The 130354-nt window shown below is 37.5% G+C and overlaps 2 protein-coding genes across 4 annotated transcripts; both read right to left on the bottom strand.

Annotated features, from left to right (window-relative positions):
- Positions 1-1814: 1814 nt before the first annotated feature.
- tgif2 (TGFB-induced factor homeobox 2) lies at positions 1815-9648 on the bottom strand. The gene is made up of 3 exons (XM_065293877.1): positions 9405-9648; positions 5773-6035; positions 1815-4364 (listed from the first exon to the last, which is right to left on the bottom strand). Exons 1-3 carry the CDS (start codon positions 9421-9423, stop codon positions 3489-3491), a joined length of 1158 nt encoding a protein of 385 aa, XP_065149949.1. The 5' UTR covers positions 9424-9648; the 3' UTR covers positions 1815-3488.
- A 2685-nt stretch (positions 9649-12333) lies between these two features.
- Positions 12334-101367, bottom strand: dlgap4b (discs, large (Drosophila) homolog-associated protein 4b). Of its 3 annotated transcripts, XM_065293873.2 has the most exons (14): positions 101175-101367; positions 43208-43261; positions 37489-37980; positions 36543-37315; positions 36218-36444; positions 34276-34374; positions 33371-33518; positions 32611-32845; positions 20226-20629; positions 20060-20151; positions 19442-19959; positions 16190-16281; positions 15769-15924; positions 12334-15663 (listed from the first exon to the last, which is right to left on the bottom strand). In XM_065293873.2, exons 3-14 carry the CDS (start codon positions 37910-37912, stop codon positions 15445-15447), a joined length of 3387 nt encoding a protein of 1128 aa, XP_065149945.1. In that variant the 5' UTR covers positions 37913-37980; positions 43208-43261; positions 101175-101367; the 3' UTR covers positions 12334-15444. The 3 variants fall into 3 exon arrangements, with proteins under 3 accessions (XP_065149945.1, XP_065149946.1, XP_065149948.1); XM_065293874.2 differs by lacking the exon at positions 34276-34374; XM_065293876.1 differs by lacking the exons at positions 32611-32845; positions 33371-33518; positions 34276-34374; ... (3 more) ...; positions 43208-43261; positions 101175-101367 and adding an exon at positions 30045-30158.
- Between the last annotated feature and the right edge of the window lie 28987 nt (positions 101368-130354).

Raw genomic sequence — 130354 nt, forward strand, 5'->3', positions numbered from 1 at the left:
TTTCTTACAGTAAAAGATATGTCAAAGTGATTCATATCTGCAGAAAGAAGAGAGTCTAAGCTTTCAAACAGTATCTCATATGTGGTACTGGGTCCATGACAGACCACTAAAACAGACCATTAAAAATTACAGGAATATTTTATTTTAAGTCAAAATAAGATAATTTTGGACCCGGTACAGGGTCCACAGAGTCAAACAAGTGAATTGACGTTTCTGAGTGGTAAGTTTGTGTTTTTTCAGTATGGACCTGCAAAACGTAACTGTAACGTCAACATAGCATTAACTAGCATATAGCGCTAACTCAGCAGTCACAACTTTGTTTTTAGCATTGTAACAACATTGTACTTAAATGATTAGTCCATTTTCTTAAAAAAATCCAGATAATTTACTCACCACCATGTCATCCAAAATGTTGATGTCTTTCTTTATTCAGTCGAGAAGAAATTATGTTTTTTAAGGAAAACATTCCAGGATTTTTCTCATTTTAATGGACATTAATGGACCCCAACACTTAACAGTTTTAATGCAGTTTAAAATTGCAGTTTTAAAGGACTCTAAACAATCTCAACGGGGCATAAGGGTCTTATTTAGCCGAACGATTTTCATTTTTGGCAAGAAAAATAAAAAATATGCACTTTTATGCCACAACTTCTCGTCTATCTCTGGTCCTGTGACGCCCCAGTGCGACCTAACTTAATACGTCATCACATCAAGAGGTCAAGGATGATGTATCGAAACTACGCCCCAGCGTTTACAAGTGTGGAGAAAGAGGACCGTTCCAACATCGTTGTATGTGGAATGATAATAATTAATGTCTTTGTTTCAGTTTATTGTTTAAAATCGTCCACAAATGTGCGTTTCATATATGTAACACGTGACCTTTCCACGCCATTATGCAATTACGTGAGGTCGCGCTGGCGCGTCACAGGACCGGAGATAGACGAGAAGTTTGAAAGTGGTTTAAAAGTGCATATTTTTATTTTTCTCGCCAAAAATGAAAATCGTTCTGCTAAATAAGACCCTTATACATAGATTGGGATCATTAAGGGGCGGTTTCCCGGACCAGGATTAGTTTAATCCAGGACTAGGCCTTAGTTTAATTAGGAAATATAACTAGTTTTAACAAACATGCCTTACTAAAAACATTACCTGTGTGCATTTTGAGGTAAAACAAAGGGCACTGATGTATTTTAAGATATGTCAGTGCAAGTTATTTTCAGTTTGGAGAGCTCTTAAAAGTGTTTAAGTCTAGGACTAGTCTAATCCCTGTCCGGGAAACCGCCCCTAAGAGTCCTTTGAAACTGCAATTTTAAACTGCATTAAAACTGTTAAGTGTTGGGGTCCATTAAAGTCCATTAAAAGGAGAAAATCCTGGAATGTTTTTCTCAAAAAACATAATTTCTTCTTGACTGAACAAAGAAAGACATCAACATTTTGGATGACATGGTGGTGAGTAAATTATCTGGATTTTTCACAGTTGGTGTTATGTTGAGATTGGTCTGTTTTTCCAGCGTTTTATGCATGCACGAGGTTTACATAAGGAGGAGGAAACAATTGCGTTTGAAGCTCCTGGTATGTCATTACTAACTCTTACTATTCATCTATGCCTAAATAAATACTGTTTAACAAGGGACCTTTAATAGACCGAGTAAGATCATGTTGAAGATTGAAATCCAACTTTTATGCATCATCAAACTTTAGCCTGGATTTACAGACAGAAACTCTTATGTAGATTTTATAGAAAATGCCAAACAAAACCAATGCTTCAATTTCTCCGAAACAAGACTACAAACAGATATAAATCGAAGCTTTTATTTCTCTGTATGTTTGTACAAAAAGACATAAAATGTTTAAGGCAGATATTGCACAGACTACAGAAGGTTTTCCTACAGAAGCATATAAGGCACAAATGCCACTTTTATTGAACACTGTTACAGATAAACATGAACTTAAAAAAAAATAACATTCACATCCACCATCATGTATTTGGTCATATAGTCGAGAGCTACAAAAATTTCATGTATATAAGCTATAAGCAGCAACTCTAAGACAAAAACCCGAACGATATTTACACGTTTCGCTTTGCAATACGCAAGACTCATTTCGTAAATAACAGTTTAGAAATATCGACGTCGGTCATTCAGATGAGGTGAAAAAATAGAGCATACAGTATAAAAATATATCTACATTTACTTCCAGTACCATCGCAGGAACTAACAACAAGCTCACAGTGGTTTGAAATGTTAGGTTATCGGATCTGTAATACAGTTTGATGTCGCTACAATATCAATTACAGCTAAAACTATACAAACCAACCTGAGATACATTCAAACATAGAATAATAAACATGATGCGTAAACATTGGAAATACTTTTGAAATGTTTAAATGTACCCCGCATAATAAAAACTAAAGGAAAGGCAGATTAAACTGATATAAATGTAAAGTGACCTCATGTTTGATAGCCATTAAACACAATGAACGGCTAACGGTGACATCTCCACACGTTTCATGGAAACTATAAGCAGAGAATAAAAGCGTATGAAGATTCTGAAAGAGAAATTGACTAAATGTGTGTGATTTAAAAACATTTTTAGCAATCTTTACCGTGTGAGAGTGAACTTGTTAACACAGATGATCTATTTTACTCAACGGCTCACGTCATGGAGAAAAAGCTCCAGCGTTACATGAGACCTGAAGGAAATCAATGATGCTCTCGCCTCCATCTCGGGACGTGAATGATGACCTCTGCAGACCCATCGATTTCCTGACAATCCACCGCTCTCCATATCACACAATAAAGCTCTCCGATGTTATTTAGGGATTTAGACTTGGAGGTGAAATTGGACTAAAGTGCAGGAAACATACAAACACATGGTCGAGGATTTGGTAGAAAAGGTTTTATCTAAAGTATTAAAAGACGACACACTTAGCACCTAAACGAGATCTGATAAAAGATCGAACACTGCATGCTGCTCTTCCAGAAACATTCACAGATATCAGTAAACCCATGCTACATAACTATTAAATGAGGATATATCGATGCAGACAGAGATGTGGAGCTCCTTCAAGGCCACATCGAAAATGAAAAAGATCCTGAAGTCTCTTTCTGTCGCCTGATGTGCTCAGGATGTCTGAGCTCTTGTAAATGTTTAAGGTTTAGATCTGCTGGTGGACACTTGCTGCAAGTGAATTATAAACTCCAGAGTAAAACATTTGCTCTCAACGAAAGAGCATTTAGTGTTGAAGGAAACTTCAGGTGGGTAAAAAAGCTAAAACGTCTTAAAAATACGTCAACAATTCAGGAGGACGTTTGTGACTGAATCAATGAAGGGGCTTTCTGGGCACCTAGCAACGCTCAAAATGCATCCATGACAGCAGGGAGACAGGAGAGACACAGTAAACATTTTAGTGTCAACCAAAGCGCCCAGGTTTCCATCGTTCGACAAACGTAGTCTTAAGTGGAGCGTCTTGCTTGCGTATTTCCACTTTAGTTGACTGTTTCTGTGACTGTATTGTGTGCGTAGTTTGAGCTCCAAGTGTGCATCACCGCATTCGGACGTGGACTGGTCTGTCTGACGCTCCAAACCGCAGATGAACGCATGAAGTTCCCAGATTCCACGACCACATTGGCGACATCACCATTGGTCAAATCGGCTGGCACGACAGGAAGGCTTGGAAATGTGCGGGTCACGACAGGAACCGATACCGGTAACACCGGATTCTCCGTCAAGCTCGCCGTAGCATCGCACTCCAACCTGGAAGGCGTTTCTTCTCTAGAATAGGAACGCGAGACGGCCTCCGAATCGCCAATAGGACTTGAAATTGAAAGTTCGTCTGGTCGTTGTGTCGTTCGCTCTTTTTGTCTGCAGCCTTCCTGCTCGGCAGCCCGCTGCAGCGCCGCGTCCACTAAAAGTTTCAGATCGCTGAAATCTTGCGGGCAGAGCTCTGGAGGGGTGGGAGGCGGCGTATTGAACAGCACCCCGGTTGGGCTCACTGCTCCCAGGGTCAGTACTGAGGTAGATGTAGGTGCGAGGGTTGTCAGATGAATGTTGGAGAACTGATCTACACCGCTCGCGTCCAGCTGCATCAAAGCTTGAACACCGGCATCTTGACTAAAACCTCCCGATAATGGCAAACAGCCGGCACGAGCCAAAATGGCCGTCGCCGTGTTACCTAACAGTCTTAAGTCCAATGTTGGGGCTGATGAGATAGGTGAGGGGTGGGGCGAAGAGCTTTCCGGGGAAGTGGATCTTTCTGGTTTGCCGGCACGTCGTGACATGGTAAACTTGGTGGGGTCTTTGCCGTCTTTCCTGAGGAGGTCGGGTAGGAGTCTCCGACGAGCGTTTATGAACCAGTTACAGATCTGAGAAAAAAACAGATTGGAGATAAGTGACTAAATATACATTCTGGCTTTAAATGTCACACAGAATATTGAAGATAAATGAAAACAGGTATTTACAGGGTTCCCACGCCTTATTTAACTTCAAATTCAAGGGCCTTTCAAGGACTTTCCAGGTCCAATACCCTCAAATTCAAGGACTAAATGTTGGGACACATTTCAAGTGAGAGCAAGGTTACATCGTGTTATCTTTTAAGATACATTGTTACAGTTCCCTTTCGAGGGAACTCGTGCTGTGTCACTGCGGTGACACTTTGGGGACGCCTCCAGGGGTAAGTGCATGTGTATATCAAATTCAACCAATAGTGAGGCTTAACGACAAAGACAGGGTGACGCGAGAGCCAGGAAGTATATCGGTATCTAAAATATTGGGACGCAGGAAGTATGGCAAGGGAGACGCAGCGTCTCGTTCCCTTCTCAGGGAACAACAGTTACATACGTAACCCGAGACGTTTTCATGTGTCAAACACAACTATGCAAAAAAGCATTTTGGTATAAATCAACATTCGCATACAGAAGATATAAGCATTTAAAGCGAACAGTTTAGCATGTGTGATTAAAAGTCTAGAATTGTTGTGATATTATCCTACACTACACAAGGAATAATATGGATTTATTTTCCCAGAAAACTTCTTGAATAAAATAGATTCAAGCACTTTCAATGACCTGTATCTATGTATGTATATTTTCAAAAACTTCCCAGGGCCTTGAATTTTTCCCCCAGATTCACAAACTATTTCAAGGACCCGTGGGAACCCTGTATTTATTCACTATGAAGCGCTCTGGTGGTGATGCAGTGAACTCCACGTTGGTTTCAGACAGCTGGCACTGATGTAGACTGGAGTGAAATATGCAGCGCTGCATTCCTGTGCACTTACAACAGCTCAGTACAGGACAAAATACACATCAGACTTTGTGCCTGTGTGAGAAAAACTTTGCCTGATGAATTTTACTGCTAAAAAAATGAAATGTTATGTTTTTTGTCAGTAACTGAAATTTCTTATTTTCATAAATGTCTTTTGTATTTAACAAATTTGTTTTTGCAGCAAAACCCTCAAAGTACATGCTTTGCCCTGAAGAAGACCACTTGTTGATTGATACATGCTGGCTTATTTATTTTAATACGACTTAAGCCATACCTAAAGGCTATTTATTCATTCATTGATTCTACTTTTTTGTTTGATTGAGTGCCTAGGACCTGCTTTTTGTCTTTAGGTGCAAAAGTTTTTGCCAAATTCAATCTTTTTTACGAATGATCCGACTTCGCACACTGCCATTCATCCAATTTTTCTTTCTCAAAGAAACATCTCAGTGCAAATAAACTACTAAGTAACAATTGTGGTTGACAGTCATCATGTAAAAATGCTCTCACCTGTGACACAGAAAGATGGGTTTGTCTCGACAGGCTCATCTTCTCCACTTCTGATGGATACGCGTTGAAGCGATGCTCATACAGCCAATCCCTCAGCACTTGAACAGAGTCTTTAGGGAGGTTTCCACGACGACGGCGTTTGGCCGAAGCTTCGGTTCTTCTGTGACCCGTGGAGAGATTGAGGGGGAAACCGTCATCTTCACAGGGGTCACTGTCAGACATGGCCGAAAACTCGGTGTCTCCATTCTGATCTTCGTAAAAAGCTGATCAAGGAAACAAAAAATAGTTTTCAGATAAAAGACAAATGCGGAACGCCATTTTGGAACAATGCCACATATTATTACAACAAGCCTGGCCATCTCCACATAACCCAATTCTTTTCATATTATACCTCTTGTATATTCTGCTCACAGAATACCATATCCCACAATGCACTCAACTTTGCAACGTAATGCATGAACCAAATATCAAAATATACAAATACTAAGGCAGTAAATAGTATACACTACTGAGTTATGCTACATACACACCAAACGCAGGGCATCGCGTTACTCGTTCTAGATTACTCGTGGGATTTAACTTTGTCTCAAGTGAATTTTTTGATAGAGTTGAATAGATTCACACCAGACGTGAGTTCAACGATATGCGCAAGTAGATTACATACAAAGTCAATGCAAAGACGCGATCCGACACATCCTCGTGTGGGGCAATGTGAATGACGCAATACAGCAGTCGCGTTTGCTGCGAAAACACGCGCTATTTGCCTTAAACGTGTCTTCGCGGCACACGCGACGCCCATATCGCATCATTTGCATGAACCCACACGAGCATGCATCTCATCGCGTCTTTGCATTTACTTTGCGTTTTGAGAGCCTTAAACCGCTATTTTTTTTAAATACTGCAAAAACTCAATACGGCACCCTTGTGTTTTCGCGTGTACAGCCAATCTGTATATTTTGTGATATGAGGATGTCATCACCCCACATATCGAACCAGAAACTGCTATGTCACATAACAGCAACGACGACGACAACAACTGACTAAAACACGTTGGACTAAAATCTTCTGGGGTCTCATTTATAAACTGTGCATACGCACAAAGCAGGGCTGGAAACGTGCGTTTGCCAGTTCCCACGCAAAGGTTGTGATCTTTAAAAAAACAAACTTAATTGGAAAATGGGCTTGCAGGGTGGGATCTGAGGATGATTCTGTGATTTATAAAGGGAACATTGCTTTTGTTTTATAAGTCTTAATATTTTTTGGTACATGCCATTTTTGGCTTTTGTGCGTACATAGACTTTTAGTAAGGATCCTACGCACAGTTTTATAAATGACGCCCCTGCTCCTTAGCTGCGATGATCAACAAATCATTATGGACAACAAAAAGTGCATGCTCCAATTCGTCTTCTCCGTTTTTAGTGCATCTCTGTGGCAGAATTACAGCACCACATACTGGTCTGGCATGTATATTACATCGACTTAAGTCAGTTAAAGTTTCATGTGCAGATTTTTCTTAAAATGAAGCCGTGTTTAAAGATTTCTTTTTAGAATGAGGGGAAAAAAGATTGGATAGGGAAAGCTCTGGCTTCGTGAAAGCTGTTTAACTTCACTGTTATTTTACACATCAAAAGACATTTGACTCCTAACGGCTTCACCATTCACACCCTCACAACAACCATCTCTGTTTCACAGCCCCCTCCACAGCAAACAATAGAGAGAAGAATGAACCGATCCTCGGCTATTTTACTCTTTACAGGTGGTCCGATGTAAAATGCAAGTTTTATAATGATGTTAGTAAGTGGGCTGTTACCCATCATGAATAAAGAATTGGTATACTGAAATAAAGCATGACAGATAAACGGCAACATTTCAACTCTCTCTGAATGAGATTTTTTTGTAAACATTTTGAAAGACACTGTTAAAGGTCTACCAAAATGCATGAAATGTAAATGTAACGTTTGAGTATTTTTTGGCAAAACAACCAATCAGGATTTCTTTCTTTCTAATGGCAGGATAGATCAGACGGTTTAGAGCGCCTGTGTTTGTCCTGCTGTAACCCGAACCCTGACTGAGACATGTGAAGTTACTGTGTCTCACTTTAACAAAGCACATTGTGTGTATGTTTGTATAAATGTATCCATGTTGTTGTATCATTTGAAGCAGAATGTTGTCAAGCAGCTAGCAATGCAAAATAGGAAAATGAATTCACCCAAATATTAAAATTCTCTATAAATGTCTTTGCTCTGATGAACACAAAGATTTTTTTTTGAGGAATGTTTGTGAGTCGTATTCACTTCCATAGTATTCTTTTTTCCTACTATGAAAGTGAATGGAGCTTATCGGTTTGGTTACAAACATTGCTCAAAATATCTTTCTTTGTGTTCATCAGAACAAAGAAATGTATACAGGTTTGTAACAACATGACAGTGAGTAAATGATGACCAATTTTTTATTTTTGGGTGAAGTGTCCCTTTAAATAAATGTCACACACACCGTTATCTACAGGATACAACTCGCAGTGAAATGTAACTTTAGGTCTGATCGTGTTACAGTGAGTTTGCGTTTCTTTAAGTTATTTAAACCTAGAGCTACATTACACATTTTCTTATATAAACTAAATAATGACTGAGCTCGTGTTAAATCATTTAATTAGAATTTAATGTATAATGTTAAAAAAGAAACAAATTGGTGCATATTAAAAAAAGACAAAACATTATAAACAATCAATCAGTTATTTTTAATTCCAGAATAAAAATGTACAACTTGGAAAATATTTATCCCAAATTTCAAAAGTGAAAAAAAAAACAGATTTTCAAACAATCGATCAACCAATCAAGTCAATGGACACACATGACGTCATTCCTCCCATTCCCAACTTCACACAGTGTACTGTGAAGAGGCGCAGATTGCATAAAAATTCAAAAACTATGACACAAAAAGTCTCTTTCCAGTTTAAAATAAACACACGAGACTAACAGCAAACGATTCGTTGAACACCCGCGATGTCATGTTTCGATTCCCGCCATCAGAAAATGCAACAATCGCAAATAAAATATAAAAACTATCAAAAGATAGTCTGTCACCTGACGCAAATAAACAAACGAGAGGAGCGGACGCGCGAAAACGAGATTCACCAAACAAACAAACACGCGTGACATCATCCAAGCGTCTGCGAATTCTTGCTACGCTGCGCAGATCAACCGAGCTATGACATCACATTACCGCGAGAGCGAGTTAAAACCTGTGCTCTCGTGGAATTTTGATGTCATAATCGATCGGTCTGCGCAGCGCAGCATGAAGTCATACAGTCAATGTAACAAACACACGAAATGCACGTAAATCTTTAAAAAATAAATAATTATGAAAATATTCTAAATATGTCTTAATAAACTGCCGATATGCATCGACCGACACTGCACAACACGACATAATCATACATGAACGATTCAAGTGTTAGACCCAAAATCACAGCACACAGACAGATGTATAACAGACCCACGCCATTCAAAAACACACACGCTGCATTTGATCTCAACAAAAACGCCACAGTCCCGATCAAACTAACACATACTCACGAACACAGACACACGCAAACAAACACGCAAATAAGCACGTGTAAAAACGCAACTCACCTCTTTTGTTAGATTTCATCCTGGATGCTCGACAGCAAAAAATGTTGGAAGTTGCTGGCGTGAAAAGCGCGTCTCCGACGGATCGGTGACACGCGCAGGATTTTCTTTTTGCAGGCACGCGCAGCTGTGTTGAGTCAGAATCCCACAGAAGCTCCAGTAATAAATAAATCTGAACTCATGGGGTTAAAGTGTCGTTCACAAATATCTTCCCGTTGGCGTTTACCTGCAACACTGCTTCATCGAACTCTCTCTCTCTCTCTCTCTCTCTCTCTCTCTCTCTCTCTCTCTCTCTCTCTCTCTCTGTGTGTGCCAGTGACAGGAACTCGAGCCCTCCTCCTACTGCCAGGGGCCAATGGGACCCCACATCTGTGTGTCATCACACTTTCATCCAAAACTCACAGCACTTAAACTAAATGTCCCTTTCGATTTGCTTTCTTATGATGACTTCATGAGTAAATGGTCATTTCCTATTGAAAAATAAAGAGCAATATTCTCAGATAAAAGTCATTTACGTTTGTTAATGCTAATGAGCAGTCATATGCAACTTTTTTTTTTGGGGGGGGGGGGGGGGTTTATTAAAAACACCACCTTTTTGGGATAACACAGGATAACAGTTTTGCTTTCCCCAAAGAGTAAAATTAAAAAGACAACAGTACATTGCAAAAACCCAACCTTAAAAAAATTATAGGTGAACACCTCCTAGAAAACTTTAATTGTTTTTTTTTATTTTAACTTGGTATAAAGAATAATTTCCCTCTTACTTAACCAATATACAGTATAAAGTTATCTATCAGACTATTGCAATACCTTTTTATAAACTACCTTAAATATCCATTCAAGTCACCTGCCACTGGAAGTTAAACAGACAAACTACTTTCATGATTTGAAAACTAAAATAAAGTGTAGAGAACTTACAAGATATACAGACAGTTTACTTTAGGTAACGCCAGTTTTGTTTGCTGTTCGACTTTAAATACAAACTTTTTTAAATACAAACTGAATTCTTGCAGTGGCGGCGCTGCATAAAGTTGAACTCACCTTAAAACTTTATTTAATGCTGTCAGTAGTGATTTTCAAACCAGCGTACATGGACTTAGCAGTTATGGAGGCCCCCATTCCAAGCTTGAGGCCCTAGGCATTTGCCTACTCTGCCTATAGCTAGCGCCGGCCCTGGCAGCATATCAAATTTCAACTTAATTAAACCATTTCAACATATTTTTTATAAGTTATGCCAACTTATTACAGGTCAAAACTTAAAATAGTAGATTGAATTGACTTGCAAAACCAAGTTGCTTTAACTTTATGCTGCATTTTTTTTATATAGTGTGTTCATTTTGTTCAGATCAGTCCAATAAATATTCAATTGTTTGACTGTTTGGTATTTTAGGTATTAATTTGTGTTTTAACAAAAATATGGTCACAATTTTGATAAAAGTTATTTATATTGAATAAAATATCTGTTAATTATAGGGCAAATCTTATGATTTATATGCACTGAAAAAAAATGATTCATTGAATTTAATAAATTTTTTTAAGGTAAGTGGTTGCAATCAATTTAAACAAAAGTAATATATTTTATTTTACATTACTAATCTTTTTTGTTTAAATGTAGCTTAAATAAATTGATTGCAACCACTTACCTTAAATATTGATTAAATTCAATGAATCATTTTTTTCCAGTGTGGTACATTTTATACAAAAGTACACTTTGTCTTTATGGCTGCATTTTTTTTATGCTGATAGCAAAAAAATGTACTTTTAAAATGATTTTTGTAGAAGAGTTAAAGCTTTTTGAAAAGTAGCTACATTTAAAAATGCTGTAAAACATTACATTTGATTGCAAACATTTGCACACCTAAATCACTCTGGTTCCAATTTTTCGTGAAGACTTTATATAATGAATTAGATAAATTGTTTTGTGTATAAATGTGTTTATTTTATCCGGATCATTCCGTGTGTTTGTGTTATTCTTGCTCTTCTCTGGTGTAGTTTTACACTTCTGTGTTTGCATTTCCCCAAACTGAAATTATCTGTAAATTTGTCACAATCACAGCTGTACTTGCACTGTACTATTAGTTTAATCCAGGACTAAGTCTTAGTTTAATTAGGAAATATAACTAGTTTTAACAAACATGCCTTACTAAAAACATTACCTGTGTGCATTTTGAGGTAAAACAAAGGGTACTGATTTATTTTAAGATATGTCAGTGCAAGTTGTTTTCAGTTTGGAGAGCTCTTAAAAGTGTTTAAGTCTAGGACTAGTCTAATACCTGTCCGGGAAACCGCCCTGAAATGTTTGCTCATGTTCAACCTATTTGAACATAAACTTAATTTATTCATCCCATGCATAGGAGAAGGGTGTGCATGGTTGTGTTGGCATTGTGCTATTTGTGAATGAAAAAGATTTATGTGTGCAAGGAATACAAATTTAAAAGCCGAAATGTTGATTATGGATATTATCTGGGTTACACTGACACAAAACAAGCGTTTTAGTCTAGGACTATACTTAAGCTCTGTCCAGGAAATCACCTCAATATGTTTTAAAAAGCTATAATAATGGATTAAATCAACAGTACTACAGAAATGCAGTTTTCAAAGGAAATGGTTCAGTATTTCATTGCATACAAAGCGAATTTAATGTTTTTTTCTTAATGCCTGTGGCAAATCCTCCTCGTTCATATGCAGGAATGTGCAGTGAACAGTCTCACAACACACAGGTGTGTGTATGAAACACATGCATGATCTCAGTGGTTTCACTACAACCGCCAGCAAACGTGTAGGATTGTCTTAATGCTGTATTCATTTCAATTTCTGAGTAACTGTAAGGTTTGATATCTGTTACCACGATGAGTTTTCTGTGAATCAATGGATTTATAGTGTTCAAATGATAATGCACCAGAGAAAAGAGTCAAACACAATTTAACTTGACTCAGGTTTACTGTATTTCTTCCTAAACAAAAGAGCCAGACATTCACAATCTAAACTTCATATTAGACACACTGAACAAATTCCTAATCAGTAAAATATGTGCTTGTTTCATAAAATATTGATTATCAATCTTTATAATAATAAAAATCTTAATTCTTGTTGCTACAAACTCTTGCATTTAGATCATTTACTTCGATGACCCTCAATAAACTACTTTATAGTAAAAGAGCTGAAGAAAGAAAGGAGCAAGCCTGATGTCTTCTGTCAGCAGATGAGAAGAGATGAGATGGAGAGGAGAACGTCCATCTCAGATGAGAAGAGATGAGAAGGTTCCAGTGCTGTAGATCAGTCACTTATCAAGAATATAAAACTGTTTATTAGTTTCCAAGCAGCATGAACAAAGTTGAAATGCTTAAGATGTCACGACTGAATCCAAACACAGACGTCTTTCGATTTCTCAAATCTCTGTAATCCACAAGACGCTGCTGTCTCTGTGTGTTAGGGAAGCCCATGGACATGTAGACAACAAGAATTGACCAGGAATACATGATAAACAGTTTTCATTTTTTAACATCAGCTGAATTCAGACTATAGCTGAATGTGACCCAAATCTAATTCTGATATGACAAATCACAAGAATCACATTGAATCTGATATGATCAAATCAGAACAAAGTTTGGGTTTTGTTTTAATAATAAATATGCATTGATGTACATCTTAAATAAGGACAACAGAATGAAACACCAATTTCATGTCAAATAAAATAAAACACATCCGAGTAGAAATTTGGAACTGGGCACTTTGGCATGAACATAGCCAGAAAGTGAATAAACACTAAGCTTTACAGCTGATCATTTATAAACCCCTAAACAATTTTATGATTTCATATGAAAAGGTTTGTGCCAATACACTGTAAAGAAAAAAAGTTGGTTCAACTTAAAAAAAGTAAGTTAAATGTTGCCTTAAAATATTAAGTTGTTTTAACTTAAAGGTGTAGCGAGGATTTTCTCGAATTGTAGAAAAGAATCGCCTTCTCCACTTTTTAAAAAAAATGCAATTGCCTTGATGATCCACCCAGAAAAAGAAAATCCTCTGCAATTAAACTAATATTTTTAAGTTGTAAGTTTAACTTACTTTTTTAAGCTGAACCAACAAATCTTTTTTTACAGTGCAATTAAAAATATAAACATGAAATGCATCGAATAAAAACTAGTATGGGCATGCAGCGCATATCTTTTTATAAAGTTTGTGTACTGATTTATAAACTTTACTTAAGATGTCTGTGATGCTGTAAAAAATACTTTGATGCCTTAAAATTTTTTATTAAATCAACTCAGATTTACAAGTCATGTCAACAGAGATGAGTTGTCACAACTTATAAAATATAGTTGAGAAAAGTCAACTTAATTTATAAGTTATAACAACTCACCTGTAGTTATACCAACTCATCAATAGTCAAGATAAATAACAATAAGTTGAAATGACTTGTAAATCTGAGTTGATTTAACAAAAAATTTTAGGCAGCAAAGTATTTTTTACAGTGCAGGATTTTATCATTTGCACTCAGACATTATTTTCGTGAAGATTAAACACTTTCCTGTTATTCCACATTTGCAAAAATGGTTGGTTTGGTGAAATTGGGAATACATCTGATGGATTATCATGAAACTAAGAACACAGACAAAAATCTAAATGGTTCTGAGCAGGCTTGTTTTGGCAAAAAGTCTTTCTTGGTTTTATTTCGGTGATGATGTGATCTAGATCCGCTGTGGCTCATCTAACATTACATTTTCTCACATGAGAGCCATGAAGTTATGACTGTTTTGAAGAAAAAAATACATGACTAACTTCTAAGAATTTTAGAAGTTTATGCAACCGAGCACTGATCTGAACCGTGTTAAACTGACTTCTAAACTTCATCCAATGAATTACTAGAGGATATGACATCATCAGGAGCATCAGTGGAACAGGACTGAAAAGCTGTGAATGTTTCGAGAGAACCGTCAACAAACAAAACAAGTGCTAATGGCCAAAACGACTGGAAAAAGATCCAATTTGCATCAATAATACAAAACAAAACACACAATAGGAGTCAATAATTCAGCTGTTAAATGCTGAGGTGGGGCAGATTTGGGGGACGTTTGGCTAAATTGCCCGGTTGAATTCAATCTTACTAAATAGAGACAAATAATGTGTCTACAGACCAAATTAACCCATGAGAGGTCAAATGAATGTCTTATTTGATACCAAAATGATTAAATACTTCAATAGATTTCCTGATCATAACAATTTAAACTTGCCAACAAAACACACAATTCTGACAAACAGAAGTGATGAGGAGTACATTTTTAACATTTTGTTTCACAACAAATCTGAAAGCATTGAGCTCTAAAATTGCAGTTTATCATCATGTTAAAATTGGCCACAAACGGTGGCTATACTACACGTACTGGGATTTACAGGCCCTGAAATTTAATAATCATTTTGATGATATAACCTCTGATATTGCTACATGTTACCCACATAATGACCACAGGCACTTGATTGAATACAATATTAGCTTAGTGTTTCCCACTTAAAACTGGACACGAAACATAAGAGAGAAGAATATAAAAATACAACACCCTGTACTGTACCTGCACAAATATCTGACACAGGACGGAGATGAAAGCCACCTGCCGGACACCTCAAACTATTTCGATTTTATGGTTCGTATTATCAACCAACAGCTGATGTGACATTCAAATCTTTTCATCAATCCACACACGCTAGATTTGAAATGAGGGATTGACTGATGGAAGTTAGGACAGGAAGACGGCGATTTTAGCCAGGGATTGGGACGAATGCGCATTTCTAACGGTTTACACGCTATGCAAAATCTGTTATAGAATTTAGGAGACAAATCATTATTGAATACCAGTATAATAATATTAATATGAATGATTGCAGCTAATACGAGTCTTTGTGAGGTTTCCTTGGCAGCCCCATCAAAAGTGCCGTATATATAGTATGTGTGACATTTTTGGTCACTCTCTCTCACTTTATAAAGCAGCTTTCATATGGGAGTAGACGCGTGATGGCCGAGCCCTTGAGCGTTGTACCGGATACATCCTCATAGTCGTGTCTGGGCCTCGGGGACGTAGATCTCGATACTGTCGGCGCTCTCCGTGGCCGAGTTCTGTTTGACAGACTGAGCTCTCTTAGCAGCCATCAATCTCTTGCGAGCCTCCTGTCTCTGTTTGTCCACCGTGTCGTTGCTCTTGTCTTTGGTGAGAGCGCCTTTACTCTTGCCGGGTTTCTTGGGCACGGGAGGAGCCTGTTTCTGATTCTCCTGAAGGTCAAAGGTGAGGTGAGATGGAGATATAACAAACTTACATAAAAGACATTTGAATGCTTCTCATTACAGACATCACAGTGGTTATCCGAGCGTATGTACCTGCTTCTCTGGTGACTCTCCAGCCAGTTTCCAGTCATTTGCTTTGAGATGATAAAGTTCATCAAATTTGAGACTGATGTCCTCTATGGAGAGCTGCAGAAGATCCCAGAAGCCGGCCAGATCTTGAGCCGTGGGTCTCGGGTTTGAGTTCACATTCTGAAGAGTGGAATGAACAACGGGTCAGAAGGTCTTTAAAACGTTTTGACAAAGACAAACAGAGCATTTCTTCATTTGTCCAGAAGAGGGCGGCGTATCTCATACTGAGATAATGGCAGTATAAATGTGTGCTGATGGTCAAGTGTGTAAAAAGCATCAGTTCTTAAATTACAAACCTTATAAACATTAGGTCACATTTACAAAAAAATATGACTGATCAAAATAAAAATAATACAAGTCATTTAAAATTTCATTTTTGCCTCACCAGGTTTTGTTCACACAGTCCTCTGAACTGTTGGAATTTCTTAGACATCAGCAGCTGAGCGCTGCCCACTGCACTGCGAACCTTTCCCAATACTACAGACAGACAAATAGACAGAAAGAGTAAGTGAGAGACAGACAGACAGAGAGAGATTTATATTGTAAATATACTGATTCTATTTTATTTTATTTTATTTGCAGTAGTACTTCATCCATCACCCAGCACCTTAGCTTAATTGCACCTTAATGTTTGTTAATATTGTGTTATTGTATGTTTCTCGTTTTATGTATAATGCTTTGGCAATATTGTAAGTGACACAATCATGCCAATAAAGTGCTTTAAAATTGAAATTGAAATTGAGAGAGAGAGATAGACAGCCAGTCAGTCAGTCAGTCAGACAGACAGAGAGAGAGACATAAAGAGTGAGTGAGTGAGTGAGAGAGACAGAGCGCGAGAGAGAGAAAGCACGCAAGTGAAACAGAGAGACCGAGAGATGGACAGACCGCAAGTGAGACAGACAGAGTGAGTGATTGGGACACAGAGATAGTGACAAACACACATTGAGACAGACAGACACACATTGAGACAGACAGACAGACAGACAGACACACACACACACACACACATTGAGACAGACAGAGGCAGACAGATAGACACAGAGCAAGTGAGACGGACAGACAAATGGACAGAGAGCTAGTGAGACAGGAAGATACACAGAGAGAGTGAGTGAGTGAGACAGCGAGAGAGACAGGGAGGGAGACAGACAGAGCGAGGTAATGAGTGAGTGAGACAGAAAGACAGACAGACACAGATAGAGCGAGTGAGTGAGTGAGACAGACAGACAGACAGAGAGAGGGAGTAAGTCAGATAGACAGACAGAGAGAGATAGACATAGAGAGCGAGTGAGTGAGTGAGACAGAGCGATTGACTCAGATAGACAGACAGACAGACAGACAGACAAAGATAGAAATACAGAGCGAGTGAGTGAGTGAGTGAGTGAGTGAGTGAGTGAGTGAGTGAGTGAGACAGACAGAGCAATTGACTCGGATAGACAGACAGACAAAGATAGACATAGAGAGCGAGTGAGTGAGTGAGCGAGTGAGACAGAGCGATTGACTCAGATAGACAGACAGACAGACAGACAGAGGGATAGACTCAGATAGACAGACAGACAAAGATAGTCAGAGAGACCGAATGAGTCAGATAGACATACAGAGCGATTGATTCAGATTGTCTATCTGAATCAATCGCTCTGTATGTCTATCTGACTCATTCGGTCTCTCTGACTATCTTTGTAGACAGAGCGATTGATTCAGATAGACAGACAGAGCGATTGATTCAGACAGACAGAGCGATTGAGTCAGATAGACAGACAGACAGACAGACAGACAGACATAGTCAGAGACCGAATGAGTCAGATAGACATACAGAGCGATTGATTCAGATAGACAGACAGACAGACAGAGCGATTGAGTCAGATAGACAGACAGACAGACAGACAGATAGAGATAGTCAGAGAGACCGAATGAGTCAGATAGACAGACAGACAGACAGAGCGATTGAGTCAGATAGACAGACAGACAGACAGACAGAGCGATTGATTCAGATAGACAGACAGACAGAGCGATTGAGTCAGATAGACAGACAGAGAGAGATAGACATAGAGAGCGAGTGAGTGAGTGAGACAGAGCGATTGACTCAGATAGACAGACAGACAGACAGACAGACAAAGATAGAAATACAGAGCGAGTGAGTGAGTGAGTGAGTGAGTGAGTGAGTGAGTGAGTGAGTGAGTGAGTGAGTGAGACAGACAGAGCAATTGACTCGGATAGACAGACAGACAAAGATAGACATAGAGAGCGAGTGAGTGAGTGAGCGAGTGAGACAGAGCGATTGACTCAGATAGACAGACAGACAGACAGACAGACAGAGGGATAGACTCAGATAGACAGACAGACAAAGATAGTCAGAGAGACCGAATGAGTCAGATAGACATACAGAGCGATTGATTCAGATTGTCTATCTGAATCAATCGCTCTGTATGTCTATCTGACTCATTCGGTCTCTCTGACTATCTTTGTAGACAGAGCGATTGATTCAGATAGACAGACAGAGCGATTGATTCAGACAGACAGAGCGATTGAGTCAGATAGACAGACAGACAGACAGACATAGTCAGAGAGACCGAATGAGTCAGATAGACATACAGAGCGATTGATTCAGATAGACAGACAGAGCGATTGATTCAGACAGACAGAGCGATTGATTCAGACAGACAGAGCGATTGAGTCAGATAGACAGACAGACAGACAGACAGATAGAGATAGTCAGAGAGACTGAATGAGTCAGATAGACAGACAGACAGGTAGACAGAGCGATTGATTCAGATAGACAGACAGACAGACCGAATGAGTCAGATAGACAGACAGACAGACAGAGCGATTGAGTCAGATAGACAGACAGACAGAGCGATTGATTCAGATAGACAGACAGACAGAGCGATTGAGTCAGATAGACAGACAGACAGAGATAGTCAAAGAGACCGAATGAGTTAGATAGACAGACAGACAGACAGAGCGATTGATTCAGACAGACAGACAGACAGACAGACAGACCGAATGAGTCAGATAGACAGACAGAGCGATTGATTCAGACAGACAGAGCGATTGAGTCAGATAGACAGACAGACAGACAGACAGACATACATAGTCAGAGAGACCGAATGAGTCAGATAGACAGACAGAGCGATTGATTCAGATAGACAGACAGACCGAATGAGACAGACAGACAGACAGAGCGATTGATTCAGATAGACAGACAGTCTCAGATAGACAGACAGAGCCAGATAGACAGAGCGAGTGAGTCGGACAGACAGACATTTTTAATAGACATCATAACATTTGCAAAACTCTCACTCTGTTTAATCCATCATTCACTTAAACATTTTTTCCTAATGATTTTGTGTCTTTTGAAACCTCATAATCAGCAATCGATCACCGTCCATTCCCATAGTAACCAGAATACCCATCATTTTTTTTAAATGTTTTTTTTTTAAATGGTTCAGAAGATCAAAGAACGGCATGAGGTTGAACATATTTAAATAATTAAAAAAAATTGTTTTGCATGAACTAACCTTTTTAAATGTCCTCAACAAGTAAGTTTTTTCTACATTTCACAATTGGACACATATCTATCTATATGAGGACATTTCACAGACGAATCTAGTCCAAGACTAAACTAATCTTAGAGTCTTACCCTCCTCTGACAGCTGATGTTCTTTGGTCTCTTTCTCCATCTGACTGCACCAGCCCTCCATCCTCCCAGTCTCAGCTTGCAGCAGTTTAAGGAACCAATGACCATCCCGTCGGCATGCCGACCCACCCGTCGTCCCCGACAACGTCTGTGCGGGGCATCCGTTCCCGGTCCCATTCCCGCTCTCCAGCCAGGGGTCGGGCGGGGGCAGAGACGAGGGGTCCAGGGCCGGATCTAAACTCTCGGAGAATGAAGACGAGCTGCTCTGCGTCGTCGATCGATTGGTCAGGATCTGTCGAGACGGTCCGCTGGTCGTCACGACAACATCATCATCGTCATGGTTACCGTTGTCAAGGGAGAGATGTGGAGGAGAGTCCACCGATTGGCTGGCGTTGTTCACCATGACTTTCTTTTCGATGCTTTTGGAGTTGGATGGAAATGTTGTGAGCGAGGTTAAGGAGAGATCCTGTGTGTCCGAGTCAGTCTCTTGACGTGATGCCATGCTACTGGACCGGCTGTACCTAAAACACACAAACAAACGGGTTTCAATGAGACTGCTTCAATCAACGGTCTGTATTAGTTTTTTGCGGTTTTATCAGACAGAAAGCGAATGAGACTCACGTCCAGCCGTCCTCCACTTGAACGCCGATAGACTGGAATCTGGCCAATGGTGGCGTCTCAACTTTAGGTTGGATTTCCTCAACACAGTCCACCTAAACACAAAAGTCAAATTATTTAGATATCCGTGACCCAACCTGTGAAAACCCAGCTGAAGTCTGACACTCACCTGTATTCCAATAGAGGACAGTTTTCGCCGCGGTACGGGGTCTGTCGGGGGCTCGTCCGAACCGAGAGTTTCCCCCTTTACCTGCTCGTTACGAGAGTCACGGAGAGGTTTGGGAGAGATCACGACGGCCGCTGGGATCTGGGGTTCACGGGGCGCAGCGACGGGGAACTGAGGTCGTAAACCCTTGGCCAGACTGTTGGCCTGCGTGCTGTCGAGACTGTCGGAAGAGTTGCTGCGTCCTGATTGGCTGTTGGCCTCACTTCTGCGGTCCTGATGGTCGGGGTAACATTCCTGTGCCGATTCGGTGCTGCTCTGAACGGTAACGGAGATGAAAGGTTTGGAGGTGGTGCGGGGTGGAACAGGGGGCGGAGCCACCTTCTTACAAGTGGTCATACATGTGGACACTGCAGACAAAAATGAATAAAGAACGTAAATATATTTAATCATCTTACATAATGAGCTACAACTCATTTTTGTTCACGTAATAATTTAGATTTTTTTACTTGTATTATTCTTCGTCGTTATTCTATAATGTTAAGTACTCATAATAAGCACGGTGAGCGGGTGTGTCTACATTTTTAATAAAATACACAAATAAGTTGGTGTGGAAATTCTTTGTTTATAGTGAGACTGCTGTGAGTTTAACACCACCTGTGACCTTACCTTTCCAATAACACTACTGTTTATCCATCTCTACATGTGTGTGTGTGTATGCGTGCGTGTGCACGTGCAAGGGTGCGCGAGTGTTTATGCCTAAGTGTGAGCATGTGCATGCAAATGAGTTTGTGTGAGTGTACATGCGTTAGTGTGTGTGTGTGAGAAAGATTTTGCGTGGGTGTGTGATAGTGTTTATGCATGAGTATGTGTGTGCTTAAGTGCAGGTGTGTGTGTGTGCGCTTGTGTGTGTGTGCATGTGAAAGGGTGTGTGTGTTCATGCGCTAGTGTGTGTTAGTGAGTGTGTGCACGTGTGCGTGCACGAATGTGTGCGAGGATGTGCAAGGGTGCACGAGTGTTTATGCGCAAGTGTGTTAGTGTGCGTTCGTGAGTGTGTGTGCGCACGCGAGTGTGTGTGCGAGGGGGCATGTGCGCAAGTTTTTATGCATAAGTGTGTGTGTGCACGCAAGTGTTTGTGTGCACGATTGTGTCTGATAGATTTTTTTAGAGGAAAGTTACTTTTGAAAGTAATGCATTACAATATTAAGTTACTCCCTAAAAGTGTAACTAATTGCGTTACTTAGTTACTTTTCATGGAAAGTAATGCTTACGTTACTTTTGCGTTACTTTTTCTTACTTGGCTGAGGCTTGATCTCTTTCAGGCCTTGCAGGAAGCTCTGGCCTGCCATCTCCGTTTCTGACTCAAACTATTCCCGCTCAGACGCAGTGTGTCATTCTACAAGGCTTGTAACGTTTAATCGTTTTTTCAATGAATGAATTTTAACTATATTACGGTGAAATCCCGGCACATCCCAAAGCCAGGGGGCGCTCTTGTGCAGAAACGCCCTTTGTGCCACAGAAGAAGTAGCATTACAAACGCTATTCCAGGAAATGTTTATAAGGATATTTATATCACTGTTCTTCAAATTGTTTCAGGTATTTTCGTGATAATAAAGATAATTTTGAATGTTTTTGTTTACCGAGTGTTGCTTTTTTAAATGCACGTTATAAACGACTCAGACTCAATAATTTTAGATTGATAAGGACTTCCTACTGACCAAAACACCGTAGTACACACATAAGCTGTGCATGAAACACAGAATCGATTTAAATCGATTCTGAATCGATTTCAGACAGGCATTTTTAATGGGACACGCGATTAATCGTTACAGCCCTAAATTCTATTATTATCTTTTATTTTTAAATTGAATTAATTAAACTGAACAGTAACCGGCATTACCTTTTTTTAAAAAGTAACTCAAATATTAAATGTGTACATTTATAAAGTAATGCCTTACTTTACTTGTTACTTTAGAAAAGTAATATTATTACGTAATGCGCATTACTGGTAATGCGTTACCCCCAACGGGCAACCTTCTGATCTCTCTGATGAAGCCAATACGAAAGTGATTTAAACTGCAATTCATCGACTGGCCACTAGAGGTAACTCTAAATTCCCATAGACCTCTATGTTAAAATGACAAACTTTACAGTAGAAAATAATATATGTTTACAGCCTGATACAAAAAGTGTTTTTGGTCTGTAAAGCTAATCTTGCCCTTCATGACAACTGTGAGGGGGGTGAATTTGAGTGACGGTTGAACAGCCACTGCTGTCACTAGAGTCGAGCTAGGTGGGCGTGGTTTCAGCAACCAGTCACCTCAGCTTCACCCACGTCCCGCCTCTTTACCCATTTTCGGATATCCGCAAGTGATGCGCGGGGACACGCGGCCAAAATGGCGACGGCAGGACCGCCTACTTTAAGCTTCAAAAACGATCTTCAGAAACCAATGGGTGACGTAACGGACACTACGTCCATCTTTTTTAAAAAGTCTATAGTTACCCCCAACACTGTCTTTGTTCTGAAAATATTTTGACTAATACTACAGTGAGTCAGTGACACATCATAAACTAACTGATGAAGACATTTGGGTGTTAATCACTCATCAGAAATCTTTACACTAAATCATGTCAACAGGTCATAGCACTGAAAGACTTGACGTGGTGAAAATCATTTAAATCTGTTTAAAGAGGATAGCTGGAAGAGAGAGAGACATAAAGTGTGTGTTTGTGTGTCTGTATGAGCTTACAGAGTCACACCAGGACTGGGGTGGAGTTGGCAGATGGAAATGATGGCAAACATAACAAGCCCACAGGAATCCTGTCTGTGTCCTAATGACTTTTCTGTGTGTGAAACTCCCTTTAAAGCAACACTATCTAGTTTCCATGTAAAAATGACTTACAGCTCCCCCATGTGGTTGAAAAGCGCAACAGTGCCTGGTATCAGACACTCTTCTGCAGGCAGGGGGAGGGGCGGGGCTGTGTTTCCTACCCTCCACCGCCACTTTTAGAGTGTGCTTGTAGCAGCTAGGAGGCTGCTCAGGTTGCAGCAACAGTACAATTTGTCCAGTTAAAAGTTGTTCTATCACTGAAATAATTTTAGAGACATTATTTAAAGTTAAAAAAAACTACATAGTGTTGCTTTAAGAGCTCATTTAAGAGTACATTAGTGAATGATTGAGTGATGGATGTTGATCATAATTTCAGGCCATTCAGAAATAATGCTTTGTTGGCAGAATCCATTAAACGCCAAATCGATTTTCAGGAAAGCCCTGAAATGACCAAACCTAAAAGTCTGAAAACATGTCAGCCACACTTAGAGGGTTTTGCATCTGAACTCCTCATATGTCTGGTTTCATACTCAGTCAAGTATTTTTGAACTGATGAAAGATTTATTCAGAAATCTCTTTGCGTGGCTGATTCAGGCATTACAATATCACCACTTCAAACAGACCATATACTGTAAATCAAACAAGGTGACTTTAATGTCTCGTTCTCACGCTGCTAAGCATTATCAGCAAATTCATGAGTTATTGAAACCATGACCACACCTAAACTATATCATCATCATTACTCATACTGTAAACCTAACAGATGTATTGACTCAAATAATGTCAATATGCCAAAAGACATGCCAATTTTAAACAAGACATGTTTCTAAGTGCATTTGACATTACATTATGTAAAACATAAATAAACATTATATCAGCAATAATATTATTACTTGTTGGCCCATATTGATAGGATAGCATCTTGCAGTTGATGAAGATTTTTGGGATGCACATCCAGGGCACGAAGCTCCCATTCCCCCACATCCCAAAGTTGCTCTATTGGGTTGAGATCTGGTGACTGTGGTGGCCATTTTAGTACAGTGAACTCATTTTCATGTTCAAGAAACTAATTTGAAATAATTCGAGCTTTGTGACATGGTGCATTATCCTGCTGAAAGTAGCCATCAGAGGATGGGTACATGGTGGTCATAAAGGGATGGACATGGTCAGAAACAATGCTCAGGTAGGCCGTTGCATTTAAACAATGCCCAATTGGCACTAAGGGGCCTAAAGTGTGCCAAGAAAACATCCCCTACACCATTACACCACCACCACCAGCCTGCACAGTGGTAACAAGGCATGATGGATCCATGTTCTCATTCTGTTTACGGCAAATTCTGACTCTACCATCTGAATGTCTCAACAGAAATTGAGACTCATCAGACCAGGCAACATTTTTACAGTCTTCAACTGTCCAATTATGGTGAACTTGTGCAAATTCTAGCCTCTTTTTTCCTATTTGTAGTGGAGATGAGTTCTGCTGTTGTAGCCCATCCGCCTCAAGGTTGTGCGTGTTGTGGCTTCACAAATGCTTTGCTGCATACCTCGGTTGTAACGAGTGGTTATTTCAGTCAAAATCAGCTTGAATCAGTCAGCCCATTCTCCTCTGACCTCCAGCATCAACAAAGCATTTTCGCCCACATGACTGCCGCATACTGGAAGTTTTTTCCCTTTTTTACAACATACATTGTAAACCCTAGAAATGGTTGTGTGTGAAAATCCCAGTAACTGAGCAGATTGTGAAATACTCAGACCGGCCCGTCTGGCACCAACAACCATGCCACTCTCAAAATTGCTTAAATCACCTTTCTTTCCCATTCTGACATTCAGTTTGGAGTTCAGGAGATTGTCTTGAACAGGACCACACCCCTAAATGCATTGAAGCAACTGCCATGTGATTGGTTGATTAGATAATTGCATTAAGGTTTGCTCATCAACAGTTTTAACTTTATCTGGTGAACTCTCGCACATCCTTGTTTCAAATTAAGAAAAAAAAAAACTTCCCATAGACAGCCATTATTCGCTTGATTTGTCAAGATGATAGATAAATAAGATAATTCACTAAGTGCCACCTCACAGTAGTTTGATGTCATTACTACTCGTCATCACCCCGTCACTGACGCTTTGACTCCGACAGCTTAGTACCCGGCAACATGTGAGAAGTTCTGGAACGCAAGATGCTAAAAGTGCAAGTACGCTAAAGATTAAAATAGTTAAACCAGTTAGTACCAGCCCACTTCAAGCACTGTATATATGGATGTGACTGGTTAACATCGTGTGGAGGCTTTACATAAACACAAACGGTGTTAAACAAACAAATCTTTTGTGCTGTTAGGTAAGTCGTAATGTATGAATCTCTTTCATGTATTCGTGCTATGACAACTATGTAACACAGAGACTGCTGTCTGTCTGATAAAGGCTGAAACAATGACTCACACTAATGAAACACTGTGACTAAATCTGGAGGCTGACGGACGAAGCCAGCTCATTGGTGGGACAGCATGTGTGACCTCATAAACAGGAAGTTCATGCAGTAATCAAAGGGATGGAAGGAAGTTAGGAGCACATTTGCATGTATAGATGATTTACTTCCAAAAACATAAATTACGACTCTCAGCAACGCGTAATGACGTCTGTCCTACAAAACCAAATCCAATTCAGCAGCTCAGCTCATGAGTTTTAGCTGAACGTTAATGCTTTTCTTCTATAGGAGGATAATCCTGAACATTCAGGCTGGAAAACAAGAAGCTTTTAATACACCAATAAGTAGATTTACCTGGACTTATAATGGGAAATATAAACACACAAACAAGGTCGTTGTTCTGGTTGAATAAACTCCAGTTAAGAAACTTTCTCATCAGACTAAAATCATCTCAGATGACTGCTGCTAACCCAGAAAAACATTCAATAAAGTCACATTTGTGCTTAATAAAAAGCTAGTTTACAAGACTTGTCAGAGGTTTTGCATCTGAACTGTTTATATGTGGACAGACGATACTCAGATAAAGTCATGAGCACAACATGTGCATAATCCAAAAACATTTTGAAATGTCATTAAACAGAGCAAACCTCCATACGGATGTAAATATTCAAAGCACAATTTTTCTCCAAGGGTTAAAAACGGTAAGACCAGAAGCTTTGCTTTTATTTTTCTCTTTTAACAATTAAACACACGAACCGTTGTGAAAATACAGCAGCAGATCACACCCGATGGTCAACATCAACGTCAACTGTGGGTGTTTCTGGATTTCAGCATCTGTTCATTTGCACTGGGCGTGGGTTGTGAAACAAATAAAACTGTTAATTACAGGCAATTACGCATACACGAGCCTGTTTTTAACCAAGATTTCATCTGTGTGTGTGATCTACACTTTAGCAGTTCTGGAAATCTGAATCGGAGTGTAAAGGGTTAAATTCAGTGATGATGATAATACTGCTGCATCATATTTTCCTGCTCTTACATCAGCTGCTTTTAAATGCTGTTAAACCCTAAAGAGTAAAACTATAGCAACAACGGCCACACAAATAAAGATGCCAGATTACCACGAGAGGAGTTTCCTCCAAACACTGATGCCACTGGTAAAGACTTCAGCAAAATTAAAATGCAAGCACATAAAGCCTAAACTTTAAAAGTCAGAGAGAGAAATTTGATCTGGGAAAACAGGTTTCAAACATTTTAAAGCAAATTTGTGTTTGATACCAAAGCTGTGATTCAGTGTCACTGATATTTAAGACACAACCTATAAAGGTTCACTCCTAGTCAAATTCCCTGACTTTCACACACTAAAAAGCTGAATTTGCATGACATATGTCGAGGATGGCATGAACCTGGATAATGTAGTGTACACCGTGAGTTTATAAAAATTTCGCTTAAATGTGTTAAAAGGAATAAACAGTGCCAATAAACATGATGAACAGCCAATCAGAATGATCCGACTCCCATATGAGTGCCGATGCCAATTTTGGCGCTTTTCCATTACATAGTACCCCACGGTTTGGTTTGGGAGGGATTCTAGTCGTGTCGCTATATTTGCGCTGCCTACTGCTGTGACATCATACAAGTGAGAGCGTTGTTGTACATCCCCATACATTCATTTATTTCTCGGTCCGCCACAAAATTTAAATTGACCACCACAAATAGATGTTTGAACATTGTGTTTATTCTGTACAAACACCTTTGGCGTCAGTGAGTCAACGCACTACGCTAAGCCTCATTGAAGTTGCATTTAAGCATGTATGCGGACATGCACGTCGCAAATGTGCCGCCACAAACTGCAAGTCTGGAAAAAAAACTGTTGTGGTGTTCCAGATTCTCAACCTGTGGATGTTTTTCATCGCTAAAAACCGCGGTTATTAAAAAAAAGTATCAGGTACTACGTACAGGGTTCCCACACCTTAGTAAACTTCAAATTCAAGGACCTTCCAGGTCGAATACCCTCAAATTCAAGAACTAAATGTGGGGACAGATTTCAAGAGAGAACAAGGTTACATTGTGTGTTACCTTTAAAGATCCATTGTTACAGTTCCCTTTCGAAGGAACTCGCGCTGCGTCACTGCGGTGACACTTTGGGGACGCCTCCAGGGGTAAGTGCGTCTGAATGTGTATATCAAATTCAACCAATGGTGAGGCTTACCGACAAAGACAGGGTGACGCGGGAGCCAGGAGGTATATCGCTATCTGAATGCTATGTATGTATATTTTCAAAAACTTCCCAAGGCCTTAAATTTTTCCCCCAGATTCAAAAACTTTCAAGGATTTCAAGGACCCGTGGGAACATTGTACGTACTGCACACAGTGGAAAAGCCATCAAAAGTAAGCTGACCGACCCCAACCAAACCGCCATTTGACAGCGACTTAAGCCGATGAAGTGGAAAACAGAAAAACTTAGTCCCAAGACACTCAAAAGCTATCTTAGAGTAGACCGTCGGCATGGTGTGTACCTGCGCTTTTTATTGCATAGTACACCACGGATTGGGTCGGGTTAGCTCACTTTTGGGGGCTTTTCCTCTGGGTGCAGTATGTAGTACCAAATACTTTTTTAGTACCACCTTGGTTGGTGTTTCAAGCGAGCTGATACTAAAACGTTTGGTGAAAACTCTGAAGGTCACTGATTGGTCTGAGACCAGATCGTCACTACCACCATCATCGCTATGATGTAAAAAATTTGCTTTACCTTCATGCTAGCTTGCGCTGTCTCGAGTAAACCTGTTGTCATCTGTGCTTTGTTGTAAGTTCCCAAACTCCCTTTTAGCGATGAAAAACATCCACAGGCTGAGAATCAGGAACAGCAAACCAGTGTTTTTCTTGCAATTTGTGGTGGCACATCCGCGACGAACACGTATGCATAATATGTTTGCAACTTAGCAGTGCATGTCGACTGACCCCATGAGTGTTTGTATAGAAACGTCATGCGAGACTGAGGTAGTGAAAAATGCGATGTGTAAAAATCTATTTGTGTTGGTCAATTTTTATTTTGTGGCAGACTGAGAAATAAATGTATGTATGGGAAACACTGCATTCTAACGATGCTCGCTCCCACTTTTTGTATGATGTCACTGCAGTACGCAGTGCAAATATAACTACACGCCCAGTCTGAAGTGGTACTAAACTCAATGGAAAAGCTAACCGAGCCAAAGTAAGGTGAGCTGACACGACCTGACCCGTGGGGTAGCCTACTATGCAATGGAAAAGCGCCATTAGGTAGGCAGCTCGCCTGGTTTTGAAACAGAGCTCCAACGCAAACTAAATTCGCAGAAACCTCATGTAAAATTCAGACACATTTTAAATAAAGCATATAGGAAATATGACATGACAACTCCAGGAAATAGTTTCATACTTAGATGGAGGAAATGGTAAATAATTAAGGAGATCCATAAAAATGAGCCCAAAAGTTGGTCTTGGAAAGTAATGAGACCCATGGGAAACTCATCATATCTCCTGATTTCCAGGAACAGAACACATATTTCAAAACACAGACTGCGGTGTTAAAACATGTTATATTCCCTGATGACTGCTGTTGCTCAGGGAAGCTCCAGCTGATGTCTAACATTGTGAAAACATTATGTTTCTTTGTTTGTTATGTTAACACAGAAAACCTGGGAGTTGGCTGACTATACTTCAACCTATTGTAGTGACATAAATGACTTTCATGCCTGCGTTTCCGGATCCATAATGCATTTACAAACCATTAATAGACTAACAATTAGCAAAGACTCTTCACTAAAGGCACATGAAAGATAAATCCTCTCCTTCAGACAGATAGACAGACAGACAATATGATACACAATCTGTCCTTTAACAACAGCTTCACCAAACAGACAAACACATGAACCGGTTTAAATGCAATTCACATATCTGATGAAAAAGTGATGCATGAAATCTAAAACCTTTGTAAAAATTAATTCACATGACACAAAACAAAGGCAGTCTAGTTTAACTTCTATCCACAATTAATTTGCTTTCTATAACTCATTAAATAGTGAACATTTAATCTCATTTACATAAAAAAATCTTATTATTATTATGGGAATATTGTGATAAGTGTGCCCACATATGTGTTTGACTGTGTAGGTTTTATTATAAAGTGTGCCTATATGTGTACGTGTATGTTTAATGAGTGTATGAATGTATTTATGAGAATTTGTGTGTGCGGGCGCGCGCGTGAGCCCAAGTATTTGTTAAAATCTTACGATACGATAGTATCACTGACAGATTAAATGAATCGCAACGACACAACAATCAGCCAACATATTAATAATGAATATAAAAATGAAGCATTATTATAATCAATACTTGGAAAACGGAAGATCAGAATCGGACGACAGTAAACATCTTAAATAAGAAAAAGAATGTCTCGTTTAAAAAACAACGTAACATTATTATAACAAATGATGTAAATATTCACACAATATCCTTTGATGTATATATTATAAACATATACCCGCATGAATGTCGATATATCTAAATATAATGAATGAAATATCTGACTCTCACCTGTTGTGTCGTATAATCAAGCTCAAATAGTCGCTGTTTCTTTCATTTTGTGTGATTTGTGTTCACGCAACATCATCCTATGCGCGTCCACGTCGCGGAAATACAGATTTGCGTGGAAACGCCCTCGTGACATGCAGCTGAGTATCAATGAACGAAACCAGCACCACTGGACACGCGAGCTGTCAATCAGTGCTACCCGCGCAAATGACTGGACGACGAAACGACAGTTCCCGCCTACTCAATGTGTGACGCAAACCTAACACGTTGAATTGCACGCCCCGCCCCTTTCTCGTGGTAGTAGTGAATGAACTGAAGAGGGGCGGGTCTCATTCTTTCTCTCTCTCTCTCCCTCTCTCTCTTTTATATGAATATTTACACACGTTAAATATTATATAAGTATATAAGAATATATTTATATTGCTATATATATAAATATTAAAATAGAAATCTAATTTTAAAGCTAAGTAAAAAAGATTCCTGGTTAAAGTCTTTTTTGATGACCTGGGGGTTTGTGAAAAAATTGTTGCTTAATTTTTGTAAAGTTAGTGCTCTCTGTCTCTCTCTCAATTGTAGTGTGATATTACACCATCAATACTATAGGTTATTATCTATATGAAATTGAATACAGAAGGGTAAGTGTTTTTTTTAGGTCCTGTAACCCTTTATTTTTACCATAAAAATTGTAAAAATAATTGTGGTCTTGTGATCTCAAATGCATGTTTATAAAAAATAAAAATAAAAATAAAAAATAAATAAATAAATTATATATATATATATATATATATATATATATATATATATATATATATATATATATATATATATATATATATATAATAAATACATTTCTCCGTGCATTACTAGCACACATGTACACATAATATAAGGCTGAATTTAAAACTTGTTCAGGAAATCTAAACCTTAAACTTACTTCAAATAGCAGAGCTCAACACAAAGGATGTTTGGCAAAAAGGTAATTTATTAAATAGTAAATATGGATTAATCTTTTTTACAAAGTTACAGATGTTAGTCAGTCAGGAGCAATGAGTTATTTTCTCTTCTTCTTTTGTTAGTTATAATTAACTTTAATGACAGAAACCTTAACAGGTAGACTTGCCTACTGTTTATTTGACATAAGACCGAATACAGTAAAATGTTTACATTCGTTTAAAACAAACAGTAACCAACTACTCACTAAGCCAGATATTTTGACATTTGGGTGATTCTCACAAAATCCAGACTTAAAAGGTGTCCAGTATAAGATTTTTTTAAAAAGCCATTGAAGCCGTTATTTTTAGAGGATTAAAAAAATTCTTCCTATAGAATTATTTAATTTTTTTAGATTAACAGTATCAAAAATTATCATTACCACAACATGAAATTACATTCAATTTATGCATTTACAAACTCATGTTTCGGTAATGATAACTAAAAAGTTGTCTAGGTACTACGACAAACAAAATGTTAACTTTTATCTGGAGAGAAAAAATAAGAACTGCTTACCTGGTAGCCATCTTGTGTGTCACAGTCAATTATGTCCCTTACAACTTTTTTTTTTAAATGTTAGTTCCTTGAGGGCTTAAACAATGATTGAAAATTGTTATGGAGGATGAGAAAATTGGTCTTTTACACATTTATATTCCTCAATGTCTATACATTTACCAATGATCACCAATACCACATGTTTCTTTACTGTAAATGTTTACAATATAACATGCACTGAAGCTTTTTATTTTTTAGATTTTTTAATTATAAATATTTCCATGTCAAAGAACCAAAATCCAATCATGGACACGTTGCGGTAATGAAAATATTTCCCTTAAATGTGGAAAAAAACTACAAAATTGGTTTGTATGATGTAATTTGAAATCATTTGAAAAATAGTACACAAAGAGATGTTTGTAACTGTATGCTTATTATTTTGATACTATTACTTTGCATTTACTTTTTTATCAAAATGTTTCATGACACCTCATAAGTCTAATCTCGAGAGAATCACCCATATGAGTATTTGTCCGTTTAAGCCAAAAAGACGTGAACATGAACTCATTTTAAGCTCTGTGTCGGTGGGTGTGAACGCGTCACTTTTTCAAGTTCAACAAAGTGAATTTAATAATCATATGAGATCACTTCAGGAATAAAAACATGCAATTGAAAGATAATCTAGGCTATATTATATAAGCATAAACTTAATTCAGTCCACAGAAAGACAAATACTAAACACTTTTCCAGCCTACAATGAAATCATGTAGTATTTGAATCGTACATTAATATTCTCTTAATAATTGTTTTTTTTTACAATGCTGCACTGCTGCACATCAAAATAAACGTTGATTAACAGAAAATGAATTATTGGAGGGAGTGAAAGTTGTGCATTAAATTTAGGGTGGGATCCGGATTGGCCAGTCAGATGTGAGGGGGGTCCAATGCCACCCCAGACACCCCTCTGGCTCTGCCACTGTTAACACTTCACCATAATATAACCCTCTTCTGTTTTAAATGCTTGACATAACTTTATTATTACGGTAATGTTTTCATTTCTCACATACTTCTCAGCTGCACTCACCGGTGCTATTGCTGTATGTGCGTACAGTTGTTGTCGTGGTGGGTGGCGGTGAATCAGAATCCATTGATGCCGTGTCGTCGTCTTGGGAACAGCCCGCCTGGATGGCACGGAGGTAACTATGACTACGGGAGCGGAAGCATGTTGGCATGGGCATATCAGGAGGCTCATTGGAGCGAGAGTAAGCGATGTCATCCAGCTCATCTGCATAATGCTGGCTCATCTCCATGTCTCGCACCTGCTGAGAAAGACGCAGGTGATGTGAGATGAAAAATACAGTGATGGATGGCAAGAAGCGTTTAAAACGACAGGAACTGTTTCTTTAAGAACCTTTCTATGAAAGAAAATGAGATTATGTAGCCTATTTCAGGAAAGGCTTCATTCCTAAAACTGTCTAATATTCATCTTGCCGTGGGCTTCTGGAGATAAATGATGAATTTCTCTGTATGTGCCATTGTAACACTTCCTCGAGAAGTCAGAAAGCCATTACTGTAATAATCACTCGTATGTCTCTAGTTCATTCACAGGGTTTCTTATTTTCAAACTCATTTGTCACATGACTGCAGAAAGTGCAGAGAAGAGTATGACAATACATAATCTCTAAGGTCAGATAATAAACCAATTTCAAGTTATTTAGCAGACAAGATCTTCTGATGACTGCTTTCTTTGCCTTTTAAAGTATGAATATTTACTAAACTCAGACACTTCTTTCATTATTTCAGTGGTATTTTCATAATCTCTGTGTATTGTAACGCAAACAGACCTGACTGATGCAGCTCCCGCGACCCAACGTACTGCAGCCCTGACTGAAGTCATCATCATCCCAGTTTGGGAACAGAGAACCGCTTCCGATGCAGTCCAGATTATCCAGGCTCCTGTTCCCGGAGAACTCTCGCAGAGACGGAAGACAACTGCGATGAAGACGAGAGAGAAAAGATGCAAAATGCAGATAAATAAACAAAGCATTGCACTTTTTATATTGTCTTTGTTTTGCTACCACACATGAAGCAAAAGAAACGATTAAGCCGTAATGCCAAACCAGCAGATTCTGAAAAACATCTGCTCGTAACATTCATGTGTCTATATTTCATCTATCATATGTGGTCCTGTAGGGTTTGACTTCCAGGGAATACAGATCTGCGACATGCATAAATAAAATCAATTTATTCATCCCATGATTTGATTGGTGTCATTAGTCTGGTGATCACAGGAGAAGCATTGTGTTTAGAGGGGAGGATTTATAATATAATATAATTTAATATAATATAACTTGATAACTGTGTTGAGACCCTGTTCAATCAGACGGAGGCCACACAGCTAATGACCAATCAGCAAAGCATCTCTACTCAATGTCTTATCTGTGCACTAAGCAATTAAGATGAGAAGTACTCTGTGAAGGCTTTCTCACCTTTCCAGACTCACAAATTTAGTTATCTAACCAGTTACCATATATTGGTTCTATAGAGAAAGCCACCAGAGAGAAACTTAACTATACATACAGGACGAAGCATCTCATAATAGGAGAACTGTTTTTAGAGATGGTGGTAAACCAATTTTATCAGCTCTCCTATATTGAGAGGATTTCAGGTACAGGTTGGTGGTGCGGTCAGTGAGGAGCTGCAGTTGGTCTTACAGACAGACAGGGGGCAGTCTCCTCACTGCACTGACCTGACAGAACGTCCGATCTGCTGCAGGGTTGTGATGCTGTGGAGGGGGGACCAGAGGGCCTCCAAATCCCCCTGCAGCATCGAGTAATCCAGCAGACGGCTGGAGAGAGGAAGGAGTACAGGGTAAGAATGGAGGAGGGGCTTGAGGGAAAAGAGGTGGGGATTTGGACCAAGGGGAGGGGCTTATATGAGAGAAGTAAGGAAAGGGGAGGAAATTAACAAAGTGACACAAATGTTTTTTGTGACCCAATAAATATATCAATGGAAACTACCGTTAAACACAAACCAGACAGTAGAATACTCAAACAACATCTATAAGAAACATTAAAGAGATATCACAGTGTTAAAGATGGGGAAATGCTTACATGTGAATTTACAGAAGAGAGAGAGAGAGAGAGAGAGAGCATATGGTGGACGTGCGAGAGGCTAGCTGTGCTTAATGTACCACATGAACAAACGCAGCTGGATTCTGGGTGTGTGTAAAAAACAGACTCCTGATTCAGATGGCGTGAAATAACTCGGATCACACCTCATGCAGGGGTCCGCGATGGACCATCAGTGTTTGTACCCTAACAAATTTACACAGAAACTTGGTGGGGTTCTTGGTGGCACTTCCTGTCGCCAACGGTCACGATCGATTGAATCGCCGGAAGTAGCCAAGCTTCCATTAGAATGAATGAGATCATGGCGGCATTTCAATTCCAAGGCTAATGATGTCATTTTGGTGCAGTCCCACTTCAAAGGCTCCTTCAAAATGCATCCTTTGTTTTCTGTGAAATTAAGGATCCATCAGATGAAGGTGATGCAAATATGGATCCTTCATAATTCGCTTCAAGGACTTCAGAAACTGCATCCTTCCAAGAATTGGGATGCACCTCATGTCATTTGCCGCTGCAATTCGCAGATGATGTAACGCCTTTACAACAAAGCAATTTTGAGTATTTACTTTGATAATGATCATAATGAACCTGAATTAAGACCCCACACAACCATGTTAGTTCACAAAACCTTCAATTCCTGATGGATAATTTAAAATCCTGCCGGGTTTCCCGCAGCACTTTGCAGTGCGGGCAGCCCGCCTAAGCTGGGGAACTCTACCGCCTTAACTAGGTTGTCCAAAAAAATAATTTCGCTACAAAAAAAGGCCGTCAAGTGCATGTCGGAGAATAGCGCGAGTGCGCTTCACACCACGAGTGGGCACACGTGCCACACGGCCGAAATTAGATAAAGCCGTGGTCCGTCACTGTCTGGAGGATAGCCAGTTGATAAAACAAAAACGCGTGTCAGTGAGAACTGTAAGTGGACTTATGTTTTGGGTTTATTCAAGCCTGTTATTGTATTAGTCTATAGTTCTTGGAAATTTAAAGTAAGTTGGCTGGTGATTTTTTTGTTTGAGCAACCTGCTAGCTAGGTTTCACGTGACATATATAATATAATTGTTCAGCGCTCTTGCTCACGTTATTTATGTGCATTATTTACATGCTACAGTAGTTACACTCCTTTTAGATAATGTAATTAATAGTGGGAAATAATCAGTTTTTACATACTTCGCGCTATCTATCATCGTTCGCCAGACGTTCTACAACATCTGCTTTAGTTTGTGTTCATTAACCCTTTAGTGTCACTTCATCACGCAGCTAATCCCGTTAGAGGTAAAAACATTTAATTCATTAATAATCTAGTTTGTGTTCATTTTCTGTCATAGTTTCTTCAAAATTAAGTTTTATTTGAGTGTTTTAAGTAAAAATATTTTCATTATGATGCGTACCCCCGCCCCTTCGATTGCCACACCCCTGGGACACGCCCAGCCCCCCAACCCTACCACCTTAACAAACAAATTTTCTGCGGGAAACCCTGGGGTCCCATTCTACATTTGATTCTCCTTCACTATAAGCGTTTCTTTACTTCAGATCTATATGAATCTACACAGCATGATCTCTTACTTTCTGGAGGGGAACTGATCGCTCAGTGACTGCTGTGTAGCACGTAAGTAGCTCTGTCTTCGCGCAGCGCCTTTCGGGGAGGGTTTGGGACTTCCATCGGAGTCATCGCTGTCCTCCAGGTCGGCCATGGCTTTCACGTAACTTCCGCTGCGCATCCGTCTGCACGGGATCTCGCCCATCGCGCCACTTCTGCCTGGGGTGCCCAACCATTCACCTGTAGAGGGCATCTTCACAAAAAACAGACAACATCAGTCGACTCGGCATCTCATGAAACACACAAACAAATGGCTAGAAGATTTAAGACTTAAGAGGAAGAATTACTCACCCTTCCTTGAACCTGTAGGAAATGGCGGCCCAGGTCTTGCTGAACTGATTTAGATTTCAGCAAGGTGCGATCCAGAGTGGCCGAACCCTTTTGGCAAACTTGTCGGGTGGGCCCTAACGTAAGCGTGGACCACGGTCCCCCTTTACCAAAGTTTCCATCAAACATCGCTCCTCTTCCGTCTCCTCCACCAGGACCCGGGAGTGCAGGGAGCGCCTGGTGCTTCAGGTCGCTGTTGCTCTTTGAAGATTTCAATGTGTGCTCACTGATGGTGCTGTAGCCTTGCATGAAATACCTGGACGCCACCTGACCGTCCTGCCTGTGTCCGGATCCCACCGGCGTCCGGGCCAAAGTCATCATGGCCGCGGGGTTCCTATAGTTACTGATATCGCTATCCAGGTCGTCGGAACTCCAGTATCCGGACATGTTGGAGCGCGGCCTCCGCTTGGCCGTTCCTTCGCTCTTGGCCCGGTCTTTGCTCTTGCTTCGCCGATGCTTGTCATCGGCGCCGGACGCCCTGCTGTTGCGACCGTTCACGTTACTCTTGATGGCCGAGTTTTCCAGCGATTGTGATTTTGCGAACAGTTTCTGGACGGAGTGAACTAGATAGCGGATTTTTCCCGGACTATCCGTGCGTTGTTGTTGCTGTTGCTTGGTTGCCGTCACCGCGGTGCTACGATGGAACTGTAACGTGCTGAAGCCGTCCTGTTGCCCTGGCAACTGCTTCTCAAACTGGTCCAGGAGATTGGGCGGCAAACGATTCATCTTTCCAGCCCCTGGATGCAAAAAGAGCACAGGTGTTTCCAAAAAAAACCCATTACTCATTAAAGTCAACATTGTTATCCAAAATGAATCACAAATAAGGGAGAATTCAACAATAGAAAACAATAGACGTAGTATGCAAAGTGACGTTTACAGTAATCAAACTATAGGAGTGAAAAATGTTTACCAGATATAGTGGCGGATCCACTGGTGATCATAGCGGTCCGTCCCACTCCGAGACCCGTTCCCATAGACATGGAGGAGCCCATCGTGCCTGTGCCGATTCCCCCCATAGTTTCCCCCAAGGAGGGGCCGAACTCTTCCTGATCAAAGTGTGAGTTGTAGTTGATGCGAGGGAAGGTACTGCTGGATGACAGCTGGTTGTTGAGGGGCATCAGACAGTCGGGTGGAAGACCCCCTTGTCTTGGGGATGGAGAGAAGTGATGAGGATCCAGGGCACCGTAGTGATCCATGACTGATGACGGGAGATATGGAGTACGAGACAGGGTGGAGGATGGGGAGGGGGCGTAGAGAGATCCCAGGTGACCGGGAGAACGGGGCGGTTCGCAGTTGGACGGGTGACGGGTGCGTTGGGGGGTGTAGCCTTTCATGGCAAAATGGGGCAACACCCCCCCACCCTACTTGAGGAACATGGTGCCACCGGAGACAAAAAGACACCCTGGAGAAAACCAGACAGGGAGTGAGAAGTAAGAATGTAGAAATGTACATTTATTATTATCAACAGTCAAGCTATATCTGACATGACACGTGACACATTTTTTTCCAAAACCCGGTTCTCTCTCTGTCATCTCATGCCAAGATTGACACAGACGGGCTTCATGGAGGTAAAGCGGATTGGACTGTTTGAATGTCCAGACCATCTGTGCCATGCCATCACCTGCTCGCCAGAAAGAGAAAATGACAGAGAGAGAGACCAGCCTTTAAATGACAGGCTTTTAGTTTCACATTGATGAAAATCCTGCCATCAGTATCTAGATGTTCAAAAACATGGAGAGTAAACATACAGGTAAATCATCTCAGCAGGTGACACAAGAGACCGGTGGAGTTAAAGTGACAGAAGTGACAGAGCCGACTGTCAGCAGGACACATAAACAAAACAACACGATTCCTGTCTTACTGTGACAGAAAATCAGTGATGCAAAACAACCACATGAGATCAGAAATGAAGACGACATAAAAGGTCATGAACATCTCAGCAGACAACAAAAACAAGAGCTCAAACTTGAAACTTCATGTGATGCACACCAAAACACACACCATAAAATTTTACGTTCAATGAAATCATATTTATGAGACATTATTATGTGACATCACTCTAAAAATGTATTAATTATTATGATTGTACATAAAAATAAAAAATGGTATATTTCATATCAGATCCATGTTACTGGTGCATTCTGACAGCAGGTGGCGCCAAAACATAGCGTAAGACCATAGATATAAAACCTGCACTATACTCTTTAAATAGACATGATTATTTTAAACAGCACAAGATTATTAGCCCAAAACCTCACAGATGAAGGTACTTCAGCATTAATCATCTAAACAGTAAAACATTACAGTTACTACTCATTTATTTAACAGATTACTTAGATAAAGTACTTTCTTCCCCAAATCAGACTGAAAAACAACTTGAATATATTTGAATAAGATTGAAAAAGACAGTAAATATGTTTGTCTCTGGGTTTGCTTTACTCTCTCATTTCCTCACTAACAACAACATTCAGACCAAAACAGCAAAAGATTAAGGATGCTCAGGGAACACAAGTCTGTTCTCAAGATGAACCTTATTCAAGGGGTCGAAAGATAAACCGACAGTGATTTATTTGTTATGAATAAAACACCTTATAAGTGTTTACTGTCTGGCACTCAAATATGAAACCAAACCTTCCATCTGCTCTCCCCATGGCCAAAAAATCCATTCTTACACACATCACAGGATGCAGAAAATGACCCTGAAAACACACACAAACACACACGCGCACACACACACACACACACACACACACACACACACACACGCACGCACGCACGCACGCACGCACGCACGCACGCGCGCACGCACGCACACACATACACGTGTGTGCACATATCAAGTGAAAGCATCAATCTGCCAGAGCAAGATTTCAGTCACACAGAGGAAACCCATCTGCGCTCTCTATCTCTCTCTCTCTCTCTATCTCTCTCGCTCTCTCTCTCTCTCAAAAAATATTTTTAAAGCTAATGTTTTAGACAGAGATATTTTTTTGTTGTGGTCAATAACTCACAAGTGTGGTCTATTACAGTTCTTACCAATTGCTTACACATGTTTTCAAAACTAAGTCTCCTTTTTTTTAAAACTCTACACACAATTCTCAAAACTGCACACACAAAATGCAAAGTAGCTCACATCTCCTTCAAAATGCAACACTGCATTCAAAATGCCACAAACACATGTCAGAATCCAGCATTTACATCAAATGGCAAACAATTCTTTCATAATAACACATTTTTGGATATACCATGTAAACACTGCTGTTCTAAATCTAAAGCTCTTTGGTCTTTCATGGGCTTATATCTACATTTCAATACAATGTTTTACAGTAAAAGTAATCTGCTGAGAGGGGTAACATGTACGCCGGAAACGCCGATGCAATGTAGAAACAGAAAATATTTATTAGTCCAAACATTACTGTTGTATACATTAGCATACAACAAAACTATAAACATGTAAACCAAAAGTATATTCTTTACAGTAGAATACAGTCAATTGTGTGTGGGGTCCCGATCCAGGAATTGGCAGGGGGGGTGCAGATTGACAAAACAGTGACCTTTTACCTATTTATAGGCCTATCTATACTACTGTAAAGTAAAGCAGTGATTGGTTAGTGATCAGTTAAGCAATTGGTGTTTGCACATGTGAGGAGTGTGAGAAATAGCTTATAGTTTTGAAGATTTGGCATGTAGTTTTGCACTTTGAGTGAGAGGTTTTAAAAATCGTGTGACATGAAAAGATTTTGTGTGTAAGCAATCGCAAAAAACTTAGCAGGTGTAATTTTAATCAAATGTAAAGCAGCTTCAGTATAATTTAACTTTGAACATAAGTAGTGAATTGTTACTTTTCACCCAGACAACTGGGACAAAAGTAACACAACAAAACAAGATCGATTTTAGTAAATAAACACGGCTATGAGCTTGTTTATATGTAACTGCAAACATATTTTGTTCTTTATATTTGCAAAAAATAATGAAATTACATTTTTACTTTAAATTCAATTTCATCAAATGTTTTAAAAGCAACCAGACAGCACAAACTTGAATTGTTGAGAATAATTTTTTTTTTCAACATTATGAACAATAAAAAAAAATGTAATTAAATTTAAATTAATTTTTAACATATACAACAGTTATTAGCATCAGGACAAAAGTATCAAGTGTTACTTTCATCCCGACAGGAACTCCTGACATTTAAACTCGATTTACTTGTATTTTAAAAAACTCAATCTTCAGGATGTGTTCGAGCACTAAATAACCTGTAGATTGATCAGTACTGGAACACATTAAATCAGAAACGCATTATAAGAAAAAAAAGCAGCTTTAGAGATTTACTTATCATGGTTAAAAACAACTTTCTGGATCTACACGCGCAAAATAATGACGAAATAACACAATGTCTGTCAGCTCTATCAAGGGTTGTGTGCTAAAGATGCTGTCATAAAAACTAACAAATTCATATTAGCTCCTTAGTTTTTGTTTGTTTAAAGAAACCAATGGAAAATTCACCACTAATAAACCTATTTTTATTATGACTATTTAAGGTTACGTTTATGTGGATTTTTTCGGTTGAATTTGAAGAGCGCTGGTCTGGTCTTGTTATTGTCTCAGTTTGTGTGGTCTTGACTACAACACACTTTCTTTCTCTCACTTTCTATATCCTGTACTCAATCGTTTTTCATAAGACAGAGAAACAAAGACCCTACAAACAGAGACAAACATTTGCTGTTATGACAAACAGAAAGAAAGAAAGAAACAGAAAGACAGACAGACATACAATGACACATGGACAGGCATACAGAGACGGACGGACGGAGAGAGAGAGTTTGTGTGTTAAAGTCTTACAATAACCTTGTCCTAATTACAATCTGTACTGTCGTTTGCCCTATTTCCACAGCTCTTAATATATTCTCTCTCTCTTTTTCTCACACACACGCACGCACAAACATACTGTAAATAGTACACAGTCACGTGAGGAAATATAAAACACTTGAATATGAACAAAATGCCCACATCAGCATGAAATCCTTTAATCACAGTGTGTTTGCTGCAGGAGGTATAGACACTTCAAACTCACTCATGTCTGCGTGTGTGTATTTGTGTGTATCCATGTGTATATTTGTGTTTGTGTGTGCACGCATGCACAACATTGAAACTATACAAAATCCTCACTAATAAAAGATTCTGTGTGTATTTGTGTATGCATTCGGGTGCGTGCCTGTATGTGTGTGTGTGTGTGTATGCATGTGTGTGTTTGCAATGTATCCATGTATATATGTGTGTATGCTTGCATGCGTGTGTGTGGTGTGTATGTGTGCGTGCATGCATGCATGTTTGTGTATGTATATGTATATTTTTGTCTGTATGTGTGTGTGTGTGTGTGTGTGTGTATGTATGCACGGATGTGTGTCTGTGTATGCATGTGTGTGTTTGCGATGTATCCATGTATCCATGTATATATGTGTGTGTGTGTGTGTGTATGCTTGCATGTGTGTGTGTGTGTGTGTGTGTGTGTGTGCGTGCATGCATGTTTCTGTATGTACATATGTGCATTTTTGTGTGTTTGTACCTATGTGTGTGTGTGTGTGTGTGTGTGTGTGTGTGTGTGTGTGTGTGTCTGAGTGTGCATCCATGTGTATGTTTCCATCTGTGTGTTTGTGCAGTTGGCTTTTGTTGGTAATTGTACATGCATGAGTGTGCCTCAAAATATTAAAACATTTGAAAAAAAAAAAATTGTTCAGCTTACAACAAGCTCATTTATTTTACTGAAAAGTGAAGTGATGACCTGATGATGAAGTAAAACACAAGGTCAAAGCAAAGACTTCATTGAGTTCATACTGAGCTCTTCCAGACACGTCCTCTTTGCATAATGTGATTGCTATGGAAATTAATATGAGCAAAATCTGAATTTTAAGTCAAATTTACCATTTTAATGCAGATTGGGTGCTATGGAGTGCATGACTGCAGTTAAGCACAGAGTTGGTCCAACGAGGACAAAACATGAAGAGAAGTTCAACTTTATCTCAAACTTATATTTCATATAAATATATAAGGTTATCTTTGGAAAAATCTAGACCTTTTAACTTTATTTTGTTCGTATGTACCTCATATAAGTAAGGGATAATGTATAAGCAGCAGGTTGTTATCGCAGAAATCATGGAGATTATTTCGCAATAACAACTGCTTGTTCCTGCTTATTACACCATTTACCTCATAAATAAGGTAAGGAACATTAAATATTGATTTTAAAAATTTGCTCATTTTTAACTTCAACGAGGAAAACCCATTTACTTTCGGTTTTAAGATAAGATAAGATAATATAAGACGTTCAAATGTCACGAACACACTATTTGGTTTAATCATTTGTAAATATAATGTCATATATGTTATTTAAAGACATATTTATATTTAATTTAGTTTAATATTAAACTGTACCTGTCAAAATGATTCGCAGCATCCGGGTTACCACGTGTTATTAGTTTTGAGCGTTTATCTTGGAATAACAAACCTGCAAATGTCATGACTGGCCAATCAGATTCAAGCATTGTAATAAATTCAAAAGAAAACCATGGTATTACCATTGTACTTTTTGCAAGGACTGGTGAATTACTAGACAAACATAGGATACTTACATCTGTAGGTCATTCTAATTCATTCTGAGCACCAAATCCAGCAGCAGAAATCTCCTGTTAAAACAAAACAAACACACAACTGTGTCAACAGCATTTATACAGCACAAAATGAATACAGATCTACAGAAATCACATCACTGCTGGCATAAATAAGCACAATCTGTAAGACTTATGTTTAATGGTTGTGTAATAGAGACACAAACAAACTGTGACAAAAAATGAAGTCGTTGCATATTTATCTACAGTAAAAACTCAACTTCATGTATATTTAACATGACATCATAATGCCTTCATAATGTCATTGGCTGAGACTAGAGCATGTATCTGAGTTATGTGTCGATTAACTCTCTCACAACAATGAGATAACCTTCACACAACACATTATTACTGTACATGAAAAACACACACTTTTATTAAACCACAGCAATACACAAAAAACAAACAGATGTATTATTTTTTCGTGAACTTTTTCTTTCAAGAAGTTTCGGCATGATGTGACCCTGTATGTTATACTGTATGTAACTTAAAGGGTACCTATTACGTCCATCTTTACAAGATTTAAAATAAGTCTCAGGCTATAGTATCTCACTACTGAGATATGGAGGAGAACGTACAACTCGCTGAGGGTGAAAACTATAGTAATGTAGGACTGTCAGTCAGTGGCTGTGGGAGGTGCTTTGTCAGTGTGACATCACATTAACAAAAGAATCAAAACAGCATATCTAATGAGATTTTTTCATTGCCAACACACATTTATGTCCAAACACCTTAAAAGTGGATTTTGCATAATAGGTTCCCTTTAATGTAGTGTAACTGTAACACTACATTTATTTACAGTGTTTACATGTTTACAAGAGTTAAAACACAAACGTACAGAAGAAACACAATGAAGAAATGACTGACATCCAGAATCAACCCATAGTAAATCTAACAGACACATATCAAAACAGTTTACCACCATGTCTGTGAATACTGCTCTGTGTGTGTGTATTTGTGTGTGTGTGTGTGTGTGTGTATGTGTGTGTGTGTGGCCAATTCAACAACATTCCTAATTAATCCAATCAATCATCTCACAGACTTCATTTTGTCACAGATGCAGAAATGATTACAGGGTCAATGTCATTCATCTCGGCAGCACATCACACACGCACAAATACACATGCATACACAAGCACACACTTACAGTACACACAAACACAAGCATATGGACGTGCAGAAGACACAAATGTAACCTAAATGTTACTCTAAGCCTCCATATAACACGTTACCCTACATGATGTCTACAATCTCATCCCTACTGTAGTTCGGCTCTTTTAATGTTTTCAGAGAGACACATCTGAATCTGAAGCTTCACAGAGTTCATCTGCGGTGATGTTTCAGGGCCAAGGTCTGACGTCAGCCACAGTAAAACTGCATTACAAAGACATTTTGTGTAAGACATTCATCCTGAGTTCTTTATAACAAGCAGATGAATGAATCTTTTAAAGCATCACACATTATGTGCTTGTTGTACTGTACTTTAACTAAATATTTAATGGTAGTTGTCAGTTTCTATTCCAGTTCAAGGTCTGGAGGTTTACTAAGTCTTGATTTATTTAGTAAAGAAGGACCGTTATGTCCTGTTTGCCTTGGATTTAGTTATGAATGAACGCTCAGCCACTTCAGCTCAAAGCCGTTTGATTCAAAGACTCCCATATTTTCATGTTTATTAGCAGGATCAGCAGGATTTACTTGATGTTGAAAAAACGAAATACAATCTGCTGCTTCAGGCTTGAGATTTCAGATGCTTAATGAAGTGTCAGATGTCGACTTTTAACTCATCCACACTTGAAGTCTAAAACGATCTGAGCGCTTTCATTTCTTTCGTAAGCTATTTTGCTCATGCAGAGTAAATGCATTACACCATTTCAGTCTCTGTAGCTAATCTGGATCATTTTTGATCATCTTTTACTTTGATCGTTCAGAAAGTGAATTTCTTTTCCAAAAAGTTTGCAAAACCCCTGCTGTGACCCACCGACGGCCTACACAAGCCACTGTGCTCCTGAATTCTTCAAAGACTCACACTGACATGAAAGAACCTTCTGCAGCTTCTCTTCCTGACCTCGCACCTTCTGATCTCCATCCATCAGCATTTCCATTGACCTTCATCCCATCTGAATTCTCTTTCTAAGAGCAGAGAAGATCCAACTGGAACCACTCTGGTGCATCTATAGCCCTACATTTTTCTGTCAAGAGTTTTGGAATAAAGACCTGATATGGAGTAAACCCCACCCATAAAGAGCAAACTCCACCCACATGGCGCAAATTTCATACACATGAAGAAACCCCACCCACGTGGAAAAAAATCCACCCACAATAAAGCAAAACTCCACCCAAAGGAATTCAGTTAAAACTAAGGCTGTCAAAATGAACTCGTTAATAACATGTTCACGCATAATCATTGTCAACGCCATTTATTTTATTAACACAACGCACAATTTCTGTTTGACCCTTTGATCTAGCCCATAGTTGGATAAAATGAGACGCAGCCTTACTGTGGCATCCTACTAGATGCGTTTGAGGCGTCAAATTCACGTCTACTGCGTCTAGTTTGCCACTTGAACATTTTGAATTTACTCACTTCATTTGCGCCACGCGTAAAATTCTAGTCATCGAGACATTCACGCAGAAATTCGCATCATGGGAGGGGCTTCTGCGACTTTGCTTGCTTCCTTTAATCACGTCACTACTAGAGCAAGCTTTAACGGTTTAAATAGGTTAAACGCAGCGGCAACGCTCAATTTGCGGCATTCGCGCAAACTAGACATGCGAATGAGGCGGAATCGCGTCTACTGCGCAGCGCTAAACGCCTGATTCGCACCGCAAGACCTCCAGACGCGCATCAACGCATCTTCACATTGACTTAACATTGAAATCACTTGCGCTTGACACCTCTACCGCGGCTAGTGTAAACGCAGCATTAGACAGAAAATGTGACCCGTGCTGTTTGAGTCTGAGGTTTTCATAAAAATAAGAACAGTAAGCTCTCGTTTAGTGAATCCAATGCTCTAAATTGTAATTAAACATCTAAAATGATCTTTATTTGTATGATTGTCAAATGTCATGTACATCACAACATTTTGACATGGCCATCAGTTTTGCATACAGAAGCTAAATTGCACTTTGAACCTCACAGACCAGAAGGTAAACATTACTGTTTTAAAGGAACGGCCACAAGAGTAAAAACAATACAGAATATTTTAACACAAGATTTGAAACATATAAAATTGCATACGTAGTGATACTAAGCACTGTGGGCATGGAGCAAACTCCACCCACACCAAGTAAACCTACCTACACCTACCCACCTGGAGTAAACCCATAGACTGTAAGATGGACAACGTGAACTGTAATGAACTGAACGTAAAATGTATGACAATGGGCGCTGACACGTCACGCAAAAATGTCAGTTTGGAGCCATGTGGAGCCGCATTATTTAACTTCCGCCAAAACGCTCGCACGTCCAATTTAACCACGGCCCTTCAACGTCTCATTTAAGTTAAATCCAAATATTTGGAATTCAATTTTATTGATATAGCGCTTTTCACAATTGTTAATTGTTTCAAAGCAGCTTTACATTTATAGATGCAGGAAAAGCATAGAAAAGCGAGTGTAGTAATAATGTAACGTATACAGTAAAGTATTAAGTACTAAGATGAAAAACCCCCCTAGGAGAAAAACCCTTCTGGCTAGTCCAGGGGGAAAACTCCTACGAGGAGAAAAACCCCTGAGAGAGATACTTATATATTTATATATATAAATACTATCAGGGTATGTTAACGGTTTAGCGGATTAAACTGGTTCCGGCGGTGGTCGTATATTAAAGAACTACTATCAGAATACAGTCCATCACATACACTGCGATCACAAAATTCCGGCCACTTAATTATCCCTAGAGTATCCAAAGTGTCTAAAGGTGGTAGATCCTTTTCCTACTTAGCCCCTAAGCTCTGTATTGATTTACCAATATAATGTTCGAGTATCAGAAACAGTCGATCAATTTAAATCTAAACTTAAGACATTCTTCTTTAACAAAGCATTCACATAACTCATCTGGGTAATATACTTATGCCGCAATAGTTAGCCTGTCTGGAACCAAGATGATTTAAACCACAATACAACTAACGACTTAAATTTAAAGACACAAAATAATACACTAATATTCAAAACAGTACGGCTATTCAATCACAATGTGTTGGACAGCAAAATGAATGATCTTTAGTTCATGCAGTCTGATTTATCTAACGTTAGGCATGTTATCTTAGCTAATAACATTTATAAATTTGCTTATAAAGCCCACTTTGTTTTATCTTCAATCTTGCCTCGAAGCTCTGACAGTCTGCTCGGAGAAGCTGTCAATCATTAAATGTCAATCACACGCCCCGTTTAGCATCAAATTACTAGCAAAAATTAAACTTATTACAAAATGAACAATCTAACATATATATCAGTATGATAACAACTACCTTAAAGGACTAAAACCATCTTTTTGAAAAAATGTATTGGAAGTGTAATTAATTTTGACCCGAGTCCCGTACTTTGCATGGGGAGAGCGGGGTTTATGACTTGTACTGCATCCATCCATCAGGGGGCCTTTTCAATCCGTATGAGGCACACCCGAGTAAAGCATACTCACTTGTAGTAAACCCCCACCCACAAAGAGCAAACACCACTCACATGCCGCAAATTTCATATACATGGAGAAAACCCCACCCACATGGAACAAACTCCACCCACAATAAAGCAAAACCCACCCACGTGGAACAAACTCCACCTACAGGAATTTTGTTAGAAAAACATGATTAATTGTTCTTCCCTAAAGCCTTGAGTACATACTACCTTTGCGTAGAAAGTTGCGATGTGCGCATACTATTTTTGTGACGTTATATGCTTTACGTGCACTGTACGTGGACCCTCGCGTATGCGCAAAAACTGAACTACACTTCAAGCTTAATAGAAATATTTTGCTATCATAGCTGAGGAGGAGAATAAGTACAACATGAGAAAACAAGAAACTGTGAGTGTTTATATGATGAGCCCTGCATTTGACCTAACATGACCTAAACTAGAGTAAGTCAATCTAAACTAGTTGCTGCTCACTGCATCCAGAACATTAAACTGGGTTACAGGTCTCTAAATTTGGCATCATGTAGCGTCAGGGAACACAGCCAAGTTTAGACTCTAAATCTGGTAAAAAATACCACGCTCCTGTTAGCTACACAACACTGCCTGACTGCATCAATCAGTACGGCCAAACAATATATTAAAACCACAGGAATATCACAACCTAACGCAATATCCATACGGCAATACATTGATGTTTTATGGTGTGTATATTTTTAGTACAGTGACTTAAAGCACAGTAGCATTATTTAAAAAGTTATTGCATATCACATTTATCTCCAATATCGTGTAGCCCCTATCAATCAGCTGTGTATTTAGTATCATTGTCCTGGTCAGTCAGTTTTTGGTCTGATGCTGACCGCACCTGCTTCACTGTGATTGGTTGGCTCTGACATTATTTCTGGGGTTTGGGGTGCACAGGTTTTTATGAGTCCATCTGGAAACAAAGCTGTAGCAGGATATTCCAATAAGCAACTCATGAGAGAAATCTGACGTTTTGTACTTATTTCATCTGTGTTGACTTTAAAAGGTTCTTCTAATTAAATTTGTTCACATTTTCTCTCGACACATCAATTTGTTTTTGTGGCATCACTGCTTTGTGATTTATCTGCGAGTCCAACTGAAGGTGGTCAATATTGGTCTCGTTCCTGATGCAATGTGATCTAGACTTCATCTGTTATGTACCGAGTCCATAAAACTGTACACCCATCAACTGATTCATCTGGCATGGATTCACTTAAGTCTAAAAGAAAGAGGTATATTCTGAAGATCCCATTTGGGATCAATCAAAAAATTAAGTGACCCGAAAAAAACAAGAACAGCAGTTCAACCATAGAAAAACACACAGACAGATAAAGTGGTGAAATAAAGAGGCACAATGTTTGTTGACCATGATGCTTCATTTAAAGAGATTACAGATGAGATTAGCAGAAGCAGAGACTTTGAGTTCAAGTGGAAGATAAAAACTGAACAGAATAAACAGACATTAGATTGATGTACATGGAGACTTTTAGACTAAAACTAGCTTCACGTAATCTGATTCACTTGCTGTCTAATCTACAAATCATCCGTTCAGTAAAGTGTATGGTCATCCATAGTAGTAACTAGTTAAGCACCTACTATAATAGAAATGATCTTGCATTAGGTTTGAGTCCATCAAGTAAACTACTGAATGTGGATTCAACCTGATATAAAGTCCTCACATCAAATATCTGTCAACCCTCCCCTGTGGTCTTTAATCTCAATCTCATCTCATTTTGTATCCCGAGAGACTATAGCTCTCATGAGTCCCTGCTTCTCTCATTTCCACAAGAAATCACCGGCTCATGACATAAACAAGCCTGAGTTTGTGCTATACGTTCTGCTGTGAACATAAACACAATTATCGTTCATAAATTAAAATTAAAAAACACCAACAATTTTTTTCAATTATCATGAGAAGGTGGACGCCGTGAGGTGAGCTGAGACAATTATTGTCACCGCATGACGCAAAACTGCCTGAATAAGCACAGCAGCTCAGAGATTTTTATTATAAATACTCATAATTAAATAGGAATTCAACTTCACACTCGACCGATATTGACCAATTATTTATTTCCAACATTATGTTTATGGAAACTTATTTTCTTTAAATAGCACGAAGTGTGGAAATCGTGCAATACAAATGGCAAATTCCACTTTGGCGTGCATATGATACGCAAGTCCTTCCCATTTCACCCAAATCTTTTTTTTTGTCGTTTTATTTATTGTTCTCTAATCTTTTTTTGCTATTTTTTAACCATTTTCGCTTGGGTTTAGGGTTAGAACAACTTTTTGTTATATAAAAATGACATCCTAACCCAAACCCCAATTCTAACCCCAACTCCAGCGACAATGGCTTAAATAAAGACAGAAGGAAAAGATTAATTTAATACAGATTCACATTTTTTAGTTTTAAACCATTACATGACACGACTTACTAATAAAAACATCAAAGTCAGCTCAATTTCATATTTCACCTGCTATAAAGTCAACATGGTGACGTAGACTCCAATGAGTTTTATAGTAGGGAGATAAAAAACAAAAAGGTTGTAACATAACGGGAAAATGGTTTAATAGGTTCATTCAGAAAATATAGCTGGTGCATAAAATGTTTAATTTCTTCATTTCGGCAGCTGGTTCGACTACAGTGAGCCACACATTTTCACTTAATGAATCTCATGAGGAAAATGACTAAGACACACATCCTAGATTCACACTTCTGGAAGATGAAGAATTGCTCGGAGCAAATGAGAAAAACTGAATTGTAGAGGACAGGAGATAAATTCATCCAATCAAACTCTCCCCAGACTAACATCGCTCCAGACGAGAGTCAACCCTTCAGTGAAAAGAGGATTTGTGCTGTTGCAACATCTATCCAATCCAATAACACTTCTGTTGCATTTCATTTCGTCCCCGAAGTCTTCTTATAAAATCAGTTAATGTAGTTTTTTATGACCCATTCCACCATCTCTCTGACCATTACATTTTAAGGTCTGGTTTAACTACTGCAGCTTTAAGACTTATTCCTGTAAATGACTTGTGTTATGATTGGCTAACCTTCATGCATCTGCATAGTTTACACTTTCACTGCTTGATGCAGGTAATTGAATGCTGACAATCTCTGACAGGTGAATGTAAAGGTACGTACACACTAGATCAGTGGTTCCCAACCTTTTTTGCCCCAAGTACCCCCACAGCCCTATCAGTAAGGCTCAAGTACCCCTTCATCGAAACTAAACCTAAGTTGTGTTTTAAAGATAAATAATTAGTAATATTTATTAATTTTAAACATTAAAGTAAAAAGCACTGACTGATGTAGCATGTTTATTTCAACAAACCACTATCATTGCGATCAGTGTTTGCATTTTATCAGCTCATTTGCATTTTAAAAGACACACCCAAAAACGGCACATTTTACTCAGCCCTACAAAATGGCAATTTTGACATGCTATAATTAATTATCTGTTGGGTGTTTTGAGATAAAACTTCACATATGGACTCTGGGAACGCCAAAGACTTATTTTACAAATTAAAAAAATGTAATCATATGACCCCTTTAAGGGCCAGATTTACTAACAGCTTGCGCAAACCATCATTTTGGCGTTAAATAACGACTGAACTTACTAAAGACACGCAGTAGATATTTAGCTCTGAAAATGTGTTATTTTTGCGACCTTATTGCATTTGCATTTGTGGAAGTTTTCCTTTTAGAAGCAACATTAATGCGAGGAGAGTATTACATTTTGCCAGAGGAACATACTTTAAAAAATATATATATAGTTTGCCAAGCCATGCTATGTTTAATTTGCTGAAGAAAAGAGGAGGAGAAGTCAAATCAGGTATTTCAAACTTCTTTTACCGTTCATCTTTCGTCCTCCGGTTCTTACTTTCACTTAGCTGGAATTTCACACTCCGCAATCCGCATTTTCATTGCGATGTCCTGCCGACAGAGGCGTCATGCCCATTCAAACTGAGGGGGCACCTGCCCCCTTGGTTTTTTTGAGCCAATGGATTTTGCATCCAACCTCAAAATCAAATAAGCGTCCATTAATCTGTTATTTGACTTTTAATCTGTTTAATATGCACAATATTATACATTCTGTGCTGCATCCTTGTCACTTTTCGGAGATTTTCGCCGTTTTGATAGTGTTCTGATCATGTTACATTACTTTTATTCTGGCGGCAGCTGGCGCTGCAGTCAGAGCGCAGTCGCAGACGTCATCAGCGTCTGGCCGCGCTCACGAGCTCTCTGCTGTTGCTGGCTTGCTGCTGCATTTGGCTATCTGAGGAATTAAAACGTGTTAGAAACGCTCACAACATTTCCAAACCCCAGTACGGTAATGTGCAGTTAACCTTCTCTGTGTAGAACATGTCTGGTTTTAAATGTGACCGTCTCAACGTTATATTAGTAGAGATTCATCTTCTTGGCACAATGCCAAAGTTCACCAGAGTTCACGCGGGCGCGGAATCTCACATGCTTACATGAGGTAAAATTTAATGCAAAAATTTAATCCGTTCCTCTAATAATTTTATCTAAACATATAATTTAAAATCATTATTGAACATTAAACTCAATCACGTGGCTATAGCTTATGTCATTTTCGTTGTTTATATACTTTATGGATTTAAAATTACATTAATTTTATATGATAATGTAGTTGTTGTGCAAAATGCATTAATGACACAATTAAACAAGCCATTAAGACTTAAATAAATAAAACATGCCGTTTCAGATGTAAATATGATGCAAATGTGTCATTATTCCGATTGAATATTTGATATTAAAGTTAGTCATCAATCTTATTTTGGAGGTTTTTACATGAAAGCAGGGGTTTTCAGATTGTTAGAAATGTAAGTGCCATGGAAAAGACTGAAAGCTCTATAATATTTCGTTTGATGTCTGTGTATGCACAAATGTCTGTGAGCTGTTGACTGTGCCCCCTTAAAAAAAATTGGTGCATGACGCCCCTGCCTGCCGAGGTCTCTTATTTGCGACCCTGTACTAATTTGCGCTGCTCTAATAGATTGCAATGGTCATTATAGAAATGTGCTTATGTCATTATTGTGCCTGTGTATTTTATTTGCGCCTTTGTAGTAAATCACACGCAAATTATCCACTCCGGCGCTTATTTGGAATTGAGCTCTAACGTCCTTTTTAGTAAATGCCCTAAATTTACTACAATCTCAATTTAAGTTACTGATAATTAAAGTGTGCAAATAAGTTAAATTATTCAGTTCAAATATTAAGAGAAACAAAATGTGTTAAGACATTCTCTATAAATACAAAAGACATCAAACGGGACAATATGTTAGCCAAAAACAATGCAAAAGTTTTTTTTGCATAATTTGAAAATGTAATGGCAGCGGGAATGAATACTATTATAGCATTATTTGAACATTATTTATAGTTAATAAACTTTGTGTCTTTAGAAACTATTCAGGTTCATTGAAAATAGTCAGATCTTTCTTGAGTTGGACATCGCTATTGCGTTTTGGATCATGCAGCGCATTTACTCTTGACGCCTAATTATATTAATGATAAGATTAAAATTACAAAGTTGTCCTTTTTACAATGCTTTCCTCACAAATATCAATCTTAGGTAAATGACTGGACAAACGAAAGACATTTTTATTAAAAGTAAATGAGATCAAAGTAAAATGTAAATCTTTTCGCGTACCCCCTGGAAACTCTTCACGTACCCCCTGGGGTACGCGTACCCCCGGTTGGGAATCACTGCACTAGATCGTAGAGGTCTTCTTGGGTCCAAATAAATGTACCCTAAATGACCCTAATCACTTTATACCCGAACCTGACGTGCATAAATACGTTTTTTTTAAAAGAAAGACCCGAGACAAACCCAAGAAAATTAGAACCAAGTCCGACACGAACCAGTGGCAATTATTTTTAACCCGACAGGACCTGAATGTAAACGGCACCGACGTGTGTCAGACATATAGAAACCCCGCTGGTCCCACAACCAATTTGGCGAGCTTCTCCATTTGTTTTACTTTTGTTATCTGACGACGACACCAAGGTAACCGCTAAAATGTACTTTTAAAATTGACTGCCATGTCTGTCACAACGAAAATTAACCTAACGCCAGCCACATGATGTCGCAGGAGGTCTTGGCGAGGTTTGAAAAGGACATTGACGCACATACGCAAGAGAGTTCGGCTATTTGGGTCCATTTGGCAAAAACACATTAATTTTAAATTACCCGATGCCGTCATTATTATTCCTGACCCGTGTCCGAGGCACCCATGAAACTTTTAGACCCGAATCCGATCGAGTCTCGGGTCGGACCTCGGGTTTTTGGATCTAAGTGGACCCGTGAAGACCTCCCCTAGACTGTAAACGTTAAAAAATTACTGTATACCCTCTCTACAACCTAAACCTTATTACAAACAATGCATTATATTGATCCAAGAAACAAATCTTTTGAAGTTATACCAAGTTTGAATGGGTATAAATAAAAAAGAAGACACACAGCCATAGCTTTAAAATATTCTACATAAACTCCTTTCACACAGCATGTTGATCTTTGAAAATTGCCATAAAATTGCAAGAGTGCCTTCTGTGTGATCGCAAACACTTTCCGGGATCGATCCCGGGATGGGGGCCTAGTAACATTGCCATGATCCATCCCCTTATGTCCCTCATGTGAACAAAATACAGAAACAATTACGTAAGCGGTGTGTCATAGTGATGACCAGTTTTGATCAGGGAGCTCCTTATTACATCTGCACTGAAGCTAAAATCATTCACTAGTTTAACTCTTTCCTCGCCAGCATTTTTTAATAAAAGCTGCCAGCCAGCGGCAACATTTTTATGATTTTCACAAAAGTTTAAGGCTTGTTTATAAATATAAACATACAATATATCAAATGAAAGAACAGACCATCTGCTTTCAAACAAAATCACCGCTCAAATAGGGATTAAGTTTCTTTAAAAAACAAAAACAAATTTTAAGGCAAAAAGCTGAGATAATTGCATTTTTGTGAAGGACTTATGATAGAGATCAGATTAAGAGCGATGATCAAAACATACACAAGTTCTTACCGTTTTAACTGAGGGGTTACTTCCGGGTTTTATAAGTTGGATAAGAGCACCACCTGGTGGATAATAGCGGAAATATGGATGGCCAGAAAAACTCGTCATTGGCAGGGATGCGTTTTCTCTTAATTTACGAGTTAACTCGTCAATGGCGGGGATAGAGTTAATGGATCACTACTCTTTTGTGCTAGTTTCGAATCAGAAAAATATTACGAAAATTACATTACACGTCATGTCCTGATGTCGAAAGTTTTTATGGGATGTGTGTGAACGTACGCCCCAGAAAATCACTGGCAGCATAAATGAACCAAAATCAAACAATACTTATCATGTTCAATCCATACAATGTTATCCATGCATTTTCGGGAATCTCTGCATGGAAAGGGTTATAGTTAATCAAAAAACAATCAGAAGCCAGACATAATAACAGCATAATATGAGATATAAGTGTAATATTATGAAGAGCCTCGGAGAAGTATGAGAATATAGTATAGAGTTTCCCACCCTATTAAAGCATAACCCAGAGGACTTCATTGTTCGGGAGCGAGTCTTGACCGGTCCAGGCTCGCCTTCACATTCAACACCCCACAGAATCACTCACTTAATGAAATCTAGCCCTGTTCTCTTGAAAAGGCACAGCTCATCCAAAAACTAACACATAATTTACTCAACCTCATGTCACGCTGACCCTGTATGACTTTCTTGAACACAAAAACAGAAACTCAAAGTCACTGTTTGGCATGTAATAAAAAGATTTATACAGCAAAGCTCAGTATATATAATAAACAGAACATTTCTACAGAATTCAGTAACTAAACCAAAATATCATAAACGTCATCCAGATGAGTTCTGAAGTCAGTTTGATGTCATAAATGTCATTCCCATCCAACTAAAATTAGCTATTTTATTTTGCCACAAATTCATGTCATCCGTCACATGACATGTGAGAGCCAATGGCATGTCAAGCTGTATATGATGTGTATGTGGGGTATTTAAATAAATCAAACAATTGAGATTTGAGAGCTGCTGCAGGCTGAAAGATATTCTGTAAAATATTAGTTGACACATTTTTTCTTAGTTAACTATTATTTTTAAGTTGAATTAATGTCAATTATTTAACCATGGATGCGTGTTTCCCAAAGAACAACGTAACTCGCTGCTGAACCATCATAGTACGATGCGTGGTTGGAGAAACTGACTACATTGTCAAGTCCTGTTTCCAGAAAACATAGTTACTTTGTCGCACATTCATCTTTTAAACCATGTTGGTTCAACACAGCCTGATCTCACAAATTACGTGAAATAGTCACGTATTATTTTGCTCAGTTTTGCGTGTCATTGTCAAGTATTTCCACCATTTTATGTGCCCGTGCCACGCATTTCTTTTTCGTGACAGTTTCACGTATTGGTAACTCAATTGTTTTTCCTATTTTCTTACAATTGTCGCTTCGTTTTGGGGTTAAAACAACTTTCTGTTACATACAGTAAAATGACATCCTTAACCAAACCCAACTCTAACCCTAACGTCAGGCGACAATGGTTTAAAAAGCATACGAAAAAATAGTATAAACCAATATTTAAAGTGACATCCTAACGCAAACAGCAAATCTAACCCCAAACCGAAGCGACAATGGTTTAAAAATAGGAAAAACAGTTGAGTAACCAATACATGAAAATGACACGGATAAGAAATGCGTGGCACATGTTGAGAATACGTGACAATGCCACGCAAAACTGTACAAAATAATGCATGACAATTTAACGGAAATTTGTGAGATCAGGTAGTTGATGACGTCATGTGGGAGGTGGAGTACTAATTAATCTGTTTAAATCGATTTAATGTCATATTATTGCTGTAAATAACCTAAATTCTACCGGAAGACTGATTTAATTATTGTGATTTAGTCCTCTGTTGTTTTAGTTCCCTCTTACATCATTCCCCCTAGGCATTCCCCAGGGTCTTAAAGCGTGTTCATTTACACGCATGCACACTTTTCAAAAACAGCGCTTTAATTGGGTTTACAAACTAAAAGACGTAAATTGGACTTTGTATATATTTAAAATGATGGATATAGCATGCATTGCATGTTGCTTGCTTATTTTGTTCAAAAACATGATCAATACCAGTCTACATGTCATAATAACACAAAACTTTGCTTCTAAACACAGCTCAACAACTGAAGTTACAAACACACAAGTTTGTGATGCAGTTTGCAAAGTCCGCTGGAACGATGGTTTTGGGAAACACTCGAATCTTTAAACTATGCTGAAACGATGGAACTTGTGACCATAGTTGGTAAACGATGCTTCTGGGAAATGCACCCCTGGTGACTTACTTTTTTTAAGTTGAACCAACAAATCTTTTTGCAGTGTAATATTTTTATGGTGCTTAACAGTATCTCCATCTAGCTTTATTCCATGGGAATCAAAATTATAAAAATGTGTATAACACTTGATTTACTTGCTATACACTGTAAAAAAATCTTTGCCGCCCATTTTTTTGTTGAATCAACTCATATTTACAAGTCATTTCAACTTACTATTATTTATCTTGACAAGCAATTGCTACAACTAGTTGCTACAACTTATAAAATGAAGTTGACTTCTTTAAACTATATTTTATAAGTTATAACAACTAATTTCTCTAGTCAAGATAAATAATAGTTGATTAAAATTTTTTTTAAGGGAGCCATGGCATGAAAATGTGACTTTTTCCATGTTTAAGTGCTATCATTAGGTTCCCAGTAGTGATGCGCGGGTTGTAACTTCATTGCGGGGCGGGTTGGGGCAGGTCATTAAAAACAAAATAAAAAAACATGTATGTTGCGTCTAATTCCCTGTAGAATATATTAAATATTTGGGAATATTTTCATATTTTATTAGGTTCTTTGATAAGGTTAAATTACGTAGGCCTATCGGGAAACGTAACTTCCACAACGTAACTTGCGCAACGTAACTTGATATCCCCAAACCTTTGGCATCACGTCACGGAAGCGCCAAGTAGCTCCCGCTGCCAGCCACAACAACAAAACAAACGGATAAATAAAAGATGACAGACAATCGTGGGAGAAATTAAGGTAGCAAATCTGATAATACAAACGCTGCTTTGTAAATGTTGAAAATGTTTGTCATTATGTCTATATTAATATGACCATGCTGGTTTCGATGGTTCATTCGCGTATGTTGTTACAGGGCGATGTAATCTAATGGCTGTTTTCAAGCACTAGGCTGAAATAAAGCCTCTTTTTATTTACATTACAAATGCCTAGTATGTCTATTTTAATGGTCGCGGTGTGGGTTGTAAAAATAGATACAGTGCTGCGGGGCGGGTTGAGGCGGGCCAAATATTTCATAAAAACGGGACTAGTTCCCAGTGCTTCTATCACCCTAGAAAATTTGAAAAAGATCAACCTAGTAACTTAGTTTTGGTAAACCATTCTCTGCAAGCATGTGAAAATTTGGCTCTCCTTATGATGTCATAAGGAGCTCTTATTAAAATAATACCGCCCCTTAATTTGCACTATCCAACCACAGTACTGCCATTTAGTGCAAAGAGAAAGAGAGAGAGGAAATAATTCACAACACAATTGAGTTTGAATTGCATCAAACCACCATCATTGCAATCAGTGTTAGCACTTCATCCGCTCATCTGCATTTTAAAGGACACACCCACAACGGCACATTTTTGCACACACCTACAAAGTGGCAATTTTAACATGCTATAATAAATTATCTATATGGCATTTTGAGCTAAAACTTCACATATGTGCTCTGGGGACGCAAACGATTTATTTGACATCTTAAAAAAGTCTTGTGCCATGTCCCATTTAAGGCAGCAAATAATTTTTTACAGTGTATGAACAATATTTTGGACTGCTACGGTGAGAAGGTTTTCATAAAGTCTGCCTTAATATCAGAAAGCTGTCTCCAGTTATGCACTCTCATCAAACAAAGATGTACGCATCTCAGGATCTGTTTAAATTTTTTATTAAACATTGATGCTGTTTGATTTGGCAATACTTTCCTTCATTGCTGCCAGGTCTTCATCAGAAACATTGCCTGTAGTTGTTAGTTTCTGGCGTCTCTTAGGCAGTGTTTATGGCCTCATAAATCTGTAATGTTGGACAGATTTGTGTGCAGTAAAACTGAGATAAGAGCTCAATTTCTAGTAAAACAACAACATCAGGACATCACTTCTCCATGTTTAACAGCATCTGTGACTAAGCAGTACAACATCCAAGATCAGCTTCGTTTTTCAATGACGTGAAAGATTTTAGCACCAAATGAATTGTTAATAACAGATGAGGTGAAAGCATTTAGCGACAAGATTGTGATGGCGCTAAACCAATCAGTGAGATGTTTCAATACTGTAGCACCAAAAGAATCCACATACACGAGACTAACACAGAAATAAACTGAAGCACCGTTTAACAGTCTCCCGGGATTTTAAGGTCTGCAGAAGTCTTTCGTAAAAGTAACGCCAACCCAGGAAAATTGGTTGTATTGACTTCACCACCGTAGCCACAGAGAGAGAGGAGAGACGGGCGAGAGAGTCTGCTGCTGTGTGAGGCGTGCACAGGGTTTCTGATGAGAAGATGTAATGTAAGTTTTAGGTCACTGCTCTGCTCAGCAGATTACTCATGAAAGCACCTTTCCCATCCAGAAGAGTGCATGAATGAAATGAGTGCATTAATCCTGCGCGTCTCCAGGCTCCGACATGCCCTACTTTCCCAAAGACCGCCATTCAGAGCACTTCTCTCCAAACCATTAGGAAAAACATGCTGAGGGAATTCAGGGAATGTTGAAGGAAGAGCACGTATTGTTATAAAGCTTTGATGTATTTTTCAAAGAAATGATGACATCACTTCAAAACCGATCAGACCTCTGATAACAGCATCAAGTGTGATGTAAGCCAGAGTTTGTTTTGTTTCATCATAATGGCTTGGCATTCTCCGCCAGTGAATATACAACAGGAAGAAACCGTCGAGAATATTTTCCTGCAGGTCTTCGTGGTCTTCATTGTGAGCGCAGTGAGTCTCCAGGGTGTTTTTGTAATATCTCTGAAGCTCCAGCTGAGCTCGGCAGGGCTCCCGTGGGGTGAGAACCAAAATGGAGTCTAAAGAAAGCTGTTATTCAGTCTATACTCATCCTGTGTGTAATACAACCTGCAGTACTCTCAGCACTCACCGTCTGATGAAATTCAAACCACGCCAGAAAAAAACATCGCCATCACCCTGCACAGGAAATATTTTACGTATATTGGTCCGCAATGAAACAGTAAATGCTAAATAACTGACAAGTTTCAATGCAACTTATTGTGACACATCAATATGCCATGGACTTTATTATATGAAATAAATTCTCAATAAATACAGCAGCTCGGACCATAAAATGACTAAAATATTGTTCCAACTTAATTAAAATAGTAAATATTGCTAACCAAAACAGATATCATATATCTTCCTTTAATAAAGCAGTCAAGATTATTTACTTCCCTGATACGTATCCCTGAAGCACTGGCATGCATTATTTTAAAGAGACGTATTTGTAATTAAATCTTTTATCAGAAGTATGTTTTAAACTGATATCAATGATCTTCATTTCCCTTCCTCTGATGATTCAGTAATTCCCTAATAAGTCCCATAATTCAGATTATTATTGTTTAATATTTTAAATATGTGTCATATATAAATGCTTTGACTTGATGTTTTGGTACGTGTACTCAGAAAGGCATCATTGTTTTCTTTTCAGAAACTGTAGTCGTCGGGGGTGAATTGCAACCTTACTGAAAAGACTAGCTAAAAAAGCCTATTCCAGTTGGCTGGTTTTAGCTTGTCTCCCAGCAAGGTTTTAACTGGTGTAGCAGGCTGGTTTGTTTTCCATTGTTGCTTGGGTTTAGGGTTAGAACAACTTTTTGTTACATAAAAATTACATCCTAAACCAAGCCCTAATTTTAACCCCGTTACAATGTGTCTTGAATAGTAATATTTGAATTCAAATTCATGACAAGTAATGATTTGATGTTAACGGTCACTGATGAGAACTGGGATCAAGATAAAGGGCTGAATTTGGATCTGTTGCTCACAATCGTATGAATTTTAAAGATATGGATTATGTGTTTTAGTGTAATTATTATTGCATAGGAGAAACACCTTTTGTGTGTCATGACAAACAAACTAAATATTACAAAATGGTTTAATAATTAAAGAAATGTTATTAATTTAAAGTGACGTCTTGTTTAATATTGTGTCATTCTCTCAAAGTCATGAACATTTCATTAAATAAATGAGTAAACTGTCTTAAATAAATAAGTCAGAAAGTATGACTGAAAACATGTCAATAATATGAGTAAGAATATGCCCGCGTTTTATTACTCCTGTCAACACATCGATATTATACGTTTCTATGCGTATGAAAACGTAAGTAAATGTACGTGTGGTTACGTAAACATACACACGTATTCTCATGAGATCATGTTGGATTAAGACATGATGTATGTTTGAGATAGACATGATGGACTCATCTTTAACTGTTATAAGTGCTAAAAGCTTCACAATGGATTGAATAACTGAGCTCTGAAGAAAATAAACCACATGGCCGATCTTACTGCCAAATAATTCACATTCAACTGCTGTTAGACTTTAAACTTCACATACACATGAGCAGACTCACGCTTATAAAGAATATAATTAATGCCGAAATGACATTCACATTTGTGAATTTTCCAGGTGCTTTTATCTAAAGTGACGTATGGTTTATTCAAGCTAACACACATCTATTAGTACGTAGATGGGAATTAAATCCTTGACCTCAGTATTGCAAGCTTCATGCTTTGTTAGTGGAGCTACAAGACTGTGCTGACCTAAACATCACAACTGGATTAATGCTATATTTTTAAGATAACCTGTAAGAAAGTACATATATTAAAACAAAAACATCTTTACTCAAACAAACACTCAGGTTCTTCCGATATCCACAGATCGGTGTTAAACTGTGCCATGCAAACTTCTTCAAATCTTTTTACCAGCCAACAGATTCAAATTTATTTCATATGTGCGCTCTATGTGAACGAGGGGATGCTCTTGTGAAGGATGAAGGTGAGCTATGAATATATTTGAAGGGGATAGTAGCAGGAGTCATCTCTGCTGACGGGACGGTAACATTAACGTGACAAAGTACCACCGCGCCTGCCACGCTGACAACCCCAGTGATGGATGGCGAGAGAGTCTCACCGGTGCATCTCAGAGAGAACGCTCCATCAAACGTACAGAGAGACAGATGGGAAACAATTTAACATGTTAGACCCCAAAGACAACGGCTAAAGATATAAACTTACACTTGCGTCTGAGTTTACACTGGAAATGTGGGATCCAACCCAGCTGGCATTTTAACGTTGATTCACCATTAAATCAACGTCAAGGACAAGGTTGAATAATGTTGAATTACCTTTTGATTTTGCAAATTGAATCAACGTTGATATTGTGACGTCTCACTTTCAACATGGGTGAATTAAGGTATTTGTGTCAACAGGTAAATAACGTTTATCAACATTGATATTGCCTTTACCACTAACCATTGTTTCCAAGTTAAATCAACGTTAAACAAAAAACTGACATGGTTTCAACCAAATTTTAACATAGATTTTTTATCATTTTATTAACTTTTTGCATTAACTGTTGTTTTAATGTTGTATTAACATTGAACAAACTACTGACATTATTTTAACCAAATTTTGACAATGATTTTTAATGCATTTTATTAACCTTTTGTAACCATTTAGCATAAACTGTTGTTCTAATGTTATATCAACGTTGATCAAACAACTGACATTTTTCAACCAAATTTTAACGTTGATTTTTATGCATTTTATTAACCTTTTGCAACCGTTTAACATTAACTGTTGTTCAACGTTATATCAACGTTGAACAAACAACTGACATATTTTTGAACCAAATTTCAACGTTGATTTTTACGCATATTAACTTTTTGCAACCGTTTAGCATTAACTGTTATATATCAACATTAAACAAACGGCTGACATTTTCAACGAAATTTTTAAGTTGATTTTTATGCATTTTATTAACCTTTTGCAACCGTTTAGCATTAACTGTTGTTTCAACGTTATTTATCAACATTGAACAAACAGCTGACATTTTCAACCAAATTTTTATGTTGATTTTTACGCATTTTATTAACCTTTTGCAACCGTTTAGCATTAACTGTTGTTTCAACGTTGTATCAACATTGAACAAACAGCTGACATTATTTCAACCAAATTTCAACATTGATTTTTATGTATATTATTAGCCTTTTACAACCGTTTAGCATTAACTGTTGTTTCAACATTATATCAACGTTGAACAAACAACTGACATTATTTCAACCAAATTTCAACGTTGATTTTTACACATTTTATTAACCTTTTGCAACCGTTTAGCATTAACTGTTGTTTCAACGTTGTATTAACATTAAACAAAAAACTGACATTATTTCAACCAGATTTTTACATTGATTTTTACACATTTTACTAACCTTTTGCAAGCATTTAGCATGAACTGTTGTTTCAACGTTATATCAATGTTGAACAAACAACTAACATTATTTCAACCAAATTTCAACGTTGATTTTACGCATATTAACTTTTTGCAACCGTTTAGCATTAACTGTTGTTTCAACGTTATTTATCAACATTGAACAAACAGCTGACATTTTCAACCAAATTTTTATGTTGATTTTTACGCATTTTATTAACCTTTTGCAACCGTTTAGCATTAACTGTTGTTTCAACGTTGTATTAACATTGAACAAACAACTGACATTATTTCAACCAAATTTTAACATTGATTTTTAATCATTTGAATAACCTTTTGCAACTGTTGAGTATTAAAGAGATGTTACAAATTATATTAAACCCATGATTTACTCACCCCCAAGCCGTCCGAGATACATATGGCCATAATTTTTCAGACGAACTCATTTTTAGTTATTTTAGAAAATGTCCTAGATCTTTCAGTTGTTAAAATGTAAAGTTATGGGGTCTGCTCCTTCAAGTCCAAAAAATGTGCATCCATCCTTCACAAAAGAAATCTAAACGGCTCCAGGGGCATAAACAAAGGCCTTCTGAGGGTAATCCATGCGGTGTCGTCAGAAAAATATCCATATTTAAAACAAACAAAAATAACTACTGTAGCTTCCAGTACCAGGCATCTGGGAAGGATGATTATGTTATTTATAAGCCTTGTGAAACTGTGACGAAATTAGAGGAAGAAAACATTTACTTCAATTCATTCTTGAATGTTCACTTAAGTTTAGGTCTTTAATTTTTCATTAGCAAAGCCTCATACATGGGCAGGGAGATACTGTATGACCACAATGGCAAACTGAGGAATTTTATATAGGACTAGCTCAAAATGAAAAAAACAACAAAAACACAGCATAACTTTCTAATAAACATCTGATCTGTACAATCTGTGAAGTTTGCTGTAAAACCTCACACGTGATGTAATTGTTTCCTGTTTACAGCGGACATACTGAGAAAGGTCAAGCGAGTGCTTTGTATGAAGCGACTGATTGACAGCTCACTTAGAGCAGATTGAAAGGCAGTTCGGAGTTTAATGGAGTTCGGATGTGAAGTTGGTCTCTCGGTGGGTTCGGCTGATGTGACGTGATGCACTACGACTCGCTCTCTTTGACATCCGGAGATAAAGGTCATGGACAGGAGAGATCCTCTGATGACTGTACTGACACACACCAACCCTATAAACCTTTAAAATACACTGCATGCTATATATCTGAAAGTAAGTCATTAAAGTAATGTGCATAGCATCACCCTGTCGGGCTATTCGAACAAACACAGCCATGTTTTGAAAGCGCGCTGTAAAAGCGAAAGTTTTAATTGCTTAGTTTTTGTATTCGACTTGAAATATTAGGGTAAAGTTCACGGTGTGAAACATGTAGAAATCAGTTGATTCTGTCATATAAAATCAAAAATAATTGGACATCTGGCCCATATATTCATGAGGTTTCTCGGCCTCGTGTGTGTAGCATCATTAAGTTAATAAAAGGTCAGGAGTTGATTTTACATGTGACATTTGAATCCGAGGACTCTTGATGTCTCTTCAGATGAAGACCAGTGAAGTGTCATTTCCAGTCATGCATCATAAACTGGAATAAACGGAAAAACTGGCATTTGATGTTTGTCAGATTTGAGACAGCACTAACAAATTAAGTTCAAGAATGTTACATATTTACTACACAACGCGATGGGTCCCAGACTAAAATGCATGTTTGAGCGGTCATTTAAAAACATCTTGCCTTGACATATCCTAACATATATCCGTGGCATTGTTTGTCATGTTAAAGATTTGAGATTCGCTGTTAGAAAATGATGTTTTTGAGAAATTCCAATTTAAGAGCAAGCTTATATTTAACACTGGATCACAATTGAACCATAATTTGCCTGTCTATGTGTCACATACCATGTGAAAGCCGTGATTCAGCAGTTTTCAGTAACATATGACAAAAAATTATGAAAATTATTGAATATCTTGTAAAACAGGTTTATTTATATGATGTGCATGTCCAAAAAGCAGATGTATTTAAAATTGGGTGGTTATCTTGTCAGAAGCTGAGCTATAAAACATATTAGCTGATGCTGAATGTTTGGGGATGACACAAAAATATCTGCACCGAAATAAGAACCGGGCGCAAAATGTATACCTTGCCCGGCACTGACCCGATTGTCCCTTGTGTGATTTAATATTATGGTCTGTTATGGTCACTTTCTAATGATAGAATAGAGTTTCCTGAAATGAATGATATCAGAATCATCATGTGTTTCTGTGCCTAAAGTCAACACAGAGATGATCAAAGTCAATGTTAGGAGAAAGCTAAGTTTTCCACAGAATAATAAAGTAAATCATTCATTTCAATATTTCTTAATGTTATAAATAAATAAAAGTTTTAAGTATTGTATATTGAAGGCTTGTTTAATGTAGTTTACCACAATAATCACAAAGAATTTTTTTTACATTTTATTTTTATGGTCATGACTACCTATAATACACAAATAATAAAATAAGCGACTTTAGCCATACGATTACTTTATGAAGAACGCACAGTCAGATCTCACTCAAACATAAACCAGCATGATGCAATTGGTCTAGAGACACACAAGCCTTTTCACAATCATGATGTAGCATTGCTTCTTCTGGCGGCAGTTTTTGATTCAGTCTACACCGGATCTGATATTTGCAGCGGATTGTCATCACTTTTGCATCTTTTCTTCAAATAAATCAATCGTTTGACCTGGGTACACTTGGTTTATTTTAAGTACATCTTTAAAAAGTTGTGACTGTTTTGTATGCTGTGTTTATATCATATAATAAATAAATGGGTACGTTATTTGCTCTAAATGTCTGAATAGTGTATTGTGTAATAAAATACAATTAATCCTGGCCGTTTAAAATTTTTTAAATTGTTATCCCAGTATGCCATCATAGCAAAATTTTACCCTAAAATATACTTTTATATCCTAATAGTTTCACTTGCTGACGGTAGAGGCGCTAATTTAGTAAATGCATATTTGGTGAAATGGATAAATGACCAAAGCAATCGTATGGGTTGGAGAATAGGTTGCATATATAGCAGTTTTGATTAAAAGTTTTGAAGTTACATTTGCATTATTTCATAGTTTTAATTAATGAGTTAGGGCAGTGGGTGCCCCAGTTTTATGACATTTTATAAAATACATTTATTTATCATAATTTGTACATGTAATTAAACCTCAGAAAAATAAGGCTGCAAACCAACAGCATTACCTTGCATCATTTAATATGTTTCGTTTATTTTAAATTTTAAGTTGTATAATGTTTTATGTCATTAATTTTCTTTGGGGGGGGGGCATGAAAGGATGCACCATACACAAGAGGGGCCGCACGCCGAAAAAAATTTGGGTTATATCTAAAATGTGGGATAAAAAACGAATAAAGAAAGAAAAAGTAACTCTAACTGTTAATCAAGCACTGAGCCAAAACAACAGTGCGCTCGCATTACAGCTGTCTAATATATTCTTCATAATTGTACAATAACAAAATCCCTGAGTTCACCGTCACCTCTGATTCATGTGTTCAGGTAAACCAGATGAGTTTCATAGCAATTAGACTTAATGAATACACAGACACTAATTACAATAAACACACTCTTCACACACAAACACACGTTCACTCATTATCACTGATTTTTCTTGATCACAGTGTGTAATCCAAGTCATTACAGCAAGAAGAAAAAATCTTTTGAGCATAAAATTTCTTGCTGGGAACCATGATTTTGACTTGATCACAGTAGCAATAACCTGCAATTTAATTCTAAAGAAGAAATGAAGCACGTATGTAAAGAATGAAAACACAAGAACTGATGCCATTCATTTCTACTTCTTCAGTCCCTTGCAATTCAAAACCAATCCAGACGCATCATTTGCATGAAAAACTACCTGTGCATCAAATGTTTTCCATATAGGCTCAGTTTTTGCTCTCAGTCAACCAGTTGTGTGAATGAGGTGATCTTATGCTTTACCTTCATACCACAGAGACTAGTAGTGTAGATTTACTGCCAGGTTAACAGCATCAAACAAAGCAACATCGCTCTCAGGTCAACAGTTTCATCCGCACATACACTACACAATCTTTTTTCTAGTAAATAAAGAGCTGTATGTGTGTTTCCTCGCAGGTGAGGTCCATTAACACAACCAAACAGCCAGAAGCAGAAACGGCAGGAATACAACAAATACGGTTGTGCGTTAGAAATCCCACTTTCATTTCTGTTAACGCTTTACTGGGGTTATTTTGCTGGTCCACCATCCAGACCAAAACCAAACCAGCACAGACAAACCAGTCTTTTTAGCAGTATAAGTATTTATATCATTATTTTTCATGACTGTGTTTTTGATTTGATAAGGTTTAGTACGGTCTATTTGTGACTGTGAGGTTTAAATGGCTTTATAGACTGCAAATACATGAGAGTTTTGACAGATGTCATTACTGCAGCGGATGTCATTTCTTCAATTTGACTTTAATATGAGCACAACAAGCTGAGATGTTATTTCTGTCAGGTTAACCAGGAGAGTTTGGCACAAACAGTGCATACAGCATAGACATAATTATGTACTGATTATTAGATGAATATATTCAAGCATTCATTCTCCACAGACAAACCCTCATCTTAGATGACACAAAGACAATGACAATCTTTAAGCAGGAGCTCATCTCTGTACTTTGACAATGAAAAATGTTTATGACATTAAATCTAACCTAAAGGAGATTTAAATGTTTAGTTTAAAGGGCCCATATTATGCCAATTTTACTAGATGTAATATAACTCCCTGGTGTGCCCAGAATGTGTCCAGAATTTTCCGCTTAAAATACCACATAGATCATTTGTTAAGGCATGTCAAAAAAAGCAAAAAAAGCGAATTTTTTTATATGTACCTTTAAATGCAAATGAGCTACAGCTCCTCACTCCCTCACCAATAGACAGCGAGCGTTTTTGGTTAAAAAAGATCTGGTTCCTGTGAATACAGTCTGAGACAATAGTATATCTGGATGAATTAGTGCTACAATGTGCTAACAAACACATTTTGAAAAGCTTTTGGGTAAAATGAACCAGTCATTCACTGGCTGTGGGTGGGGTTTTATCAGTGTGACATCACATTAACAAGAGAAACAAAATAGCATGTCTAATGAGACTGCTTTGGTTTAACAGGGATAAAAAAAGAGTGGGTGGATTATTTTCATTGTAGGGTGATTGTGTTCACACACTTTCAACACAAATTTATGTCTGAACACTTTGTAAAAGTGCTTTAAAACAGTAGGTTGAGGGTACAGTAGACGTTCACTAGCTGTCTTTAACTTTATTATCTCTGTGAAACAATTCGTACACTAAAAATAATGATTCATTCAATTAACTACATTTTTCTAAGGTAAGTGGTTGCAATCCATTTATTTAAGCTACATTTTTTAAACCACTTTGTACATTTTCCTATATACAATTATATTCAATTTAAGCAACATTTTAACAAAAAAAAAAAAGAAAAAAAAAAACTTTTGTTTAAATGTTGCTCAAATAAATTGATTGCAACCACTTACCTTAAAAAAATCAGTGTATAAATGATGAACACAAAGTCCACACACATGCTTTATATTGTAACAGTAGCACCGAATGAAGGTCATTAAAACTCAAATCCATTCAACGTAATGCAGATATTTATCTCACTGGGGAAGACAGGTGATAAACACAGAATAAAGTTATTTAAATCTGGCAGACAATTTATGTGAGAGAATAAAAGGCTTATTTACAACCATCTGTCTGTTTAACAATAACAATTTACCAGGAAAAGAAAAAAACTGCAATGCAATAAAAGAGTTTAAAGCCTGAGGATTCAACTATACAAATAGTTTACTCAGCATTTGGAATGGTTATGATGTCACAACCCACATAAACTTAAGTGACAAGCAATCATAACAGACTAACCTATTTAAGGTACAACTATAAAAAACATTGCAATTTGTTTAATAAAGGGTCACAAATAGAAACAGGTCAAAATTACCTGATCACCATATATGCATCGAAGATGAAAAAAAAACGGGGTGTGAAATCTCAGTAATATCAAATGCGCAAACATTATTAAATCATTAAAATAATCTTATCCCATAATTTTGTGTCTGAAAAAGAAACTCTTAGAAATGCAATAAGGTCAGTCGCAAAAAAACCCATAGCTTTTCAGCGCTAAATATCCGCTGCACGTCTGTATTTAACGTCTAAATGATGGTTTGCGCAAGCTGTTAGTATATCTGGCCCTACAAGTGGATTTATAAATCAAATAAATCTCTACAGAATTTGAGAATATGTCCTTTTTCAATAGAAAGAATTGAAAAGAAAACCAATTATAAGTGTGTCTCTCAGGTTCAGCAGGGGTGAAGGCACAGCGTCTATCTCTGAACAGATCACTGACAAACTACTGTGTTTCAATAGATCTTTCAAGACATGTTGAAGAAACACCAACCAGCAGCAACAAAATAAGTATAAAGTTTCAATCAACACTTTTTTGAAAACTTTAGAAATAAATTCACACGAATCTGGACAGAAGTCATAAAGCCGACACAAAACTGCAATGCACAATTGAAAACTATTAAAAACCACCACCAGCATTTCAATACATTTTGACTATCTATCTTCACCCACAGCCCATAAGATCGTGTAAACTATAACATTAAACTGAAGTAATCAAATTAATTCAACTTTTTAAATGACTTAATATTATAATGCAGCCGAGTAGAAGGTGAAAGGTAAAAAATCGGATAATTAGTGATTCCTAATCTGGGGTACATGAAATGACGAGGGGGCTACACGAGCAGATTATAATAATTATTAAGTTGGGTAGCTCAGATTATAGCTATTAATATTAAACATTTGAAATCAAAGGTAACTACCTTATCTTGCCATTGGAATATGATTTTTAAACATATTTTTATAATATTTTAAGTGGAACATTTTATGCATCTTCCCTTTGTGAATGCTAGCTCCCAATGGGTTGGAAACCACTAGGATTGGGAACCGAGAACCGGTTCTTATTTAGTTTTTTAGAAGGAATTCTTACGTTTGGGTTCTACAAGCGGTTCGGATGCGCTGGGAGCGGTCACTTTAAATAGCCATGTCTTAGCTCATGCATATTAATTACGTTTAAAGTCACACAACCAAATTAAAGCAGATGACCACAAAAAACACTCCCTCTGCCGGAGTTACGCTTTGCATATTTAGTGTTAAACATGTCTAAAAGAAAGTCAAAAGTGTGGATTTATTTCCAAAGGTATAACAATAAAGCTAACGTGTGCCAAAAATTACATTCTGCAAAGACGGTGTACAAGTAATATGACCAAACACTTGCTCCAGCACAGCAACAACAAATTGAATTGTTTAAGTATTGTGCATTATTTTTCATATTTCTTTATTATAATGGAATCGGAATCAGAACCGGGAATCATTAGGCAGAACTGGAACCGTAAACCACTGATCCTTGGCTTTATTCAGTTCGAGAACTGGTTAATCATCACAAGTTGGGAAAGTCAATTTGGCATCTCCAGTTGACCTAACCTGCATGTCTTTGGACTTTGGGAAGAAACTGAAGTAAGCCACCATTGTGCCACCCACTGAGAGCTGAAGTGTTGATGCCACGTAGAGTTAACTTATTGTTAACTAATGACATCATAACATTCCTCTTCTCTGTTAGGGGTTGTGTACACCAAAACTTTTACGCCCGCGGCCGGCGCATGTTTTCAATTGTTTCCAATGGAAGCTCGGCGTTTTTCAAATAAGCCAGCAGCTAGCGGGTTTTTTCCGCGCTGAAAACCGGCGCTCGGCGGTTTTTCCGCGCTCGGCGCTGAGCGTCGAGAGTTGAAAGAGATTCAACTTTGGGAGAAAAGCTCCGCTCGTCAATGTCAGTTCTCACACGGCCGCCCAATCACAGTGGAGGAGGGGCGGGACATTACCACAGCAACCAACCGCCTCCTAGCTGAAGTTTCACAGCTATCAAAGCGCTCAGCTGAAGAAAGCTGGCACTCAGCTGAAAAACAGCTGGCATTCGGCGTCCTCAAGGCGTTTTCAGCCGCGTTTAAAAGTTTTGGTGTACACAACCCCCTTATAGGGAACACCTTATTATGCTCCTTGCCCATTGTTTACATGCTGTCGTCTCCACCCCAACAATAAATGTTTCATAAATATAAAATTATTTAAACACGACACGCTCTGTAATACTTCTGAAAACAAAATGCATGAGGGAGAAAGAGAGAGAAACGCTGGGGCTTTTAAAGCTTGGGATGGATTTGTCTCCAGTAAGCCTCCAGCAGAATGAAACAAGTTAATGTAACTCTAACACACACCGAACACACTGTTGTGTTTATCTGAATAAAATAATTGTGTGCCGTGTAAACCAGGGCAAAGACATGTGTACAAAGAGATTTGTTTAATGGCTTCACGGATGAGAAACTTTGTGAAGGCAAGTATCTTCTCTATTCCCTATTCTCATTGCAGGGACATCAGAAATATCCATAGAAACATTTGAAAATATACAGCAGTATTTATTTAATATCACACAACTTAAATGTTTAATAGTAAAACGATTAAAAACCATGTACCATAGAAAACCTACTTTACTGTATCAGCCAATGATTGACGATTGGCAAAAAATCTGGCTCACATTAAAGCTTAATGTAGTGTGAATATATGATGATCTCAGATTCAAAAGCCGCTAAACGCAACTTCCCTGAAAAAAGAGATAACGATATTGACCGAATGCTCTCGACACGTATTATACGTTCATCAAATACCTTCAAAATTAAGATGCTTCATGTATATTTGTGAAAGCCTTTAAAATGACTGACCATTACATCACACAAGATTGTTCGCCTAACCTTTACCGATAAAGGTCAACGTTTCATTAGCTCATTCATTTAAGACTTTGAAAGCAGCGAGTCAATCGATACTCCTCTAAGTGAAGGCCAGACCGGTCTAAAATACTCACGCCTGTCAATATCAACAACACATTCTGTCCATCTGCAAATTATTTAGTCGAGCTAATACAGACAAGCTCTTTAGAAACATTTTCGAGAAGGTTGCTACATGAGATCAATAAGAATCGAGTGGTGCCGAACAGCGTCAGTCTGGGTAAGACGTTTAAGACACAATCTCACACATCGGAACAGGAACACAAAGATCTCTTGCGTTAAATGGCACACTAGTTTTGCTTCGCTGAATTCAATTTATTTCACACGCTGCCTAACTCGATCAATCTCAAACCCGCTGTCCTGCTCGATAAATGAACCTGTTCAAGGACCTCTGACCTCAGAGGCTCAACGTCCTATTCCCGAGGCGATTCCGGCTTTACCGACCTCGACATCTGATCTAGTCCGCAGCGTTCCCTGGAAAGCACTTAGTGACAGCTGACCTCAGCTACAAATGTCCTTGTTGGTGCGAAAGACTCTGAGATAAGGGTGACCATGAGGTCAAGAGTGTTGCATCCTCAGGAGATTTATGCATTGTAAGTTTAATGAAATTCCTGTGAATTAAATAATTTTGCTTTGGAGTTACAAGTTACATGTGCTAAAGAGAGATACGTACATAAAGCTTATTTTCCAGAAACCAATATCAAGCTGCAGCATAATGAATGTCAATTGAATTATTAAAGACAAAACATCACCTCGACCTTTCATCTGTGTGACATAGAGAAAAATTGCCCAATAATTCATCCGTCTCAGTCGGACATCTCCCCTGGACTGTATGATATATCAAGCGTATGAATCAGCAGATTCATATATCCGCACATTTATTACTTTACTGCATCATATGGTTGTTTAATTGACCGAAACTGAAACATGAATCATAGTTTGATCAGGAACGTCACCGAGATGAAACATTTTAATTAGGACAACAGACTTCAGACTGTCAGGCTTTATTTCCTTTAAAAACAGAACAATTAAAACATAAATACGAACAGTTACTTATACACTCACCTAAAGGATTATTATGAACACGTGTTCAATTTCTCATTAATGCAATGATCTAATCAACCAATCACATGGCAGTTGCTTCATGCATTTAGGGGTAAGGTTCTAGTCAAGACAATCTCCTGAACTCCAAACTGAATGTCAGAATGGGAAAGAAAGGTGATTTAAGCAATTTCGAACGTGGCATGGTTGTTGGTGCCAGACTGAAATAACCACTCGTTACAACCGAGGTATGCAGCAAAGCATTTGTGAAGCCACAACACGCACAACCTTGAGGGGGATGGGCTACAACAGCGAAGACCCCACCGGGTACCACTCATCTCCACTACAAATAGGAAAAAGAGGCTACAATTTGCACGAGCTCACCAAAATTGCACAGTTGAAGACTGGAAAAATGTTGCCTGGTCTGATAAGTCTCGATTTCTGTTGAGACATTCAGATGGTAGAGTCAGAATGAGAACATGGATCCATCATGCCTTGTTACCACTGTGCAGGCTGGTGGAGGTGGTGGTGTAATGGTGTGCGGGATGTTTTCTTGGCACACTTTAGGCCCCTTAGTGCCAATTGGGCATTGTTTAAATGCCACGGCCTACCTGAGCATTGTTTCTGACCATGTCCATCCCTTTATGACCACCATGTACACATCCTCTGATGGCTACTTCCAGCAGGATAATGCACCATGTCACAAAGCTCGAATCATTTCAAATTGGTTTCTTGAGTTCACTGTCCTAAAATGACCCCCCCACACTTTTGATAGACCCGCCCCACACATACGCAACCCAGGCAACGATGTCGGTTAGAAGACCCACCCCTTACTGCTGATTGGCTACAAGTGTGATTTGGCTTTTCCAGAGCTTTTTTCAGAAATCGGGCACTCCGCCTTTAAATCCACTTAATCACAGCCATTCCAAAATATTCAGGTTTGTTGGCAGAATCCATTAAGACTTTAAAAAATAGATAAAAGTTTTGCATTTGAACTCCTCATATTATAAATGCATTTATACATTTTAACTGTTGCAGGATAGTATACAATTTTAAGATCCTTTAAGTAAATTTAAATGCTACAAATAAGTCTATACATTTTTTGAAATGCTATAACTATTATCACTGTGCATTGTGTTCCTGTATAGAGCATTGTATTAGCAGCGCATAAGGTCATGGGTTAGAATACGAGGTCGTAAAGCACTAAAGGTGCAGTTTTTCGCGATCCCATTTTTCAAACTTTAGTTAGTGTGTAATATTGCTGTTAGACCATAAATAATAATACCGGCAAAAGTATAAAGCTCAATGCCAAGCGATATTTTTTCTTTAACAGAATTCGCTTTTAAAGGACTACAGAGGAAAGCAGACCACAGCCCTTTACTTCAGAGGTATATGATGACAATAACAGTGAAAATTGTGCACCGTAAACACAATCAAAGCTTAGAAAACATAGGAAAAAATGGCACCTCAAACATTTACAATGATGCACCTTTCATAATTAACCATCATGATTAATAATACAGACAAATCAATATACTTCAAACTAAAGCCATTTCCACTCAAACCATAATAATCCCAGGTCACATCCTGCAAGATCAAGATTTTTTTATATAATATTTCATTATGCATCCTTACAATGTTCAACTTTCAATAAAAGATATTTCCTCCAAGCAATAATGAAACAGTGTCATTATACTTTCACACAGAGTCACATCTCACAGTTGTCATTTCCTCCTTTGTCATCAAAGTTTTCCTTTAAATGTATTAATCTGTCCACATGATATCTAAGAGTCATGATGTAATTTGATAGGTTGTTGTTGTTTATAGCCAATCTTCTATAATAAATTGCAGATGGACACAATAAAACTCTCTTGCAAATCTCACGCATGCTGATGGTCAGCGTGAAGTGTCAGGAGATTTCTTTGCTGGGCTGTCGTGGCACAGCTCTACTTTTTGCTCCACTTTCTGCTCCAGTTTCTTGATCTCGTTCACGTCTCGTTTGTCCTCTTTGAGCTTCTTTTAGCTCACTGATGTGTCCTCAGGTACATGTCCAACATCACAAGACATGACGTTTGTTACCCCCTTAACACATCACATGGTTTTGCTGAGTGTCATGGGTACAAAAGCAACCGCTTCTGTATCACAAAACTCAGACGGTTGGCATTACAAGCTTTCTCTGTCATCAATGTGTTTACAAGCATGGCACTTGACCAAGCAGAACCACCCACAGTCCATTCACAGACCATCTGATGCATACAATACACACAACCGGCATGTACGAGTCATTATAAATCTGACCGTCTGACGCATCGCAGCATCCAGGAGTCAGAGGTGCATCGCTCCACCTGGAGTCACAGTTTCAGTGTTTGATATAATGAGATTAAATCACTGGACTTATGAAAGTTTACCAGATCAGTGGCATCAAAACTTAAAAAGATACTCTATGGTGTTCGAGGCTCTTACTTGAGCAGCAAATATACTAGATATTCAATTTACAAATCAAAACTTCTACAGTACTGACGATTACAAAAAACTGTCCTGATACTTCATTTTAAACTGTATCTAGTATTTTGTCAATATTTTAACTATAAAAATATATTTTTTTATTTGATTGCTATGATATGGTGTTAAATAATGAAATGACATTTATGGTAGCATTATATTTTTGTACTGTATATAAAATGTACAGCCAACCATAATGGAAATACATCCCTCTGTTTCTCATGGGGTGACCTTGAAATGAACAGAAAAGCCGGGAGCCATTGTCATGGAGACAGGATGCTGTTCAAGCTAGACCGCTGTGGGAAAGAGAGAGACAGAGAGAGATGGGGGATGGCACGGCTGAACTGTGTGACTGAGGCCAGAAATGAACACAAACCCATGAAGAAGTGATACAAGGCAAACATCTGAGCGTCCACACACAAACACAGAGAACATTTGAGCGTCCACACACGAACACAGAGAACATCTGAGCGTCCACACACAAACACAGAGAACATTTGAGCGTCCACACACGAACACAGAGAACATCTGAGCATCCACACACAAACACAGAGAACGTCTGAGGGTCCACACACAAACACAGAGAACATCTGAGCGTCCACACACAAACACAGAGAACATCTGAGCATCCACACACAAACACAGAGAACGTCTGAGGGTCCACACACAAACACAGAGAACATCTATGCGTCCAAACACAGAGAAAATCTGAGCGTCCACAGACGAACACAGAGAACATCTGAGCATCCACAGGCAAACACAGAGAACATCTGAGCGTCCACACACAAACACAGAGAACATCTGAGCGTCCACAGGCGAACACAGAGAACATCTGAGCGTCCACACACAAACACAGAGAACATCTGAGCGTCCACACACAAACACAGAGAACATCTATGCGTCCAAACACAGAGAAAATCTGAGCGTCCACAGACGAACACAGAGAACATCTGAGCATCCACAGGCAAACACAGAGAACATCTGAGCGTCCACACACAAACACAGAGAACATCTGAGCGTCCACACACAAACACAGAGAACATCTGAGGGTCCACACACAAAAACAGAGAACATCTAAGCGTCCAAACACAGAGAACATCTGAGTGTCCACAAACGAACACAGAGAAAATCTGAGCGTCCACAGACGAACACAGAGAACATCTGAGCGTCCACACACAAACACAGAGAACATCTAAGCATCCAAACACAGAGAACATCTGAGTGTCCACAAACGAACACAGAGAAAATCTGAGCATCCACAGACGAACACAGAGAACATCTGAGCATCCACACACAAACACAGAGAACATCTGAGCGTCCACACACAAACACAGAGAACATCTGAGCATCCACACACAAACACAGAGAACATCTGAGCGTCCACACACAAACACAGAGAACATCTGAGCATCCACACACAAACACAGAGAACATCTGAGCGTCCACACACAAACACAGAGAACGTCTGAGCGTCCACACACAAACACAGAGAACATCTGAGCGTCCACAGACAAACACAGAGAACATCTGAGCATCCACACACAAACACAGAGAACGTCTGAGGGTCCACACACAAACACAGAGAACATCTGAGCGTCCACACACAAACACAGAGAACATCTGAGCGTCCACACACAAAAACAGAGAACATCTAAGCGTCCAAACACAGAGAACATCTGAGTGTCCACAAACGAACACAGAGAAAATCTGAGCGTCCACAGACGAACACAGAGAACATCTGAGCGTCCACACACAAACACAGAGAACATCTGAGCGTCCACACACAAACACAGAGAACATCTGAGCGTCCACACACAAACACAGAGAACATCTGAGCGTCCACACACGAACACGGAGAACGTCTGAGCATCTACACACAAACACTCAGAAAATATGTCCTGAATTTTCATGAGATTCATGAATGACGGAGAGAGAAATCCAATGAGTGAAGAATTAGACACACACACACAAGGCAAGAGAGAGAGAGGAAGTGAGAGCAGTGTAATGGACTTGACTTCCTCTGTCTGTGCTCCATAATCTGTTTTAGATTACTGTAATACAGCTGTCTTTCTTCTTTTCTCGCTCTTTCACATTCTTATTTTCTCTCTTGATTTTTTTCTCATTTCTCACTCTCTCTCTCACACACTTTCTGCCTGTCTGTTTTACTGGCAAAACAAACCCGTCCTGTTATAATCTCCTCCTGCCAAGCTGCCATCACATTTGCACGAGACATGAAACTTCTGTTTGGCTTTATTTCCAGAGTCATTTCCATTAGCATTAATCCAGGCCCTCCATTAGCCATATCAACCTGAGCAATCTCCCTTCAATTAAATCCCATCAAACACTTAACATTGCATTTCATTAACACTGTTACAAATGACTGCTCTACATTTGAAAAATTCATTTTCCCCGACCACATTTGTCATTGTAAAAGAAATGCTTTACATGTGTGAAAATCATGAGTTTTATTTAGAATGGAGAAATGAAAATGTGCCACTGTTTACTACGGTACATGACACATGCATTAGTATGTTCATCCATATGTGTCGGTTCTGTTCATGCTGAGATTATAATTGTTCTGACAGAGAACAGTGAGTCAGAACGGTGGGGTGATGGTGAGGGGTGGAGCCTGATACTGAAAAGATTGTGCATGAGAGAAGAGGGATGGGCTGATATAGAAAAGATTGAGTGCATCACATTATGGGATACAGTGTGCATTTTGGCAAATCTTGGTATTTTGTGAATAAAAAAACTGAACAATTTATAGATTTTAGATTTAAACTTCTAGTTTGTATGCTTGTACTGGTATTAATAGCTGACAACGTCAGAATAGATAATATACACAGACATTACATAAAATATGAAGAGTTCAGATGCAAAACCCTGAGTGTGTCTGATATGTTTTCTTGTAAATGAACATTTGTTGATCAGGCTCTTATGTTTTGGCTCAGAAATTCCACTTTCATGGCAATAAAGAGGTTATTAGTCAAAACCTGAAATGCCTTATTTTCACAAATGTCACTTTAGTCATTTTATTGATATTTAACAAATTTGACTGTCTTTAGCTGCAAAACCCTCTAACTGCATGCAAGCTTTTGTGGCGAAAACTTCCACTTTCGGATTCGTCCGAATACTGGGTTTTTGACGTGGTTCGGGTTCGGCCAAATCCTAGATTTTTTCCACCGAACCTAGGCTTGCGCTACACTGGTCGACGTCACGCGGCCGTTGATTACACACATCGGGTGCTGACGTGGAGATAAGCTTTTTCTTTCGGTGAGCCTTAGGGGCGGTTCACATTTCGCAGATGCATCGCTTTCATTATGCATAGGCTTATGGTAATTGTCAAAATAGTTTTTCCCACTTTGCATCCTGGCATAATGTTGCCTATCCTTTTTTACAGTTAAAATTAAATAAAATGAAAAATACACTGCTGTGTTGTTGTAGAAATATCCATATTTAAAACTTTATTAAAGTAAATAACTACCTTCCAGTAGCACCGCCATCTTACTGCTCATTCAGACCGCCACCGGCGAAAGGGTCAATAAAAGCTCTGGCTGCCCTGACAACGACGCTAAAGAAAAGTTGAAGTGGACGCTCTGACGCTCGAATGCATTCTCTGAACTCCTCTCAGGCGGAGGTTTCCGCCTTCCGATTGGTTGCCGGTGAACATTTCCGCCTTCCGATTGGTTGCTGCTGAACCGCGTCATATCTCATTACTATAAAGTTGAGCTGATTTCAACTCTCCTCAACGCTCACGCTGTACATGACGCGCCGCGCCGCTGCTCGCCTGAGCTTTCCGCCGGCTCTCATTGAAAATGAATGACTTCCGGCCACTTTGACGCTCTCGCCGGTGGCTGTCTGAATGCACAGTTAGACTCCTCTGTATTCAGGAGAGAGTATTAGCGTAGTGTACGCACTTTTCACACACACAATTTTTGACTTATGACAAATTCGGAGGGCGGGGGCACAGAGCAGCAGCAGAGTAGCCTCTGTAGGCTGCGTAAGCTCTCATCTTGAATGTGGACGCGACTAAGATGGCGGTGCTACCGGAAGGTAGTTATTGACGTTAATAAAGTTTTAAATATGGATATTTCTACAACAACTCCACGTGGATTACCCTCAGAAGACCTTTGTTTATCATCCTGGAGCCGTTTGGATTTAATTTGTAAAGGATGGACGCATTTTTTTGGACTTGAAGGTCGTGGACCCCATAACATTACATTTAATCAACTGAAAGATCTAAAACATTTTCTAAAATATCCGAAAATGTGTTTGTCTGAAAAACGATGGATATATGCAACTCGGACAGCTTGGGGGTGAGTAAATCATGGGTTTAATATCATTTTTGGCCGAACTATCCCTTTAACATGTACTAATAAACACATACACACCAATGGACATTTAAAAATGTGAATCGGACAATAGGGGCTCTTTAGTGGATTCTGACAACAACGTGGTATTTTTGAATTACGCGAATTTGAAGCGAAAGTATTTTATTAACATATACAGTAATACATGCCGAGAACATTCAATCAGAATCATTATCTAAGTCAATTGGAAGGTTTAAACTCAAGTGTCCTAATGTGTAATGAATTTTCATTGTGTAATGATTTGAGCTTTCAGCAAACTGAGCAACCTTCCCAGGTCCTCTGATCTTTTACGGTCTGTTAACTCACAGGGCTGTGGCTCTAATGAACAAGCCTGGTGATTTAACATGACTTTAGCTGTCTCTGGGTCAGTGTAGGGATAAGATCTGGACCATTACAGTGTGTGTTCAGGTCTCTTTAGTCTGCAAGGACAACGTTAGCTTTTTCCTCATGAATGATGTTGCTTCTTCATAGCTTTAAAGATTAATGTATAGGCTACTGCTAAAAATGCAAATGTAAATGTTAATAAGAGTTACCAGCTATGTTCCTTTAAAGTATTGATTTTTAATCTCGGGAGAACAAAATACCTGAGACGGCATTTACACTTAAATGCAAAAGCCAAGGAGGTTATGTAACAAGAGGTCATAGATAGACATCAGAAAAATGAAACATTATAAAATCTCTCAACTGTACAGACATACAGCACAGTGTGAGATGAAACAAGCAGCGCTGGAACAAGCAGACGAATGAAGGTTCCTGATAACCACTGTGAAAGAAATCTTTATAATATGAGTCCAGAAACAGACCTGATGGATGTTAAAGCCGGTGGATCTGCTCAGGCTTGTGTTTGTCCTGTAGCAGACCACAGTATAAAACAGTCGAAACGTACATGGTTGAGCTTCATCACATGGCTGTGGTTTTAATGTGCTAGGATTTGGGATACACAAATATTACTAATAATCTGTATCATTCAATAGATATTTTTATTCAATACTGAATCTGTGAGTACAGTTAAATGATCATCAGTCTAGAGAGATTTATATCTGTGGAGATTTATTAAGTCTGCAGATGGGATTAAATCAGGATTAAAGGAGAAGGATGTTAAATTTGCTCCTTTAAGTAAGAAAAATCCAGTTAAACAACACTGCTGTTTGTGTTACATATAACTGCAGATGTGGAGGGATTTCTTTAATAACTACGGCTGGTTGATATGAAAACACTTTAAACTGGTTACTATTCTCTGTATATAATGTGTTTCATAGACAGGGTTGCCAACTTTCTCAATAAGGGACAAAAGATGACCTGCCGCAGCAGTGTGGATATGGTTTTGGGGAATACCCAAATTGGATTGTTTAGAGCCATTTGTCAAAATGACAGCTAATCTCCTAATGAAATATTAATGCTTTAAATAAAATGCTTTGGCAACATATGCAAGGTTTATTAATAGTTTGTTCATTTACAGCAGTCCTTTAATTGAACCATTACCTTTACTATCTAAGACAAAATGCTAGGGTTAGAAAACGTTATCCCCTTCATGTTAATCGTACGTGTGATGAACGAAAAATAAATACTTTGTTTAAATACTTTAATTAATAACGCACTTAGAAGCTGTTAATCAGAAGTGTGAGAACTTTCTAGCAAAGTTGGAAATGCATTTGTGCATTTTAGACTGAGGCATTTTAGGCAGGTCTGAATCAGCGATCTCTCCGAGCTTTGTACCTATGCAGATCTTCGACCTGCAAGGCGAACGTGATTTCATCAAGTAGAATGGATCAACATTTTTATTAACCAATAAAATTGCAGGATGTTAGATTTAGGTTTTAGGATTGGGTAGGGGGCTTTTAAAAATACACCTCAAATACACCTCAAACTATTTTTTCACACTAATTTAAGGGTTTAAAAATGGTTAGGGTTTGAGTTAAGGGTACGTTGGGGTATCTTTGATTAAAACGTTAATCCAGTATTAACAAAAAATGTTGATCCAGTATCACATCTTACTTGGTGAAATCACGGTGACCATACATGCACAAACAGCTAAATAACCCACTATATAAAAAAGAAAACATGAAATGGTTGTCAGTGATCATTCTCAAGTGTCCTGCTGCTGTTGCTGCTCGTTCAACATCAGGGGCGCTGTAAAGGGGGGGTAAACAATGACGATTCTCGGGGCCCACGAGTAAGAGGGGGACCAGAGAAGCCCCTAAAATTGTGGTGCTAAAAAATATTTAATAGTAAAAATGATTAACTTTAAATTATTCTATTTGCTGTTTCCTGGTATCAAAAAAATGTATTTGTTTAGGAAACACAAACGTCTGTGGGCCCCTTCCCCCCCTCTCAATTATCATAAAATGGTTCAGTCCGCCCAAATTCTATAATCCAGGCAACACAGCTTGACTTCACTTATAGCGCCGGCAGAATATCAACTTGAGGAAAAGTCAGGAAGCAGCAAGGCTTTATGATTTATTTAGACAGTTATTGACTATGCAAATTTCAAAACGGTCAAAATGACGCCTTGTTCGTTCTAGTGTTTAAGATAAATACCACACTGCAAAAAATGATTTTCAGGAAAACAATTCTTAGTATTTTTTTTATTTTTTATAAAAATATCTAAAATTTCTTAAATAAAGATGCTTTTTCATGATGAGCAAAACGACCCAAGAAAATTAATCTAGTTTTTAGACCAAAAATATCAAATTTAAGTGATTTTGTGTATAAAACAAGCAAAAAAATCTGCCAATGGGGTAAGCAAAAAAATCTTGAAAATTTTTCTTAAACACTAAATTTGAAAAATTAGCTTACCCCATTGCCAGATTTTTTTGCTTGTTTTATGCACAAAATACCTTGAATGTAATATTTTTGGTCTTAAACTAGACTTATTTTCTTGGGTCGTTTTGCTCATCAAGAAAAAGCATCTTAATTTAAGAATTTTTTGATATTTTTACTGAAAACAAGAAAAAATGCTAAGAATTTTTTTTCTTGAAAATCATTTTTTGCAATGCATAAGTTTAAATGTTGCGGTTAAAATGACTGCTGGTGGCCGTTCTAGTGTTAAAAGTGCATGATAAGGGAACTCAATTTTCTTCCCATGTTAGGTCAAGAAAATGCTGGAAAAAATAACAATACACAGTTTTAGTTAAACGTTCAACACTGCAAAAAATGACTTTCTTACTTAGTATTTTTGTCTTGTTTTCAGTAGAAATATCTAAAAATTCTTAAATTAAGATGCTTAAGAGCAAAATGACCTAAGTAAATGAGTCTAGTTTTAAGACAAATTAATATACAATTTAAGTGAAATTGGTCTTAAAACAAGCAAAATGATCTGCCAATGGGGTGAGAAAAAAATAGTTAAATAAGATTTATTTTTTCTTAAACACTTAATTCAAGTAAAATTTTCTCACCCCATTGGTAGTCAAAATACCATAAAAGCGCAGGATTTTATGTAAATTAATATGAAAAAAGTCTCAGCTGTGTTGGGGGCCCTGTCAAGTTTCTTTTCATGGGGCCCAAAATCCTTAGCAGCGCCCCTGCATGCGGCACTGCAAGAACCGACACGCGGATGACATCAAAGTACTGCAAGAGCATTTCGATAGCAGTCTCAAGTGCTCTCATGGGATTTTGATGTTATATGCTTCTCAGTTCTTGTGGTGAACAAGATGTATCAGTCACTGGTTAGATCAGAGTAGCAGTCAAAAAACGGGACACGGGAGGCCTCGTACGGGAGCCATGATACGGCAGCAAAGTCCTTGATTATTACACCAGAATGAGAGTATAGTTCAGCCATATCTGCCTAGAAAATCTCAACTTTTAATTTTCTGTCACTCTTTGTACACGATGTAACTACGGAAGAGTCAAGTTTTTAATAGGAAAAATATCTTATATCTAACGTTGGTCAATTCACACTACAAAATGCTTGGCTATTTTCAACCCAGTGTTGGGTTAAAAAGGGACAAGCCCAACCTGTTGGGTTGTAATTTAACCTATGCTGGGTTGTTTCAGCCCAAATGTTAGGTTGTTTTAACCCATTGTTGGATAATCTGGGTTAATTTTACTCAACAGCTGGGTTCATCCCTGTTTGTCCCAGCACTGGGTTGAAAATAACCCAGCATTTTTTAGAGTGCTGTTTAAAAACAGCTGAAGATCAGGGGTGCGTTTCCCAAAAGCATGGTTAGCCAACGAACATCGTAAGTTCCATCAATACTAACATCGTTCAACGATTTGGTGTTTCCCGAAACCATCTTTCAAACAAACATTCGCAAACTGCATCGCTAACTTGTGTCATTGGAACGACAGCTCTTGACCTGTCATTAGAAGCATCGTTCCTTGTTATTATTATTATTATGTAGACTTACGTTGATCAATGCTTTTGAACAAAATAAGTAAAAAACATGTAGTACAGTCTATATCCATCATTCTAAATATATTTTTTAATATATTTTATTTTACGTCTTTAAATTTGTAAACAGAATGAAAGCACTGCATTTGAAAACTGCGCATGTGCGCAGACCTACGAGCTTTAAGACCCTGGGGATTCCCTGGGAGGAGAGACGTAAGAGGGAACTTGCCCGTGAATTAAATATCTTGAAAATAAACAACAGATAACTAAATCACGACAACAAAATCAGTCTTCCGATGCAATATATGTTATTTACAGCAATAATATGACATTAAATCGATTTGCACAGATTAATTAGTACTTCACCTCCCACGTGGCATCATCAACTATGTTGTTAAACCAACATCGTTCAAACGACGAATGTGTGAGAAAGTTACTATGCTTTCGGCAAACAGTCGTGACAAGGTAGTTCGTTTCTCCAACGAAGCATCCTACTATGGTCGTTCAGCAACGACTTACGTCGTTGTTTGGGAAACGCACCCCAGGGCAGATTATATCCTGGCAATCAATAGGGGCAGAAAAACACATCAAAACTCATAATGTGTGATTATTTTTAATTGGGTGACAATGACAACAGAATTGCAACAGATATCTATCGGTATCGGTACATGTCATTCCCAGTATTCGGTATCGGCACAGAAATTTTGTATCGGTGCATCTTTAAATAAAAGTACCATTCACTTTATTTTCACTAAGGTCACTTAGTTTTTTTGTATATCATGTATCACTCATAAAAATTAGAATATTGAGAGAAGATAGGCCAATAAAAAGCAAGCAAAAGAGGAAAGAAAAATAATTTATTTTTTTAAATCTTTTAAATCTTTTATAATATTACTTCAGACCTTATCCAGCAACCATGACAGATTTACTCTCACAACAACCCTACAAATCAGTTATGATCAGTTCTAATATTGATGGATCAAGCACAAAGCCATGCAAACTGTAAACTGGGAATGAAGGTGCTGTGTCTGTCTGCTCATGAATGAACCTCAGAAATGTGTCGGTCTGTTTTCACCGTTCAGGTTTGTTTCTGTGACAGGTCATTGTGTGTTAGGGTGGTCTTTATTATTAACTAACAAGTGAGGATTCATCGAGCGGCTGTCTGTGGACCATCAGGCTTCTATTGAACATGAGTCTCTATTTCCTGCTCTTTATATTCTCTTCCTTTGCTGCTGTCTGTCTCTCGCTCTTTCAATGTAACTGCTTTTGTCTGTCTCTCTCTCTCTCTCTCTTCTGTCTCTCTTTCTCTTTCAAGTGACAGCTGCAGCAACAACAATTAGGTCAGACTCCACACTTGAGCTTATTTTAGGCTTTTAAATAACCGCAAATGTCCGAATCTCAGCGTGTGTATTCAGATCGAAGCAGGGCATAAGTGCAGTCCTGATTTAAATCAGGTGTATTTAATTTGGGGATATTTATCAATCAAAATTGTCATATTCAAAGCAAAGCTCAGAATGCACAAGAGACATTTGTGAAGTGCATGAAAACAGTTAGGGAATTTGCTTTAATGTCAACATAAACTCAAAACTATTTATTGTATAAGCTGCACGTTCATAATAACTTGCTCCACTTCTAAAAAGTGAAATGTATTATTTCAACCATCGCCTCTACTCAGGTCCCTAAAGTCTCCTAAAGAAAGTCATCGCAGTCAGCATCTTAAACACCTCTGGGCAGCAATTTCAGTCCTACATAATCAAGTCGAAGGAGGAGACCACTATCTCTAAAATCACTTGGTTAGGTTACAATACAACAATATATTTCTGACCAATATTTTGTGTATTTGGTATAATACAATGGTTTATGGTTAAAAAACACCTTCTTTTGCCACACACCGTACATTTTTGTAGCTACAGATTTCACTCTCTTCCTGAAATGCATGGATTTGAAAAGCTTGAAAAGTTTTTCAGACAAACACATTTTCGGATATTTTAGAAAATGTTTTAGATCTTTCAGTTGATTAAATGTAATGTTACGTGGTCCACGACCTTCAAGTCCAAAAAAAGTGCATCCATCCTTCACAAAATAAATCCAAACGGCTCCAGGATGATAAACAAAGATCTTCTGAGGGTAATCCGCGCAGGCTTCTCTGCTGCTGCTCTGTGCCCCCGCCCTCCGAATTTGTCATACGTCACTAAAAAAAAGTGCGTACACTACGCTAATTCTCTCTCCTGAATACAGAGGAGTCTAAGATGGCGGCGCTACCAGAAGGTAGTTATTTACGTTAATAAAGTTTTAAATATGGATATTTCTACAACAACACCGTGCGGATTACCCTCAGAAGACCTTTGTTTATCATCCTGGAGCCGTTTGGATTTATTTTGCGAAGGATGGATGCACTTTTTTGGATTTGAAGGTCGTGGACCCCGTAACTTCACATTTAATCAACTGAAAGATCTAAAACATTTTCTAAAATATCCGAAAATGTGTTTGTCTAAAAAACGATGGACATATGCAACTAGGACAGTTTGGGGGTGAGTAAATCATGGGTTTAATATCATTTTTGGCCAAACTATCCCTTTAAATGTATTTTTATAAACATATGTCATCTATGAAAGGCGTAGCACAAAAAAAATTTCTACAAATCATTTAACTCGGACCGAACGCAATAATTGCAATTTTTGCCCCTCATCTGTGAACGTGTTTTGCATGCCACTGCGCAGCCTGTTCACGCAGGCACCATACGTCATCAGCGCATTCAAAGGGAGAATGGCAAACTTTTCTGCTGAATTGACAACCTGCACAGGAGCCACAGAACGAAAGACATCTTTTTAAACAAAAAAGTTCTGGATAACATAGATTAAATAATCGTGATTATAATTTTTTTTTACCAAAATAACCGTGATTATAATTTTGCCCATAATTAAGCATCCCTAAGCCTTAATGTGGAAAAACCCAAAGCAAATATATACATAAACATTTCTTCAAATATAAAAGAGTAAAAAACAACACCTTGTACCAACATCTGCTATTAGTGTCAATGTATGAATAGCATCTCTCGCCGTGTTTATCTTTTGATGGAATTTGTAATGTTTATGTACCACAAAGAATATAGACAAATGTCTGTGTGAAATTCAAGAGGAACCGAAAACACAAGTATTAGCATAACTGCTGCACTATTGCTTTCACACAAAAATGATGAATGAAAGATAAATTTGGTGGCTGGACAATGAAACGCATAAGAAATGCAAAGAGCTTCTCGTTGAAAGCAATTTATTCTGATTCAAGGAGCTATGGGACGTGTTTGTGAGCAAAGATGCAAATTAAACGTCAACAACGGCGGTTCACTTCCACAACAGAGGACCAATTGCTTTTGCGCCATTGCAAACTGTACCAGCATCTTTATTAAAATGATGAAACAGTTTAAGCCCTATATTTTATTTAAGGAGGCCTGCTTAAGTCAATCTGCAAATACAGATCAATAGTGTAATGTTAAGGCAGTTATCATTGTCTCAAGGACAGAAACTGTCTGAAAAGATCTCATCAGTTGAAGGTTCACACACATCTCAGCTCACATCTGCTCGAATCATGATGGCACCTAAACTTCTGAACCAACACAACAACTTTCCCACTGGGCTTTTATTTAACCTTGAGACAATCAACTTCTTTGCACAAAAGTAGGTCACAACACAGACACACACAGTGTGGAAAATGTGAAAAAAAATCAACCCAGTAGTTTTGGTAAACCATTCTCTGCAAGTAGGGGTGGGGGATATGACCAAAATCTTCTATCATGATAGGATTCTTTTTATATCATGATAACGATAGGTATCACGGTAGATTTTTTATGTTTTAATAAGGTTTTTCTGTTATTAAAATCTTTAATACCATAGAAATTGTCATAATTCTCAAAAACAAACAAAACTCAAGCTCTTTAAAGATAATACTGTAATAATGTCAATGATAAATGATAGATAATAAATAATTATGTATGTATGTAGATATTTTATTTAAGGTAGAAAAGTGATTTAGTCAAGAGCAGTGAGAGATTTTCATAAACATGAGTGACAGACAGGAGCAAAATTAGGCAACTTCCCCTTTAAGACCAAAGTCCGGACCTTATGTTACACATGCGTTTTCTCTTTAAGCTGTTCACTTTCTCTTAAGCCCTAAATGGTCGTTTTTATGAGGATACTTGCAAAGACGGGAATTTTGACGCATATATGTATTTAAGGCCAAAAAAGCAACAAGAATGCTTACAAGCTTAATGAGCAGCGATTGTGCGTCTTGCGCGCTCCTCACACACAGAATGAGCAGCGATTGCGCGTCTTGCGCGCTTCTCCTGTACTAACGTTACGTTTTCCTGACCACGAGCACAGGAGCGTGACATGGGTGCATAACCTCGATAGAGACGATATTCCAAAATCTCTACCGGTTGACAAATTTCTACCCCTATCTACAAGCATGTGAATAAATAGGTCATTGAAATTTAGCTCCCCTTGTGATGTCAGAAATGGGATTATACTGCTCCTTAATCTGCACTATCCAACCATGGCACTGTCATTTAGTGCAGAGATCAGCTCATTTGCATTTTAAAGGACACACCCAAAACAGCACATTTTTGCTCAAACCTACAAGCTTGGCCTTTTTAACATGCTATAATAAATTATCTATATAATATTTTGAAATAAAACTTCACATATGTACTCTTGAGGACACAAAAGATTTATTTGACATCTTAAAAAAGTCTTGTGAAATGTCCCCTTTAAATCTGAATTTATCACTATTCATGGGGATAAAATCAGGTATCAGAGTAAAATTATATTCATGAATGCACTTATTGCAAACCTGCACTATTAAAATTATATAATCTGAATTAAACCAAACCTGTAGATTGAATACAATGAATAAGAGAATAAGAGACGTTAGAAAACACTTTGTGACTTCACAATCTGTACTGTACATGGAGTGCTTGCCTGTCTATACTGGATCTAAAACACAATTTAATTCTCATGTTTCTAAAATCACTTAAGTGAGATGAGAAGCAACGTTACAAAGTTACAAATCTTAGGTTACATAGTACGGAAATCAAAATCACTTTCCAGTAAAAGACAGCAGTCATAAATATTTTTTTTGTTTAATAACCCGTGCCAGTCTAACTGTAATGTTTTACATAAAGCAGGTGAGCACATTTTGTTAAAAATAACACCAGGAGGAATGACTCGTGTTGAAGGTTATTTCACTCAGGTACAGTATGGGTCCACATGACAACCATGTAAATCAGATGTCTGCCTTTCAACAGACTGATTTAAAGCGAGACTCCAGCTGTGATGAAGAACCTCAGCAAGTTTTTCATCTCCTGTCTTCATCAAAAATATAAGAGTAAGGTCAGACTCTGAGGTTTTCTTGTAAATCAGCATTTTAGGCACTTATGTGTAGGTTTAGTCATTTCACTTTAATGGCAATGAAAAGATTATTAGTCAGAAACTGAATTGACTTATTTTCACAAATGTCACTTTAATCATTTCACTGTATTTAACAAATTTGACTGTCTTTTGCTGCAAAACCCTCTAAGTGCATGTAGCAAGGTTTTTTGCCTCAAAAATTAAAAAGCACCTATTTCATTGCTAAAAAAACAATGTTAAGCACTGTATCTCTGATTGGACAGCTAATCTGTCCGTTGTGATTGGCCTGAATACCTCTGACGTCAGCCGGAAACATGACGCTCCTTACCAGTGATGCGCGGGTTGATCTGAAATGAGTTACGGTTACGAGTCATCCAAAATTATTTTTAATGATATTCGGGTCACGGTCCGTCGGGTCGCTTGAAAAAAAGATGCCAGTTTACTATATTAAACAATTACTACTTTTAAAAAATGCGGGCCAGGGAGTGGGTCGGGTACACTATTTATTTGTATTTTTTGGGGTCCGAGTTGCAGGCGGGTTAGTTGAAAACGTCGGTCGGGTGCGGGTTGTTTATACATTGACCCACGAATCACTGCTCCTAACCATGTTTGAAAGATTCGGTTGCTAACAGGGGTTAACTTACAGGCTAAAGCGGGATGAATTACGATAATGTCGGTCTTGTCTTCATCACCAATCCCAGGAAGTAAACTGTTACCTACAATCCGTGTGTTTGTTGTAGTCCAAGAAAAGAGATTTACATTAGAGACGATAACTCGCTTGTTGTTTAATGTTTAAATGTTTACTTTGGGGTTTGTACCTTTTGCCTATCGTTAACTAATGTACTAATACACACTTACACACCAAAGGACATGTAAAATTGTGAATCGGACAAAAGTGCTCTTTAAATTAACGTCATAATATATTCGGTAAACCTCCTTTATCCGGGTAAAAACCACTTGCAGCTCAACAAATGAAATCTGAAGTACGCGTACTATCGTTCAGTCAATTGTTTTTCCACGCACGTAGAGCATCGGTTCCCAACAAGTGGGTCCCGGCCCACAAGGGGGCTCTAGCGAGCTCTGTGGAAGGGTCGCGTCATATTTTTAAAACGTCGAGCAGAGAGCATTTCATATTACATTAGCTAATTTTATCCTGGCTGACCAAAAACGGTCAAATTTGAAATAAGTCCTTCACAAAAAGGACAGCGTCCACCTGATTGGCCTACAGCAACTGATAGTAATGACCCAGGCATACTGGACCCAGGTGAGGAAGCTCCCACCAATTCGGGTTGCAGTGCTAGAAGTACTGGAAAAGCAAAATGCAGGAAATACCAAGAGAGTTGAACTATGGATTTATTTCTTTATTTCGTAGCAAAAAGTCCCTGCCACAGTGCGTTGTCTGCGCCAAAGTCCTTCCTAACAAATGCATGAGGCCGTCCTAACACTATTGCTATTGTAACACATGCCGTTTCACCCAGTGCCAGTATAGCACACTTATCAAAGTCTGTCCATAAAAACAGAGACATTCAAGGGCACAATGGTGATTTATTACACAGATTACCACGGTAAGGGTTAAAGCTTTATGTTCGAGGTCCAAATCTCTTAAACCTTTAGATCCCCAAAAATATTGCAACCATTTTCCAAATGAATTTCCCAAGTACTTGGCAGGGAGATACTCCACTTAAAATATCAGCATCACTGTAATTCACCACACACAGCGTTACATTTTTCTTTTGTCTAGTTCTTGAGACTCATGATGTAGCAGCACATCATGAAAAAAGCTTAACCGTCAAATTGAAGCTGTCCTCAATCTCAGCGTAATTGGCCTGATTTGTCGAGCAGCACGGCGATGGAAGTGAATGAAAGTCATCAAAGTTTAATGCGCTGCTTTTAATACTCTCCCACAGGACTGCCGAACCGCTTTACAATTAGACACCGTGTCCTGAACTCACACACGCGTGGAACCGGCTGGAACGAGATGATTTTAAAGCACAGCGTGTGGTTGGGCGATTTCTGCTGAAAACTTCTTCTCTAAAGACATACAGGGTTTGACAGAGACCCAACCTGAAGAAAACAGAAACAGGTCCCAGGCTAAATTCATGAAAAAATCTAAATATTCCTTATCTTAAGGATGAATTTAAAGAGCACCTATCATCCGATTCACAATTTTTCACAAATTTAGTTCATGTAAACGATATGCAAAAGGTACAAACCCAAAAGTAAACATCGATGCGAGTTATTATCTCCAACATAAATCCCTTTCCTTGACCTACAACAAACACACGGACAAGACCGACATTATAGTTAACACATTTACTAGTTAAAGGTGCATTGTGTAACTTTTATGAGAATCTCTTGACAGAAATGCAATATAATCTACATAACTATATAATGAGTGGTGTATAAATACCTACATTATTATATAATGAACTTGTTTTGTTTTTATCACCTTAGAACGAGTCGTTTTTATCTACATACATGGCGGGTCTCCTTAGATGTATTCCGCCATTTTGCACCGACATGTTTCTACGGTAGCTCTAAATGCTCTACAGATCGCGTAGCCACTACGTTGTCTCAGTTTGTTGAAGCTACCGCGTTTCGAAAAGGAGAGGTGAGCGGTGGACTGAGCTGTTGGTTGCAATTCACAATCTCACCACTAGATGCTTCTGAAATCTACACACAGCACCTTTAACTGCTTCATTTTGTTGTAAGTGATTAAACTATACGAATTCAGAGTGCCAGCACATTTAAATTTTCAAACAGACAATTATCACCAAATGATACAGAAGGCAAATTTATATGTTAATCAAATCCAGATGGAAATTTGAACAGAAAAGTCATTTGCAGTCCCCATATGGCAGAATGTTATGACCATTAAAGCTCAAGGGAGCGTGTCCACGTCTGAGAAAGTCATAGCCTCCTATACAATTTGATTGCCCACCACATAACTTCAAAATTGGTTGGTTGATTGACCATTATCTCTAATTTCAGAGGTGTGACCTTCAGTAAATAAATAACCATTTAAATTATTAAAGTGGAATTAACATTGTGGGATAAACTGTGACTCTCTCTCTCTCTCTCTCAATCTTTCTTTTTCTTTCTATTGATTCACAAAGAAAGAAGACTAAGCTAAGAATCAAACAAAATCACACCCAGGTAAAGGGCAAAATGCAGCAAAATGATGTGATTGATTTTTTTAAAGCCACAGAGACCGATGAGGTTCATTCAGCAATGGAGAACTCATCTGGGATGTTACTGTCTACCAATAAATCCATGAACACACCAGACATGCACAGAAATAAACACGTACACGAAACCTGAATTGAGATTAAACACGCATTACAACAACACTGCTTTTCACTCATTACATTTAAATATGAAAAGAAGTCTGCACGTGCTGATATGTGCACGGAAAAAAATAAGCACTTTGGGAAGAAATTGCTCATTTCAAACTTAGCTTTAAATCAGCATGGTCTGGGGTAACCAACGTCTCTGATTTGAGTCATATGACTTCATTTGCATTATAATTGAAAAACGGCATCTATTGCTTTTGATTAGGCATTGAACATCTGACAAAATGGAGCTGGTTTGTAATTAAATGATAATCATAAACAAAACAAATACTGTATGAAAACCTATGAAAGCAAATCAGCTGCCGGTTCACAGATGGCCTACAGCCACTTAACAAAACACTATGGGCCCTATTTTAACGATCCAAGCGCATAGTATCAAGCACAAGTGGTATGTCCGAATCCACTTTTGCTAATTTAACAACGAGAAAAATGGTTTGTGCACCAAGCGCACAGTATAAAAGGGTTGTTCCTATTCTCTTAATGAGTAATGGGTGTGATTTGGGCGTAACGTGCGAAAAACCAATGAGAGTCTCCACTCCCCTTTAAAAGCCGGTTGCGCTCATGCTGCCGATTCCATATTTAGATGGCATAATCTGTAAACGCTTTGCTGTCTCATTTATAGGCCCATATTATTAACGCGCTCATTAAATAACAAAAACAATCTTGCGCCTAAATATTAATTTTAGACTAGGTTTTAATTGGTCAATGGCAAAGTCTATTTTAGTTACCTCAAAATAGCAACGCACCAACAATGCACCTGAACACACCTCGTTTTCAGCCCAGAACACAAATGGGCGCAAATGCATTTTCTATTTAAACAACGTGACGCTGGAAAATGAAAAATGCGCCGAAAATAAGGACCTAAAAGTGTCGCTTTATGTAAAACAGAACAGCATTTGCAGGAATGATGATAACAGAGAGACAACATTTTGTCTCTGGTGTATTTAAAGTCAACGATAGAAATGCACATCTTGTTTTATTGTGAATGAAACATCACTACAAAACTGCTACAGCAAAACTTTCGGTCAAACTGCTTAAAATATAACATCTCTTTGACTTCTACTGTCACATCTTTAATCTTGGGTGTTTCATCCTCTGTTTCTCTGGCTTTAGGGAAGTGAGCTTTTGAAAGATTCATTTTTAGCCTGAGGGTCTTTGACAACCTCATCACTTGTAGCTGTTATCATACAGGACAATCTTTCTCATTGAAATTATTATCAGGCTTGTAACCTGACAGTTGCTGGTTCGAGTCTCACGGCCGGCAGATTGCGACTGAGGTGCCCTTGAGCAGGGCACCTGTCCCAACATTGCTCCCCGGGCACTGCAGTGATAGATGCCCACTGCTCCAGGTGTGTTCTCTGGGAAACTGGGGATTTTTGTCATTTGTAAAATGTAAAGCTGGTGGACTAAAACAAGTCTACAGAGAACCAACACTGGCAATGTAAAATCTGAAGTGTACCTCATTGTTTTCTGTGATTGTGTCTTCATATTCATGACTGCAGAATACAGTACTGTACTGTATGTACTGTATGGATCTGGCTTGTATTGGTAATTTATAAACAACAACACAATAATATGTATTATTAGACAATAATATTTACTTACATGTATTAATAATATTGTTGTTGTTGTTTTAATTTAACATGCCCACACCTTAATTAACTTCAAATTCAAGGACTAAATGTGTGGACCCATTTCAAGTGAGAGCAAGGTTACATCGTGTTACTTTTTAAGATACATTGTTACAGTTCCCTTTTGAGGGAACTCGTGCTGCGTCACTGCGGTGACACTTTAGGGACGCATCCAGGGGTAAGTGTGTCTGAATGTGTATATCAAATTCAACCAATGGTGAGGCTTAACGACAAAGACAGGGTGATGCGGGAGCCAGGAAGTATATCACTATCTGAAATATTGCCAAAGACGGCGTTACAGGGACGCAGGGAGTATGGCAAGAGAGACGCAGCATCTCCTTCCCTTCTCAGGGAACAACAATTACATACATAACCCGAGACGTTTTCATGTGTCAAACACAACTATGCAAAAAAGCATTTTGGTATGAATCAACATTCACATACAGAAGATATCAGCATTTAAAGCGAACAGTTTAGCACGTGTGCTTAAAAAGTCTAGAATTTTTATGATATTATCCTACACTACACAAGGAATAATATAGATTTATTTCCAAAAAATTTCTTGCATAAAATAAATTCAAGCACTTTCAATGACCTGTATCTATGTAGGTATATTTTCAAAAACTTCCCAGTGCCTTGAATTTTTTCCCCAAGATTCACAAACTTTCAAGGATTTCAAGGACCTGTGGGAACCCTAAGTTTGTATAAAAAGTCCCAGTTATTGCAAACCAACAGCTTTATGGTGCTAATTTTACTGTAATAACTGATACTGTACATGTAGTTCTGATCTCAGGAGAAATTGAGAGTTTGGTTAAAAGACACCAAAATTTTTACTTCTACAGTATGTTTGCTGTTAAGTTAGTTAAACCAGTAAATAAATATGGTCATGAAATATTAATGTGACATTATTCTCTAAAAGTAAAGTACTATTAGAGCCATGAAACCTGTGGGACAGAGTTGAATTAAACAGTTTGTGAGCAAACTACTGTAAGACCCTCTTCTCTCCATCTCTCTCTCTCTCTCTTTCTCTCTCTCTCTCTCTCTCTCTACCTTTTTCAAAAGTGTGATTTTTTATTCAGTGCTAATTTGAGAAAGACAAACAGCTCGGGGCTCTCAGGACAGCCTGCTTGACATTTTCACAGCGTCAATTATTCACACTTTTGACAATACAGCCGACAACCCAACAGGCTACTGCGGCTAAATGAATAGAGAATGTTATTTCCTCTCTTCCCTTGGTTTCTTTCTTCCTCTTTCCTTCTCAGCTCAGGTCAATCTTTCTTTCTCTGCCTGTCAGTCTCTTCAATAAAATATGTGTACAGTAATATATAAAGGTCAGAATCTCATGGCCGAAACAAACTGAGCAAGAAGGTGCATTGCTTGTAGCTACACAGGTACGATTTAAAATGTTTCACTTTTATAACGCAACACAAGTACGCATTCACAGGAATTATTTTTTTGTGTGTGCTAGCATTTGATACCACCACAAAAATGCAAGAACACAAGAAGTATAAACTATACTAAAGGACTGCTCACTTGACCAAGCGTTTGCAAATGCATACCAGCGTACTGTATCATTGTGACATCATATTGTGTGTGTGGCATTAAAGATTAAAGACATCTTATATATCCATTTTTATCATTATATAATTGCTTTCATTATAATTTTTCTCCCGCAGCCTAGACTGAGATTGTGTAGAAAATCTTGTCACAAAAAAAAAACAAGAACAAAGACTTTTTGGGATTCCTGTTTGCGTCTTGTTCACTTTTGATGCAACTCTGTGAAATCAGGCAGGCGATCTACAGGACGAATTGCTCGTTTCCATTTCTGCAGATATTCAATACGAGGAAGTGCATAAATAATGTAGACGGCAGCGATGTGCAGGCTAGATCAGCCAGCTGCTTCTGTTCAGATTGTGTTATAGTTGCAACCACTCGTCCTTGAGTTTTACACACAGCTGTGTTTCACAGGCAATTAGGCCCTATTTGTCAGCGTATGTAGGTTAGAACCATCAGTACCGTGATTTGTTTTATATTAAAATCACTGCTGGGATTTGGAAGGTCATTTAAAATCTGAAATAGCTCGAGGAAAGCGTTTTCACCCGAGAAAACTGTGACATTTCAGAATCAACATAGTGTAAAACGTTTCTGCCATCAATTTCAACGACATGACGTTTACGAACTGAAAACATTTGTGTCGTGTCACACACATCTTTACTGATGTACCTAAGTCATATATCAAACTAAAGCATAAAATGCTCTATGCAAAGACTTCTATGAAAGCTCATTTTTGGGAGGTAATACTGTATGTTTAAAAATGTGTCTGACTGCAATTCATGATGGGGTGCCACAAGGGGCAGTAATGGGCCACTGTTAATTGTTTGGTTGACATGGACATGTCAATGGTTCCTGCTTCTACGCCTGAAAATGTAGCATCAATAAAAACACTTTGCACATTGTTCCTCAACAAATTATATTTTGGATGTCAAAATTCAGCTCAAATTGTAGATGTACAACTGGAGTAAATCTATGTCTTCAAAATTACCTTCAAGTGTAACCAACCGCAGTTAACTTACTCAGATTATTTCAAAAGTGTTGCTCCAACATGACAGCAGTCTACAAAACCAATACAGAAGACAATTTACACTTTGATTCATTTGGACACATTTTAAAACTTTACTTGCTTTTGCACGTCACACTTTCCTAAATTTTCTTTTTAGCACAGAGCCATATTGAAGGCACTGAAGCTGTGAGCGGGAGCTTATTCAGACCAATGAAAAACATCCACACACACACACACACACACACTTAGTGAAACTGTGCCGCTAAAGTGAATGTTAATTTGATGGCATAAAGACACAGCTGGTACAGCAAGACGTGAATATTGTGTGAAAGCACAGAGAGAGACAGAGCTCTCAGCCTGAGGAGTGTTTATATATCAGTAAGCGCTATTGAAAAGACTATTGATCAGGCTATGATTAGCAGTCTATTCATGGCCTTTGCTGTGACTGCTGGCCCTCATTCCCCTATTGACTCAGTGATGGACTGACTTCAGCCCATTCAAGAGTAGCCTGTCTGCATTTTCACAATGGCAGACTGAGATAAGATAGAAACCCCTACGTTCTTTAAGCGTTTTCCTGCGATAAGATTATTTAGAGACTTCTGCTGCTAGCTAAAGTCAATGTTTGGAGTGACCGTGATCAATACAAAGCGAGAATTGGATCCGGGCGGCACACAGAAGGAGCAGGATCAATTTAAAAGACAAAGTGCTATGCAAACAGCGGCGAATCCGAACATGTGCGTTTACTTCAGGCAAAACTTCAGGAGCGTCACTTCATTTCGTATCCTGTGTTATGACAACAGCTGGTGTACAACTAAACAAAATCACAAAATCACATCGCCATGTCAAAATATGTATCATGGGAAATACGTGCATGCTGCGTATGCATCGAAAGGGTTCATAAAAAAAGAGATCACATCGCGCAAGACACTTACTTAAGTCATTCCCCGCCAACCTTTTTTTTAAAATGGCCCGCAGCATTCACAAAATTCCTTCCAGGAAAATGTTCTCAATAAATATACAAACATACAATATATCAAATAAAAGAACAGACCCTCTGCTTTCAAACAAACAAACAGGCAAAAAAAAACATTTCATCCTATCTTAATTAGTTCTCTTTTTATAACCTCTTAAATATAGGTAGGTTTCTTCAAAAATACCAAACTTTGAGCAAAAAGCTGAAATAATTGCATTTTTGTAAAGGGATTTGTTAGAGAACGATAAACAAAACATACACAGAGTTTAAAATGTTGGTAAATTGTATAAATTGGGAAAGAGTGCCATCTAGTGAATAATAGCGGAATACAGATAACCGTAAAAACTCATCAGAAAAGCGTTATTGGCAGGGAAATGTTTTCTCTTTATTGACGAGATAACTTGGCGGGGAAAGACTTAACCCATGAGATGAAGCGAATATATAGCAAATGCAAGCGTCTCTTTTTGTGCCCTTGTGCAGGCACATATTTTGACATGACGATACACACACATGAAAATGTTTTGACGAGTTTCGCATTCGTGCTTCCTCGGAAAAGAAGTCACGAAAATTGCTTATTGCAGTTTCAATGCAGCTTTAAATGGCTCTATACAATCCCAACCCAAATCCCAATACGGGTCTTATATCTAGCAAAACACTCATAATTTTTACCAAAAAAAGAAGTACTTTTTTAACAACAACTTTTCGTCTTGCACTAGGCATACATGTCTTATATCTTGCAAAACGATCATCATTTTTACCAAAAAAAGGAGAAACTTTTTAACCACAACTTTTCGTCTTGCACTAGCCTTGTGATGCGCCAGTGTGATCTTACGCATTACGTAATCACGTGGAAAGGTCAAGCATGACGTATGCGAAACTACCCCTCCATTGTTTACAAGTATGGAGAAAGAGGAGCGTTCTGACATTGTTGTAAAATTACACTTATATATAATTTTTTGCAAAAATGAGTATCGTTTTGCTAGATAAGACCCTTATGTCTAAATTGGGATCGCTTCAAGACCTTTGAAGCTGCACTGAAAATGTAAACTGTTGAGGTCCACTAAAGTCCACTATATGGAGAAAAATCCTTGAAAGATTTCCTTAAAATTTATTTTTTGACTGAAGAAAGAAAGACATAAACATCTTGGATGACATGGGGGTTAGTAAATAATCAGGATTTTTTTATGAGTGGAGTAATCCTCTAAGTAGTTAACACATATTTTGAACATGTTTTTCAACGATCTGGACAATTAGTTTTAAACTGGTGAGTAAAATAATAATATTGTACCACTATAATATTGTTCAGTCATAACTCAACAGGAACACAAGGGAAACATAACCATTATGAGAATCTTGCTCAGCACAAAAACAGCAAGTTATCCGGTTCATACCGCATGCATGAGTACCCATAGCATTTAAATCTGGGCAGTGCAATAACAAGCATCAGTAACAGCACGCTTTTCATTTCTCTAAAACCTATAAACGTTGTATGAAGACATTTCTGATGTAATAGCCATGCAGAGAATAACAAAATTAAGGTAAAAACACAATAAACGCAGCCTGGGGTAAAATAACAAGCAGGGTCGTTAACAGAAGGAGAAAGCAGGACAACAGCTGTGATGTTTACTTGCTGATCCATGAGGTCCTGTAGCTTAGTGGTAGAGCAATGCATTACCAGCGCAAAAGGTTTTGGTTCGAACCAAGGGAACACAAAATGTATAGCTTGAAATGCACTGTAAGTCGCTTTAGATAAAGGCATCTGCCATATGCATGAATTTAAATTTATCCACTACTAAGTTATATCCTTACCCTACTGACAAGACTAAAGTTGTGGTAGTTGATCAAAACAACCTGCCTCTTCATTAAACACACTTGAAACAATCCCCATTTATTCATGGCAGCAGTGAAAAATCACTTAGACATAGTAAAATGTGTTGCAAAAATATTTTATATTTACTTTGAATAGCTCCTCTTGCTGACCCACTTTTAAAAATCAATACCAAATTATTTTGTACCCTATTTATACAAATACAACGTAAAAATGTATAACTGCTCAAATGGACATAAATTCATGACACAAAAATGATATGCTTCTGTACAACACTAAATCTGACACAATCCTCCTTTCTATATATTATTTATTGTACAGATTTTCACTATTAGATGAACTACAAATTAAAAGTCCCTACATTTTTCAAGTCAAAAGTCCACAAATAAAACTAAATCAGAGTACACAATTGTTATCTTTATAAGTTATCACTGTTAGTGGACTGTGTTTACACCCACATTAAACATATAACAGGAATAGTTAACTTCATTTAGCGATACATACATCAACTCGACAGCCAATCCCTTAATAGTCTGCAAACAAGCCTATAGTAGTGTGCTGTCTACGAGCGCGAGCGATCATCAGACAGACAACGAGAAAACGCACACACAATTAGTCAACGTGACTGTTTAAATAGTTAGGAAAACAAATAAACAAACAAACTGCTATCAACACAAACAACAGAAACGATCCGATTGCTCGTCGCATCAGTTTATGATACCCGACTAATAAAAACGAGTTTTACCTCAGATGATGAATTTCATCCGTTCGTGAGAAATAATAAACTTCCAGTCAACGCGGATGTTCGTCTCGAACTGAGCTCAGATCAGCGAGCGTGTTTCATTTCTCCTCAAAATCACTTTGACTCCGGCGAGCGCGAACACGAGTGGCTCTGATTCACATCAGTGCGCGCGACCGACTCACCCGCGCCGAGAGCAACGCACACACACACACACACACACACACACTGATGCTGATGCTGCTGGTAGAGAGAGAGAGAGAGAGAGAGAGAGAGAGAGAGAGAGAGAGAGAGAGAGAGAGAGAGAGAGAGAGAGAGAGAGAGAGAGAGAGAGAGAGAGAGAGAGAGAGAGAGAGAGAGAGAGAGAGAGAGAGAGAGAGAGAGAGAGAGAGAGAGAGATCAGCACCACAGACAGCGACCTCCATCAGTCTCTTTACAGTTCATCATGTGACTGAACAGAAGTCATCTCTGGAAAAAAACCTCAATGTAATCTAATTAGCTCATTTTAAAACTACAAACATATGCTTGTCTATTACCCCTATGGGAGAGCAGGGGTGAAAGTAAAATTTTTTCAGAAAAATTACATTTTAAAAAGCTAATGTTTTAGACAGAGATATATTTTTGCTGTGGTCAATTACTTACAAGTGTGGTTTATCAATACCGGGTGTAATTTTGAACAAATGTAAAATGACTTGAGTATAATTTCACTTTGAATATAAGTAGCGCATTGCTACTTTTGACCCTATAAGCAACAAGATAGATTTTTGTGTTACACTTGTTTTTAGTAAATATACATGACTATGACCTTGTTTATAACTGCAAACATATTTTGTCCTTTATCTTTGAAAAAAATAAGAAATTATACTTTTTATTTCACATTTCAGTTTCTTCTAGGGCTGGGAAAAGATTAATCATGATTAATCGCATTTAAAATAAAAGTAATTTTTTGTATAATATGTGTGTGTGTGTGTGTACTGTGTGTAATTATTGTGTATATTTAACCACACACACATACATATATTCATGTCAGATTTTTTTATTTATATATCAACTTTTGTAATTTATATAGAATATATAAAAATATAAATACATATATACAGTATATATATACAGTATATACACATATACAAATGTTTCTTAAATACATACATGAATGTGTGTGTGTATTTATATATACATAATAATTACACACAGCACACACTCATATACTTTTATTTTGTATGTGATTAATTGCGATAAATTTTTCCAGCCCTAGTTTCTTCAAATGATTCAAAAGCAACCCGACAGTACAAACTTGAATTGTTGAGAATATTTTTTTTTCAACAACATAAACAATATAAAAAATGTAATAAAATGAGCATAATATAAATTCTCAACATAATGCAACAATATTAGCAGCGGGACAAAAGTATCAAGTGTTACTTTTATCCCGACAGGAACTCCTGACATTTAAACCCGATTTACTTTTATTTCAAGGTAAACTTCAGGATGTGTTAGAGTACTAAATAACCTGTAGATTAATAAGTATTGTAACACATGAAACCAGAAACACAACTTATCATTGTTTTAAACAGCTTTCTGGACCTACACGTGCGAGACAATGACAAAATAACGCAATATTTGTCATCTCTGTGGGTTGCTTGCTAAAGATGCTAGTTCTCATCAGGGATTTAAGAAAATCGCTTTGTTACTTTCATCCCGCGTTTCTTTCGCCCAGGTTCTCCACTATTTTAAGGGGTGGTTCAATGGTATTTCAAGCATTCTGACTTATTAACACAGTTATAGAGTTGTTTCCTCATGCTAAACGTAGGCAAAGTGTCAAAAAAGCAGTTGGGTGTGTTACAGAGTATTTCGGTGCCGAATGCACTTCGCCAGGGTTCGTACAAGTTTTTTTTTATTACGGGTCCAGCTGACGTTTCAGGGGTTTTTATACCTATCACTTCTTTTTATGGGCAGAAATGCAGAAACAGCGTGTGTTATGGGAGCTTTAAAGTAAAGAAGCCATTATTTACACAAATGAGATCTGATAATAAGAGGAATATATTTCTCACACAAGAACGATTAGCTGTCAAAGACTAAATACAGCTGGTTGTTTCTACCGAAGGCCAGGTGACAAGTTAAAACAAAGCTCAAGGAAAGCAAATTTGGAAGAATCTGTTTGTCTTCTGACCTTCAAGACTTTGAATCTAGATAACTTGATCATTATTTAGGTGTAGTGTGTAACAGAACCGATAAAGTTTTATCCCATCTTATTTTTCTGTGAAAAGAAATGTGATGCGTTGGTGTCTATGGGGAGAAGATGTTGAAAGTCTGATGACAGCTGTGATCTGAGAAACTGAAGTGTTTGACTTATTTATAAAGTGATGCTTGATGTATCTGGATGGATGCAGTTATTTTATAGAAAGAATTGGGTTAAATCAGATCAAGTGTAAAAATAAATCTCTGAGAATGTGTTTGTTTAATGCCAACATATCCTATTTAAACACAATTATTGAAATTTATCTTTCATGATTGCCCTGTGGTTAAAGATCTTTGAAGCTTGTGAGATGTCAAAGGTTTCATCTGAACTCCTACTCATGTTCTGTCATTGTGAAGCCTGGTTAAGCGTTTAACCAAAGCTACATTGTTAAACTGGGAGTGATCGCCTTCAACCAGACTCCCAGTTAACCCTGGGACCGACAATAAAACACTTGATGTCCTCTGTAACACTTTCTTCAGTACATATGATGCGATTTCATCTTTTTTTTTGGACTGTTAAAATTTGTTTGTGCATATAGAAGATCTATAAAGTCTTAAACCCAAAATAATTCTTCCTAAAAGCCTCATTCAAACATCCCCCCACATGTCTACGTCATTTTGTGTGAAAATGTGTGTTTTGGGAGCTGATATACCAAATATGGTAAGCGTCGTAACATTTTTCACATGTTTGAGGTATTTGGCCAATCAATGCACTGGATACCTGGCCAATCAGAGCAACTCATGCTTTTCTGAGCGATGATCTTTGTAAAAATTGACATGTTTCAGAAAGGCGGGCAGAGGAGCAACAATAATGTACGGTTTGTGGAAAATAATATGTTTTTTGAACCTTTATCCATGTAAAAACATTGCATTACACCAAATACACAAAATAACTCACATTCACTAAGCATATCCACAAATAAACTATTGCAGATTAAAGGTTTTTGTTTAGATCATATATTTGTGTGAACTGTGAATAATAATTATGTATATATAAATATGCACAAATGCATGTATAATTTTAATAAATGTAAGGATTTATATTTATATATATATATAATATAAATGATACATAAATATACAAATGTATATATACACATGTAAACATTTCTTAAATGTATACATGCATGTGTGTATATTTATTTATACAAAGTTATTATACACAGTACACACACATACAGTATATATGATGTAAACAAAAACCTTTATTCTGCAATAGATTAATCACGATTTATCGTTATGCAACCCTACGCCTAATGGAAACGTAATGGAATAAGAAGTCCAGATGACAATTACTTGGTCTGGCCCTCCGGTCATTTTAAGCAATAAAATAAACATGATCATGGATTTCTTTTCGAGCTCTTTTGCTTTGGTGACAAACTGCTCTAAAACTTTATGTGGAAAAGCGTTGCACTGCGGAAAGCCCTTATATGGAGCTGGTTTGGGCGTGCTTTATGCAAATTGCCAACATTCATTAACGTAAAAACTAGTATACGAACAAATTTATGTGTGTATGCACATGTTGTGAATTAGGTGCAATGTTTTTGTGAGTACAAATATGTGTATAAATACGAAAAACGTATGCAATTATTAATGAATTAGACCCAATGTCCTTTTAGCAACGTCATGTGACACCTTTAAACATGCTATTAGTTAATGTGCATTAGGAAATAAATGAATACATTCATTCTCCATGCTGTACCTTCAGTGTACTGTGGACCTGTTGTTTACCTGACGGAATTAACTATCTAGTAAATGATTTATTGGATGCCTGCATTATCCTTGATTTCCTTTTCCACAGAATAGGATCTGATGCATTAGTATTCAGTCCTTTGATCCTCTCTCACTTCAATATTTAAGCCAAATACAGACTTCAGTCTAACATGAACTGCCCTCAGACATCTGAGATGTGAAGTGACCTAAAACACAGTTCAACACCTCGCATACAGAACTGATTTACAGAAAATATTCATGTCTTCTGATAAAGATGAATGAGATGACAAGAGTGACAGAAATTCAAACTAAAGCAAAAAAGTCTCTGCTTTTTTATATTAAGCTCTCACATCTTATTTGTTGTTTTACATTATCCATGTTCTATTTATCAACATCTCTCTTGCCCTCACACACATTTGTTTCATTATATTAGTAAGGTCACAGACTTCCATTGATTTTATATCAAGCTAATGATATTTAGATACCCTCACAGGGACATGTGCATATGATATTACATTTGAAGATACATATGAGTTATAGTGAAGTGTCTAATAGTGAGCACCAGTAAACTTGTCCTCATGTTAGTGAGGATATTTGGCTTTACCTTACATCAATAACAGTTCAGTAAGTAAAGCTTCTCATTGAGTACATAGTTTTCTTGTTCAATCTCTCCATAAGTCAGATGTAAACAGTTTTCTGTACTCTTTCATTGTAAAGGCCATAAAAATAATCAATACAAAGCTCTCGCATCCAGCAAAGCAATCACACAAAAACAAATCTCACAAAGTAGTTTTTTACGTCACTGAAACAAACGCAGACAAATGCCACCACAATTTAGTCTTTGGTTTTTCCTAATATTTTTATTTTTTAAAATACTACTACAGTTTTATTCTTTAATGTTGTCTTCCAGCTACTGTTTTTTTACATTATTAAAATTGTGCACTGTTTGTATCAATGGCTTTGATGATACAAATGCACAAATGTACATCACTGTAAAAACATATTTTTGCAGTTAAACTTTTAAGTTTAATCAACTGGGATTTACAAGTGAGAAGCAAAGTGATATTTGCTAGTTATAAGTTGCTGTAACTTATAAAATAAAGATCACATAACTTTTAAGGGAACTTCACGCTGCGTCAGAGAGCTGATGCTATGGGGAACGCCTACAGTGTGACGGCGTCTGAGTTTGTATATCAAATTTGACCACTGGTTGTGCGTAATGTCGTAGACGAAAGCCAAAGAGCATAAATGAGGCAGAAAGGAAGGCCCATTTTATCGAAAATTATGTGTACAGGCAAGCTGGAAGTATGGCAAGAGAGATGCAGATGCAGTTCCCTTAAGTGCAAAAATATTTTTTCACAATGCAGTAACTAAAAGGGTTTGACAAAGAGCCGCATCTTGCATGTACACTCACCTAAAGGATTATTAGGAACACCTGTTCAATTTCTCATTAATGCAATTATCTAATCAACCAATCACATGCCAGTTGCTTCAATGCATTTAGGGGTGTGGTCCTGGTCAAGACAATCTCCTGAACTCCACACTGAATGTCAGAATGGGAATGACATTTTTAAGCAATTTTGAGTGTGGCATGGTTGTTGGTGTCAGATGGGCTGGTCTGAGTATTTCACAATCTGCTTAGTAACTGGGATTTTCTAGTTTCTAGATTTTTACACAACCATTTCTAGGGTTTACAAAGAATGGTGTGAAAAGGGAAAAAACATCCAGTATGTGGCAGTCCTGTGGGCGAAAATGCCTTGTTGATGCTAGAGGAGAATGAGCCGACCGATTCAACTGATAGAAGAGCAACTTTGACTGAAATAACCACTCGTTACAACCGAGGTATGCAGCAAAGCATTTGTGAAGCCACAACACGCACAACCTTGAGGCGGATGGGCTACAACAGCAGAAGACCCCACCGGGTACCACCCATCTCCACTACAAATAGGAAAAAGAGGCTACAATTTCCATGAGCTCACCAAAATTGGACAGTTAAAAAATGTTGCCTGGTCTGATGAGTCTCGATTTCTGTTGAGACATTCGGATTGTAGAGTCAGAATTTGGCGTAAACAGAATGAGAACATGGATCCATCATGCCTTGTTACCATTGTGCAGGCTGGTGGTGGTAGTGTAATGATCTGGGGGATGTTTTCTTGGCACACTTTAGGCCCCTTAGTGCCAATTGGGCATCATTTAAATGCCACGGCCTACCTGAGCATTGTTTCTGACCATGTCCATCCCTTTATGACCACCATGTACCCATCCTCTGATGGCTACTTCCAGCAGGATAATGCACCATGTCACAAAGCTCAAATCATTTCAAATTAGTTTCTTGAACATGACAATGAGTTCACTGTACTAAAATGGCCCCCACAGTCACCAGATCTCAACCCAATAGAGAATTTTTGAGATGTGGTGGAACGGGAGCTTCGTGTCCTGGATGTGCATCCCACAAATCAACTGCAAGATGCTATCCTATCAATATGGGCCAACATTTCTAAAGAATGCTTTCAGCACCTTGTTGAATCAATGCCATGTAGAATTAAGGCAGTTCTGAAGGCGAAAGGGTGTCAAACACAGTATTAGTATGGTGTTCCTAATAATCCTTTAGGTGAGTGTATAACTCGACCCAAACATCTATGTGCAACATACTGTACAGTGAATGACACACAGACTGTTGTCAGTTTCATGCGCCTATCTTGTTGAGTAAACATCTGTATTACTTGTTTTACTACATGTTTAACTGAAGCTATCCTGCAGTGAGTAGAGATGAACATCAGACAGGGATAAGTGAAGAGAGATGTCAAATGCACACCATGAGCTCTTGTGACGTGGCTTCTGATAGACAGATGGTTGTGTTACAGAACATCCATGTTCAGACAGGAACAGCTGCCCTTCACCAAATTTAGCATTAATCCCTTTAGTAAAAACAGCAAAAAGGAGCTCAAATAAAACAGCTTACGGTCCCAGCAGCATCCGATGGGTTTATGTTTTTAGGATATGCGCTAGAGACACGGACGGATCCCATGTAGGACAGAAGAATCTTCCACATATGAGATGAAGCTAAAACATTTTTGTACAATTGCATTTATTTCTAGTTGTTTCTCAGACCGTCTGGTGTGTAACTGACTATAAATGTCTGTATCACACCTCTTCAGTACTGCATGAACAGCTCTCACAAGAGCTCTTAAAAACCTCTCTGTGCTTTTCTCATTAATTATCACTTCTAGTGATGCACTTTTACAACATCAACACACTTTCACTACTCTTAAAGCTGCGATTCACACGCTTCCCGACAGAAGTCAGAGTCAGATGAGATAAAGCACACGGTCAACACTAAGTTAAAGTTTAATTTGTGATCCTTTGAGTGCTTGGATATCTGACCAAACTTTCTGCAGATATAAGATGGCATATCTTGTGGAATATAATGGAAAGATGATTGGTTTCAATGACAGTAAAACGATCTCTTGTCTAAAGGTTAATACAGTCAAGATACTAAAACAGGATCCTAGCAGTAGCACATGACTTTACATTATGATATTAAATGAAATATAAGTGGAACAGCTCCTACAGTATATAGGGTCTATGCGAAGTGTGTACAGACACAGACGGCATTTCAACGTTGATTTATTTTACCGTCAAGGACAAGGTTGAATCAAAGTTGAATTACCATTTGATTTTGCAAATTGAATAAAAAAAGTACTTTTAAACCACAACTTTGCGTCTTGCACTAGCTGTAACACACCAGCGCGACCTTAAGTATTAAACACACTCTTGTGGACCATTTTAAACAATAAACTGACACAAAGACATTAATTTGTATCATTCCACGTACAACAACGCAGTTGTGCCTGCTGACTTCTCTTCCGAGGGGCGTGAATTCAAAATATGTGTTTGTTGCGTCATGTGAACCATCATGCATCTTGTTAACATAAGTGCCTGCTGCACACGCATTTAAAGGGTTTATGATAAAAGACACGCTCACGTTTATAAAATACTCACAAGATACTAACTTAACACTAAACACGTGAGATTAAGCGAGTATCTGGCAAACATGAGCATCTCATTAACTCTTTAGATGCATGTGTAGCAGGCACTTTTTGACATGATGCACATAAGTTAACATGACGTGCTGAACACATATTTTAACATGACAAGCAACAAACATGATGGGCTAAATACATGTTGTGACGTGCTTCACACCGTGTGCCGCTGAATTAGGTTTATATCAACGTTGCACAAACAACTGATAATATTATTTCAACCAAATTTTAACGTTGATTTTTACGCATTTTAGTAACATTTTGCAACCATTTATCATTAACTTTTGTTTTAACATTATATTAACTTTGAACAAACAACTGACATTATTTAAACCAAATTTTAATGTTGATTTTTACACATTTTATTAATCTTTTGCAACCGTTTATCATTAACTGTTGTTTTAACATTATATTAACTTTGAACAAACAACTGACATTATTTCAACCAAATTTTAACGTTGATTTTTACGCATTTTAGAAACCTTTTGCAACCATTTAGCATTAGCTGTTGTTCCAACGTTATATTAACGTTGAACAAACAATTGACATTATTTTAACCAAATTTTAATGGTGATTTTTAATAATTTTATAAACCTTTTGCAACTGTTTAGCATTAACTGTTGTTTCAACGTTATATCAACGTTGAACAAACAACTGACATTATTTCAACCAAATTTGAACGTTGATTTTTAACCATTTTATTAACCTTTTGCAACCGTTTAGCGTAAACTGTTGTTTAAACGTTATATCAACGTTGAACAAACAACTCACATTATTTCAACTAAATTTCAATGTTGATTTTTAACCATTTTATTAACCTTTTGCAAACGTTAGGGTTAACTGTTTTTTAAACGTTATATCAACATTAAACAAACAACTGACATTATTTCAACCAAATTTCAACGTTGATTTTTAAGCATTTTATTAACCTTTTGCAACCATTTAGCATTAACTGTTGTAACTGTTTAATTAAATTCTGACATTATTTTAACCATATTTCAACATTGAAATATGGGTCATATGCTGGGGAAAAAGTGTGCATGTGTGCTTACAGCAATTAATTCATTTGATCAACACAGCCAAACTGGCTGACTCTCTTTCTCTCTCTCGCACACAAACACATCCATTGCTCCTTTCATACAAATCACCTGCATTATATACCCTTTGGCCCAGTTACCCATGATGCATCTGTTCATGGTTTCATTACCGTTGCATATTTTAGTTTAACCCAAGCTGCTGTGTGTCGTTTCCGGACCGCCGAACTGAACTGCAAACATAATTTGATTTTCTACAGAAAATGTGAGTGATGCCTGCCCATGCAAAACTCACCTGCATGACTGGATTTTGTGTTGGATTGATTTTTTAAACACAGCATCAGGCAAAAAGAAAATCATCTTTCTGAAAAATCATCTCACACCTGCACAAGCTTTGGGATTTGAGGATTCATTCCGCATTACAGACCCTGCAGGTTAGGAGTTATGTAGGTTAAGGGTTTGTTCAAGACTAAATTACTGTAAATACTGTAAGAGCAATGATAGTAATAAACCCTATTATTAGACAGAGAGATAAAAAAGAGAGCGCTCAGCCCAGGGCAAAACTACAAACATGCAAACACACAGAAAACACACTGGCATTAATGTCATTTTTTACTTATCCTGATGTCATTCTCTCTCATAAAGTGAGCACACATGAGGTTAAATGTCATCAAACAACACAACCCCTGAGAAATCATCCTGGTCGACCCTGACTACAGTAAATCCTGTAAATGGCAGGAGCGTCTGTTTTTCTCTCTGACTCTACACATTTCATTGAATGAGATGAGGTTTGTTGTCTCCTGCCAAACCACCGCAGGATTAACCGGAGCTTTTTAAAAAGCAGATTATGAGAGGATTTTTGGAGCAGATGAGAGCGCTCCTGTTCTCCTCATGTTCCATTAACTAATTGTTGTGTCTTACATTTTTTCATGCTCCTCTCTGATGGGAACAACACACGGTGCATGATGGGATATACAGTAGGCATTCTCCAGACGACATCCTCCAGATCCTCTTCACTGGTCGACTTTTATTCAGTCTTTGGGTCTGGTGAAGGAAAAATCAGATCTGGCATGACAGAGATAATACTTTAGATTCATTTAGATGGTAAATATTATATGTCTCTTAAGTAATTTCAGGACAAAGTTGATAAACTAATCAAGAAGTCTCCATGAGACAAAAAAAACATCCAAACAATAGAAATGTCAGAGGATTGTGTAAAACATTGAGAAGATGATTGAGACTGAAAAAACTGAATCCTCATCAGTCTGTTTCAATCTGTTCCAGTTTCATTCCTAAAAACAAACATTTCTAACACACTTTAAATAAATCACACTTATTATGTATATACACTGTATAAATAAACACATACATGTATAAATTTAAGAAAATAAATATAAATATACATGTAAATGTTTCTTAAATTAAATGCATACATGCATGTGTGTGTATTTATATATATACGAAAGAATTACACACAGTGCACACACATACTGTATATAATGCAAAAACGAACTTTTATTTTGTATGTAATTAAATATGATTAATCTTTTGACAGCCCTAATTTTTGTATTACTGTACATTGCACAGTACGGCATAAATATCAATGCACAACTTACAAAAACATGAAACCTTGAGACCTTCAACCCCGGGAAGATTTAATCAAGTTATATTAATGATATAAAACTAAAATGTCCTCAGGCTATAGGGCATCCAGGCTTTAATTTTAACCCTTGTATGACCAGCACAACTTCAGTTGTAAAAATTAGGCCAACAAATCAGATCACAGTGAACAAAAGTGACTTGAAATCATTTTTTTTGTGTCTGTGTAACATATTATAGTTGATCTCACTAGACTTATATCATTCATTAATTCTCTCATTGAAAACCCTAAAGTAAAACAGGTCTGCAAAGCTTACACTGTAGACTCAGGAATTAGATAAATCTTTATTTGGCTCATTATTCATCTGGCTGAGTCTCATGTTTAAACAGCTATATTTGTATCCACAAAGCATAACAGCAGTTCATCCTTTCCAAATTTACATTCTAGTCAGTGTAGAATGGGATCAAATATTTTGACATTTAAAGGTGCAGTGTGTAATTTTTAGAAGGATCTCTTGACATACATGCAAAATATTATACAAAACTATATTATCAGGGGTTTATAAAGACATTTAATAATGCACCGTTATGTTTTTATTACCTTAGAATGAGATGTTTTTATCTACATACACACACCAAAAGGGTCCCCTTACATGTAAGTCGCCATTTTGTGCCGCCATGTTTCTACTGAAGCCCTCAACGGACAAACTTTTTGTCCGGTGGCGGCTACCGTAGCTTATCTATGCGTTTCAAAAGCGAGAGGTGAGCAGTGGACTGAGCCGTTGGTTGCAATGTGCAACCTCACCACTAGATGCCGCAAAAATTTACACACTGCACCTTTAAAACGTGACCATTACTATCAGTGTAAAGTCATTTCAGGGAATTGTTTCTAAACACATAAATGTACTGATGAATAAACGTTACAAAGACTGTGAACTAGGGGCGGGGCTAAAACGGAGGCTTGATGATGCACTGGAGCCACCGAGCATCGCCCCGCCCCTAACAAAATCGCAAGCATCCAAACAAAATTTTTTTTCCAAGATTTTAACTTTTTTATTTATTTGGTGTTTTTTTTTATTCAAATTTGGCTGGGTGGTTAATGTCACATTTTTATTTGGTGTCAAAAACTAAGAACACATTTAAATTTAAATGTTAAGTGTTCTGTAAATTGCTTTGGATAAAAGTGTTTGCCAAATACAAAGATTTAAATATAAATGTATAAGTGTACTGTATGTTTTAGGATATATAAATGTGCACCTGGAAAATCTCACTGTGGATGACCTATTTTAGTTTATTTTAAAGGATCATAGATTTAAAAACAATAATCTATGTTATCCTTTATTTATTAAGGCACAAATAGCTCTCTGACTTAAAAACTGTCCGTATTTACACATTTATTTAGCTGATAATGAGTGTTACCCTGACCAGGGCATTTGCCGAACCCTAATGGCAAACAGATTTTAAGTCTTTGTAAGACTAAAACAATCTCTACACAGAGTAAATATATTCAGATTTATTTTAAAATCCACTGCAATCGAAAGAAACTAATTAATCCTTAAAAATCATTGACACTAAAATGAAAAGAATTTATTTTTACATTGAACAAATCTTTTCTCATTCTTAACTGGATTCAGTGGAAGACAGGGTTACATGAATATTTAAATGAGATTCATTAGCATAAGCTTATATTTTGCACAAGCCAAATAACTTTGCCATCCACGCGCTCAGAGCGAAATATGATCTGTCTAGACGAGCGAGAGGACGAACACAGAAAACACTGAACCTCTTAAACCAACCAATGCACACTGTTAAAACAATTAAGAAAAAATGAAAACCATTAGATTTGTATATCTTAGTTGTCAAAAAGATGCTTTATGTTTAATAATAATGGTTGCTAGGGTGGTTGCTAAGTGGTTGTCAGCTTCACATCTCTTCTGTTCTGCTCTCCAAATCTCTCATTCCGTTGTAAGTTTATGGGACTTCGACATTATTTTAAGTATCATACACATTTGCAGCATAACAGGGAAGTATTGATTTTTTTCTAGGTGTTAAACGAGAGTGGAAAATTCATTTGTGATCACATTACACGGCACCTTGTGTTTTTCCTCTGCATCACTGAACCTAATGAGGTCACACAGGGTAAAGTGATGAGTAAGCATTAATACGTGCAAACGTTTATTAACGTTTAACCATATAACCATGTTGTTTTGGTGTATTGATTCATAAAAATCATGGTTTTACTATAGTAACCATGGTTTAACAATGGTTTTTGTAGCAAAGCCATGGTTGTTTTGTGGTTAAAATGGTTAGTAGCTTTATTTTTTGGGTTGCTCAAATCCCTATGAGCAGCAGACCTGACAGGTTTAATAAAGTGAAATAAATGATCTGTACACAGGGGTGCAGGGGTTCCTGAAATAACACCAAACTACATCGATTTAAATCATGTGCAGCAAACCAAAAGTCCTCATTTACAGGCAGCAATTTCTGTAGACAAGAGAGGCATAGACTTCAATCTCAGCTGTTATTTTTATAACACAACATGAGATCACAAAGCTTTCGTTTTGTCACCGTGCAGCATCGGTACACACATAGACATCATGACCTACTTAGAGTTTGGGCTTGCAGAAATTTTTCATGCCTGGGAAACATGAATGTGTACTTAGCAACCACATAGCAACGAGCCTAGCAGCTACACGGCAATGCACTAGTTAAATCCAGTCTGAACATCATGCACCTGCAAAATAATCACATAGCAACACCCTGGCAACCATCCGCAACATCACTGTGAGTAAAAATATCCTGACATTGTACAGATGAAATGATAAATGAAACAACACATCAACTTTTGTCTCTGTTAATCATCCTCATCATTGTTGCCATAACGATGAGGGTCTCCCAGCATCAGTTATCATGTAAGCAGGACCACACAGCTCCAGTGCTCTTAAAAACACAAACAGGTCATCTCTGTCTCTGTCTATTTGCAGTGCGGCTTTAAACAATCACCCAGGGCTCGTGTGTGTGTGTGTGATCAAGCTCTCCGAAGGCTCTCTGACCCAAATTCAGCTTCTCTCTATCCAGCAGACAGGTGAAGATTTCTCAAACTACACCTCAGTATGGAGATGTGCTGCAGTGTTCTGCATGTGATCTCAAAGAGACTATATTTAATCTAAGGAGGACGCGATGTCTTACAGAAACTTTTACACGTAAGTTCACGTGGGACCAAACAGGCCACCGAAGCATCAGGGAGTCTGAATAAGGCTGGGTCACATGCATTACAACTTCACAGACTCGTAGACGTGTGACAAAACACAATGTACCGTTTCTTTCTTTGATAAAGAATATGTGTTGCAATCTTGAAACATCTTTAAATCACACTGTAATTTTTTTATTTGTGCACGTATATTTTTAAGTTTAATCAACTTACAAGTGATGAGTTGCTAATAAAATTAAGTTGACATAACTAAAGCAAATTTTAACTTGTTTAAAATTACTAGTAAGTACAGTTAAAATGACTTGTAAATCCAAGTTGATTAAACTTAAAAAGTGCAAAAAGATTTTTTTTACAATGCAGGACGAAGCCATGGTGTATTTTTCAAGATTTGCAGAGCATAAATACATAATCACTTTATAATTAATTTATTTCTGACACATAGAGAAGCAATATGTCTCATGTAAATGGTTATGAATTAATGCTTGCTTTAGGTATTTATAACAAAATAGCGCCATCTGGTGGATGATGTTACTACTTCAACACATTTTTAATAGGTAGAAATTAATAAAAGCTTACTGCACAGAGGTGAAATTACTTTATTTATAATTAATTTAAGAACTAATTTAAAGGGGACGTATCATGAAAATCAGACTTTTTCCATGTTTAAATGCTATAATTGGGTCCCCAGTGCTTTTATCAACCTAAAAAAAATGTGATAAAGATCAACCCAGTAACTTATTTTTGGTAAACCATTTACTGCAAGCACATGACAAATAGCTCACTGAAATCTGTCTCCCCTTGTGATGTCAGAAGGGGATCTTATTATAACAATACCGCCCATAAATCTGTACTATCCAACCACAGCACTGCCATTTAGTGCAGAGATCAGCTCATTTGCATTTTAAAGGACACACCCAAAAACAAAATTTTTGCTCACACCTACAAAGTGGCAATTTTAACATCTTATTATAATTGATCTATATGGTATTTTGAGCTAGAATTTATATGCTATGATATGTACACATATCTGGGGACACCAAAGATTTATTTGGCATCTTAAAAAAGTCTAGTGAAATATCCACTTTAAAGGTGCCAAAGAATGCATTGTAATAATCTGTTAAATTGTTCTCTGATATCTACACAGAAGGTTTGTGGCTGTATTAAGTGCAAAAATGATCCAGAGTCAGTTTTACATGTCCATTTACAACCCTTTAGAATGAAATGGTCTATTTGAAAGGGTCATGAATAATAATGAGGAGCTCTGCTCTGATTGGCTGTTTCTCAGAGCAGCTGCTTCGGTGGCTCTATGTGTGTGTAAACAGATCTTATGTTTGAGTCTGTATCAGATGAAGATAGAGATTTTGAGGAATAATCAATTGTTTGGAGATTGTTAATGGACGTTTCTGAGTGGTAAGTTTGTGTTTTTATCAGTATGGACCTGCAAAACGTAACCGTAACATCAATAGTAGAACTTCAGCCTAAACGCAAGCATATAGCGCTAACTCAACAGGCACAACAGGCACAAAATTAATTTAATGTTTAATTTAATGTTGGGGCATTCATCTGGACTGTAACGTCACAGTTAGGTTTAGGTTAGGGTTGTTATGTTATGTTGAGATTGGTCTGTTTTCCAGTGGTCTTTTGCACCCCTGCATGCATCGTCTATCAGGACGTGACATCACTTTTGGTTGAAAAACAACATCATTTACATTTGTGTGATGTTTATCAGCTGTCACACATGGATGTTTTGTTTTAGATGTTTGTCTTCTGTTAAAAAAATAATACATCTCTCTCTCTCTCTCTCTCTCTCTCTCTCTCTCTCTCTCTCTCTCTCTCTCTCTCTCTCTCTCTCTCTCTCTCTCTCTCTCTCTCTCTCTCTCTCTCTCTCTCTCTCTCTCTCTTACACACACACACACACACACACACACACACACACACACACACACACACACACACACACACACACACACCTGTTGTAAACCGCACCTGCCCCTGTTCTGTCTCCTGTCGGTCGAGTTCAGACACATGGAGTAACAGATCAGAGTAAAGACATCGGCTCAGGGTGAGTAAGAGATTGTTTCATTTATTACTTTATCTAACAGTGTATGTGTGTCTGTTTATTAGGTTATGAAGGGTTAGTCTGTACTAGTTATGTGTGTGTTTCTTAGCATTGTCTGAAAAAGAGTAAAAGAGCTTCAAACCTGCTTAAAAATCTTCTGTATCTGTGTACTGTTCAGATGTTGTAACAACAGTATGGAAGTATGGTATTATTTATTCATGATGTCAGGTTTAGGCAGGTGACTGTGATAATGTAAATAAATAATTATTTTAATGATTCAATAAGTATTTAAATGAACAGCAGCATCATCTATCATGAATTGTATTTTTAGTAATTCACTTGACAGACAGCAGGTGTCGCTGTGGTGTGTTGTACACTCACTGTGTTCTGTAATCTGACATTTACACAAACTTTAATGTGCTTGTAATTCATTCAGTACAGCTCGTTTACACTATAACTGTATTTTTATGCTTGCTAAAGCACGACTGTAAATTATGATTTGGAAGAGAGAAGGTTTTCCTTCCAGCACAATAATGAGATGTGAATGATCTTTTGAAAAGGGAAAGTTCAGGTTTATGTAAATCCAGCTGCAGGCTTCAGGCACAATAAAAGCTCAGGATTTCAATTCATTCTCATGCTATGATTGTTGATTCAGGATGAGCTCCATTCAGCTCCATTCACTGTACACACGAAATGATCCTCTCTGATGAGAACCAGCGGAAAACACGGATGAATAACTTTTATAAAGGGAACTTTTAATCTTTTCAAGCATACTGTATTACCTCAGGTAATATGAGGTAATACCATACAGATGGGTGAATATATAATTGCAGTAAAAATTTGTGTCCAAAATTTGTTATTGTTTTTTTTTCAAATGGTTATATTTTTGATACACATGGATCACAAGATGTAACAACCCATAGCAACTTTGTAACAACTTTGGTTACCAGTGTTGACAGTCATGCTACATTGGTAAGAGAATTGACACTGACTAATTTGGTAATCACCAAACATTACTGTAGCTGCCTGTGAACCGTAGGTAATATTAAGACAGACATGCGTTTCCAAATGGTTTATGCTGCATAATTCAAAACTTTTTCAAAACAAGGCTCCACTAGATGAAGGAAAATAATAAAATCCCATAATGCATTGCAACAAGTAAAAAAACATCACATACTGTGACAATATATAAAACTAAAGTAAAGCAGTATATCCTTATCTATATAGCAACCTGTGGTCCGGGCCACCTTTAGCGGGGTGCTGATTTGCGGGGGCATCTGATTTGCTTTAAGCTCATGTAAAGAAGCATAAAACTTCCACTAATATTTTTATTAAAAATATTTTAATTTTTTTTCAAAAAAAATCATATGCTTACAATGCTAAGATAAGGTAGTAAAAATATTTTTTATAGAAAATTATTATTTACATTTTACTCGCTCCATCGTGCGTATATGTACGTGGGGGGCAATGACAAAAGGTTGGCAGCCACGATTATATAGTATATGTGGTTGCAGTATGCATACTTTCTGGACATACTACATATACCACGTCTGCATTGTCATGTGACGTATGTTCATTCACACTCTTCAAAATAAGAATGTCTTACTTAGTATTTTTGTCTTGTTTTCCAGTATAAATATCAGAAAATTCTTAAGTTGAGATACATTTACTTGATAAGCAAAGTGGCTTAAGATTTTAAGTCTTCTTTACTGAAATAAAATTGTGAAATTTAAGAGGTTTATATTTAAAAAGTAAAAATACAGTATCTGCAATAAGCACATTTTTGAATTTTTCTTGAATGTAGTGTTAATGAAAATATTTTTATGCTTACCCCATTGGTAGATTTTTTTGCTTGTTTTATGTACAAAATCACTTAAATTTGATATTTTTGGTCTATAAACTAGACTTATTTTCTTGTGTGGTTTTGCTCATCAAGAAAAAGCATTTTAATTTAAGAAAGACAAAAATACTAATACTACATTTTTTGCACTGTGTGGTAAAAAAAATTTATTTATTCCAGTTTCAACTTAAATTAATAAACTTAATTTAAGTTTACGTTTCTTACCCCATGCTGGCAGATATTTTAATTGTTTTAAGCATAAACCTCTTGATTTTTTAAAATTTTATTTCAGTAAACAAGACTTAAAATCTCAAGCCACTTTGCTTATCAAGTAAATGTATCTCAATTTAAGAATTCTTAGATATTTATACTGGAAAAAAAGACACAAATACTAAGGAAGTAAATCTTTGCAGTGTATGATATACAAACAACAACCATGAGAATAATTTATTCAGATGAAACTACAAGGAATAAACTATTTACCAGTATCTTTGGTAATTCTTGGATTTATTTATACATTTTTTGCATTTGGCTCAGCTCTTGAGGCTTCATGGGATAAACTGTTCATCTGATGCGTACTAATAAATCTCACTTGAAGCATTAGACCATACAAATGTTTTTTTTTTTTTTTTTTTTTTTTTTTTTTTTTTGCATACTGATTTTTCAGACATAATATATTTGTTCCTCATACTTACTTTCATCAGCTTTATTGTATAGAAGTGTGTGATTTCGGCTACAGTGTACATATCTATGATTTTCTTTATTGAGGTGTAGCATTGTTTGTGTCACCTGTTCAGTCGGTCCAACATGCAAAGGTTGGTTTCAATCGCTGTTATTTCTGTAATCAGAGCCAAAACAGACAAAATAACTGATAATATTGTTTCTAAATATAATTTAATCAATATTATCAACGACTTGTTTATAGAAACATTGCGTAACAATTAAATCACATCCATGTAAACATTCAGGACGACAGCACGCCTGCTTGTGTCTTACTGCATCAATTTCATTTTCATTTCATTTTATTTTTTCATTTTATTGTTTATTTTTACAGGGACAATGCACAATTAAATGTAATTGCACCAGAATTAGCTAAAAGCTAGTTTACATCTGCTGTCCCTGGGCAGGTAAACAAATAAAATAACATACAACATTACATATACACCACATAAAACATCACAATACTTATGTCCAGGAATGTGAAATATAAAAATCAGTAGGTAAAACACAATTGAAGTTCACTTCTGAAATGTGTCTATAGCAAATATAAGTTCTTTGTCTATAGCATACCAAATGAAACGAATGCTGTCTTTGTAGATATGAGACTTGCGTGGCTCAATATGAGTGAAATGTTTGCTTGTTTTCTAAAGTTTAATCTCTAGTCCACTGATAAAGGTCTGTTTGGCACACCCAGGGTCAGAGACATCCAGACATGAAGTCACTGTTCCCGGGCGGGCGTCTCAGAGCCGTGTGGTCTCGTGTATGTGACGGCACAGGAAGTTTTGTCTGACCGTCTGATCCCTACAGCAATAATCTCTGTTATCTTTAGTCCGATGAACCCTAGACAAAATACAGACTCGATCTGAATGTATAATTCATGTCTGGAGGAGCAAACTTTGGAGTACGTACAGGCCGATGTTTGTTTAAATCTTTAAAGTGTAATCTGCTTTATGGAACAGAGGGCTCATGAAGTCTGAAAATTCAATCAGTTCACTGCCGCAATCTGATCATATTTCAACTAAAAACTTATTCGGTTAAAAAAATAGGGATTTTATTTATTAGAAATAGTCTGGTGGGTGAATCAGGTCTTGATATGACAGATCCAATTTATTCTGATTGTATAAGTTACGTGAGTAAAGATGAGTCTAAATACACATCTGTCATAGCTTATTCTGTATTAATGTATCAACTCCGACCGGCAATATTGTTTTGCAACCACAAACAGTTCACATTTATGAAAATCAACTACTGTATAGTACTTGAGGTCACGTTTAGTAACAAATAGTCCATGAAACAAAAGTAAAGTCATATCAGATGGAGGAATTTTTATGAAATGTGTGTGTGTGTGTGTAGGTTTTTTTTGTTTGTAGGTCTGGATGTGTTCAGGATGTCTCAGCAGTAAAACAAATATAGACCGTGTGAGACAGATGTACTTTCTCCATGTATGACGACTGATAACATGCTTGCTCAGTGTAAACACATCTAATCTTCACACAAACAAAGGGACTCAAAAAAGGCACTTATCATAGATATAATGGTTTTAATACTATACAAACTGTATATTCAATCCCCTAACCCAAAGTTTTTAAACTTTTTTGTCAGCCAAACCCCCTTGGCCTAATTTATTTTTATGAAATACCCGCTGAGATTGCACATTTGCATGTTTAACATTAGGTGCAATGCGCATAAAGAACATAAAGGTGCAATGTGAGATTTTTAGTGGCATCTAGTGGTGAGATTGTGTACTACAACCAACAGCTAAGTCCACAGCTCACCCCTCTCTTTCAAAACCAGCCTGATCTCATAAAATACGTGAAATTGTCGCGTATTATTTTGCTCAGTTTTGCGTGACATTGTCACGTATTTCCACCATTTTACGTGCACGTGCCACGACTTTCTTTTCCATGTCAGTTTCACGTATTGATTACTCAACTGTTTTTCCTATTTTCTTACAATTGTTGCTTCGGTTTGGGGTTAGAACAACTTTCTGTTACATAAAATGACATCCTAACCCAAACCCAACTCTAGGTCAGGTGACAATGGTTTAAAAATGCATATGAAATATTGTATAAATCAATACTTAAAGTGACATTCTAACGCAAACAGCAAATCTAACGCCAAACTTGAGTAACCAATATGTGAAACTGTCACGGAAAAGAAAGTCATGGCAGCAGCCTGTAAAATGGTGGAAATATGTGACAATGTCACGCAAAACTGAGCCAAATAAATGCATAGCTACTTCACGGACATTTGTGGGATCAGGTTGTTCAAAACGCATAGAGAAGCTACAATAGCCACCACAGGACAAACATGTCATCGTCTGATACAACGTAGTGACAAAACGCAGCCCAGTCTCATGAAATTCCGTACCTATAGTCACGTCATTTTTTTATAATTTTTTCCTGTTTTTTCGTGATTGTAGAACAAATTTTGTTTATGTGTCATTGTCACGGATTGGTTACGCAACTGTTTTGCCCTATTTTCTTACCATTGTCGCTTCGGTTTAGGGTTTGATTTACATAAAATGACATACTTACCCAAACCCAACTCCCCACACCAGGCGACAATGGTTTAAAAATAAGAAAAAAAAAAACAAAAAATCCGAATTTTTTTTTATAAACCAATACTTAAAGTGACATCCTAACGCAAACACCAAATATAACCCTAAACCGAAGCGACAATGTTTGAAAATAGGAAAAAGCAGTTGAGTAACCAATACATAACAATGACACATAAACAGAAATTCGTGATACTATCACAAATAAACGTGGACATTTGTGACAGTATCAAGAAAAAGAAAAAAAATTGGATAACAGTTTGTGTATTTAGGGCTACTGTAAAAAAAATGAACGCGATTATCACGACGATCCATTTTTATGTAGATTTTTATGTAGATTGTTACATGTGACGTATATATTTATTTGTTTGTCTTCCTTCTATGGGGCAGGAAAAGTGTTTGTGTGCTTTTTTAAGCATGACAATAAACTGCCATATAAGAAGCCAAGCCCCTCTTTTGTGTTATGGCAGTGGCTGTAACATAATTGGGGGCTCGTCCAGGATTTGAACACGGGACCTCTCGCACCCCAAGCGAGAATTATACCCTAAGCCACTTCCATATCACAAAAGAGGGGTAACATAGATACAAACAGATAATTCTAACTGTGGGTTCACACCAGACATGAGTTCAACGATTTGCGCGATTAGATTAGCCTACATACAAAGTCAATGCAAAGCCGCGATCAGACACCTCCTTGCGTGGGGCGATGCAAATCGCGCAATATGGCACGAAAACATGCGCTATTCCTCAAACTCAGGTAAAATATTCAACTCGAGCAACAAAATTCGCATGACACGAAGTTAAAGGAACAGTATGTAAGAAATGTATATCAATTAATCATAAAATGGCCCTGATATGTCACTAGACATTAAGAAATCATTTAAAAAACTTATATCACTGACAACAGTGGTCTGGCCAGAATATTGTCATTTAAAAAGTGTGGTTGCAGCCCTCAACTGATGTTTATGTTGTCATGTTGTGTATTGGCCACCAGCTGTGTGATTGCAGTACCAGTTTTAGCCACAAGTTTTGTGATTGCAATACCAGTTTTGGCCACAATCCTACAAACTGTTCCTTTAAGCTACATTTAAACAAAAGTTTTATATTTTATTTTACTTTACTAATCTTTTTTGTTTAAATGTAGCCTAAATAAATTGATTGCAACCACTTACCTTAAAAAAATTGATTACATTTCAATGAATAATTTTTTTTTCAGTGTAGCATTAAGTAATAAAAACAATACATACAGTTATGTAGATTATATTGCATTTTAGCCAGGAAATCCTCCTAAAAATCCAACATTGCACCTGTAAGGTGTTTAAATCAATAGTTTATTAGATAGTTATTGTTATTATGACCTGCTATTGGACATTCATCTGCTAATTTTCTTTTATTTGGACATTACACGTATCCATTTATTATGCATCTCAGTTCTCTGTTATATTGTAGTGTTGTGTAATGGTCACGTGACAAAATATATATTTTGTAAGTAAGTGTTTAATTTAAATTATTTAATTTTGTAATATTTATTTGCGTTTTATTACTTTATTGTAATCGATTTATATTTTTTTATCAACTAATGAACCCCCTGCAGTTCTCTCATGAACCACCAGGGGTTTGCGAACCCCAGTTTGGGAAACTTTGCACTAAACCAAACAATCACAGAAAACTTTCTGCATTTTTCCATTTTAAACATATCTTTCTGTGCCATTTCTATGCTTGTTTACCCGTTTAAACTGTGACCTTAGTTTAGGTCGGTGTTTTGACACAAGTTTTGTGCATTCAGGTTGAAGTCCCCATTTAACACACGCACAAGCATTGTCATTATTCACTCACCCTTATATTTGTTTAAACCCGCAAACAATGAAAATATCCAAGTCTATAATAACGACTTAAATTTCAGTCAGTTTCTCACATTATGGTTTTTATTTTTGTGACTATAGTAGCACTGCCTATTGTATTCAGTCCCTGGTTAGAAGTATAAACATTTTTTTTTATTGTATCCTCTTAAAAATAAACCGTAGAAAGACATAAGATTGAGTAAATGACTTAAATCTGACAGAATGACTATTTTAGTCTAATAAAATCTATAAAATGACTTAAATATCGTATTAATCTCTGCCTTTAACACATACACACATATAGTGTAGATGTAGCAGTGTTGTGAAAATGCGTGTACATTTTTCTCATGATGTAGACAGGATGACCTCCAGCACAGATTTACTAGATTTCCTTTAAATCTCGTGACTGTAATCCTCTCTCACCTCTCTTACTGAGTTTCACAATGAGCTTCAGGCAGCATCTGAAAGTCATTAAAGCAGATGAGGAGGAGGAGGAGAACAATGCAGTAGAGTTCATTAGTTGTGTTGTCTGAATAGCATCTGTGTGTACTGCGTGAACGTTGACACAATTTGTCTGTCTGTGACAGCAGCGTCCGTCCGGCAGTGAAAGATGTTAAACTTCATCTGAAACTGTGTGACCTCTTTATAATCCTTCTTGTAAGTTTATACAAGAGTTCATGTTAATTGAGTGGCTACATGAAACTATTTAACCAAACATGATCTCACGGAAAGTCGTGTTATAGTCACGCAAAATTTGATTTATTTATCCATGTCCATGGCATGAAATTCAGCTTTTTTCGTGCCTTAAGCACCTGCACAAATTTCTATAAATAGCTTTCGTGTCCGTGGCATGTCTTTTTTTCGGGTCATTTTATGTATTGTTATCTCATTTTTTTTCCTGTTTTTAAATCATTGTCGCTTGGGGTTGGGGTTACATTTGGTTTTTTTTGTTATGATGTACTTTTCTGTATTGGTACTACATGTTTTTCTTCCGTCTTTAAAACTATTCTCATCTGGAGCTGGGGTTAGAAAGTGATTCTTACCCTAACCCCGAGCGACAATGGTAAGAAAATAGGAAAAAACAATGAGAAAACAATACATAAAATGACACAAAAATACTATTTATAGAAATTTGTGTGAGTGACACAAAAAAGACATTCGTGCTCATGCCATGAAAAAAGCTGAATTTCGGACACGAATAAATGAATACATTTTTTGTGACTATAACACGACTTTCTGTGAGATCAGTCTGATATAACCTTACAAAATGTAAATAATGAGTGAATAATGAACCATATTAAGACCAATATGAATATAATATTGTGACATATTCACAATAATTAAACACAACTTACCCCACAAAATTTCATTTGAGAAATGGTTTTTACATGAAGAACTCAGATGCAAATGCTGCTATATGCCACCTCAATCAAAAATTAGGTAATGATATTAACCCAAATGCTCTTGGCATGCATACGTGAAAATCTGATAAGATAATCGGTGCAACCACAAAGACGATCGGGACTCTGTCGTAAGGGGGAAAATCTGCCCAAATTCAGCCCGATTATCTTCTGGTGTGTACCGGGCTTAATGTGTATCTTCATTTTTACCTTTTGATTTCATCCTTTGCATTGTTTCTAGTTGCATCTTTAGTGATTTTGCAATTGTTTACTTATGTCTTGTAAGTGGATTTTTTTGGAGGGGAGGTTTTAGCTTGCATGCACTTAGAGGGTTTTGCAGCGAAATAATTTTTCCAATTAGTTTAATACCAATGAAATGACATTTGTGAAAATTTCAAGACTAATAACCTTTTAAGTTCAATTAAAGTAAAATAAAACATAAACATAAGAGTCTGATAACAAAAAATGCTATAGAAGAAAACCTGTCAGACGTTCTTAGAGGGTTTTGCATCTAATCTCTTCATATACTTTCCATTATAAATATACTATATGCAAATTTTAACTTAAAATAGAACATTGAAAAACATTCAAGTATATATTTTGTTAGTTAGACCCCTTGAACATCTAAGCCAGTGGTTCTCAAACTGGGGGCCGGGGTCCCCAGGGGAGCAGTGAGATGGTGCCAGGGGGTCCCCAGTTTTATGACATTTTATAACATACATTAATTTATCATGTATTCTGTGTAATTAAACCAACAAAAAAGGCTACTAACCAACAGCATCACTTCGTATAATTTACTGTTTTTTGTCATCAATTTTCTTTGGGGGGACCACGAAGGAATGCACCGTACACAACGGGGGCCGCATGCTGAAAAAGTTTGAGAACCACTGATCTAAGCAGTTGAATGATAGTCACAGTAGACATCTGCACCCCATTGACTTTCATTCATGCACAGGCAAATCCAGGAAAGTGTATTTCTGTAATTAATGAGAAATATTAAACACAAAAGTAGGGTCAGAAAGTTTGTATAGTTCAGTGGTGTTGACAACATTTCCTTTTCTATACAGTCTCTCTCTCTCTCTCTCTCTCTCTCTCTCAAACACACACACACATCTGACCGGCCAAAGGTGCATCTGCAATGATTTAAAATGTCAAATTGAATTAGTTTTTTTTCATTGTGTTTGTACTGACGGGTGAATGTATGCATGCCTTCAGCATTACAGAGGAGAATTTCATTTCCCTCATTTTAACAGAAAGCAAACACAAAAGCTATTTTAATGAGAGTATATTGACATCATGTCTAGTCACATTAAAAGCTGCAGTGGGACAGACGTGTGTAGGATTGAGATCTGTTTTTGGATCATACTGTATTTAAACAGGGTGTGTGTGTCTGTGTGTGTCCAGGATATTCACACTTCTGCAAATTGAGAAACAAAGACATTTTGTGTCTAGACATAATCTTGTGATTTTTTCTCATATGAGCAAATAAAGTCAATAAAAGAGACCCTACCAGTCTGGAGAACAAAACACATCTTATATCATCTTAAACTGGTTTACTAATCTGTGCTGGTCTTCCAGTCTGGCCTGCTTGATAAGTGTGGTTTGTCATAACACAATTGACTTACAATACACAGTGACTGATGGCTGGACATTCACACACAATTACAGGTCTGTACATGAGGACTGAAGCATTGTCTGAGACTGAACAGAGATGAAGTTTGGCTGTTCAATCACTTTATTTCTCAGATACAGTAAACACAGTCATTCATAAACTGCTTTTGTCTTGATATTTGGCATGAGAAGAAACCTTTGATTAAATCTATTCCCAGACACACCCTAACACAAACACACACACACACACACACACACACACACACACACACACACACACACACACACACACACACACACACACACACACACACACACACACACACACACACACACACACACACACACACACACACACACACACACACACACACACACACAAAACTATATAGTATTAATTCATCTGTCTATATTGATCTATCTATTATAGTATTCATTCACCCATTTGTCTCTGTCTATCTATCTATAATAGAATTCATTTATTTAAATATCTACCTGTCTGTCTGTCTGTCTATCTATCTATCTATCTATCTATCTATCTATCTATCTATCTATCTATCTATCTATCTATCTATCTATCTATCTATCTATCTATTATAATAGTATTCATTTTTTATAATATCTGTCTGTCTATCTATCTATAATAGAATTCATTTATTTAAATATCTACCTGTCTGTCTGTCTGTCTGTCTATCTATCTATCTATCTATCTATTATAATAGTATTCATTTTTTTAAATATCTGTCTATCTATAATAGTATTCATTTATTTATAATATCTATCTATCTATCTATCTATCTATCTATCTATCTATCTATCTATCTATCTATCTATCTATCTATCTATCTATCTATCTATCGATAATAGTATTCATTTTTTAAATATCTATCTGTCTATCTATTATAATAGTATTCCTTTTTTTAAATATCTGTCTATCTATAATATTATTCATTTATTTAAATGTCTACCTGTCTGTCTATCTATCGATAATAGAATTCATTTTTTTAAATATCTGTCTGTCTATCTATCTATTATAATAGTATTCATTTTTTTTTAATATCTATCTGTCTGTCTATCTACAATAGTATTAATTTATTTATAATGTCTGTCTATCTATCTATCTCACCCACCTACCTACCTACCTAAATACCTGCCATAGAATTAATTCATCTATTTATTTGTTTGTCTGTCTATCTATAGTCTGTCTATTTTATATAATCTGGACTGTATACCTTTTATATTAAATCATTTAACATTTGGCCTTAGAGCCAACAATAAGTCCAGTACAAAGCTGTGTTTACAAGTAGAAAAAAACGAATCCAATCGGTCAGATTAGTACATGATGTATGATATGGTGATGTATATACAGTACTGTATACACTGCAGTGTTTATATTCACCAGCAGATGTCCTTCTCTTTACAATCAACATGTGTGATGTAGTTTCTGTTTCTCATTTGTTTCTGACTCAATAATCAGACTCAACACTTGACTGATGTCAAAAAGAGTCTGACATCAGCATATTGCTAAGAAAAGGACAGAATACTGGCAAATTATTAGACATTAAACATACAATAAGATATCAGAACTGGATTACATTAGACTCTGCTCACGCCTGAGGTTTCTCTTGAATGACGTCAGACCGGGTTTAGTTGAAGTCCTCAAAGCCTCTCAAGTTTCTCCTCATGGTGAGATTAAGTCCGTAGACACTTTTATTAGGAAACACTTTGATTCTTTTGACTGCAAGCTGTTTCTCTTTAGTCGAGCAAAGTGTTTCTTGATGAACCATGAAAGATATTTAACCTCAGATTAAAGTGAAGACTACTGGTCCTGGAAGAGACTTTAATCCATGTAGCTAATGAGAAGACTTGAACGAGTCCTGAATGAATGATATGATATTTACAAGAAACGTTAGATGAATCCAGATGTTTCAAATTCTTCTTCAACTCCTTTACAAATTCCTCTGATCCCAGTTCATCCTTCATAAAAGTTCAACTTTTATCAAATAAAAGTCAAAGCTCACAGCAATACTCTTCACCGGTGCACATCATTATTTCAAAGCAAAGCTCAGTCCATCTGACTCATGAAGAGATGAAGGATGGAGATTAAACAGATGATCAGGATCAAGAAGCGTTCTGCTCTGCTATGTTTAACAGAGAAATACAAATGTGAAGTATTTTATGCTTATAAAAAATCTGTTTCACGCAGAAAAGCAGCCAGTAAACCAGCTGCCAAAACCTGAAAACATTTGCTTGTGTTTCAGCACACACACACACACACATCTGTCTATACTCCAGATGTGATCCTCAGGGCACGACTCAGAGATAATGCATATTTCTCTTCGCTCACTTTTTCCATCTGTACAGAATGAAGTGGTTTTGCATTTCTCTTTTAATATTTGTTTTAAAGATTGCGGATGTCTATCAGACTGTTTATATTTTCTGTAGTGTGTTTGTGTGTCTGAGCATTTATGAAACAAAATTCATTCAGCATTTTTCATCATCAGACCATGCGGTTCTCATTGAGAAACTAGACTGATCCAGACCACTGTTGCTTTCTTATTACACTGTGCTTCAACCTATACAACACATGTGTTGAGGCTCACCCCTGCAGACTCAGAATGCTTTGCCTTATTTATATTTTTGCAGCGACTTCAGGTGTACACAATTTATACATTTTATTTTAATTATCAGTATTTGTGTCCCCTCGAATCCCTAATATTCTGTGCTGCTAACACAATGCTCTACCACTGAGCTATACAAAAGCCTCACAGACCTATAGTTTGGTTCACGCGGTTCTTTTGGACCGGACAAAAAATTAAAAATTGTTCGCGGTTCGCCTACTGTGCGTTCACACCAGACGCGAAAGAGGCGCCAAAAACACGGTATTCGTGTGTAGTTGGACCCTTGAACATTTTGAGTTTACTCGCTTCATTCGCACTTGAAAGTTGAGCATGAAATTCTAGTCATTCGATACATTCACGCATAAATTCGGGTCATGGGATGGGCTTATATAGCTCAATTGAGTAAACTTACCGGATTGTTCGACCTCTTCAATCACTTTCTTCCAAACAAGATCTTTTTAATTCCTGTAAAAGTATGAAGATGTTGTGTAAACAAACTCCCAAAGCATTTGGTCGGCTTTTATGATGTGTGTTTTGCTACAGATTTTGGTGACCATCCAAAACAATGCTGTGTGCTAAGCTAAATGCTAATGCTAAGCTAAATGCTAAACAGCACACTGGAATTCCTCTGTTACTTTGGGTTCACGCCAGCCGCGTCTGAGATTTCAAATTCGCGTTTAGTTTGCCACATGAACAGGT

Source organism: Paramisgurnus dabryanus, chromosome 7 (genome assembly GCF_030506205.2).
Source record: "Paramisgurnus dabryanus chromosome 7, PD_genome_1.1, whole genome shotgun sequence".
Classification (NCBI taxonomy): Eukaryota; Metazoa; Chordata; class Actinopteri; order Cypriniformes; family Cobitidae; genus Paramisgurnus; species Paramisgurnus dabryanus.

What these genes read in the sequence shown, in the direction of transcription:
- dlgap4b (XM_065293873.2), bottom strand. Translation starts at nt 37,912, where the DNA reads ATGAAAGGCTACACCCCCCAACGCACCCGTCACCCGTCCAACTGCGAA. An exon ending in GCGGGAGCTGCATCAGTCAG is followed by an intron (nt 32,846 to 33,370) that starts GTCTGTTTGCGT and finishes CTTTCTCAGCAG; the next exon opens with GTGCGAGACATGGAGATGAG. An exon ending in TGTCCTCTATTGGAATACAG is followed by an intron (nt 20,152 to 20,225) that starts GTGAGTGTCAGA and finishes TTTTGTGTTTAG; the next exon opens with GTGGACTGTGTTGAGGAAAT.
- tgif2 (XM_065293877.1), bottom strand. An exon ending in CCCATCTTTCTGTGTCACAG is followed by an intron (nt 4,365 to 5,772) that starts GTGAGAGCATTT and finishes TTTTTTTCTCAG; the next exon opens with ATCTGTAACTGGTTCATAAA.